At 41.0% G+C, this 144,179-nt stretch overlaps 1 protein-coding gene across 6 annotated transcripts; it reads right to left on the bottom strand.

Annotated features, from left to right (window-relative positions):
- Positions 1-28,798: 28,798 nt before the first annotated feature.
- LOC121277448 (protein FAM53A-like) lies at positions 28,799-142,917 on the bottom strand. Of its 6 annotated transcripts, XM_041186987.1 has the most exons (6): positions 142,700-142,917; positions 125,027-125,280; positions 108,267-108,321; positions 99,983-100,794; positions 31,575-31,677; positions 28,799-29,825 (listed from the first exon to the last, which is right to left on the bottom strand). In XM_041186987.1, the coding sequence occupies exons 2-6, from the start codon at positions 125,177-125,179 to the stop codon at positions 29,791-29,793; spliced, it is 1,158 nt and encodes a 385-aa protein (XP_041042921.1). In that variant the 5' UTR covers positions 125,180-125,280; positions 142,700-142,917; the 3' UTR covers positions 28,799-29,790. The 6 variants fall into 6 exon arrangements, with proteins under 6 accessions (XP_041042921.1, XP_041042874.1, XP_041042891.1 ...); XM_041186940.1 differs by lacking the exon at positions 31,575-31,677 and having other exon boundaries at positions 142,700-142,916; XM_041186957.1 differs by lacking the exon at positions 31,575-31,677 and having other exon boundaries at positions 142,840-142,904.
- Positions 142,918-144,179: the final 1,262 nt, after the last annotated feature.

Genomic DNA, 144,179 nt, shown 5'->3' with positions numbered 1-144,179 from the left:
AATAAGAGCCATTAACGTAATGTGATTTTATTCCCAGTCATCCATTTTCATTGAAAACAGTGGGGCAACTTTTAAATCATGCCTGGATTCGAAGGCTGGTTTGCTGGGGTCAAAAACCTACTTTGGAAACTATACTTTTTCCTTTTCTGCAGATAAGAAGGTGAGGAACACTGGGCGTTTCTATGACAAGTGACCAAGTTTCAACACTGACATTGTGCCCCAACAGTAAAATGGAAATGACCTCAAATGCGAAATGTTGGGGCACAGTTCCATGGCCGCTAGTTGACCAAAGATAGTTGGCCATTCTTTGTGTCAGATTCAGTCAGTGCTAATATGGTATTTGGCCACAGTGACATGGCAGCTGAACCTAATTTTGTTTGCCCCTGGTATGCAGCCACCTCCCTTTGACATTCAATGGCATCACCATCCCTGAATTCACCACTATCAACATCCAGGGGGCTACCATTAACCAGAAACTGGACTGGACTAGCCATATAAATACTGTGGCTACAAGAGCTGGTCAGAAGCTAGGAATCCTGCAACGAGTAACTCACCTCCTGACTCCCCAAAGCCTGTCCACCATCTACAAGGCACAAGTCAGGAGTGTGATGGAATACTCCCCCCTTGCCTGGATGGGTGCAGCTCCAACAACACTCAAGAAGCTCAAAACCATTCGGGATAAAGCGCCATCCATCCATGCCCAGTAGTAGCAGTGTATACCACCTACAAGATGCATTGCAGCACCTAGCGTGAACAGCTGTCTCACAGACCAGTCAAGCAACAGCCTGACATAGTCATCCTCACGGAATCATACCTTACAGATAATGTCCCAGGCACCACCATCAACATCCCTGGGTATGTCCTGTCCCACCAGCAGGACAGACCCACCAGAGGTGATATACAGTTGATAGGGACTTGCCCTGGGAGGCCTCAACATCAACTCTGGCCCCCATGAAATCTCATGACATCAGGTCAAACATGAGCAAGGAAACCTCCTGCTGATTATCACATACCTCTTTCAACTGATAAATTAGTGCTCCACTGTGTTGAACACCACTTGGAAGAAGCACTGAGTTTGGCAAGGGCACAGAATGTATTCTGGGTGGGGGGCTTCAATGTCCATCACCAAGAGCGGCTCGGTAGCACCACTATGGACCAAGCTGGCCGAGTCCTAAGGGACATAGCTGCTAGACTGGGTCTGTGGCAGATGGTGAAAGAACCAATAGGAGGGAAACACATACTTGACCTCATCCTCGTCAACCTGCCTGCTGCAGATGCATCTGGCCATGACAGTATTGGTAGGAGTGACCACTGCACAGTCGTTATGCAGTCGAAGACCCGCCTTCATATTGAGGATACCCTCCATCGTGTTGTGTGGCACTACCAACATGCTAAATGCTTTTGAACAGATCTAGCAACTCAAGACTGGGCATCCATGAGGTGCTGTGGGCCATCAACAGCAGCAGAACTGTACTCAAACACAATCTGTAACCTTATGGCCCAGCACATCCCCCACTCTACCATTACCACCAAGCCAGGGATTCAATTCTGCTTCAATGAAGAGTGCAGGAGGGCATGCCAGGAACATACCTAAAAATGAGGTGTCAAAGTGATGAAGCTACAACACAGGACTACATGCATGCGAAACAGCATAAGCAGCAAGCTTTAGACAAAGCTAAGTGATTCCACAATCAATGGATCAGATTTAAGATCTGCAGTCCTGCTACATCCAGTTGTGAGTGGTGGTGGACAATTAAGTAACTCACTGGAGGAGGGGGCTTCACAAATATCCCCATCCTCAATAATGGGGGAGCCCTGAACATCAGTGTAAAAGATAAAGCTGAAGCATTTCCAAGGATCTTCAGCCAGAAATGATGAGTGGATGATCCATCTTGGCCTCCTCCGGAGGTCCCCAGCATCACGGATGCCAATCTTCAGCCAGTTTGATTCACTCCATGTCATGTCAAGAAACGGCTGAAGGCATTAGATTCTCTGGACCCTGACAATATTCCAGCAATAGTTCTGAAGACTTGTGCTCCAGAACTTGCCGCGCCCCTAGCCAAGCTGTTCCAGTACAGCTACAACACTGGCATCATCATGGTAATATGGAAAATTGCCCAGGTATGTACTGTACACAAAAAGCAGGAGAAATCCAGGATGTTGCCGGGGCTGGAGAGTTTCAGCTATGCAGAGAGACTGGATAGGCTAGGGTTGTTTTCCTTAGAGCAGAGAAGGCTGAGGGGGGACCTGATAGAGGTATACAAAATTATGAGGGGCATAGATAGGGTAGGTAAGAAGAAAAATTTCCCCTTAGCGGAGGTGTCAATAACCAGGGGGCATAAAGGGGCAGGAGGCTTAATGGGGATTTGAGGAAAGGTTTTATCAGCTAGAGGGTGGTTGGAACCTGGAACACACACTGCCTGAGGGAATGGTAGAGGCAGGAACCCTCACAACATTTAAGAAGCACTTCGATGGGCGCTTGAAATGCCATAGCATATAAGGCTATGTGCCAAGTGCTGGAAAATGGGATTAGAATTGATAGGTGCTTGATGACTGGCACAGACACAATGGGCCGAAGGGCCTGTTTCTGTGCTGTATAACTCTATGGCTCTATGACTCAAATCTAATCCAGCCAATTATCACCCCTTCAGTCTACTCTTGATCATCAGAAAAGTAATGGAAGGGGTCATCAACAGTGCTATCAAGCTGCACTTGCTTAGCAATAACCTGCTCACTGATGTGCAGTCCAAATGCAGCAAGACCTGGAGAATATCCAGGCTTGGGCTGACAAGTGGCATCGAAACATAAAAAATAGGAGCAGGATTAGGCCATTCGGCCCTTCGAGCCTGCTCCGCCATTCATTATGATCATGGCTGATCATCCAACTCAATAGTCTGCTCTGACTTTCTCCCCATATCCTTTGATCCCTTTCACCCCAAGAGCTATATCTAACTCCTTGAAAACAAACAATGCTTTGGCCTCAACTACTTTCTGTGGTAGTGAATTCCACAGACTCACCACTTTCTGGGTGAAGAAATATCCTTATCTCAGTCCTAACTGGTCTACCCCATATCCTCAGACTGTGACCCCTGGTTCTGGACTCCCCCACCATCGAGAACATCCTTCCTGCATCTACCCTGTCTAGTCCTGTTAGAATTTTATAAGTTTCTATTCTTCTGAACTCCAGCGAATATAATCCTAACCGACTCAATCTCTCCTCATATGTAAGTCCCGCCATCCCAGGAATCAGTCCGGTAAACCTTTGCTGCACTTCCTCTATAGCAAGAACATCCTTCCTCAGATAAGGAGACCAAAACTGCACACAATATTCCAGATGTGGTCTCACCAAGGCCCTGTATAATTGCAGCAAGACATCCTTGCTCCTGTACTCAAATCTTCTCGCTATGAAGGCCAACATACCATTTGCCTTCTTTACCGCCTGCTGCACCTGTATGCTTACCTTCAGCGACTGGTGTATGAGGACGCCCAGGTCTCGTTGCACATTCTCAATTTATAGCCATTCAGATAATAATCTGCCCTCCTGTTTTTGCTACAAAAGTGGATAACCTCACGTTTATCCACATTATACTACATCTGACTTGCATTTTCCCACTCAATCCGCTTATTCAAATCACGCTGAAGCATCTCTGCATCCCCCTCATAGCTCACCCTCCCACCCAGTTTTGTTCATCTACAGATTTGGAGATATTATATTTAGTTCCCTTGTCTAAATCATTAATATATATTGTGAGTAGCTGGGGTCCCAGCACCGATCCGTACGATACTGCCTGCCATTTGGAAAAAGAATGGCAAGTAATATTCACAGCACACAAGAGCCAGGCAATGGCCATCTTCAACAAGAGAGAATCTAACCATCATCCCTTGACATTCAATGGCATTACCATTGCTGAATCCCTCATTATCAACATCCTGGGGGTTACCATTGACCAGAAATTGAACTGGGCTAGCCATATAAATACTGTGACTGCAAGAGCAGGTCAGAGGCTAGGAATCCTGCAGTGAGTAACTCACCTCCTGACTCCCAAAAGCCTGTCCACCATCTACAAGGCACAAGTCAGGAGTGTGATGGAATACTCCCCACTTGCCTGGATGAGTGCAATTCCAACAGCACTCAAGAATATTGACACCTTCCAAGACAAAACAACTTATTTGGTGCCCCATCCACAAATATTTACTCCCTCCACTACCAACGCATAGTGGCAGCAGTGTGTATCATCTACAAGATGCACTGCAGGAATTCACCAAGGCTCCTTAGGCAGCATCTTCCAAACCTGCAACCTCTACCACCTAGAAGGACAAAGGCAGCATGAGCATGGGAGCACCACCACCTGCAAGTTCCCCTCCAAGTCACACACTATCCTGACTTGGAACTATACCCCTGTTCCTTCACTGTCGCTGGGTCAAAATCCTGGAACTCCCTCCCTAACAGCACTGTGGGTGTACCTACACCACACGGACTGCGGCGATGCAAGAAATTGACTCACCATCACCTCCTCAAGGGTAATTGGGGATGGTCAACAAATGCTGGCTAGACAGCATGAGAAAATAAAAATAATTCCAGTATAACTGATCGATTCTCCCCCTCATTCTAGCTCAAGAGTGCTGAAGCAAAATCTGGTGCCATCCTGTGAATGCCTCAGCCAAGATAAGTAAATTCAGCACGCCAAACCAGGGATCAAACGTGGAAAATTCCTGGTCGCCAATGGTATGGCAATAGGTGGTGCACGTATCTACAGAGCCACCACCCTTTTAACTGGAAAGTGTAGTCACCATCTGCTGTCTGAAGTTTTTATCAGGATTGGTTTAATGAAACTAATTGAAAGAGATTTTAAGTAGCACTCCCATATGCCACCTTATTTCATTTAGATCCGTGTTATCTCTGAGGAGGATACAAGGGGAAACACAGCAAAAAAAAAGTCACATAGTTGTGTAGATTGCTCCTAGTAATGGATTGGACAGGAAGATGCAGCGTTGGCAATGCCAGCTTAGCTCAGGGAGTAGGAGTACAATCTCGCCTTGAATAAAATGTATAAAATTGCATCTCATTTACACAGATGTGTTACAGATATTACAATCAGATCTTACCAATGATTCCTGAATGACTACCAGTTCCCAGTTCCCTTGCTGCCCTTTGAGAAACTGCCTGCACAATAAACCACAGCAACACCATCTGTGAAATACATGCAGCCATCATAATAATGTTGAAACCAACACCAGGCAATCACCTTGCCAGTGCTTAAAACAAGATAAAGACATTGTAAAAATATCATTGATGTTATTTGTGTAGGAGTAATCTCAAATTATAGATTGGAGAATGACTCATACCAGTAAGGTACTAACTGCATTTCAACTTGTACTTTGCATATGCCTTCATTCTTTAAGGATTTAGCTTTTTAAGTGCATTTCTGTCAATATAAAATGAAGAAACACTAAAAGCCATCAATATGAAGCTTGGTTACTAACTCACAGAATCTTGTAATGATGTACCACATGACTTGCTAGCATTTAATGGGCAACAGCACTCTTATAAAGTAATTGAGTAACCTTTGCAGGAGGGACAATGCTAATTCACTGACCCATCATTGGTGACAAAAAGCAACAATACTGAGGCCAAAGGCACACGCTATTATTTAAGCATAAATAGGACAGCAACTTCTGGCAAAGACACTTACATGATTGAATGTGATTATCCAAAAATTGGTGTCCTGAGTCATGCAGCTTCATTGTTAGCTTCGCAAAAACTACATCTAGCTGCCTGCTTGCATTTAATGTCATGAAGTTGTTGTATTTAAACTGTACAAACTAAATCTGCCAGATATTAGGGATTAGTAATTAATAGCATAAGTACCCCTTTAATGACACAATAGATGTTAATTACCGCTGATCAGCTTCTCTGGCACTGAAAATTAATTATTACAAATCTAGAATCTCATTGCTTCAAGTTTTAAATTTTTTGGTGTAATTTTTAAAATTTTAAAGGTTAGGGTTTTTTTATTTTTCCTTTGTCTGTGTTTCTTTTCTCTTTCTTAATCTAATTGTTCTTTCCCTCTCTTTATTTCTCTTTTTGTAACTGATATGACATTGAATTCACCCACTCTAATTTACCTTCCTTCTCATTCCTTTTACTGTTACTTTTGTCAAAAGGAAATGAATAAACAATAAAGCCCTCAAATGTCACTCCATGATTCTATTTCCCAATCCTTCAATCTGATTGGTTAAGGAGATACCTTGTAGGTTGCCCCGTTTACTCAGGTCCCAGATGGCCAGTTGGTCTTGCTGCACCATTATCAGCTTGCACTTTCAACAGGGTGAAAATGCATTGATCTTAATGGTGTAGTGATGTCTAACAGCCGTGGCCATTAGATGCCCTGCTATTGCAAATCCTGACCCTATGATTCAGTGGTACATTGCAATGCTTGGTTCATCCCTTCTACTAAATAACATCAGTTTGCTTCTGGAAGGCATTTACTGAGATGCTTACAATTCTATTTTCCAGTATAGAGTAAGTAAGTGACCCATGTAGTCCATGAATGGTACTGTAATAGCTACGGATGAAGCTGAAAGAGATATGTATCTGAGTAGACTAGGCCCAAACATGTCCAAGCAATGTAAAGTAACAATCAACAAAGCCAATAAGATAATGAACTACATAACCAAAACAATAGGGACAGGATGATTACCCAGGAATTCTCTGTTACAGTAACAAAATTGAATAAGAGTAGGTTACTTTTACCTGTAGATATAATAGTATGGGTTTGGTTAGTGTTGAAATGCAAGAACGATCCTTACACTTGTCAATGTATTCAATATTTCTAGTGTCCCTAGCATTAATTCAAATGTTTTTGTACAGACAGCAATAACACTGTACAGCCTGAGGCAGCTGCAGGGAAGAAACTAAACATCTCTTCTGTTCTACATCTATAAACTGGTTGTATTCGAGTTCAAGCTGAAAAATGATAGCCCTGTAGGTTATATGTCTGTCTGGTACGAAATGACTGGTATCTGCAATCTTGCACAAATTTCCATTTTCTGACTGTTTGCAGTAGCAGTCTCAACAAGCAGCATGAGCTGGGTGTCTCAGAGCAGATAAGGGGCTGGAGGTCTTCTGATTTAAGTCTCCACCCAGCCTACAGGGTATAGATGACAAGAGCAACTTTCTCTTGGACTCATCCGTGGAGCAGTCCATCCGGGCTTTACAGCAGTGGCTGGCTTCTCTTATGTCTAGGACATGATTGACTGCACACATTACCATAAGTGTGCCAAAGTAACACCAAGCAGACTTTGTGAATAGAAAGGGCTACCACTCCATTCCTGTCCAACTAGTCTCCGATCACAGAAACAGGATCATGCAAGTTCATGAAAGGTAGCTGTGATGATGCTTTAATCCTGCAATGCTCAATCATTGCCCCCAATAAACAACTCTTCCACCAACGTAACGGGGTGGTTTCTATGAGACGTGGGATACCCCCCCTACATTTGTGACCCATGACACTCCCCTGCACAATCACACTATTCCTGAGCAGCATGGGTATCATCAAAGCCACAGAGCACCAGGATGATTATTGAATACACCATCGGGCTGCTGAAGCAGAAGGTTTGAATAGAGGTGTAACATTGATAACCCATCAGTCTTTTGGCACAACTTTCACATCCAAAGACATTTGCTATCCGCCTTCTCTCAACATTCTTTGATGTACCTGTCAGAGAAAATAGAGGTGCTGCCAATTTTGCCAGGTTTACCTGCAAACCGATTTACTGGAATCAGTTCACTAAAATTAAAGTTTAATTTGAAGCTCCCTCTACATGGACATCTGGAATTAGCCTGCTCCTATGTAGGTTGTCGCTTCATAATATTGGATGGAATTCTTTAGTTGGCTGTTGTCAGGCTACAACCTCTGAGAAAGAGATGTGTGCCTGGAAGAAAGAACCTTGTAAATACTCCCTTCACTCCAAATAAACATTGCAAAGATCAATGTCAGCATCTTTGGAACCCCCATAAACTCCATTCCTTCGCTACTAATTGCATCTCCTGCCTGGTCACTGTCTCAGGCTGAGCCAGCCTGTTTGCAACATTTATGACTTATTTGTCCCTGAGCTGAGTTTCCAACCCCATATTCTCTCTATCATAAAGACTTCCACCCCATGATCTGAACCAACACTGCCTCAACTCATCAACTGAAGAAACTCTCATCCATGTTTTTGTTACCTCCAGCCTTGACTATTCCAACATTCCCCGAGCCAGGTTCCCATCTTTCACCTGCATTAACTTGAGCTCATCCAAAACTACACTGTTTGTACAAAAACTTGCACCAAGGCTGGAATTTTCTGGTCTTCCCGCCGTGGGATCTTCCGGTCCTGCCAAAGTCAATGGACTTTTGAATGGTTCGCTGTATCTGCCACAGATGGACCAACTGTGCAGGTCCAGAAAATCCCAGACCAAGTCCCTTTTACCTATCACTGCTGTGCTTGCTGACTTACGTTGCTCTTAGTCCATTAAAGGCCTTGATTTTAGAATTCTCATCCTTATGTTCACTACCTTCTATGGCCTCATCCCTCCCTATGTAACCTACCCAGTCCCTTAACCCTCCAGGAACTTGGCACTCCTTGAACTCTTGCCCCTGGTGTATCCCCCACCGCCTTCAGCACACCATTGATGGCCATGTCTTTAGCTGCGTAGGCCCTAAACTCTGGAATACCCTCCCCAAACCTTTATTCCTTTCTACATCTCTATCTCCCCCTTCAAGATCCTCCATAAAACCTGCACCCATGACCTAGCTTTTAATCACCAGCCTTAATGTCTCACCCTTCGTGGCTCAGTGTCAATTTTTATTTGATTACAACTTGGAACCTTTCAATACATTAAGGGTGCTTTTTAAATGCAAGATATTGCTGTTGTTCACACTTTCAAAATAATTATAGCTCTGAAGAAGAGTCACATGGACTCGAAACGTTAACTCTGTTTCTCTCTCCACAGATGCTGTCAGACCTGATGAGTTTTTCTGGCATTTTCTGTTTTTATTTCAGATTTCCAGCATCTGCAATATTTTACTTTTGTTTTATTATAATAATTATAGCCTGTTAACTTGTGTAAGATGAAACCCTGAGCAAAGCTTAACCAGGTTCAACAGACCTGAATATTTAATATCATAAGAAATGGCACATTAGCCAAGAGCAAACCAAGAGCGACTGCCAGCAATGTAGTATGGAATCTAACTTCTATGTCAGTCTTGCTTATTCATTGCAGAACTGTGAATAATGGTTCAATGAAAACAACTGGCATCCCACGGCAGGTGACAGTTTCTAAGAGTTTTAATGCATATTTTGCATGTTAACCTGAGGTATAAAAACCTTTTATTTAAAAAAAACCCACATTGCCCTATAATGCATGCCTTCCATCTGGAAATCAAAGCATTGGTCCATTCCACAGATATCAAGTGTCACATCCCTGCTACCAAAAACATCACTCTGCCCTGGATCACAAACCTTTACTTTACAACATTTTATGAAATACTTGTGGCAGAAACCACGCTGAGTAATCAAAATTAACGAGTTTTGGGTTGTGAGGTTATTTTCACAATTTTCAGTCAATGCCAATAACTCACCAGATCTCAAAGAGGTCTTTAACTCCTGGAGCCTTTCAGGCTCATGCTCATATAAAAAAGAGAAAAAGAATTACATTAGAAAAAGAGCTTTACTACCATGCGGGGACTTCTCTCTTTCAGCTGATCCTTCAAAGTCTTTTTTAAATGTCCCAGAACTCAAAACAACACTCACCGCCCCCCCCAACACCCACCATCTCACAACCCTACAAACACCCACATCCGTCTCAGAGCATACCCCTCTACACACACACACTCAAACTCCCCTTCTTTACACACACCCTCCCTGACATGCCCCTACTACTCAACCCCCAAACACACCCTCCTACTCAGTACACATGCACATCGCATACCCCACCCTCAGATCCCACACTTACAACACCCCCTCCCGCTGAGTGCCCCGCCACATTCCCCCTCCAACCTCACCCACCAGAGACCCACCCACCCACATATACTCACACCCCTGCAATGCACCTCCACACATGCACCCTCCCACCATGCCAACACACCCACATATGCAAATTGTCCTAACATGCATGCCATCATCCTCACCCAGCCTCCCCCAGCCCCCAGCCCCTCATATGCACACACACACATAGAAACAGCTGAAATTATCTAACTGTTGAAGCAAGCTTGGGCTTATGAGTGTCATTTGGTTGATGATGATTCAGTTTCCTCACACTCTCAGTGCTGAAGATCTCCTCAGAGCCACTTCCCCTATGGTAATGTCACCACCACGGTTTGAAAGACATATTCCACACAAAAAAGCCCCATTTAAGCAAGCAAGAGATGTTAATCAGTGTTCTGCTTTTTAACCTGTTTAATTCTTGAAAAAAGTCCCAATTGTCAAAAGAAAAAAATAGTTCTTCACAAAATCTTAAAATATGATTAACAGGCTTTATAGTTGCAGTTGAGAGAAATTTAACTGAGAGTCTGTAATAACCCTGAACACTGCTTATCATCTTAGATTTTAACTACTGTTGGTGTGGTCAGATTTTTCTTCACCTTCTGCATGGCAATTTCAGTTTCACAGTTAAATTGATGTACTGCAGTGACCTATATTCAGAATCATGTGCAAACAGCTCACGGTGCAATAAATAGTGCTGAGCACTCTTGTCAGTTTAGATTAAAAGCGCCAGTGTCCGAGGAATTCAAACTTGGGGCCAAAACAGCTGCAAGGTTGGTAGAGCATTGGCTCCGCACATCAGCCCGTGCCATCCTGAAGCCCAAGACAGATTGGATTTAGAGCCTCCTTTAAACCTCGTTGTGAATGGCAGATGGGGAGGACAGAAAACCACTCATGGCCAGCAGATGAGGCCTGAGGAGGCGTCGAGAGGGCCCTCTGGCCAAACTTTGTCTTTGTGGGACCAAGTTGGAGCAATTCTGCTTTTCCTGGGTCCACAAATATAACCATTAATCATCTTTTTGGCTGTTTTTTTGAGCAGACTCAAGATGTCCTTCTAAGGATTTCTAGTTGGGCCACTGGTGCAAGTTCTACCCATTTGTACCTGAAGTTTGTTCCTATGATCCTATAGACGGCTATATTGGGCATCAATTTGCATACTTAACCAACCATATTCCTGTTTTAGGTGACCTAGCTATTTGCCCATCTGAAAGTTTGCATCAGGCTGGCCTTGGACCTCAACTGTTTACAATTTATATAAATGACTTGGCTGAAGGGATGGTTGCCAAATTTGCTGATGACATGAATTCAGGTAGGAAAGTAAGTTGTGAAGAGGACAAAAGGAGGCTACAAAAAGATATAGATAGATTAAGTGAGTGGGCAAAGATCTGGCAAATGCAGTATGATGTGAGAAAATGTGAAATTGTCCATTTTGGCAAGAACAATAAAATATTGCAAAGCTTTGAGATGAGAGGGATTGGAGTGTCTTAGTGCATGAATCACAAAAGGCTAGTGTGCAGGTACAGCAAGTAATTAAGAAAGCTTATAGAATTTTATTTATTGCGAAGGGAATTGAATACAAAAGTAGGGAGGTTATGTTTCAGTTATACAGAGAACTAGTGAGACCACATCTGAACTACTGTGTACAGTATTGGTCACCTTATTTAAGGAATGATGTAAATGGATTGGAAGCAGATTGGAGAAGGTTTACCAGGCTAATACCAGGAATGGGCAGGTTGTCTTATGAGGAAAGGTTGGACAGGCTGGGCTTGTATCTGCTGGAGTTTAGAAAAGTAAGAGGCACCTTGATTGAAACATATAAGATCCTCAGGGGTCTTGACAGGGTGGATGTGGAAAGGATGTTTCTTCTTGTGGGAGAATCTAGAATTAGGGGTCATAGGGGCTATTAACAATAAGGGGTTTCCCGTTTAAAATGGAGATGAGGCGAAATGCTTTTTCTCAGAGGGTTGTGAGTCTTTGGAACTCTCTTCCTGAAAAGGCAGTGGAAGCAGAATCTTTAATTATTTTTAAAGCAGAGGTGGATAGATTCTTGGTAAGCAAGGGGTTGATAGGTTATCGGGGGTAGGCGGGATGCAGATTTGAGGTTACTATCAGATCAGCCATGATCTTATTAAATGGCGGAGCAGGCTCGAGGGGCTGAATGGCCTGCTCCTTGTTTGTATGTTTGCTTGTTGGGCATCAAAGAGCCCATTGAGGTCTCGTCCCTCAACCCTTCCCCCACCCCACCCTGATTGTCAACTGTTGGCCACCAGTCATTCATATGCTAAACCGGTAGCCACGAGTTCAATTTCTCTCCCGGTGGGCTCCATTAATGTTGTTCACAGTGGAGTTGTCAATATTATGATTTGGTAACTAATTTCCCAATCCACCTTTAAATCCTTATTTCAACAATTGCTATTTCAATAACCTAGTTTATTTAAAACGGACACGTTCTCCTGTTACAGTACCTTGCAGAGTTGCTATTTCAGTGTGGGTGGGCAATTCAGTTTGCAGACATGCATTGCCACACAGGCTTCCAGATGAGAGAGACCACTTGCAAACCATAAAACAAACAATACATGGGGAAATATTTCATTCTGAGCTAAGAAAAGCAAATACTCTCCCCTAAATCAAATGCTCCTATTCATTAAACAGCACAATAGGAAGATTTAATATAATACAATAAATTGATTGATGGGTAAGTTATAAATGGAAACTTAGTCAAGAGCTGCATAATGTACTTCCTAACTCACCTTTATTTTTAATGGCTGGCTTATCAGAAAATAAAATGGCTCAAATCTTCAAATACATTACTCTTGCATCACTAAGAAATTTGGTAACGAAGCTACTTGACATTTAATTTCTAAGCAGCACAAGAGGGGTGTAAGATAAGGAAATGTTTTAACAGATTCTGACATGGTGCACCAGTATACGCAGGATGCTAACTAGGAGATTAGGAAGCTGTAAAACATCAAGGGCCTCAAATGGTACAACAACTCAGAATGTGAAGTACAAATAGCATCTACACTCTGAAATGCCACAAAATCAAAATAAAGAAAAAAGAAAAAAATCTTGGTTGAGCTTATAGTTCATAGAAAAACACGATTGGGAAGATTGCAGACTCGGTCCCTGATCTGCAGTAGCGGAACTCAGTTGGTCCATCAACGCGGCCATTATATTTGACCTCAACATCATCAGGGGCCAGGGATGATAAACATTTATAAAAGTCTGTTATATAGCGGGTGTGGATCGAGTGAGGACAGGATCAGGCTAGCTATGAATCTCTCTACTCAAATAGCTGAGTGCCACATGTCGCTTTTGGGCAACATACTGGAACAAATAACATTCAGAAATGCATTTCCAGTTAACAACACATTTGGGATGCAGATGGCATTGCAAAAACCACAAGCCTTGTTTTTGTTGCAATAAAGAGAAATATATTTGTTCTCTAAATCAATAATATATTTTTTTAAATGTTTTATGAAAGTAGCTTCCAAAAATATAGGAAACTACAGTAGCCCACATACACCACAAATCAAGATATAGGAGGTCCCTGGAAATCTACTAATTTATTAAATCTACGTTGAACAATATTAAGTTAAAGCCACCTAGTACAAAATCACCTAACTTTTCTTCCCACTGATGCAATATCTACCTTTATGGAACCAAGTGATTAAAAGTAGTCGAGAACATACATCTGGATCATTTACAAAGAAATATTAATGAGGTTGAAGGGGTTGTCTAATGAGGAAAGGTTGAAGAGGTTGGGCCTGTACTTATCGGAGCTTGGAAGAATGAGAGGTGATCTTATTGAAACATGTAAGATTCTGAGGGGGCTTGACAGGGTTGATGGTGAGAGAATGTTTCCCCTTGTGGGGGAATCTGGAACTAAAACATAGGGCAGGGTTTTCCCTTCGTTGGGCAGGCGCGGTGGGCGGGCCTGGGAGTGGCCGTGATCGGGCCCCGACCGCGAATTCAGACTGGCTGGCCAATTAGCGGGCAGCCAGCGAGAAAGGCTCAGCGCTGCCGGGGTGGGGGCGGGAGGAGGGTGAGCATGGAAGTCAGGGCCTGCGCGGGGGAGTGCGCCCTGAGGGCACAGAGCTGCCTCAGGGAGCCGAAGATTTGGACAAAGGAAAATAAAGATTTAATAAATGATATATACAGTTCCCCGAAAGTGAATCAGTCACATGAAGAGGGACATGTTTAAAATGAAGTGGAAAATTTTTTTTTAACATATTTTGCTTACCATTGGAACCCTCATCGTGCTCGTGGATGAGGTTCTGTAAAATATGCAAAGGCCGCCTGACCCTTCCGCCCGCCCGCCAACCATAAGATTGTAAGGGCAGCGAAAAGTACAAATTAATTAATTGCTTAAAGGCCTTAATGGGCCTTTTAAATGTCGGCGGGCGCGCTTCTGACTCTCCATGTGTGCCCACCGACCGAAAGGCCGCGAGAGTGCGCCATGACATCGGGACCCTCGCCCGGCGTCATTGCGCGTGATTTAACAACTGGTGGGGTCCGGCACGCACACGCCCGACCGAACCTATAATCCTGCCCATCGTTTCAGAATAAGGGCTCACACATTTAACACAAAAATGAGAAGGAATTTCTTCGCTCAGAGGGTCCTGAATTGTTCTCCCCCCCGAGAGCTGTGGAGGCTGCGTCATTGAATGTGTTCACTTTTTGAAAATAAGGGGTAAAAATGAAACAGAGATGAGGTGAAATGTTCTCCCTCAGAGGGTCCTGAACCTTTGGAACTCTATTCCTGAAAAGGTGGTGGAAGCAGAGTCTCTGAATATTTTTAAGGCAGAGGTGGGTAGATTCTTGGTAAGCAAAGGGGGTGATAGGTTATCGGGGATAGGCGGGATGCAGGTTTCAGGTTACTATCGCATCAGCCATGATCTTATTGAATTGGGGAGCAGGCCTGAAGGGCCGAGTGGCCTACTCCTGCTCCTTGTTTGTATGTATGTTTGTATGTATATTCAAGGCTGAGATAGTCAGATTATTGAGCTATAGGGGAGTCAAGGGTTATGGTGAACAGGTGGGAAAGTGGGCTTGAGGCCAAGATCAGATCATCCATGATCTTCTGAATGGTGGAGAAGGTTCAAGGGGCTGTATAGCCTATCCTGCTCCTATTTCTATATTCTTATAAAAGCAGGATGTTGGAACTGTAGAAAAGCCATGCAGAGGGACCTTGGAGTGCATGTTTACAGGTCCATGAGTGTAGTGGACCAGTAAATAACGTGATTAAGAAGGAAACATAAACAGAAAATGCTAGAAATACTCAGCAGCCATGAAGCGGGAAAAAGTTAATGTTTCAGGTTTTGGATGTAACATCAGAATCAGTTAAGAAGGTCTACAGGATACCTCCCTTTATGAACTGACACATATAAGAGCAGTGAGGTTAAGCTGGAACAGTATAAAACACTGATTAGGCTATAGTTAGGTTACTGTGTTCAGTTCCAGTCACCACATTATAGTAAAAATGTGATCACACTAGAATGTGTATAGAGAAAATTTACAAACATATTGCCAGGAATGCAGAATTTTATCTATGATGAAAGAGTAGATAGGCTGTAGCTGCTTTCTTTGTAACAGAGGAAGCTGAGGGCAGATTGAATTGAATTGTATAAAATTGAGGGGCCTAGAGAAAGGACTGAGCAGAGAGGTCTATTACTGGGGGTGTAGATATAAAATAATTGTTGGGAAGACTTGAGGGGAGTTAAGGAGTAATTTGTTCAGCAAGGGCAGTGGTGGTCTGAAACTCACTATCTGAAAGGATGGGGGTAGAGGCAGAAACGCTCATCACAAAATAAAAGCAACCACTTGGAAACGCACTTGAAGTGCTGTACCCTACAGGGCTATGGACCAAGAGCTGGAGAGCAGCTGGAGAGCAGGATTCGGCTAGATAGCTCTTTCTTGGCTGGCATAGGCATGATGTACCAAATGGTCTCCTCCTTTGCTGTAAATTTTCCACTTTTCTATTTTAGCTGTAACTGACGCTAGTTAGAAAAACAAAATTTTTCACAATTAATCTCAAATTAGTGGCAGATTTAAGGAATTCACGATTCATGGGACAACATAGAAAAATGACCCCAAGTATTTCAGAGGCTGAAAAAAATTACAATGGTGTTACCTATAATTAGTTTTATTGCAATTATGTGACAAAGTAGGGACTTCTTTTAAAAAAAGCTTTGCTTCCACTCTGCTTCTTGTCTCTGCTCCTTCTACTGATATTGAAATAAAAGCTCATCTGCAATCTCTCCCAGTCTAAATCATGCATTCTCAGGACCACAAAACAACAGTTTTTCATAGCTCCACTAGTCTCCCCTTCCTCCTAAAATATTCAAGATGAAGGCCTGTCATCACTTCATTAATAATTCTTTTTAATTAATCTTTTTCCCTTACTCTCCGGTGAACTTCAATATGTCTTAGCGCTATTTGTACTCTTAATTTCTGCATCTGCAAGATCGCATGGCTCTGGGCTACTTGCATGACTGGCCACTAGGGTTGCCGACTGTTATTAAATGTATCCCTGGAGGTTTCATCACATGACTTCCCCTGTCGGCCAACACACTTAGCCTTGAGTCACACTGCCTTCCTACACCCACTGGAAAGGATAAAGACTCATTAGCCTACTGGATGATGCTTGACTGTCAGCCAAACAGCCTTTATCTCTATTTTCAATATTTTTATATCTGGCAAAAAGAAATGTTCAAATAAAATGGGGAAAAAAGTCTTGTAATGTTATGATTTTTCTCCTGGGCTGCACAGAAAAGTGTCCTGGAGATTGGTCTTCAATTCCTGGAGACGCCAGGCCAATCCTGAAAGGTTTGCAACCCTTGTGGCTACTGCCTCGCCAAGCCTGTTCTGAATTTGCATATGCTGTATCCAGGTCCACTCAACTGCTCTTTCCAACCCAGCCTCTTTATCCACCTGGCTCAATCCTCTATCCTCCTGCTCATCTGGCACCAAATGACATGTGATGCATTTGACAGTCTCCAGCTCATTTAATCATTGGGCCATAGCATGGGGAAGTAGGGTACTTAATGGTGTGAGAACGCTCTCTGCTCTTCACAGTTGGGTTTCTGTGCATGTGGTTATGAAGATCAAAATTAAAGATGGGGATCATAACAGGTGAGAGCTGACCTTGCAGTTTTTTTCTATTTGTTCACAGGATGTTGTCATCGCTAGCTAGGCCAGCATTTATTGCCCATCCCTAATTGCCCTTGAGAAGGTGGTGGTGAGCTGCCTTCTTGAACTGCTGCAGTCCAGGTGGTGTAGGTACACCCACAGTGATGTTAGGGAGGGAGTTCCAGAATTTTGACCGAGCAGTTACTGAAGATCCAATTTTCTTGTACAGAGCACTGGGATGATCTCAAACAGAGCTTTTGTGTACCCAAGCCCTTATTCATTCCAGCTTGTGCATTCATCCTAATTTCCTCTTTCCCTCCTTCGCACTCAGGAGATGCAAGATAACTTCTGTGATCATCACAGGGTCAGAGCTCTGACCTGTATCCCAGTTCATCACCAGGAAGTAAGAAGGGAACGGAAAGGAGTGAGAGGTATAGACTCACATAAATGTATAAAGAAGAAACTAGGTTGGAAGGTAATAGAGTGCAATATATAGAGAGGACCAAAAGAAGGAGATTTGCACAAAAAAAGCATTTACCTGCACTATTCTGGATCTGAGATATACATCTTAAATCCGGTTATTATCAGCCAAAAAACTGAGAGAAAGCCAGTTTTCCAGGTAATCAGGAAGCATCCAACAACAGAAAAATACAAGCCCTGGAAGCAGTGCAGAGAAAGGACAGAAGCCTGATCCCACATGTAAGAGGATCGAGTTATGAGGGAAAGTAATAAAACCTTGGACACTCAACGGAAACAAATGTGATGAGACTTCAGACCACGATGGCCAAACTTTTGAGTATTAGATCATAGCTGGCCTGTGAAATCTGGCCAACTGGTCCAGGAAGCCCAAGAAATTCAGTTCAATTCCTGCTTTCATTTCTTACTCGCTGGAATGTCCTGCTTAAAATTTGTTGGTCAGATGTCTGGAGTGCATTATTTTTTGAAAAACACTCGTCTCATAGTTGAAACAATTCTAACTTGCAACAAATGTATTAGTATCAGAACCTTACAATAAACAAAACTTAATAGGAAGGTTTAATTGTATTTGAACAAAAAAAAATTACCTGCACTATTCTGGAGATGAGATATACATCTTAAATCTGGTTAATATCAGCCAAGAAACTAAGAGAAAGCCAGACCTCCTCCTGCAGTGTAACAATTCTGTGAGTCTGTATTTTACACGTGGTCCCCTGTGCTCTCTGGTTCGTAACTACACACACAGCTTGAACACTCCTGTTACAGTATCTAAGGTGGCAAGTGGAATAGGAAGGATTAAACCGCAGCACTATTAAGTTAAACCACAACTTTTTTTTTATAACACCTTTCAGGACCTCAGGATGTCTGAAAGCATTTTAGTCAATGTAAAGTGTAGTCACCATTGCAAATAAATAAAACATGGCAGCCGATGTGTGCACAACAAAGTACCACAAACAACGAACAAAAACAGATTAATCTGTTTTAATGAGGGATAAATATTAGCCAGGACACTCAGGAAAACTCCTGTGCTTTTCTTTTAATAGCGCCATTGAATCATTCACAGTAGCCAGATAGGGCCTTGGTTTAGCGCCTCAGCTGAAAGACGGAAACACCTCAAGCAGTGCAGAACTTCTTCCACACTGCACCGGAGCATCAGGCCTAGATCATATGCTCAACTTGATGGGGGGGTTACTTTACTCCCACAACTTTCTGATTAAGAGGTGAGATCCATACACTGAACCATGGTTAGACAGGAGACAGATGTAGAAACCGGTCTAAGACAGTCCAAGCCTGATGCCAGGAAATACCTGTTCACAGAGATCAACCTGGAAAGGTCTTCCAGATGAGCGGAAGCAAAGGATCATAAGGAACAGGAGGCGAGGCGGTGACATAGTGGTATTGTTGCTGGACTAGTAATCCAGGGTAAGGCTCTGCGGACCCTGGTTCGAATCCTGCCACCAGATAGTGGAATTTGAATTCAATAAAAATCTGGAATTAAAAGTCTACTAACGATGGAACCATTGTCGATGTAGCTGGTTCACTAATGCCCTTTAGGGAATGAAATCTGTCTTACCTGGTCTGGCCTATATGTGACTCCAGACTCTCAGCAATGTGGTTGACTCTTAAATGGCCTAGCAAGCCACTTAGTTGTATCAAATTGCTACAAAGCCTCAAAAAAGGAATGAACCATCCGGCATTGACCTAAGCATCAGAAACAATAATGGATAACTCAGCCCTGTCATTCCTGCAAAGTTCTCCTTACTAACATCTAGAGGCTAGTCAAGCAATATAGTCATCCTCATAGAATCATACCTTACAGATATTGTCCCAGACACCACCATCACAATTCCTGTCCTGCTCCACCAATGGGGCAGAGGTGGCAGTACAGTGGTATACAGTCAGGAGGCAATGCCCTGGGAGTTCTCAACATCGACTCCAGACCCCATGAGGTCTCATGGCATCAGGTCAAACATGGGCAAGGAAACCATGTACCACCCTCCCTCAGCTGATGAATCAATGTTCCTCCATGTTGAACATCACTTAGAGGAAGCACTGAGGATGGCAAGGGCACAGAATGTACTCTGGGTGACTTAAATGTTCACTTCCAAGAGTGGCTCAGTAGCACCACTGCTGGCTGAGTCCTGACATAGCTGTTAGACTGGGTCTGCAGCAGGTGGTGAGGGAACCAGCAAGAGCATACTTGACCTCATCCTCACAACCTGCCTGCTGCAGATGCATCTGTCCATGACAGTATCGGGAGGAGTGACCACCGCAGAGTTGTTGTGGAGACGAAGTCTCGCCTTCTATTGAGGATACCCTCGATTGTGTTGTGTGGCACTACCACTGTGCTAAGTGGGATAGATTTCAAACAGATCTAGCAACCCAAGATACCGGCGCACAGTAGCAGCAGTGTGTACATCCAAAAGAGACACTGCAGGAATTCACCAAGGCTCCTTAGACAGCACCTTCCAAACCCACAACCACTATCATCTAGAAGGACAAGAGCATCAGAAATATGGGAACAACACTGCCTGGAAGTTTCCCTCCAAACCATTCACCAACCTGACTTGGAAATGTATCACCGCTCCTTCAATGTCGCTGAGTCAAAATCTCCCCACCAACACTGTGGATGTACCTACACCACATGGACTGCAGCGGTTCAAGGAGGCCGCTCACCACCATCTTCTCAAGGGCAACTATGGATGGGCAGTAAATGCTGGCCCAGCCAGCGAAGCCCACATCCCGTGAATTAATTTTTTAAAAAAGGAGCAGTCAACCTCCCCAAGCCTGCTTCACTATTCGGTACAATCATGGACTGCCTCATTGCACTGTCAGGTCCACTCCCCATATCTCTATTTCCTGAGAGATCAAAATTCTGTCTATCTCAGCCTCAAATATACTCAAAGCATTCACAACTCTTTGGGGTAGAGAGTTTCAAAGAGTCATAACATTTCTACTCATCTGTGTCTTAAATTATCAGCCCCTTATCAAGAGGTTGTGCCCCATGTTCTAGATTCTGCAATGACAAGAAATAATTTGCTGACCGTCCAATACCTTCAGAATCTTAATTTTCAATGTGGCCACCTCTTCTTCTAGACTTGAGAGTAAAGACCCAATTTACTCAATCTCTCATCATAGGCCACTTCTCTCATCCGAGCAACCAGTCGGATTAACCTTTGCTGTACCGCCTCCAATTAAAACAGTATATAAAAGTTGATAAGTCACCAGGGCCAGATGGATTGTTTCCGAGGCTGCTGAAGGAAGTCAGGGAGGAGATAGCAGATGCTCTAAGGATGATTTTCCAATCTTCACTAGTTACAGGGGAGGTACTGGAGGACTGGAGAAATGCAAACGTAGTTCCATTGTTTAAAAAGGGATCAAAGGAAATGCCAAACAATTATAGGCCAGTTAGTCTTACATCGGTGGTGAGCAAATTAGTAGAATCAATCCTGAGAGATAGGATTAACTGTCATGTGGAAAGCCATGGACTAGTTAGTGATGGTTAGCATGGGTTTGTTAAAGGAAGGTCTTGTCTCACAAATTTGTTTGAATTCTTTGAGGAAGTGACAAGAAGGGTTGATGAAGGTAGTGCAGTGGATGTTGTGTACATGGATTTTAGCAAGGCATTTGACAAGGTCCCACATGGCAGATTGGTCAAGAAAGTAAAAGCCCATGGGATTCAGGGTAATGTGGCAAACTGGATAAAAGGTTGGCTTTGTAACATGAAACAAAGGGTAATGGTTGATGGATGCCCTTGCGAATGGAAAGTTGTCTCAAGTGGTGTTCCACAGGGCTCAGTGTTGGGACCCTTGCTGTTTGCGTTATATATTAATGATTTGGATTTGAACATGGGGGGCATGCTTGGGAAATTGGAAACAAAGATTGGCCGATAGTGTAGAGGATAGCCATAATCTCCAAAACAATATAGATGGGGTGGTGGAGTGGGCGGTAAAGTGGCAGATGGATTTTAACATAGAGAAGTGTGAGGTCATACATTTAGGGAGGTCAAACAGTTACAGGGATTACACAATAAATGGGAATATACTAAGAGGGGTAGATGAAGTGAGAGATCTTTGAGTACAAGTACACAGGTCCCTGAAGACAGCAATTAGACAAGGTTGTAAAGAAGACATACGGAATGCTGTCCTTCATTGGCAGAGGTATAGAATATAAAAGTAAGGATATAATGTTGGAATTGTATAAAACACTGGTGAGGCCACAACTGGAGTATTGTGTGCAGTTCTGGTCACAACATTACAGGAAGAACGTAATAGCTCTGGAGAGAGTGCAGAAGAGGTTTACAAGAATGTTGCCAGGGTTAGAAAAGTGTAGCTACGAGGAGAGATTGGATAGGTTGGGATAATTTTCCTTAGAACAAAGAAGGCTGAGAGGTGACTTGATTGAGGTGTACAAAATTATGAGAGGGATAGAGTGGACAGGATAAAATTGTTTCCCTTGGTGGAGAATTCTAGAACCAGGGGACATAGATTCAAGACAAGTGGCAGAAGGTGTCGGAAGGACATGAGGAAGAACGTTTTTACGCAGAGGGTAGTGGGTGTCTGGAATTCGCTGCCCAAGTTGGTGGTAGAGGCAGAAACTCTAAACTCTTTTAAAAAGTATCTGGATCTGCACCTTAAGTGCTGTAAGCTGCAGGACTATGGGCCGGGTGCAGGAAGATGGGATTAGAAAGAGCGCCTGGGTGTCCTCAGGCTGGCATGGACAAGATGGGCCAAATGGCCTCCTTCTGTGCTGTAACTTTTCTATGGTTCTATATCCTTCCTTAAATGTGGAGACTAAAATTGCACACAGTTCTCCAGGCGTTAGCAAACCTCTGTACAATTATAGCAAAGACATCCCTTGCCATAAAAATCTTCCTAATTTGCTTGCTGTACCTGCATGGTAATTTATGTTCCTTGCATGCGTACACCCAAGTTTCTCTGAACATCAACACTTAAAAGTTCCAATCCTTTTTAAAAATATTCTGCTTTTCTCTTACCACGAAACTGCACACTTCCCCACACTCACTCACTCTCAGCCTGTTTATATCTCTTTGCAGTCTAAGTCATCCTCATGGCTTACATTTCCACCTAGCTTTGGATTGTCAGCAAACTTGGATACATTATTCTCCATCTCTTCATCTAGGTCATGAATACATTTTGCAAATAGTTGAGGCCCCAGCACTGATCTTTGCAGCACTCCACTTGTTATAGCCTGCCAACTTGAAAATGTCCCTTTTATCCTTATTCTCCTCTTCCTATTCATTAACCAATCTTTCATCCATATCATTACCCCCAACTCCTCATCTTGCGTATTGTGCGGGATCTTATCAAATGCCTTTTGGAAATTCACATATACTTCATTTACTGGTTTACCTTTATCTACCCTACTCCTCACATCCTCAAAACAAAATTATGATCAGACAGTCAATGTAGTTTTACGAAGGAGAAGTAGTGTCACAAATTTTCAAAGTGCATTAAGACTTAATAGATTCCAGCATTTTCGGAGGATTGATGTCAGGCTTAATGGTCTGTCGTTCCCTGTTATCTCTCTCCCTCCTTTCTTGAATAGTAGTGTTACATTTGCCAACTTCCAAGCAAGATTCGTTCAAGAGACAATTGTTATGAAGGAGATGAGAGGAAAATTGTTGATGAAAGGACACCAGCCGGCCTCCCATATCTGTACTTGTATTTGTAACTTCTACGAATTGTATTATTGGATAAACCATGTCAAACTGACATCTCTCTCAGGGCACCTTTCACACGGAATGGTTAGTTGTTAGCAACCTACAAAAGCCTACCTCATATCCCACAAAAGCCTCACTGAAGAGAAGAGTATCACGATCACTATGAAGACTATCACTTCAAAGGTTTGCTTTTTGCACATCCTTTTCCATTAAACATAAATATGGCCTCACCATCCATTGCACTGAGGGCATGCAATTACCTCAAGCAAAGTTGCTCTAAGCAACTGTGGCTAACATTATCACAGCAGATCTAGGAAAGAACTACATGCAGATTAAATATTTTATGTCTGTATGACCAATATTGTAAAGTAATACTGGACAAACATTAACACTTCTGTGTTGCCAGCTGAAGCCATAGTACATAATTTAAATGTGATCTAGATTTTACTAATCAGTTTAGCATATAGTTTATGCTTCTTCACCTGCAGTTAAATGTTTGTGCATTAACTCAGTGTTAAGGAAACGTAGTACATTTAAACCTCCTGCTTCCCCCAATTTATCCGTCAGCACAGCATATTTCAGACCGTTGCTCCAACAGTACAGAAATGCTATTCTAAACTGGGTGTGCACTGGTATCTATTTTCCATTTCTCATATTTATAAATAGCCCACCGTTACCTAGAATTGCTCCAGCTGACCAATTTCAACTGCAAGCTAATTTAAGATACTTATGTGCATGGTCACCAAGATGATAAGTTTGTTTCATCCTCCATAAACAATGGATCACCTTCCTGTCCCTAGGTGCTAGATCTAGTGTATATCAGATCAGGGATACAAAATTCATATCCGTGGCACCACACCAATAAGACCATAAGACGTAGGAGCAGAAGTAGGCCAATCAACCCATCGAGTCTGCTCCGCCATTCAATGAGATCATGGCTGATATGATAACCCTCAACTCCACTTTACTGGGTTTTTCCCATAACCCTTGATTCCTTACTGATTAAGAATCTATCTCAGCTTTGAATATACTTAACAATCCAGCCTCTACAGCCTTCTGTGGTAGAGGGGAGACGATGGCATAAAGATATTGTCACTGGACTAGTAATCCAGAGACCCAGGGTAATTCTCTGGGGACCTGGGTTCAAATGCCATCACGGCAGGTAGTGGAATTTGAATTCAATGAAATTTAAAGTCTAATGATGACCATTAAACGATTGTTGTAAAAACCCATCTGATTCACCAATGCTCTTTTATGTCCTTACCTGATCTGACCTACATGTAACTCCAGACCCACAGTAACGTGGTTGACTCTTAAATACCTTCTGAACAAAGGCAATTAGGGATGGGCAATAAATGCTGGCCGAGCTGTGATGCCCACATTCGATGAATAAGAAAAAAAGTTCCACCGATTCACTATCCTCTGAGGGAAGAAATTCCTCCTCATCTCTGTCTTAAATGGGTGACTCCATACTCAGATTATGTCCTCTGGTCCCAGGCTCTCCCACAAGGGGAAACAACCTCTCAGATCTTATGTGTTTCAATAAGGTCGCCTCTCATTCTTTTAAACTCTAATGATTTCAGGCCCAACCTACTCAACCTCTCATCATAAGAAAATTCCTCCATGCCTGGGATCAACCTGGTGAACCTTCTCTGGACTACCTCCAATGCCAATATATCTTTCCTTTGATAAGGGGACCAAAACTGTTCGCCGTATTCTAGGTGCGGTGTAACTAGTGTCTTGTATAGTTTTAGCAAGATTTCCCTATAATTATACTCCATTCCATTTGCCTTCCCTATTACCTGAACTTGTATGCTAGCTTTTTGGGATTGACGCACGAGCATCCCAAATCCCTCTGTGCTGCAGCTTCCTGCAGTCTTTCTCCATGTAAATAATATTCAGCTCCTCTATACTTCCTGCTAAAACGGAAGACCTCAAATTTTCCCACATTATATTCCATCTACCAAGTTTTTGCCCACTCAATTAACCTGATCACTCTGTAGACCGTGTCATCCTCACCACTTACCTTCCCATCTATTTTTGTGTACTCCGCAAACTTGGCAATAGTACATTCACTTCCCTTCTCTAAGTCATTAATATATATTGTAAATAATTGTGGCCCCAGCAGTGATCCCTGCGGCACTCCACTAGTTACAGGTTGTCATCCTGAAAATGCCTCCGTTATCCCACCTGCCTTCTATTGGTTAGCTAATCCTCTATCTATACTAATATACTACCCCCAACACCATGGGCTCCTATCTTATTAAGTAGCCTTATGTGTGGTACCTTATCGAATGCCTTTTGGAAATCCAGATATATTATATCTACTCATGTCCCTTTATCTATCCTGCTTGTTATCTCCTCAAAGAATTCTAATAAATTTGTCAGGCATGATTGCCCCTTCATGAAGCTGTGCTGACTCTGCTTGATTATATTATGTATTTCTAAATGCTCTGCTATTACATCCTTTATAAAAGACTCCAACATTTTCCCAATGGCAGATGTTAAGCTAACTGGCCTACAGTTTCCTGCTTTTTGTCTCCCTCCCTTTGAACAAGGGCATTACATTGGCAGCTTTCCAATCTTCTGGGACTTATCCAGAATCTAACAATTCTTGGAAGATTACTACCAGTGCACCTATTTAAAAGAGAGATGAGAAGGAATTTCTTCTCTCAGAGGGTAGTTAATCTGTGGAATTCTTCACCACAGAGAGCTGTAGAGGCTGGTTTCCCTAGTACTTTTTTTCTAGTGATAGTTGTTACATTTATTTCCTCCCTCCCATTTTCCCCTTGATTATTTAGTGTTTTTGTAATGCTATTAGTGTCATCTACCACGAAGACCGATGCAAACTATTTATTCAACCCCTCTGCCATTTCCTGGTTCCCCATTATTATTTCCCCAGCCTCATTCTCTAAGGGGCCTATTTTCAGCCTCTCTCTTCCTTTTCACATATTTAAAGAAACTCTTACTGTCTGTCTTTATATTGCCTGCTAGCTTACCCTCAATGTTTATTTTCTCTATTATTTTTAGTCATCTTTTGTTGGTTTTTAAAACTTTCCCATTCCTCTACCTTACCACTAATCTTTGCCATTGTATGTTGTTCTTTCAATTTGATACTATCCTTAACTGCCTTGGTTAACCATGGTTGGATTATCCCCCTACAATCCCTTCTTCCTCATTGGGATATATCTTTGTTGAGTCATGAACTATTCTTAAACATCTGCCATTTTTCATCAACCTTTTCTGCTAAACTGCTTTCCCAGTCCACTCCAGCCAAGTCTGCCCTTATTCATTTGTAATTACCCTTAAGTTTAGCACAGATGTTTCTGACCCAAGTTTCTCACTCTCAAACTGAAATGCTAAATTCTACTATATGACGTCAACGTTTCCTATGGGCTTTTTTGCTCAAATCATTTATTAAACCTGCCTCATTACACATTACCAGATCCAAATAAGCCTGATCCCTGGTTGGATCCACAACATATTGCTCTAGGAAACTGTTCCAATTACATTCTATGAATTCTTGCTTGTGGCTACCTCTACCAATTTGATTTTCTCAATCTACATGAAGGTTAAACTCACCCAGGGTTAATGTACTGCCTTTTTTACATGCCCTCTATTTTGATTTATTCTTTGTTATACATTATACCTACTGTTAGCAAGCCTATGGACTACTCCCACCAGTGTCTTCTTCTCCTTGTTATTTCTTACATCCACCCATATAGATTCTACATCTTCTGATCCAAGATCATTGCGTACTTATTCCATCTCGTACAAACAAAGCTACACCCCCTGACTCTTTCCTTCCTGCCTGTCCTTTCGAAAAGTCATATACCCCTGAATATTTAGTTCCCAGCTTTGATCTCCTTATAGCTTTTATGGAGACATGGTTACAAGATCACACCCATTAACCTCTATCTGTGCCGTTAAATCATTTATTTTGTTTCAAATACTACATGCATTTAAGAGCCAAAAATTTTGCCTTTTTACCATAACCGTGCCCCTCCACCTTCACTCTATTTGCTGCTTTTTAAAAAATGTTTCTACACACTGTCCCTTCCTGTCACACTCTGGGTAGCAATACCTAAACAGCTGCCCTGCAATGCTGCCATATCCTTTTGCTTTGTTAGCCTTCGTATCCTCCCTCCAGAACCCTCCCTGCCCCCAATTTAGTTTAAAGCCCTCTCTACAGCCCTAGTTCCTCATTTCACCAGAACACTGGTCCTAGCACAGTTCTGGTGGGATGGGCTTCACTTGAACATCTCCCTTCTACCAATACTGATGCCAGTGCCTTATGAACTGAAACCCATTCCTCCCACACCAATCTTTGAGGCACGCATTTAACTCCTTGACTTTATTTGCCCTATGCCAGTTTGCTCTATGGCTCAGGTAGTAATCCCAAGACTATTACCTTGGAGGTTCTGCTTTTTAATTTAGCTCCTAAGCGTTCAAATTCTTCCAGCAAAACCTCCTTTCTCACCCTATCAATGTCTCACCCTCCAGGGCTGTGTGCTGTGCCACCAGCTGCTTCCAGTGCAGCATGTCACACCCTCTCAAGAAACGCACTCATGCAAGCATTGAGTGTTACAAAAGTAACTGAACGGGTGATACCCTGATGTCACAGTGGTTGCTGTGATGTCCATTGCCCAAATTTGGAACACACCATAAGATGTAGGAGCAGAAGTGGGCCACACAGTTTCATTGGGATGAATTTGTATGTCTCTCACCAAAGATCAAGTGTACCGCCGCAAGTGGGGCCCAGCACTAGTGTTATTTAGAGGGCCAGATGCCCAACTTGTAGCCAAGGTGAATTGGAAGAAAATTTGCTAGCACAGAGTGTTTGGATGTAAAGTGGAGTGTAACTTTTAAGTCAACCTGACAGGGAAGAAGGGGCCACAAGAGTGCAACACTCCCTCAGAACTACACCAAATGTCAATTGAGATTATCTGCCCAAATCTCTGCAGTGATGCTTAAACCAATGATCTCCTGATTCAGGGGCAAGAGTGCTAACATTTACATCAGCAATCTTGGACCCAAGTGTCTAGGATGTAAGTCAAAATTTAAAAAACCTTCTCAATGCTTGTTCTGACCCAATTTTAAAAAAGTACTCCTGAAGGCAATGTTCCAACTACACGCTCAAGTTGCTGTGGGCAAAGCTAATTGTTCATCCCTAGTTTGTATGTCTCCCTTTTATGCCTCCAGTGACTAATAAAATCAATATCTCTCATTACTCTTGGTTCAAAATAAATAAATTTTTTGCAAAGTTAATTGCTACAAGTCATTATTTTGGAAGAACCATCATAAAACATTAGTATAAAATGAAAAAAGGCTTCTTCAAAACAGACTGGCTTCAAAACACATGGGCTTGCAAACGGTACTTTCCACAAGAGGAGTTCTTCTTTTACTTTATAGGATGTGGATTACTAAAAGAACAATGCAGAAAAAAATCAGGAAATAAAGGAAGCACACAACAAAAGGAAATGCAAAGCAAAAATCCATTTTATTTTATTTAAAGACTATATAAGTCTTCCTTCTAATATTGCTGAGGGGTTTGAATCCTGGGAAATCGATCACAACAGGCAATCACAGTCTCTTTCCAAAGCTCAAGTGCTTATTACATTCTTGTGACCGGAGTAAGAGATGTCCATTGTGTCTATTTGGCCATTTCGGGTTTATCAAATCCATTAGTTTTCTCTTTTAAAAAGTAAAACGTCAATTTTTTTTGTTGAAACACTGACTTTTCTCCCCCCACAAAAAGCAGCACTATACCCGCACCGACACCACTGTAGTTAAACCTGTATAGTTTAATGTAGAATGCCCTTTTAAAAAAAATTCATTTCCTTGCAGAGGTCAGTTTTTCTCACCATTTTCAAAAGCAACAGGTTGCAAAACATCCTCAACGGAGATGGATTTATAGAAAATCTCTTCCTCCAGAACATTTCTCAAACCCGAAAAATTGGCAACCTTGTGTATCTAAGATAAAGTTGCTGAACCTTCTCTACCACCACCTGTGCACACATGACATGGACTACTGATGCTTTGCACAAAAAACCTTCAAGCATCCCAAAATAACCAATAGAATTTTCTTTCAATGGACATGAGTTATGCAAAGGTAATCCTCTACCACAACAAAAAGTATAAAAACAACCAGTTATCTGGAACATTGTTGCAGCATTTAGTTGTTTTCTATTTGTTCTAGATCCAGATCGCCACAGTCCAGCCGAAATATTCCTTCTTCAGTGCTTTCACAATCACTTGTATCTTCTTCACTTTCACTCACAGTGACTTCTTTCCCATAATTCCTTGGATGGCAGCCATCGTGGCTCCCAGAGACATATCTTGCAGAGTCGCGCTCTTTGACTGGACTGGAGCCAGGAGTGATGATATTCATTAACAGATCATTTGAGTCACATGGTGAGGACACAATAGTCTTCATATGGTGATCATCTTCATCCTCATCATCATCTTCATAGTCAAGTGAGCAAAGGCTTTTTGAGTTCTTTAATGTCTGGGGGAAAAAAGACATCTTGGTTAACCAAGAGCTGTTAAAGTTCTCTCAATCATTCCACTTACAACCATACGTTTCTCACATCAACTTCCTTTGGTTGGTATTGACTATAACTCAAATTCCACTCTAGCAGTTCTTCTACAATCTTTATGAGGAAGAAAGGGGAGAGAAGACAGGAAAGAGAGAAAACTAAAAGAATAATGAAACATTGAAGGGGAAGCTAGGCAAGTACACGACAGAGAAAGGAAAACAATAAGTTGATAGGAAGAGATGAAATAGGATGGGAGAAGAATTCTGTCGAGCATAAGCACCAGACATTTCCATTGGGTTAGATGGATCATTTCTGTGCTGTAAAATCCTATGTAAAGAGAAGAATTTGCATAGAGTATAATTTCTCAAAGGCTAAATTATGCACTCAAGTTTCTGTTATGGAAATAGCACTCTCGCCTCTGAGTCAGAAGTTATTACTGATGCATGGCATAGTCTTAGTTGTCTTTTGCTTCCACACAGTCTAAGTAAAGCAACTGTGTTGAGCTTATTTCCTGGAGTTCATTCCTAAACTGGTGCAAACACACAGTATGGAGGATATCAAAATTATTGAAACTTCCCCCACAAAGGGGACGTCATGTGGAAAATAGTGGAACCTTTTTAATTGATCCAATCCAGTATAACTTGTATTAAATGATATAGGAAAACATCCCATTGTTGTGAGGAAAAATTGGATACTGAACCAAAGAATGAAATTAGGAGGGGTAACCAAAAGTTTGGTAAAAAGGTGGGTTTAAGGAGGAACTTAAAGGCGAGGGAGATGAAGAGGTGAATGTAAGAACTTCCAGAGCATTGGGCCTTGCATTGGCTGCAGGAACAAATACCAGTTGTGTGACAAAGGAAGGCCATTTCACAAGAGTGCAAAAAACAGGAAGAGAATTTGTGCAGGAAGTGGCTTTTAGCACTGAAAATGAAGAAAAAACACTGCAGAGAGAAACAGGTCAAGAACAATTAACTATGCTTCTCTCTCCAAAGATGCTGCCTGACTTGCTGCATATTTCAACCACTTTCTGCTTTAATTAGTATTTATTGGAGGGATTTAAACACAAGGATAATTTTAAATTCAAGGCACTTGGGAACTGCAAGTCATTGCAGGTGAGTGGATAGAGTGAGTGGGACTTGGTGTGGCATAAGATTTGAGTAAAGTTTTGGGTGAGCTTAAGACCAGCCAGGGCACCATTGCAATAGCTGAGTCTGGAGGTAACAAAGCATGGATAAGGGGCTCAAGCAACAGTTGGACTGGAGGGAGATGGTTTTTATGATGGAAAGGATATGGGATTGGAAGTTCAATTTGGTGCTAAGATTGGGAACAATTGGTTCTGCCTGAAACAGGCTGGGAGAGGAGACAGTGGAGTTTGGGCCTTCAGATGGTGGTTTTGCTCTTTTCAATGTTCAGCTGCTTTTAGATTGTCTCATCTAAGGCATCTCTAACCTCCTTCACAATACAACTCAACTTCCCATTCCTTAAACTCTAACCTCAAGAATTATTCCCATTCTACTCCCTCTCTCCTACCACCCCCCCCACCCCCAAAACATGCCCAAGCTCTTGAATTCCCCATTTAGTTGTAAACATAACTGCTTCAAATACACTGCATAGTCAAAGGCAACAACCCAAATGTGTATAGTAGTTTAGAAATGATCTACATTACAATTCAAACATTCACTACAATCTTTTTGCATTAAAACAAAGCTGTTAATTACCAATGTAATTATGGTTTCCCATCTCAAGATCAAGTAGAAAATTGAAATTGCTGACAAGGATCCCCAATCTTGGCTGCTTGGTTGCAGAATCACCATTAATATCCTATTAACACAAATGCATAACACTTGCATGTGATTTCACTTGTGAAAAAGCCTCAAATTTACAATCTTCATCCTAGTGTTCAAATCCCTTCATGACCTCACTCCTCCTTACCTCTAACCTTCTCCATCACTGAAACCCACTCAGAACTCTGCTCTTCCAATTGAGGCCTCATGCACATCTCCAATTTTCTTTGCCCCTTCACTGGCAGCCATACCTTCAACTGTCCAGACCCTGAGTTCTGGAATTCCCCATCTAAACATTCACCTCTACCTCTCTCTCCTCAAAGACACACCTTATAACCTACCTCTTTCCTGTCCTAATATCTCATTTGGCTCTGTCAAATTTTGTCTGCTAATACTTCCTTCTGTGAAGCACCTTCAACCATTTTACTGCAATAATTGTGTTATATATAAACACAAGTTATTGTCTGATGGAACAAAAGGAGCAAATACCCTGGCCATAGGCTTAAAGGATCCTGTGTGAAAAGGAATAAGCCTCACGAGAATCATAATGGTGCTAAACCTCTTTAATGATGCTTCAGCTACTCCACACATACAATTTATAAAGCAGATTGCAGACTTAATGAGCTCTTTGCTTATTATAAAATTTACAAGGCCTCCATCTCACAAACAAAGGGTTTTTTTTAAAACTGTTTCAAGGAAACAATTTAGTAGACAATATAAAAAAATGGAACCACTATTTTGGTTAACAGGGATGCAGTAACCTTATTCATACGATAAATTTTCTACATCTTTGATAAAAATAATTTTTCTTTGTATGCTTTTCAATGCTCCTCTAGAAAGAATGTGGTATGAACAATATACACAATATCAGCGCTGGCGCTAGAATTTACACTGATGATGGGAATATGATGTATTTAATTTGCATAGCTTTCATTTTAGTCAGGCAGGCAAACCTAATTGGTATCAGATTTGACATTGAAGAGGATTTGATGTGTCAGACAAGGAGGGACTAAACCCAGAAAAACCACAAGTCAATTCACACAAATATCAATGAGATAATACTTTTGCAATAGATTGATGGAAATCAGAATCAGAGTTATACAGCAAACAAACAGGCTCTTCGGCCCATCGTGTCTGTGTCAGCCATCAAGCACCTATTCGATTCCCATTTTCCAGCACTTGGCCCGTAGTCCTATATGCTATGGTGTTTCAAATGCTCATCTAATACTTAAATGTTGTCAGGGTTCCTGCCTCTACCACCCCCTCAGGCAGTGTGTTCCAGATTCCAACCACCCTTTGGGTGAAAAAATTTTTCTTCAAATCCCCTCTAAACCTCCTGCCCCTTACCTTAAATCTATGCCCCCTGGTATTGACACCTCTGCTAAGGGGAAAGGTTTCTTCCTATCTACGCCCCTCATAACTTTGTATACCTCTATCAGGTCCCCCCTCAGCCTTCTCTGCTCTGAAAACAACCCTAGCCTATCCAGTCTCTTCATATTGAAACGCTCCAGTCCAGGCAACATTCTGGTGAATCTCCTCTGCACTCTCTTCATTACAATCACATCCTTTCTATTGTTTGGTGACCAGAACTGCACACAGTACTTCAGCTGTGGCCTAACTGGTGCTTTATACAGCTCCAACATAACCTCTCTGCTTCGGCTAATAAAGGCAAGTATCCCATATGCCTTCTTAACTACCTTATCTACCTGTGCTGCTGCCTTCAGGGATCTATGGACATGTACACTAAAGTCCCTCTGATCTTCTATACTTCCTAGGGTCCTACCATTCATTATGTATTCCCTTGCCCTGTTAGTCTTCCCAAAATGCATTGCCTCACACTTCTCAGGATTAAATTCTATTTGCCATTGCTCTGTCCATCTTACCAGCTCATCTATAACGTCCTGTAATCTAAGGCTTTCCTCCTCACTATTTATGACACTGCTAGTTTTCGTGTCACCTGCTAACTTACTGATCATACCTCCTATATTCACGTCTAAATCATTAACGTACACTACAAACAGCAAGGGTCCCAGCACCGATCCCTGCAGTACACCACTCGTCACAGGCTACCAATCACAAATACAACCTTCGACTATCACTCTCTGCCTCCTGCCACTAAGCCAATTTTGGATCCAATTTGCCAAATTTCCCTGGATCCTTATCTTCTTGACCATTCTATCATGTGGGACCTTGTCAAAAGCCTTACTGAAATCCATGTAGACTACATCAACTGCTACCCTCATCCACGCAACGAATCACCTCCTCGGAAAATTCAATCAAATTTGTTAGACATGATCTCCCCCTGACAAAACCATTGCTGACTATCCCTGATTACTCCCCACCTCTACAAGTCTCTCAGAAGTTTTTCCAACAGTTTCTCATGTTCACTGACAAAACCTTATGTTCTCAGTTTCAAGACCCAGAAGCTTGGCATAGACTGAAGGTTTTCAAGCTTTTCTTAAGTATTGTAGGTTACAAATATTTTTCACTGCCCTTTTTGGATTATATCTGACAGCAAGCTTGGAACTGATCAAATGTAGAGATATGGATGATTAAATGACTCAAAACACATTTTAAGATCCCCAATGCTTTTCAAACTATTGAAAAACAAGTTGGAGCTATTTCTTATCTCCAATCAACACAGCTGCTGTTCATGCAAATAGCCCTGTAGTGTTAAAGCAGTAAATTGCAAAGAGATTCCTGCTTCATTTATTTACATTCCAATGGGGCATTACCTCAATCACTCTGGTCTGCTTCTCCAAACCAGAGAGAGCACTGGTAAAATACATAGAGACCCATTTTCTGAAGTTGGTTCTTAATGACAATAGTGTCACCATTACATGAAAAACCACATGCCTCCGCATTTTAAAAATACATTTCAGTTGTGAATTTCCCCATCGGACTTGCTACTGGGCTACTAAAAGCAAAATACTGCAGATGCTAGAAATCTGAAGCAAAAACAGAAAATGCTGGGAAAACTCAGGTCTGACAGCATCTGTGGAGAGAAACAAGAGTTAATGTGGAATGGAATATATAAAGCAGATCATTTCCTTATCATGAACTCATCTACAAATGGAGTGATGATAAATTTAGACGAGGCAAAAGATGGGTCACAGTACAGTGGGCAATGTTAAATACCTCTTCACAGAAAGGCCATCAAAACTCATTAAGATTCATCTGGATGATATCTGGCACAAGAAACTTTAGAGACTTGAGATAGCGATTTTTTCCCCCCATTAAGAAAAGGGGACCAAGGAGATTTAACTGAAGTTTTTAAAATTATGAAGAGCTTTAATAGGTTGAACAGGAGAAGTCTTTTCATCTGGTTGGGAAGGCGAGTTTTTAAAAAAAAAATAAAAATGGGGCTCCATAAAATTCTGAATCAGAAATTCTTTACTACAGGAAACAGTTCAGGCAAAGACCATTGCAACTTAAGGGAACAGCAGATAAACTCTTGAAGCAGAGCAAGATTAGAAGCTGGGATGAGGGGCAAGAGAAAAGAGTAGTGCAGTGAGATTAAGTAGTTAAAGACTTCTCTAGCAAGAGTTGGCACGTATATGATGGGTCAAATGATCTTCCAGCTGCAATGTTTTATCATTCTAACTCAATTAGAAGAGGTAGAATTTTTAAGGTATCTAAAGCCCCAATATTTCATATAGGTATAATCCATCCTGAGAAACCAGAGTTAAGCAACGCTATTTAAGATTTTTTTTTATTCATTAATGGGATGTGGGCTTTACTGGCTACTGCCCATCCCGAATTGCCCTTGAGAAGGTGGTGGTGAGCTGCCTTCTTGAACTGCTGCAGTCCATGTGGGTAGGTACACCCACAGTGCTGAGAGAGAGGGAGTTCCAGGATGATGACCAAGAGTCACCAAGCAGAAGGTGAAACCAGCCAATCAATAAACTGCTGCCCATTTTGGCTTAAAAACAATCTAGAGCAGGGTGAGAGAAAAACAGGTCAAGTTGGGACTGAAAGTTTATCAATCCCCTGGACATGATCTTCATTCCAGAATGTTGAAAGAGGCGGGTGTAAAGATAGTGGATGAGTTGATGGTCATCTTACAAAATTGTACAGATTCTGGGACAGTTCCTACAGATTGGTAGGTAGCAAATGTAACCCCACATTGCAAGAAAGGAGGGAGAGAGGAAACAGGGGGCTACAGAGCTGTTAGCCTGGCATCAGTATTAGGGAAAATGCTAGAATCTATTGTAGAGGATATGATAACTGGACACTTAGGAAATAATGGTAGGATTGGGCAGAGTCAACATGGATTTATGAAAGGAAAATCATATTTGACAAACCTGTTGAAAGTTTTTTTGAGGATGTAACTAGTAGAATAGATAAGGGGGAAACCCATAGATGTGGTATATTTGGATTTTCAGAAGGCTTTTGATAAGGTCTCACACAGGTGTTTAGTAGACAAAATTAGAGCACATGGGAATGGGGCAACATACTGGCATGGATTGAGAATTGGTTAATGGACTGAAAACAGTAGGGATGAACAGGTCATTCTCAGGTTGGAAGGCTGTGACTAGTGGGGTACCATTAGAATCAGTGCTTGGGCCCCAGCTATTCGCAATCTATCAATGATTTGTATGTGCGGACCAAATGTATTATTTCCAAATTTGCTGATGACAAAACTAGGTGGGAATAAAAGTTGTGAGGAGGATACAAAGAGGCTCCAAGGGGATTTGGACAGGTTAAGGTGTGTGGGCAACAACATGGCAGCACTGAGAGTGTACCTACATCATATGGACTGCAGCAGTTCAAGGCGGCAGCTCACCATCTTCTCAAGGACAACTAGGGATGGGGAATAAATGCTGGCCCAGCCAGCGAAGCCCACATCCCATGAATGAATAAATAAAAATTTATATATACTTTATATTTATATAATGTGGAAAAGTATGAAGATATCCACTTTGTTGGAAAACAAAAATGCAGAGAATTTCTTAAATGGAGATAGATTGAGAAGTGTTGATGCCCAAAGGGATATCTGGGTATCTTTGTTCATAAGTCACTGAAAGCTAACATGCAGGTATAGCAAGCAATTAGGAAGGCTTGGAGGGAATGCAATGAAGGTTCACCAGACTAATCCCTGGGATGCCATGATTGTCATATGAGGAAAGGTTGAGGAGACTGGGCCCATATTCTCTAGGATTTTGAAGAATGAGAGGTGATTTCATTGAAACACACAAAATTCTTACAGGACTCAACAAGATAGATGCAGGAAGGGTGTTTCACCTGGCTGCGTGGGGTTTAGAACCAGGGGACAGTGTCTCAGAATAAGAGGTCAGCCCAGTTAGGACTGGGCACTCAGAGTGCTGAATCATTAGAATTCTCTACCCCAGAGCACTGTAGAGGTTTACTCAATGAGTATATTCAAGACATGAGATCAATAGATTTCTAGATATTTAAAGTATCAAAAGATATGGGAATTATGCAGGAAAATTGCATTGAGGTAGATGATCAGGTATGATCTAGTTGAATGGTGGAGCAGGTTGAATGGCCTACTTCCTGTGCTATGTTGTTCCTAGTTTCCTACTGACAGAATGCTGCAGCTTTGTAAATATTTAAATGGTGAAAAATTTAAAGCCATAAGGATAAAATTGAGGTACTTAATCTCTTTAGAAAATTGAAAGCCCTTACGTTTCTTTTCATATAAATATCAACACCAACTTGGGGCAACATCCTGTTAAGAATAACTTGGTAAGAGAAGGGTTAATGAAGCCAACATTGCTAGACTTTAATGTGGTTAAACTGCACTCAGTCTAAACTTTGGACATCGTTTGGACATTTACTTTATAATTCACCAATTACCATCAATTTAACAGCAGCTGTAAAAGAGCACAACCAGCAGTAAGATGTGAAGAGCATCCCATAAGTGAGCTTGGTCAGAAATCTTAACTGTCAGAGAAGAAATAGAAAGCAACGTATTGTCAGCTAAGATCTGTTCTTTGTGTATATAAGCCATCCCGCACAGATTTAAAATATTTTAAAATAAGGCCAAATTTCCAATGATGTTCCATACATGAGATGAGGGGTGCAAAAACAAAATAAAACTGCAAAAGTAAGTTAGCAATAGTGTAGGCTAGATATTTCTTTTTTTTGAAGGGAAATAGAAAATGTAATAAAATCATGGCAAGTTTTTGGCATAGTTTGTACAGTTTCATTTTGGTAGGAAGAACATGGAGAGACAATATAAAGGGTGCAACATTAGGGGACGGTGTGGGGGCAGAGGGACCTGGGTATGTGTGCATATAGGCCATTGAGGGTGGCACGACAGGGTGAGGGATTAGTTAACAGTATCCTATTATGGGTGGGGACATAGAGTACAGGAGCAGGGGCGTAGTGTTGAACTCATATAAAATGCTCCTTCAGCCTCGGATGGAGTGGCATGCCCAGCTCTGGGCGCCGTAATTTAGGAAGGATGTGAAGGCATTGATTCCAGAGATGAGGGACTTCAGTTGCAAAGGGAGATGGGAGAAGTTGGGGCTGTTTTCCTTGGAGAAGAGAAGGCTGAGAGGAGATTGGACAGAGGTATTCAAAACCATAACGGGTCTAGACAGTGGGGAGAAAATAATCCCTTTGGCAGAAAGATCAAGGACAAGGATGCACAGATTTGGAGTGATTGGCAAAAGGTGCAAAGGCTGCATGAGGAAAAACTTTATGCAGCGATAAACAATGGCACTCAGGTAGAGATGCAATGCAATTGCTGCACTGAAAATGTTTTTTTTCCCCTTTGCACAAGACACGTTTAAAGACTTGTGCACAACAATGAATTAAAATTGCTTGTTTGTCCCTACGACCACACCAACCCCCTCTTCTCTCCCCCCACCCAAACCCCGCCCCCCCCAACACACCTTAAACCACCTTATAGTTCACCCCTTTCTTGGATTCACTGAAGTTCTGTCGAAGGGTCATGAGGGCTCGAAACGAGAACTGTTTTTTCTTCTCTGCCGATGCTGCCAGACCTGCTGAGTTTTTCCAGGTAATTCTGTTTTTGTAATGAATTAAAATTGTCAGCCCTCCTCCTACCCACCCAATACTTATATCTATAATTACTGTATAGCTCATCCTTTTGGGATTTTTGGAACTTTTGGCATGGTAGTTTCTTCAATCCCAAAGCAAACATTTTTTTTTGCATCAAACTGAGAGGTGGAGTTCCAGGAGTAAGACAAAGGTTGATCAAAAATCATTACACCATTCCTCGTGCAAAGTCTAAAGCAAACAATTAAAATGAAGACTCATGCATTAGGCACTCGTGGCCTCACACAGATTGCAACACCCACTTAAAAGCCATGGGCTGTAGCCATCACTCAAAATCTGGAAGCATTGTACCTACGTAAACAACAGACAGCAGCACTAAAGATAAAATAGAATTTGAATGTATTAATATTTGAATGAAAGGAGGCAGGATAAAAGATAGAAAACTCCATGTGCAACTCCGAACCAGACTGGAAATGACTGAAGGCGTTGGGGGGCAGGGAGGGTGCGCGGTGATGGTGTGGCTGAGGAAAAACAGACCCACCAGGATAGCAAGCAATCAGAATGGATTGAACGGACAAGTGTAAAACAGTTTTTTACAAGTTGTATCCTGTAACAAATAAAATGTTTGACATTATTTTCTTTCCCCGAGGCCTTGATTTGGCCATCCTCTAGACAAGCTAGAGCCAAAGACTAAGAAGAAACTACAAATACAGAAGTTGCTTCATTTAAGCCCACTCCAAGCCTAATTTCATGTTGTGATCCCCACGGTGATCTGAAAGCAGCAAAATGCCAGATGCTCTCAGTGCTTGCCACCTTAGTAGTGCTCTTTCATTGCACCAAAAGCCTCTAGCCTCTATTCAAACTAAGTACCCCAGCCTGTTATCTGCTGTCACAGGACAAAGCACTGGTTTGTTTGCAGCTCAGTCTTGACGGTTGATTATCATCTCTTGGGCCGAGCCTACTGCTATCGGTTTTCCTTCTTCCCAAGCCTGTTGGAATTTGAACTTTAAATGGATGCTCTTCTCAGGAACAATAGATAAAAAGACTCTTTGATTGTTCATGCATTGCTCAAAAAGAAAAGGCTAAGATCTATCTTCAGCTTAGCCTGACTAGAACTTATCCACTAACTCCCAGTCTAAAGCAAGGCTTTTGCCTGTAGCTACAGTATTTACTTCCATTCAGAGAGAGAAAAAATCCTCCGGTTTAACTATGTTTCCTCTGAATGAAAAGGCTACTTTGGTACAGAGCCAACTTTCAAACCTAACCATGCACATACATACATGTATGCTGAGGGACAGTCCACTCCTGTACCTCTCGTGCATTTATTTGGAACTCAGTAAATGTTAGTATATTTCCTTTCTCTCACAATTCTTAGTATATTTTTAGCTGGAATGGAAGAATTTATTTTGCCAAGTTGATCACTTCATACGCTTCAAGGTCACCTCAAAGAGGATTCCAAAATTTGAGTTTAAACATTCTTTAATATTTAAAAATGTTTTACAGATTAAAATTTAAGGGATACATAAATTGCAGATCATTCAGAAACAGGCGACAGCGATCTCCACTGCAAGCGTTGCAAAAGTCAAATTTCTGGCAAAAACAGGAAGAGAAACTTTGGACTTTGAATTGATATTTATATCTGATATGTGGTAAAAATTATCAGAAGCCACCTGAGTCCTGAAGCCCCCTGAATTTACCTGAGTCAACACAAACTGTTGGCAGCTTTTGGTGTTACAATATACTGCAGCTGCATTAATAAGTTACTTAAAAAAATGTTAGTGTCAAGCTCTTTTAAAAAAAAGTTGTTTCCTTTAAGTAATTAATATACTTGTTATGGTTGCAAATGAATTTTTTTTTTTAAAGTGAAGCCTATTTGAGTAAAAGGCACCAAATCTTATCATTTGTTCACCCATCCCACCTTCTACCATCACTCTGCCCCCAAAAAACATTTTTGGACTTTTACCATTAAATAATATAGTAGAAATCCATCAGCAAAATCCCAAAAATATTTTTTCTCAGTTGAAAATGATTTTGTAGTAACAAATTTCTCATTTGGGTAAGACTCAAATTTGATATAGGGAATATATTTTGAACAGGACAACTGATTTTGGTATTATTTCACTGTTTACAAACAAATCAAGCTAGCTTTGAATGTCAGTGCTACTGCAGCTGAGAATGGACTCTATACTGCTGCGAATTGTAATGATGAAGGCACGCACCTTTTAACATTGAAGTTGATCTGGGCTAGACCCTTCCCAAGAACTGGCGAGCAAACTTGTGACCTTTCAATGATAGTGCACTCTTACTTGAAATATGCAATTCCAGCAACTTTGTTGGTTCTCAGTCCTTGGTCAGGAGGCTGCATGTTCAAGTTGGACATTAGATTAAGTACATTACCTGGACTCTCAGTTACTTAACTAATGTTATGCCGAGGTACCGTATGCCTGTTCAGGTGGATGGTTGTAGTCAAAGGATCAGGAAATTCTCCTGCTATCCTGGCTAAAATTACCCCAGCCAATACCAGGAAATGATTGGACATTTATTTTGTTGCCATTTTCTGGAACAGAATGGCTGCTCCATTTGACCACATAACAGCACACACTGTGCCCAAACAAATTTACTATTCTAGATCTGGAGATAGTTTGACAACATGAAAAGGTGCTGTATAAATTAATGTATTTAATTCTACTTTCACTTTCATAGCTTGAATACTGAAAGTAATACCAACAGTTTTATAGTGACTTCATTTAATCAGGTAACATCTTATTCACGCTGTGGTCCTCACAATGACCACATTCAGTTCTGACTCCAAACTGAATGTTTATAACCAGATCTGCCTAGATTTAGCAACCATGTATGCACTACCAGCAATCAAGTACGTGTTACCTGATATACACCAAAACCAGCTTGGAATGCAGAGACTCTTGATCTGCAATCAAGATTATTCTAACTTGGCCAAATATTATCATTTAGTTTCAAGTTCACAGTAAATACAAAACTTATAGCCGAGTACAGGTTGAAGCTCAAGACAGCACATAATAAATGATCAATAGCATGCATGCCATTATTATGAAAACAATCTCTACAATACAACTAAAATAAATATGGGCTTTAGGCATCCGTTTACAGGAAGTCAGCTACAGTTTCAGATGATGCAGAGGTATTTTCACCCAGGTACTAACTGAATAGTTGGATTTACATAAAACATTGAGAAAACGGTAGGATTAAACACTGCATAGAATTCCTTTCAAGATTAGCCTTGGAAGTGTGCTGAGAAAGACTTCTGTTTACATAGTGCCTCTTGGGAACATCCCAACATCATCACAGGATGCATGACTTAAAAACTGCAGCGACTTGTGTAGGTGAATTTGTATCTGTATGCAAAATTAGTCCGTTAAACCACGGAAAACTGCTTTTGTTGGTGCAGGCTGGGACATCAGGGGAACTCCCTGCTTCCCTTCAACTGCTGTCACCTTAACAGGCACTTGAATATTCAGCAGAATCTGTTTTAGTGTCTCAAGGCAGAGGCAATACAACACTCCCTCAGTACTACAATGTTAGTTTGAATTATGCGCTTAAGCGATCCCACTAAGTGCGGAGTGAGATTCCGACTGAGCTAGCCTAATACTTGGCACTGCTGAGACGCAAGGTTATATTTTCTGGCTGAAGGCATTTGTTTACTGCCAAACTACCCAACGTTTGAATGCTCAACACCAACTCCTATGTACGTTACCTTTGGGTTTGCGCTATAAAAGTCAATAGGTTTGGTTTAAAACAGCCTATCCCCAGAAGCTTGTTGATTAAAGTTGGGATTCTGCTTTCACACCTCAAGTTGATTTCCTGGGTGGATGTACATTATTCCAGTAGAGTTTTCTTTATGTGCCTTCAGGAGCTTCACATGGCTAGTTCTGGGGGACTTTTTAAATGATAGGCCCTTCCTGGCAACAATTCAAACCAACTGAATCAACACACATCAACCTTTTATTCTTCTCAAATTATATCAGCCACTGTACATTAGATCTATCACTATCCAGAATCAATGACTGTATTTTCAAAAAGGTGGACAATGAAAGATCTGAGATCTGCAGGAAGGTAACACTGGTGCAGAAATGCTCATTAATTGCAATAAGCCAGCTGAAAACAATCATTCCTGGCAGCTTCATCCAGGAGCTGCTTGCCAAGTTTCAAGCTCATTAAACCTAATGATATTTTGTAACAAGTTCACTCTGTTAGACCAAACTAAATTACAGAGGGAAATGAAAAGTGGAAGCAGCTGCTGCCAGCCTTTCCCACCCCAACCACCCGCACCCCACCTCCCCCCCATGCCACCCCCCAGCAGGCGACGAAGACTGGAGCTGCAGCTGCCACATGAGAGCTGGGCCCAAGAGCCTTCAAATTAACTCTTCTTGCGTCGACTGCTCTTCCATTCATTAGTGTGAATCACTTGACACCTGAGGGGCCTCTGCATTCAGCAAGACACTCCACAAAACTTCAGAGGTTTGGGGTAAATAAGTAATAGTTTTCACAACCTAATAGATAGCGGAGCAAAAGATTTGTTTGATATAAAGTTGAAGTGGCATTGGAACTTCACAACTCAAAAGATAGAAGTCCAATACACATTATTGCCAAAACAGTCATTGTTTCAATAAGGTGCTGATTATAAAGAGGCAGTTTAACCATATGAATTCACATACAAGGCTCACTCAATTAAAAGCTTATATGGGAGTTACTGCAGTATATTGTTTCTCTAACAAAAATGCCATAATTGCAAAGTTAATAACTTCAGCACATCAAACCTATAATGCAGCTGCAGTGCACGCATTAAGAGCAATGGTGACTTCCATTTCATAATATATGCACTTCATTATGTCATTCATTAAAAAAGATGCATAATCAGTGTCCCAGTAATTCCTTTCTGTAAATCAACTGGGACATCAGCATTCACTTTAGTGAAATATATGTACAGATGATCTCTGAAGATGCAGCATAGCTCAGATGAGGGTTACTCCATCTACACTTGGACCACAGATTTTACCATCCCAAAGCCCTATCATCTATTGCCACTCTAAGTGCCAAGAACACTAACAGAAGCATCAATGAATTAGATCCAGCAAAGTTCTACAGGTAGTATTTCAAGTCTGGCTATCTGAAAGCCAGAGATGTCTGACAACCAGACATGATTTTTTAAGATGCCGTACATGAATTTTTATTATTTGACTATATTAACTTATGGCCTTGTTGGGCTAGGTGCTGCATTAGCGCCAAGGCACGCAAACTAGTTATTGACTTTGTGCGTCTATGTTTTCCCATGCTCCAAGTGGTCCAAGCGACCCTTAACTTGACCCCAACCCAAAAACTGGCAAGATCCAAAATCAGGCACAGAGCTAGTCCTTTTTGAGACACTCAATACCTTCACAGAAAAAGCCTCAAGTCAAATGTATATAAATGGAGTATGACATTGTAAAAGTTACAAAACTGCTACAGTAAATTACTGCACGATTGTTCCTGGCTGCTCCAGACTCCATTTTATGTGCTTAAAAGTCAAAGTATTTATAGCAAACAAACAGGCTGTTTGACCCGACAAGTTCTTGCCAGAATCACTGTGTGTCTACCTTATAATTGATTATACCAAATTAGGAATGGTTAAACCCATCCAGCTTTTCCACGGTAATTGATAATTGTGACAGAATTAAGCTGGGTTAAATAAATAGACACATTCCTACAATCTTTATTCCAGAATATGATTCTGCCTGACAACCTAGATACTGACCATGGCTTGTAGAACCCACTATAAAAGGGCTGAACAGCAAGCACCAAAAATCAGAAGTGTGCACTGCAGCCAACTCAGATCCAACAATACAGTGTCAGCACTGCCAGTTTATAGTTACAGTAGCCAACTCCCACATTATAATTAGAAAATCAGCTTTTCGCAAGAAGAAATTTCTTCATTAGCTTCACAGTATAACCATACAAATCAGAAAACTAGCATATAATATTCCCAGAGCAGAAGAGCTTTCAAATCCTTTATTCCTATCATATGGATAGTTCAATTATGATATAGAAACAAGGTGCTGGAAATACTCAGCAGGTCGACCAGCATCTGTGGAGGTAAAAAGGATGAATGTTTTAGGTCCATGATGATCCTTCATCAGAACTGAGAAAAGATAGCTATCTTTCCTCATTTCTGATAAAGGATCATGATCAACCTAAAATGTGGGGTGGAATTTAATACTCCCCCTGGAGGCAGGAGGGTGGGGGGAAGCCATGTGATTAGGTGGGAAAGGCCACTTAAGGGCCTCATTCCATCGCTGCAGATATTGAACCTTAGAGATAAGACAACACCATGAAGGCCTACCGCCAGGAAAATCCTAGCGGGCAGGTCTCATCTTGCCAGGCTCTGTGCCCAAGAGGCACCCAGTGGTGAGAACTGGGAGGCACATAGTAAAACCCTCTTCTATGCTCTTTAAATCGACTCCCCTTCCTGAAGCCTCTTTTGTGGCCCCAACAAACCCACCATACTCAGCTTTATCCTTGGGTTTCATTGTCAATCCCTGGTCTAGACAACACTGGAGTGCCATCAGTGCCCACTCCTGGAGGCACTGCTGGTACTGGAGAGCTGCCGAACTCCAATTGGCCAGCAGCTCTCGAAGGCAGGTCATCCATCCCGCACCAGGATTTCCAGGGAAAAATCCCCTCACAGGAGCCAGGAAGCCCGACAGCAGGCAGTTAAGTGTCCAATAGAGATTAAATCCCATTGAGCCTTCCAAAAATGTCCATGGAGAAGTTGCCACCAGTTTTCCAGCTAGTGAACAGGCTCCCTTCTGCAACCATTAAATTCTACCTGTTAACTATTTCTCTCTCTACAGATGCTGCCTAACCTGTAACATTTTCTACTTTTACATCAGACTTCCAGCAGCTGCAGTATTTCACTCATGTTGCTGTAGTTAAATTGTGAATTGGACATAGAAGCCGCCGGTTTGATCCAAGCCAACTAAAAATCCAAACAGCATATGCTCATAGTGGGCCTTGGTCTACAAAGGAAGCAAAGTCAGTAAAATTATAAATATACCACAGGCAGGTGCATGCAAAATACAAGGTTAGAAACCAGCGAACACTAAATTGTTGGCCAATTGAAAAATAAATTGGCAAGTGAGCAAATCCCCATGCTAATATGTGGAAATATTTTAACCTGTCAAAAATGTACCCCCCCCCCCACCCCTAATCACAACTATGAAAGTCTGCATTAATCCAAATTTTTTTTTTAGGCAGAGGCTGAATCAAAGGAATTCTCTCCTGACTTATTGTTAAAAGTCAGACTGTACAGTGGGGTTTTCAGTAAAATTGTTCTTGGTTTAATGTGGTTATGGACAGATGGAAATTACATAGCCTCACTTTGCTAAATATATTCCACACAGCTATATTATTCAGAGGCTGGGAATAAACCCAGTAATGTGTTAATACTAGTGTAACATTACTTTGCCTGGCGAAAACAACTCACCAGTCAGAATCACTGGTGGGGGAAAAAAGGACATATGGGCTGGGAGAAGGGAAAGGAAATAGAGATGTACTTCTCCCCCTCCTCCTTTTTACTCTCTTCCCCTTCTCTAGTAAAACTGAACGGGAAGGTGTCCATTAGTTGGGAAAGAGGGATTAGACCCAGTGAAAATAAAATGTTTAGTGTGTGTGTGTAAATTAATGGTGAAAGGTCTAATCAGATTGGTGGGGGTGTAGTGGAAAAAGAGAAGGGATCTCACTTGCTCATTGTGGGCTAAACAGTATATGGTACCATGGTAGTGTAAATGCTGCACAGACGGGAAGGATTGTTGAGCTTAGGGAAAGCGGTAGGGTGGTGGCACTGGGAAAACCTGTGTTCATCAGTGGTGGATTGAATTAGCATGAAGAGGCTACTTCAGAATATGGTCAGTGCAGGGCACAGCCAGACCAGAGAAGAATTGAGTCACTTTTGGGGAGCAAATGCTGTGCTTGGCCATGGTTATTGGGTTGCTGGGGGCAGTGGGGTGAAATACTGGAGAAGGTCTGAGAATATACCAAAGAGTATGCCAACAAATTATCAGTCGGCCATGCACATGATCAGAATGCAAGTGTCAAAGCATGCCCTCTGCAGCCCATGTATAATTGTCCCTCTCCTGGGATTTAAAATCAACTATTCAACCATCCACCAACCTAAACATTCACTCCCTCCACCACCAAAACAGTGGCAGCAGTGTGTACTATATAAAAGATGCACCGCAGCAACTCACCAAGGCTCCTTCAACAGCACCTTCCAAACCCACAACCACGACCATCTAGAAGGCGGAGGGCAGATGATGCATGAAAACACCACCTGCAAGTTTCCCTCCAAGCCACTCACCACCCTGACTTGGAAATATATCACCATTCCTTCACTGTCACTGGGTCAAACTCCTGGAACTCCCTCCTTAACAGTGCTGTGGCTTTCGACAAAGTCCCACATAAGAGATTGTGTAAAATTAAAACACATGGGATTGGGGGTAGTGTATTGAAATGCATAGAAAACTGGTTGGCAGACAGGAAACAAAGTAGGAAGAAACGGGTCTTTTTCCGAATGGCAGGCAGTGACTAGTGAGGTACCACAGGGATCAGTGCTGGGACCCCAGTTATTCACAATATATATTAATGATTTAGATGAGAGAACTAAATGTAAGATCTGCAAGTTTGCAGAAGACACAAAGTTGGGAGGGAGGATGAGCTGTGAGGAGGATGCAGAGATGCTTCAGTGTGATTTGGACAAGCTGAGTGAGTGGGCAAATGCATGGCAGATGCAGTATAATGTGGATAAATGTGAGATTATCCACTTTGGTAGCAAAAACAGGAAGGCAGATTATCTGAAACAAAAACAGAATTACCTGGAAAAACTCAGCAGGTCTGGCAGCATCGGCGGAGAAGAAAAGAGTTGACGTTTCGAGTCCTCATGACCCTTCGACAGATTTCCAGCATCCGCAGTTTTTATCTCTGTGGCAGATTATCTGAATGGCTATAAATTGAGAGAGGAGAATGTGCAACGAGACCTGGGTGTCCTTGTACACCAGTTGCTGAAGGTGAGCATGCAGGTGCAGCAGGCGGTAAAGAAGGCAAATAGTTTGTTGGCCTTCATAGCGAGAGGATTCGAGTACAGGAGCAGGGATGTCTTGCTGCAATTATACAGGGCCTTCGTGAGACCACACCTGGAATATTGTACGCCGTTTTGGTCTCATTATCTGAGGAAGGATGTTCTTGCTATAGAGGGAGTGCAGCGAAGGTTTACCAGACTGATTCCTGGGATGGCAGGTCTAACATAAGGAGAGATTGAGTTGGTCAGGATTATATTCGCTGGAGTTCAGAAGATTGGGGGGGGTGGGGTGGGATTTCATAGAAACCCATAAAATTCTAACAGGACTAGACAGGGTAGATGCAGGAAGAATGTTCTCGATGGTGGGAGAGTCCAGAACTGGGGTCACAGTCTGAGGATACAGGGTAGACCATTTAGGACAGAGAAGAGGAGAAATTTCTTCACCCAGAGAATGCTGAGCCTGTGGAATTCATACCACAGCAAGCAGTTGAGGCCAAAACATTGTATGTTTTCAAGGAGATGATATAGCTCTTGGGGCGAAAGGGATCAAAGGATATGGGGAGAACGCAGGAGCAGGCCGTGATCGTAATGAATGGTGGAGCAGGCTCAAAGGGCCAAATGGCCTACTCCTGCTCCTATTTATGTGGGTGTACCTACAACACATGGACTGCAGTGGTTCAAGGCAGTGGCTCATCTCCACCTTTGAGGGCAACAAATGCTGGTTTTGCCAGCGATGCTCACATCCCACGAAAGAATAAAAAGGTTTCTGTTCTGTGAGACTTTTCCTTAATCCAAGGTGATTTTGCCACACCCCAGAATAAACCAAGTTGTGTTATTCAGCCCTAATGAGCTTTATTCCACACAACAAAGCAACAGTTCAAGCAAAAGCTTTTTCTTGTAAATGTTTTGCTGAACGGGATGCTTTAGTCAAAAATAGCGAAGTATTAAAATAACAACTGGATCTCTGCCACATTAGAGTTCTGAGGTCAGCTATTTTGATTGCATCTGCATTTGCCGAATTATGGAGACTGATAGATACATGTTAGCAATCACTGAAAACTACAAGCCATTTATCACATCTATCCAGACAGACGACTACTTGGCAAAGGTGAAGTAAAAAGACAAACTTTTCCATGTGATTTCATTCTTCCAGACTTGTACCATATCCAACTACTGTACACTCATACTGGAAAACCACACAAATAGTTAAGGTGGGTGGGAATGCAGTTCAAACACCAATTACATGGACTTGGTGGCAGCGTAAAACGGTTATCGCTTTGTATTAATGCTCGAAACATTCCAACTTTTGAGCTAAACCTGGCTGCATCTGGCTTAGGCTGAGACCATCTAGAGAAGGATTCCCATTGGTATACTTACTTTTTAAAAATAAACTGGAAAAATCAATTAGCAGGGCCAAACACAGCAAAGGACATCAATGAGTAAGAATAAGAGAAAACAAGGTAAATCAAGAAATAGCGATTAGATGACACCAGGCTTGCTGTGGACGATAGGAAGGAAAGAAAGATGAATTCAATTATAACACCTTACAAATGAATGAATTACAGTAGAAGGTTGACACGAGTCTAGATTTCAGTGAAAAATAAGAAACTTTATACCTAATCATTTCAAAAATCCAAATCAGTCTGTTGTTAAGGTTGTTCTGTTAGTTCTTTAATGTCACCAACATTTAGATGTTGGGTACTACAGAACTGCAAACATATTCATGTATATATGTGCAGTGCCTGTTTTCCTTCTCTGTTTGAAGCAGGGTGTTGAGCCAGAATATTCTGCGGCTGGCCTGCATTTCCAGTTAGCAAACCAGTACCAACAGAATAAACTGCAGCGGTCAAAAAAGGTTACACAATAGTGTCTATGCTTATTAAGATCCAGCTTCAAAAATCAAGCCACAAGGGTCGGGTTTACTACACCTCAGTCTCTCCAGATATGATCTGTCACGCAAGCATGATCACGCCACCATATTTTGACACATGATATTCTGGCAGAATTAAGTGTCGAGGGAAAGAGAGAGAGAGAGTGGGAGAGAGAGAGAATGTGAGAGTGAGAGAGAATGTGAGTGAGAGAATGTGAGTGGGAGAGAGAGAGAATCCACACATCTAAGTATTCAACAATTTCGCGATGAAGGACAATCTTGAAAAAAAGCAAAGTAGCAGATTTCAAAGAATTCACTTTTTTGGACGAGGGAAGACAATACTTATGAAGGTGTATTAAATAGATAGTTTTCAAAAGATTTTGCATTTTAAAACTATATAAAAAGATGTCAACTATTGGTTAATCTGAGATACTTTCAAATGTTAAACAGATGTAAAGCTGGTTTTATTTATAAGGGCCAGAAGGGAGCAAATTGATAGTGCAGCTGAGGCGACTGTCAGCGACTGTTGTACAACAGTTTCTCCTTCCCAGTTCCTGAATGCACATCTATCGGCTGTTGAGTCTTTTTATAGACCTGAAATACTAGAACACTTTTCTATTTGGTGTACTTCATAAATCACTGTGTCTGGATTCTGCACAGACTTCTAAGAGTGCCTTCATAGTATCTTAAAAAGCAGATGATTAACAGCTGAAGTTATTACATAAACTATTTTTGTTTTCACCACTTTCATAACGACCATCTCTTCTTCCTGTGCTCCTCAGTCCATTGAGCATTCCACCCACCCAAGTGTTGCTGGCTGAATAAAACTGTCCATTCGATTTTAGGACAAGCAAACATAGATCAAGGGGATGGCTGCTGAATTGCAACATTCATTGCACAAGTGACCTTCAAAATACTACAGGAAATCACTTATAATCTAGCAAGTGATGTTCACCTTTTCTCCTCGGGATATTATCACAGCATTTAGTAAAGCAGGAAAAGCAAGCATTTCCCCTTTCCAACTTTTTTTAAATCAAAATTTTAAGCGACTGATTTTCTTATTTTTTAAAATAAAAGAGCCCTATTGATATTTATAATATTCTGTTTAGGTCCACTAATTGACCCATTGAGTATGTTTCTTCAGAGTCCTCAGGCCCTGAATCTTTCTTCCTGGCTTCCCCAGAGTTTTAGCTATTTGTTGCCAGAAGCAAAGCAGCAAAATGTAGATCTGCCTTTCCATTCCATTCACAGCCCAGCCCTCCTCTTCACTCATCATTGTCAGTAGCCAATCCAATATCTGGTCTCCCACTCCATTAGCCCAGCTCGGTTCATTCTCAGGGCTCCACTAACTGGAACAATGAACTATGGGCTGTGTGAATCCACTAGATGTGTGACCAGAGATCCACTGGCATTAATCTATTTTTTTAAAAAAACTAAAACATTAGACTTCCATAGTCAGCACTGGAGTTGAATCAATTCTCCTTTATTGGACTTTGAAACTCTACACTGCAACATCCAAGGGGTTTGCTGTTAATTCGGTCTGTGGGGAAACATGGCCAGGCTGGTAAAGCAACAAGATGATAAATGCCCTCACCCCATACAAAGCTTCAAATCTGAAAAGTTGTCAAAGAACCCAGTTTCTTTAGTTTCAATAAAGACCTTTAGTTTTGCTTAGGAAGGGTTTTGCTGAGCAAACATTGAGCTGCTCTTTGAAACCACAATGCTGTGAAATGCAAGATCCTGAAACACAAGCTGCAGGGCTGTAAAGAGGAAGCTTAGGGTAAAAGGACAGCTGTACAATTTGAATCCAAACCAAGAGGTACAAATAATAAAACTGTCCACTCCAGCCAAGTAGCACAATATTGCAACCCATTCCTGGTCCTGTGCCATCAAGTCAAAGGTCAAAAAAGTTGTGTTGTGTTCATATTCTAAAACTGATAAGGTGCCCATTAAGATGGCTGATAACTTGATTATCACAGCTCTTCTCCATCACCTGCTGAAATCCAAAAGCAAAATCAGCCAAATAGCATACATGGATCAACTTCAACACCACACTGAATGACAATTCTGACAACACCTTTCTGATTCAGTGCCTGAAAAGCCAAAATAATTGAAAGTAATAGTACACTAAAATGCACCCAAATTAATTGTGGACAAATGTACTGCAATCTGCAAGGAGACCAGCTTGGAGAGCTCAGTTAAGGGCATGCTGTTTTTCTTCAAGCACAATTACATTTCATCACAGCTGGTTTTGCTATACAAGAATGGAGTCAATTAGGAAGTACTGCTGATTCCTAAAACGGATACTTCAATACATGGAATTCTTTGCCTACTAGTTCAGTATTTTTTCTGGACCTATTCATCTACAAAGAACATTTTAAGTTATTTAGCAACCAACATATTTCCACCAACTCTTTTGCTGCAGTGAAACAATCACCAATGTAAGTTTTCTGATTGTGTTTTTTTTTTAAAACTTCCTTCCAATACCTTGATTACTCCTTCGTTCAATAGTCAATATGCTATCTGTACAATTCTGTGGTCAAGCTCCTAGAGAGGCTGTTACCTTAACTGACATTACTTGAGTCAGTTTAGAGTACAATTCTCAACATGCTAACACACATTACCAGGTGAATGTAGACATCACTCCATTCCCAATTCTCATTAGCGAGGTTTACTTTTTAAAAAATGACCAACTAGTCAAACTGGACGATTTCTATACTTCCAATCCTCCTCCCTAGCAAACAACATGATGTTCCCAGGTGACAAAATGTACAATACTCAAGCTCTGTACGACCAAACTACTATTCATGTTAGAATTCAAAAAGATACATTTTTAAGAGTGTTGAATCTTGTCACTTGAGAGATAAAATCACTGCCCAACATCAGTGCAGCTCCTGCAGTAAAGATCCAGCATCCTAGAGATTGCACAGTCAAGATTTAGATGTATACAATAGCTGAAAACCTCCATCATGTAGTACAGGGGGGAAAAAAGAATCTCTAAATTTCATCAGTCCTCAGAATGAGCGCTGGCTTTAGGCGTTTCAGTTCTTTGTTGTTTAAGTATGGTTTATATCTTGACATAACAGAGGAACTGTAAAAATATATGGCAGGTTAGCTGCAGTTATTGCTTTTTATGAAGGCAATCATGGATCAAAGCTGGATTTTTATTTCTGAATCCATTAGAGACTTATAATTTTTCTGAAACTTTGCCTACATTCATTTTATAAACTCTCTAGAGTAGCATAATTTTCCTAAACTGAATTTATTTTAAATACTCATGTTTTAATCCCCTAAAATGCTGTTTTTTCCAAGGGTCTGGTATTCTCCACAGTTCATGTACAATGCGAATGCATGGATAAACCAAGTTTAGTGAAATAAAGGTGCTACTATTAGCTATTATACTTCCACCCAAATACAAGTTGTGCAGGATTGCCTTTTCTGTTAAGGAGTTATGTAAAAATTTGGGAACCATTTATTTTATACATTCTTAAACCCCAAGTTGCAAGTTTTTCTTTCTACTCAAGAGATGTGCACTTCGCTGACTAGACCAGTATTTATTGCCTACCCCTAATTGCCTTAGAGCAGCTGGTGGTGAGCTGCCTTCTTGAACCGCTGCAGTCCATGTGGTGGTGTAGGTACACCCAGTGTTGTTTGGAAGGGAGTTCCAGGGTTTTGACTCAACAACAGTAGAGGAAAATCACATTTCCAAAAACACAACTAACTTGAAACAGAGGAAAAAAATGTTTGATTAAATGTATGTTTTGTCCTATCAGCATAAACAGCAATGTTTACAACTGTACACTTGCATGTGGGCTAGCAGATTAGGCAAATTGCTACCACAATTTGATTCTATTCTGCAGTTAAGGCTGCGAAGCTTCGTTCCCCCATACACATTTTCACAGGTATCATGCTTCATAAAAGGCTAAGCTAACTGTTTACTAGACCAAATGATGACAATTCAGAAATTATGAGAATGCTGTTGAAAAGGATACATTCCAGAAAATGAAAGTCAGATTACCACTATAGAAAACAGTGAGTCAGAAACTTGGAAATACACCATTTACTAGAGCTGCACATTATAATTAAACATTAACAATTTAGAAAAACATTAAAAATGGATTACATTTTACCCGTGCTATCAAGATTGGTGCAGAGTGCGAATGGAAAATTAAAAACTGTTTCTTTTTGTTCTTTGCCTCTGGTGTAATAAACAGTGTTTTTCCCCATGACATTCAATGGCATTACTATCACTGAATCCCCCACTATCAACATCCTGGGGGTTATCATTGGCCAGAAATGTAACTGGACTAGCCATATAAATACCGTGGCTTCAAGAACAGGTCAAGGGCTAGGAATCCTGTGCCGAGTAACTCACCTCCTGACTCCCCAATACCTGTTCACTGTCTACAAGGCACAATTTAGGAGTGTGATGGAATACTCTCCACTTGCCTGGATGAGTGCAGCTTCAACAACACAAGAAGTTGACACCATCCAGGACAAAGCAGCCTGCTTGATTGGCACCCCACCCACAAACACCACCAAACGTTTGTTGAAGCTGTCCACCACCGACACACAGTGGCAGCAGTGTGTGCCATCTACAAGATGCATTGTAGAAACTCACCAAGGCTTCTCTCACATTCCATCTAGAAGGACATGGGTAGCAGATACATGGGAACACCACCTGAAAGTTCCCTTCCAAGCCACTCACCACCCTGACTTGGAAATATATGGCCATTCATTCACTATCGCTGGGTCGAAATCCTGGAACTCCCTTCCTAACAGCACTGTGGGTGTACCTAAGCTACATGGGCTACAGCAGTTCAAGAAGGTAGCTCACCACCACCTTCTCAAGGGCAATTAGGGATAGGCAATAAATGCTGACCTAGTCAGGTAATTGCTCGGTTAAAGGAACATTATCTAGCAAATTCATCTTCAGAAATAACCTGCTATAAGAACATGAAGACCATGCCATTGTCCAAGCAGTCCACGCTACATTTTCTGCAATGATGCCAATTTTTTAAAAAACTGAATTTGTAGTGTCAGGTACATTACACTGGAAATTAATTGCTTTACAAAGTGCAAGCCTTTGCCTTTACTCACATGCAGCTTTAGCCAACTGTAACCACAGGAATGGTCAATCAAGTAGCTCAGGGTTGAGCGTGACCTATTTCAACCAGTTGCTTTGTTACCTGCACATTTATGTTTCACCAAGCCCATCTTTCCAACAGCCAAGTTTAAGTCTAACAGCTACTGAGTGGTGCCTTAAATAAAAACGTCAACTCAACACTATGTAAAAGCCTATCACAATTTTAGCTTCTCACAACAGTGACTCATGAGCACTTAAGATCCTGTGAATTTTTTTTTTTAAAAGCAACCAGTTATTCCTTCCAACCACCGGATATCTTCAGGTGCCAAACTTCTAATTCTGGATCATGGTGCACTATCTGTAAAACACAGCATCTATCATGTACCAGTAACTGGAATGATTCTGGAGGAATCGGTCCATGTTATATATGAAAGATTTCCTTAGTACAGTGCAAAGTTAACTCTGAAAAGGCAGGAGCAAGAACAGTATGTCAATAAGCAATTAATCTCGTACATTTGGTAAATACTCACTTTTCTGTTACACCATATTCACAATCCATTTACCATACATGTAATAAATGGACAGCTTTGGAAGGTAGAATTTAGAGAAGGCCAAAATGCATAATTTTATTTTGTGCTGTGCCAATGAAGTATCTACCAGCCTGCCTCTTTGGACCAGACAGGTGACTTTGCAGCACGTCACTACAGCAAATTGCAGAAACAAACCCATTGCTTCAACCAAAAAAAACATTGCACAAGGTTTCCAGCTCCATAATACTCAAATGCTTGACAATGTGGTGGAGGAGGGAGAACTTCATTAAAAAAGGAGCACTTAAATGGCTACTGAGGGGTCTTAAACAGGAATGGCCCTTGAATAGCCCGCTGTGAAACATTCCCCCACTGAGCCCTTGCCCCACCACAGTAGCCATCTCAGGAATGTGTGCTGCAGCAGATTCTAAAATATGCCAGCTTTAATTTTTTGAAATCTTATTGAAGTCCTAATTGCGTATCAGCTGAAGATAAACTATTGCATGCATACTACCCCTTAACCCTCAGACAAATGGAATCCCCAAATACCAACAGCATGCTGGAGGAACTGCAGCACAGAAACCACAATTCTGAGTATGTACAAGTGCGCAAAGATTCAATTCCTACTGGCAAAATGCATTGAAGAAAATTATGACAACCTACTCAACCAAACCCGTTCCTACCTGGGACTCTCCATGAAGAGCATAGAGCGAGGTATCAGACAAATTCCTGAATTTTATTACAGTTCTACTGTGCAACAATTGATGTTATGGCAGGAAAAAAATATCAGCATAGTTTACTTATCTGATACAGTGCACCAAACTGGCACTAATGAATAAGTGTGAAACCACCTATAAAGGCTTTGCATTAAATGCAGATGAGGTTTCTGCTAAAACTAAACTAGTGATGTTGATAGTGGGATTACTAAGATTTATGCATTGTTGCACAAGCAATAGTCATCTTCTACACAGAACCTAATAGTATCTCAAGTTTCCTTCATGCATCTTCAACAATACAACTTTCATTGGGGGAAGAGTGTAAAGGAGACACAAAGCTGGTCAGGCTTCAATATCAGTCCACTCAAATAATAAATAAAGTACCTCTCTGCTTAATATCCCACATATTCCTCGTTGGCTTCACATTGTCTACCCTGGATGAACTGGAGATCACCCAAAACTCTGCTGCCTCTTTCCTAATTAGTCCTGTTCCCCCAGCATTATCTGCATTTGCTAACCTACACAGGCTCCCCTCCTCCCTAACTCTAATCTCCTCTTCAATAGCTTTCCCTTCTCAACGCCCATTTCCAACATGGGCTTTGTATCAAGGTAGAGATGTTGATTAGCTATCCTTCAGGGCTCAACACTCTTTCATCTTGGAACTAAACGAACTGTTTAAAGCACAACTGTTTACAATCAAACATTCTCAACACTCTTCTGGGACTTTTGGAGATTCAGTCTATCCACAGTTAGCACACAGGCTACTGCCACTGTCTCCAAGCGTAAATATCTTGCACCTCCTTTCCAATAAAAGAAGCTGGGCTCCCTTTAACCTCTAACAATCAAACCAGCCAGGTTTGCTGTTAGGCTGACTTCAGATCACATGAGCCCCTGCCTTTTACCTTTAAAGATTGTCTCAAAACAAAATCTTATAAGCCTTATAACTAACAATCTGCCCTAATACCTCATGTAGCTTGGTGCCTAATTTTGATTTTCATGGGATTTGATTTTCATGCTTTGTAGGAAAACTCACCAAAAATATCTTGTTTTATAAAATGTTGCAACAGCAGTGACTTTTTTTCCCTCATAGGCAGAGAATCAGCTGAAATTGTTTCTCTTCCTGTTTCCACAGTTACCTCTGGTGTCTGCACCCCCCCGCCCCCCTCCCCAGCAAAGATCTATACTTGGCCCCCTTTTTCTACATTCTGTATCATCTGAAAACACATCAGTTTCCATGTATATGCTGATGGTACCCAACCCTACCTAATCAGCTCTCTCAATACCTTCAGTGTCAGGCTGCTTGTTCAACATCCAGCACTGGGTGAACGGAACTTTCCTCCAATTAAGAACTGGGAATACTTTAACTCTGGCTCACATCACCAACTCCATCATTCTCCTGAGTCAGACTGCTCACAACCTTGGTATCAAATTTGATCCTGAGATAAGCTTCCTATCACCACGATCACCAAGAATACCTAATTTCATCTCCATAACAGTGTCCAATTTCACCTTGCCTCAGCTCATCTGCTCTCGAAACCCTTAGCGATGCCTTTGCTACCTTATACTTGACTATTCCAACGTACTCCTAGTCAACCTCCCATGGCCGACCCTCTGCCAACTTGGTCATCAAACTCTGCTCCCTCTATTCTTCCTCTCACCAAGTCCTGTCCATCCAACAACTCTGCAGTCTGACCTAGACTGGCGCCCAGTGAAACACCACTTCAAATTTTAAAACACTCACCCTTGCTTTCAAATCCCCATTTGGCTTCATTCCTCCCTATTTCTGCCATCTTTTCTAGCCCTACAACCAAGATATCTGCATTCCTCTAATCCTGGCCTCTTGAGCAGTCCTGATTTTAATTGCTCCATCATTTGTGGCAGTGACTTCAGCTGCTTGGCCCCAAGCTCAAATCCCTTCCCTGAAGCTCTCTGCTTCTCTGCCACTTCGCCCAGGCTTTGGTCATCTGCCCTAACATCACCTTGTGGCTTGGTATCATATCTTGTTTTATAATGCCCCTATGAATCATCTTAGCATGTTTTATGTTGAAAAATACTATATAAACACAAGCTGCTATTGCTGCTGTTGAGTGCAACATGTCTTTTTTTGGGTCAGGAAAAAATTCAATTTTCTGAAACAATGAATTAGTGGCGGCCATGAACTGTCATGGAAAATATAAAGAACAAAAAAGGCAAGATAGTTAGCCTACATATACAGCATAATAGAACTTCAGACTATGTGCAGTTTTGGACTCTTGCAAATTAGGAGTGGATGTGGCTTTAGGGAGGGTGCACAGATTCACCACAATGCTGCTAGGTAAAAGGAAATGTAAAGAGGTTTTGTAGCTAATTGCATCTGGTCATCTCCTAATGAGGAGTTGATATGACTGATGGAACCAAAAATTAAGTCAAGATATTCTTGTTCTCGGTATATTATGAACCACACATCATATCTGCAATAGAAATAAATGTCTTTTTACCGCAAAAAGATGAATAATCTTGCTGAATCACCTATTAGAACCATAGATAAAACTAAAACATGATTTTAATTTTTTCTTCAAAATTTCACCTATGATTAGACAATTTTAAAATTAGGGATTGAATCAAAGTAAGTGGTATGCATTATTTCCTTAAGTACCAACTCGGAAGTGGCTCCAGGATATAGATAGAAAACAAAGTGAAGGCAGCTTTTTAGCTGATGAAGGAAGATTTCTGGGAAGGTAACAGTGAGGGTATATTAACTCTCACCTCAAAATCTTGTAATCACAGCATTGCTTTGATGGGCACCATTATCATTTCCAGTCACCACACTAACCAAATGCTACACATAAACAAAGCTAATGATTACAAACAGAAGTTCTTTTTTTTTGAGTAAAACTGTTGCCTGGGCACAGATAGAGTATCCACGCAGAAGGTATTTAAAACATCCAAAGTTGGCACTATACTGTGCTTAAATATTCAGAAACAAATGGTGTAAATCTCTTGTCGTTATATAAATGGGCATTTCTGAATATCCTATCTTCACAAGAGAACCTTTTGTATGCAATGTCTTAGGGGAGCTGATCTATAAGTCTGTGGCAAAAGGCAGCTCAGCAGCTGGTCTAATCGATACATGCCCTAAGTGCCCTCTCTCAATGGTTCAATTCAACTGAATGCTCAGCCTGGGACACCTGATCTCCTGTCAGAAATGAGGGTTTATGTCAACAGGTGTATGCGTGAAGGGAGATAAATAAGCAATTGAATGGATTTGGCACACACACAAAGAGCACACTGCTTTGCAAACTGGCATAATGTGGTTTTTTATTGTACATTTAGTTGCACAGCCCTAAAGTAATGTCGGCATTGAGAAAGCTGGTTTAATAATATGCTCAACCAGCTGTTAGTCATTTCTTGAAAGGGCATTATACCAAGAAACCTTCGAGTGAACAGTCTGCCTCAGGGCTGCTCAATAGGCACCCATTCATTTTCTTCCATAAAGTAATTGAAGTAACCATGCTGCTTGCCAAATAAACAGGAGAAAAAACCCTCTTTCACCCACAATGATCTAGGATTCCCAAACAAAATTACCATGTCAATTTTTTACTTTAATTGAACTCAAAATTGGTCTTATTTGAAGTTTCAAGTCCAAAAGCATTCCAGTTAATGTCCCCTCAACCTGATACTCAGTTAGGACAGTCAAATTTAAACATATCGTCACAGTGCTGTTTCTGGTTGGCCCAACAGGAAATATGCCCAAGTAGCATGGACAAAGATCTTCTTTCTCTCAACAAAGCCCTTTCCAGTCACTTAAATACGAATCAAAACAACACCTCTGTTGAAGGGTCATGAGGACTCGAAAAGTCAACTCTTTTCTTCTCCGCCGATGCTGCCAGACCTGCTGAGTTTTTCCAGGTAATTGTTTTTGTTTTGGATTTCCAGCATCCACAGTTTTTTGTTTTTAACCATTCTGTCATTACACAGGTCATTGGTCAGAACGCATCTGGAGTACTGTACTTGGGTATGCCCGCCCGCCCCATACTTTGTGATACAGTGACCTTGGAAAAGGTCCACAGGAGAACTATGAAATTGATTTCCAGTTAAAGAGCCTCAGCTATACAGACAGGCTCAAGGACCTTGGTCCATTTACTTTGGAGCATTGTTGGCTTAGAGGTAGCCTGATAAGAGATCTCTAAAATATTGAAGGGTTTTATAGCATGTCTAAAGGTAAACCATTCCAATTTAACAGATTGGGGAGGAGAGGGAGCCAGAGTTTAAACTATGCAACAGTAGGAATAGGCTGGATGTTCAGTGGCTCTTCCATTCCCAGAGAAATAGTGTGTCTCTGGAATACATTGCCTGCTGGGTGTGGTGGGTGCTGACCACTCTGCATGCCTGCAAAAGGTAGCTGGGCGAGTTCCTGTCTGGGAAATAGATTGCATCTTATAGAAAGCAAGTGCCTTTCCAGCTAACACTTGTGGTCTCCTCTACATTGGAGAGACCAAATGTAAACTGGATGACCGCTTTGCAGAACACCTGCGGTCTGTCCGCAAGAATGACCCAAACCTCCCTGTCGCTTGCCATTTTAACACTCCACCCTGCTCTCTTGCCCACATGTCTGTCCTTGGCTTGCTGCATTGTTCCAGTGAAGCCCAACGCAAACTGGAGGAATAACACCTCATCTTCCGACTAGGCACTTTACAGCCTTCTGGACTGAATATTGAATTCAACAACTTTAGGTCGTGAGCTCCCTCCCCCATCCCCACCCCCTTTCTGTTTCCCCCTTGCTTTTTTTTCCAATAAATTATATAGATTTTTCTTTTCCCACCTATTTCCATTATTTTTAAATATTTTAAAATCTTAAAATCACTGCTTGTTTGTCCCTACAACCACACCCCCACTTCTCTCTCTCTCTCCGCCCCCCACACACACACCTTAAACCAGCTTATATTTCAACTCTTTCTTGGACTCGAACTCAAGCTCTGTCGAAGGGTCATGAGGACTTGAAACGTCAACTCTTTTCTTCTCCGCCGATGCTGCCAGACCTGCTGAGTTTTTCCAGGTAATTCTGTTTTTGACTTGGCCCACATGATCCCCTACCTCCAGTCTGTACACCTGAGGGGGCCAGGGAGGCTCTGAAGAGTCATACATACTCAAAACATTAACTCTGTTTCTCTCCCCACAGATGCTGTCAAGCCGGCTGAGTTTTTCCAGCATTTTGTGTTTCAGGCTTCCAGCATCTGCAGTATTTTGCTTTTAGCTTAGGGTCAGAAAAGGGGGCCTGCAAAATATTTTGTCTCTCTCCCAGGAGATAAGACTCACTTTTAAAGCTAGGATGAAATTTTGCAATATTATCCTCCAGAGACACTACCAACAGACTGTGATAGCAGAATATCTGCTGGGTCACTTTGAATAAAACTGAGGCTGTGTGACAGAGCTCTAGCTGCCAAGAGCTCTAGCAGGCAAGATAGCTCATCTATCCACCTCACCTGGCTTTCAATGCCATATATGCAGCTGTATATGTGCATACAGGATTGGGCTCTTCTGTCATTAGTACAAACATAATGAGTGAGGTTCATCTGTTGATTGTGAGAGACACTCCCATGACCGTAATCGAAACTAAGACATACCCTGTGGGTCCATAGCTGCCTCCATATTCAACTGTAGGAACATCGGGAGGGCACTTCCCTGCACATAACTGGAATTCTTTTCCTACAGATTTTATTCACCCACCTCATTTCCAACTGTACCAATGTCAAAAATACCTCTAATTAAACAATATCCATTCACCTTAAAAGAGAACCTGTCCTATCTCCTTAAGCCTATGCATTGCCATAGTTTTTTCCCCAAAATGCCATCGTTTTGTTTTAAATGCATTTTACAGGATGTGGGCTTTGCTGCCGAGGCCAGCATTTATTGCGTATCCCAAAGTGTCCTTGAGAAGGTGGTGGTGAGCTGGCTTCTTGAGCCGCTGTAGTGCACGTGGTGTAGGTACACCCACAGTGCTTTTGGGGAGGGACTTCCAGGATTTTGACCCAGCGACAGTGAAGGAATGGTGATATATTTCCAAGTCAGGATGGTGAGTGGCTTGGAGGGGAACGTCTAGGTGGTGGGGTGGTGGTATTCCCATCTGCTGCCCCTATCCTTCTAGGTGATAGTGGTTGTGGGCTTGGAAGATGCTGTCTAAGGAGTCTTGGTGAGTTTCTGCAGTCCGTCTTGTAGATGGTACACACTGCTGCTGTTGGTGGTGGTGGTGGTGGTGGTGGTGGTGGTGGGGGGGGGAGAGAAGAGGCGGGGGGAGTGAATGTTTGTGTATGGGGTGCCAATCAAGTGGGTTGCTTTGTCCTGGATGGTGTCAATCTTCGAGTGTTGTGGGAGCTGCACTCATCCAGGCAAGTGGGGGGTGTTCCATTATGCTCCTGACTTGTGCCATGTAGATGGTGGACAGGCTTGCAGAGTCAGGTGGAGAGTTATTCGTCACAGGATTCCTAGTCTCTGACCTGATCTTGTAGCCACAGTAGTTATAAGGCTAGCCCAGCTCAGTTGCTGGTCAATGGTAACCCCCAGGAAGTTGATAGTGGGTAATTCAGTAATGGTAATGCCATGGTTAGATTATCTATTGTTGGAGATGGTCTTTGCCTGGCACTTGTGTGGTATGAATGTTACTTGCCACTTGTTAGCCTAAGCCTGGGTAACGTCCAGGTCTTGCTGCATTTGAACATGGGCTGCTTCAGTATCTGAGTCGTGAATGGTGCTGAATATTGAGCAAACATCTTCACTCTGACCTTATGATGGTGGCAGGATCATTGATGATGCAGCTGAAGATGGTTGTGCCTAAGACACTACCATGAGGAACTCCTGCAGTGGTGCCCTGGAACTGATTGACCTCCAACAAGCACAACTATCTTCCTTTGTGCTGGGTACAACTCCAACCAGCGTAGAGTTCCCCAGCCTCACCAATTCCCATTCACTCCTGTTTTGCTAGGGCTCCTCCTTGATGCCACACTCTGTCAAATGCTGTCTTAATGTCAAGGGCAGTCACTCTCACTTCACCTCAGGGGTTCAGCTCTTTTGTACATGTTTGAACCAAGGCTGTAATGATGTCAGGAGCTGAGTGGCTCTGGCAGAACTGAAATTTAGCACCAGTGAGCAGGTTATTGCTAAGCAAGTGCCACTTGATAGCCTGTTGATGACACCTTCCCTCTCTTTACTGATGATGGAGAATAGACTGATAGGGCAGTGATTGGCCGGGTTGGATTTGTCCTGCTTTTTGTGTACAGGACATATCTGGGCAATTTTCCACATTGTTGGGTAGATGCCAGTGTCATAGCTGTACTGGAACAGTTTGGTTAGGGGCACAAGTTCTGGAGCATGTCTTCAGTACTATTATTGGAATCTTGTCAGGGCCCATAGCCTTTGCAGTACCCAGTACCTTTAGCTGTTTCGTGATATCACATGGAGTGAATCAAATTGGCTGAAGACTGGCATCTGTGATGCAGGGACCTCCAGAGGTTACCCTCAATATTCTTCCTGTGGGCCCCTCCAAAACTGGACATAATAATCTATGCATTAATAAATCAAAGCTTTATATATAGAGCAATTATTTTAATAATAATACAGCTCAAATCCTCACCCTGCAGCAACCTCACACTAGTGCACTTTTAACAATTTATTATCCTGAATCTCTCCTGTTTTGTTGACATGCCCAGAGTTTCCTTAACCCTATTTGTATGACCCTGTACTTGTCCACATTAAATATTATTTACCATGCTTGGATCCAGTTACCCAACTTAGCTAAATCAGCTTGCATCCTATCGATTTGTTCTCCAATACAAAGTCCTGAGCACATCAACAAACATGTTATCATTTAATCTATCCTCCAGATCATTAATGATGATGGGGGAAGACCTAAGAGGACTGTAGGAACTTTTCTTAACCAAACCCCAGATCAACTACCATTAACAACAGCAACATGTATGAAATTTCAGCCAACTCCCTAGCCTGTGTTGAAGGTTCAGTAATCCATGAGATCTTCATCTTTCTCCCCAATAGCTGTTTGGTAAGTCAATCTCATCAGAAATAGCAAGAGTGAAAGCTCATTCTATATAAACTCGGGAGCAGGGAGTTTCTGTGCTTTTAAGAAGAATTTGGTTAATTTCCAGAGATTTATTGGAATCATTTGGTAATCCCCATCTTGACCAAAGATATCACACAAAACTGCAAGGTCGACCTGTGTAAAAATCATGGCAATATCACAGCCTACGAAAATAGCTCTCCCAGCTATTTTCGTAGGCTATGATATTGCCATGATTTTGCATGCTATCGATTCCAAATCTCATTTTATTTAAACTGAGATGTGCACAGGAGCCTGGGGGCTCTGCAGCACAATTGTGATGATTAGCCACTAGCTTGCCTGTCCTTTGAAGTCCATTGTTAGGGTGTCCCCACTGTGGAAAAGATCCACAGAGGTTCTGTGGCCACTAACTGGTTTACTGATTAATTGGAAGTTTACAAATTCTCAGCTATTCGTAAATTTGCCGGCACCTGGTCATTTAAAAAAATTGACTTTATTTTTTCTAATTTTGACAGCTTGTAATGTGACACTGAGTTATAAAATACTAGGATTTGCCATGGCATTGCACAAAGTGAGTCAGTCTTTAGGTGAGGTGGGATTAGAAGACAGAGGATTGGGAGAAGTAATTCAGTGTTCATTTTGAAGTCAAACATTGTCCTTAATTTTATATAATATTGACCTTCTATTATTAATACTTAAAAAGGCAAGGCAGGTCACAATTTGGGAAGCAGAGAAGTAGAGTTGGTTGATGAATGCCTTTCCCTGCAGTACAGGCTGAACAGCTGGGCATTGAAACACGCTACAGCACCACCTCTGGCAGGAGGGTGACAAATTTACATGAACACTACATTTTCAGTGGGGCCATTGGAATGAATAATCGCTTAATTGACACAATACATACAGTAAAATATTAAAAGTCTTGAATCTATGTATGTTAGGTATGCTGTGGTTTCATTTGGCCAACCAAATGCACTAAAAATTGAGTAAAGTTTGAATGGAGAAAAAGTTCAAAGCATCATTTGTTTATTTTTTTCCACAATAATGGCTTCATGTTTGAAAGTCACATTATTTTGAACTTAAATAGTGTTTCAAATTTGTATCATCTCATGACATGCAATTTAGAAGTCTCAATCAACTCACTGTCCTTGAAGTAATTTCTATAATCACTGTTTTGTTAAAATAGTCCATTTATTTGTTCAGCTCAAGTTGAAATCTTGTGAAATCCTATTTTTCTTATTCATGCCAGAGTTAGAAAATGGTGCTGGGATTTGGCTTCAATGATTCTAATCCAGTAAAACTAAGGAGGTATTATACATGCAATTAAAGATTGAAAGTACTTTGCCCCCACCTACCCAATCAATATATGTACAATTTCCTACAGACACCAGGGGTCAGGTGATTTTCTTTAGACTAAGAAATACTGATGCCAGCAGTACTGCCATACGCTATTCTCGATGAACTCAAAATAAATGAAGAATCAGGTGGGATCCACTGCTCTTTATGGTTTTGTGCTTGATTCATTTGCCTTTTAAGGACGCTATGATCTTATTTTTGAAACTGAAATTAACTGAATATTACAGATGCACAAGATTGTGTTTTGTTGTAACTTGAGTTACTAATTTGTGTGCCATGCGGAGGGTCTGAAGAGTGGAATTTGGTAGATTTGGTATGCTGCATTGCCACCTTCTTGGTTGGAGAAACACAACCAGTACAGGGTGCAGTGTCACAACTCCATTTGTAAGAGAATAAAATTTGGAACAACAAAGCACATGGCTCAACACCAAACAGTTCCACCATTCTCTCCAACTGACAGCAAATGTCTTTCACAAGGTCAAAAGAATGCTGCACATCATGAACCCCAAATCTGGAAATGCAAACTCACATTAGGGCAAGCAATTGAACTGGCATTGGGAACTGCTTAGTCTGCAAATAGCAAATTCACTGTGCCACTTATCAAAGGGTGGAGCAAGCCAAAATGCAACATCACACAGGTATTAGCATCTACATGCAACAGGCCAGGACTTTACTTCTCTAATTTTCATATGGAGAATTTGTTTCAAACACAGAATGGCAGGTATTCAAAGGGGCTGGGATTTCACCATTGGAAGGTGGGAAAATTAAATCAAATAAACGTGGGCCATTCAAATCTAAAGATGAAAAAAAACAATGCAAAACATGATGTGGGTACTTCAAAAAAAAAGTCAAGTTGAAAACTGGTATAATAATTGTCCTAATACATTTACAGCTGTGCAATAATTCACTCAGCAATTCTATATGCATTGTCCGAATCCCTAGAGTACACGTCCTCAATTCCCTCAGACAGCTGTGAATATCTGATCTAGACAACTGTTATAATTTGGAATGGATTCACTACTAATTGTGGAGAAGTATTAAATAATAAGCGTACTAAATTCAAAACGAACTTCTAGCGACTTCTAATTATATCCTTCCTCACCTTTTTCAACTTCTTTAAAATTAAAATATAACAAAGTTTCTAGGTACTTCTTATAAACAGCCATCTGATTACTTTAAGGTTGGCATCTTTAACTTGATCTTCACAATCATAGAATAGTATTTCAAACTCATCAACAGCAGACACAGCTGTTATGTTCATCCTTAACAAGTGGCTATCAGGTAAGGAACAACAACTTGCATTTATATAATACCGTAATGTAGGTAAACGTCTCAAGTGCTGTCTCCTGTCACTGTAACACCACATACATAAGATCTAGCTCCCTCTGTAAAAGGAAGGATTATTTATACTTTGGCTTTAACAGAACTGGGATTAGAAATTACAAGTATAAAATAGTTTTCATTCCAACCAATCAGGGTTGTAATACCCACTTGTATCTCAGTATTGATTGCAGATGTCTTTGTATTATAGTTGGGTGCAAGTACCATTGGAGGCCATACTTTCAGTCATCTTATGTCCTAAGCTCTGGAAGACTCTCATTAATATTTGCCACTTTGACTAAGCTTTTAGTCCCAATATTATCTCCTTTGGTTCAGTGTTAATTTTTGTGTTATTACTCTCCTACGAAACGCTTTGGGACATTTGTGTGTTCAAGGCACTTAATAAATGCAAATCGTTCCTGTTGATGCTACTGGGTCTCTCGTAGCCAGCAACAACCTCAAAAGCAATTTGCCATAGCAAGAAAAGTCTTGGTTCAAAAATAAAAGGCCTGCACAATTGGCTCTGCAGACATTGTAAAGAAGAAGCAAAAACAGCCACAATACTGAATGGCACTCTTACCTCTAAATCATAAGGCTGTGGTTTCAAGCTTCATTCCAGGATTCAAGCATATAATGCAAGATGACAATTGAGCATAACGTAGAATGCCTCCTAGAAGTGCTGGTCTTCAGATGAGGTTGGTATTAATCAAGTTTCCAATTGTCTGTTCCAATGATTTGGGTGAATGTTAAAGATCTATACCACAATTTAAAGATAGGAATGCTACTGACCTCAAAGAGCATACAAAATAGATATGGCACTTGCAAATATACTGTCTGAAGGTTATATGGTTCTATATGGGCAGGGTAACTTCAGCATACTTCCTATCAAATTGCTACTTTTTATTTATAAAATGCCATTGTTAAATGTTACATATATTTAACAAAGAATAGCTAGCTAAATCTCTAAATCTGTAGTTGCTTTTGCAATTTCACTTTGTTAACTATTAGATGAACAAATGGAAAGATACAATTTTGCAACTTGGGTATACAACTGGAATGTTGTGACACTTTTTCAGATCAAGATAATATACTATCATCTCCTTCACCCCTTTATTCTTAAAGCTTTTGAAAGAAAACCTTAAGAGCAAATAACAGATTGATCTCATACAGATCAATATTAACAGGAAAATGTGTGCATATCCAGTCTGTACATTTTGGTTACATGTTATCCTACTCTGGAAGACATTTGTGGGGGGGAGAGAATGTAAATGCAGAATATGATCAGTTTTCCTTGCTTCATGAAGAATATATTACACTCACTCCTGGTCAATGCAAGGCATCTGCTATAAAATGCATACAATACTAATATTGCAAGTTCTGACAATGTGGAACCACAGATGATCATGCTTTTATATATCAACTTACCACATTTCAACTTCTCAGTCAGCCAGGACACCTTTCAGGTGGGCTCACAGTAGGAGTGCACCAATTTACTTCCACCCCCTGGTAACAGCAGTGAAACTGCTTGGGTTCACAATCCAGGTCACTAATGGCGTCCCAACAAGATCATACTAACCTGAAATGCTTCCTGTAGTCCAAAATCTAAAGTTTGATCAAGGATACTTAAGCAATTGCCAGAGGCACAGGCACCTAAATCTCAGTAAATTCAGGAAATTATTTGAAAATAGTGGAATTCCACTCTGCCATGACAAGACACAAGCTTATTTCCCCAACCCCTCTACACTGCACAGAACCACAAAGAGATATCAGGCACTTCCCAACTTTTTTTTGTTTGGCTGGGGGCAGGGCAGGTGGTTTGAGAATCAGTGGGATTGCAGTGGAAGGGGGACAAGGTGCCTTGAGCTGTTCTTCCAAGTTGACAATTTGGATTGCTGTGAGTGGTATTGGTACAGGAATGGAAGGTCAATGCCAGCAAATGATAGCATGCGTCAAAGACTAGTGTAAAGGGCAAAACACTGAAGACAATGTGCAGAAAAAAAAGGATTCTCATATCTAAAACCCTGGTGACAGTACATCTGGAGTCAACCACTTTACACATTCCCAAGGAAGGTCACAGTTCAGATATGAATGCGAAGACAAATCCTGTTGTTGCAAAGCATATTACTACATATTGAAATACTGAACCCATCACTGGACAGGTCATTTATAAGACCATTCATACACACACAAGAATAGAAACCTGACAGAAGTGAACTGTCTGATGTAATGACATAACCATGACAGCCTCTTGCAATTTTTAAAAAATGGAAATTTTTCCAGAAAAATGCTTCAAACCCACACATTAGCCATTCCAGTGCAATCTCTTGGAGAAAACAAATGCTTCAGTTTGATCCACACAATGTAGTTCCAAATAGACAAAGATTGAAAGGCCACTATTTTGCAAGCCAGCTCCTTCTAATGTAGCTAGATGGTATTGCACTACAAACACCAGGCATGGTCAAGAGGAAGAGATGATTAGCTTCCCAGGATTAAAACATCCATTTCTGTATTTTGGTTTTAATGCTATATACAAACCTTAGAAAAACTAGCAAGTTCAACAATACAGGTCAGCAAGCAAAGGGGTAACGGGTGAATGGGGCTTGGTACAAGTTAGAATAGGGTCAGCAGTGTTTTGGGTGAAGAGAAAATTATGGTGCATGGCAGATATGAAGCTAGCAGAAAGTCAGTGGAATGGTCAGTTCTAGTGGTAACAAATGAATATTTGGTGTATTGTGTAAAAATTAGACCCAAGACTGACTTTAACTGAGAAAATAAAAAAAGCAGTGAATTGAGTTACAATCAGGAACTTCTGGAAGTATGATTTTTATGCACAAATTTCTTTCCATTCTTTTTCTGCCATATTGGCAGAGCAATAAACTTGCAGTTGTATGCAATCTGAATAACTAGGCCTGAAACTCATTTTCCCAGTTAACATTGGCCATTGATTTTCTGTATTCAACCTCAGTCACATCCTTCACTTAGCCAGCTGGAAAGCCTGACTGTGCTTCATAAGTAGGATAAGAGCTTTGGCAAAAACATCTATTTACTGCTTTTCGACCACGAAGTCAAATTATAATTGGGCTTCAGTTTCTACAAACCAAAGAAAGAAATTTCAGCATAGCTTAGAGGTTGATCTAACCCAACAGAATGTGACATACCGCTGGTTTACTTTTCACATATTATCTGACTTACTAATCAGTCCAATGATCTCCAAAAATAAATGTATCTTTTTCTGACAGCTCAATACATCATTAAACATCAGCTTGCGGCTTTTATCAATGTTTTGATCTTATACTTTTGCCCAAGAATCATACAGGACATTCAGCCTAACATGCCTGTTTTCTGAAAAAGCGGTCCACCTGATCAGCTGATAAGACAAATCACCTTGCCCTAATTAGGATCCAGCCCAATGGATAAATTTACCACATACTAGATATACAGAGCAACTATTTGTTTCGTGGTGTGGGTTAGATACACAGTGCTGGCTACGACAATTACAGGTAGATTCTGTATCTTTCGCGACAAAGGTTCAATGCTCTTTCCAAGTTATACACATGTACAGCCGCGATCAGCAAAGTGTCACATGGGGAATAAACAGCTCCTGCAAACCCACAAGCAATGTTCCCTTTAAGATTTGTGCATGCACTGCTGTGTGTCAATCTGTGGAGCAACAAGGCAGCGACATACAGCAAGAGAGAACACTGGCAAGGTTGGGGAAATATTAACAAGATTTTTTTTTCCTGATCCTATAGAGTAATTGCTGCTGCAAGATTTCCACACCCAACAATGAAACTTTAATAGCTCACCTAGTTGAAGTGTCATCCCACAGCAATTTTTACACTCAAAAATACAAGAGGCTACCAAAAGGCCTAGGTACTGGCACTAATAGAATCATGCTCCAGCACACCTTCAGAGAAGAAAACAGTCTACTCGAGGGCTCGATTTTTAAAAGCAATATTTTACAAGCCCTTGAAAAGATCCTGCAATTATTTACGGTTGGAACATTTGATTGCACAGTTCCCACCTCCAGTTAACTTACCTTTCACAAATCAACTACTCTTATTCCAGATTAAGCTGCATTCATGTATTACAACTGAGCAGCATCCAGATTGCACATTACACCTTGATATCAATACTGCAAGTTCATTAGTACGCTCCACAGTCTGTACACGACATTCTGACAGTATCACAGATGGATTCCAAGGCTGACTTGAATTCTATTGTTTAGACTTGATGCAGTTCAAGGGCTTGCGATTAGGGAGGTTCACATTTTGAAGAGAAAGTCCTAAATTCAAGTACAGCAATATGGTTCTTGGCATTCTGCCACTATACATCTAAATTGCTGTAATCAACATGGTGCTCATTTAAAATGCTCAGCAACCACAAGGCAAATCAATGTTTTTGAAATGTTTAATTAGAAAAAGCAAAGCAATGGTTGCATTTCAAATGATCCAAAGCTCTGAAACAATGCAACGTTTATTATTTGGGAGGGGAAAAACTCAAAATATGTAGGTGAGCAGGGCATCAAATGACTTGGCATCAAAAAAATCTTGAGGAGGGAGAAGTGAAAGGCACAATCTTTGAGTAATTTGTCCTATAAATTGAACATCATTGTGTTATCAACTAAAAGGGTGACACAGGTTAATAAGGCCATTAAAATAGGAAGCCAAACAATGGGCTTCATTTCTAAAATGACAGAACTGAAAAGCAGAGACATTTTAAATGGAAATCAGAAAGAAAACTCTCCACTGGTCTGAGTCATACCTAGCACAAAGAAAGATGGTTGTTGGAGGTCAATCACCTTAGTTCCAGGATATCACTGCAGGAGTTCCTCATGGTAATGTCCTGGGCCTAACCATCTTTAACTGCTTCAACAATGATCTTTCCACCATCATAAGGTCTGAAGTGCGGATGTTTGCTGATGATTGCACAATGTTCATTCGTGACTTCTCAGACACTGAAGCAGCCCACGTCCATATGCAGCAACATCAGGCTTAGGTTATAATTGGCATATAACATTCGTACCACACAAGTGCCAGGCAATGATCACCTCCAACTCCAAGATAGAACCTAACCGTCTCCTCTTGACATTCAATGGCATTACTATCATTGAATCCCCCACTTTCAACATCCTGGGGTGTTACCCTCGACCAGAAACTGAACTGAGTCTGTCATATAAATACAAGAGTAGTTCTGAGGTTGGGAACTCTGCTGAGAGTAACTCACCTCCTGGCTCCCCAAAGCCTATCCATTATCACAAATCAGGGGTGTGATGGAATACTCCCCACTTACCTGGATGACTGCAGCTCCAGCAACGCTCAAGCAGCTTGACACCTTCCAGGACAAAGCAGCTCACTTGAATGGTGCCCCATCTACCATCTTCAATATTCACTCCCTTCATCACTGACACAGTGGCAGCAGTGTGTTCCATATACAAGATGTACTGCAATAACTCCAAGCCTTTTTTGACAGCACCTTCCAAACTCATGATCTCCACCACCTAGAAGAACAAGAATAGAAGATGCAGAGGAACACCACCACCTGGAAGTGTCCCCCCTCTCCCCCTCCCCCCTCCCTCGTTGGGAGGCTGAAGAGGCTCAAGGCAGCAGAAGTGCTGCTGTTGACAGGCTCCAGGTAGGGCTCGGGAGAAGCCTTTGAGAGCTGAAAAGGAGGCACAGAGTCGATGACTGAAGCAAAGGTGACCCTTTAGAGCAGTCGTGTTCTGTTTGCTGTGGCCAATGAGCTGGGGTTGTGCTTGCCAGTCGATGCTGGCGTGCAACCTTGGGAAGTCAGTGGAACGTATCTCAGGAGAAGACATTAAACCATCAGGTGATGAGCAGCTGTTGAGGCAGTCCGAGTTGGAATGACTTCAAGGGAATTCAGAGGCTAGATCTTCGAAATCAGTAAGGGGCACGTGAGGAGACAAAACTATGCAGGAGTTTTTAAATTCTTTTACAGGATATGAGTGCCGGTGGCTAGGACAACATTTATTACCCATCCCTTATTGCCTTTGAGAAGGTAAGATGGAGACTGAGTTCATGGGGTAAGTTCTGCTAAGTCCTTTTCAGGTTTTAACTATAGATTAAGAATCAAGATCTGACAAGTACTAACCTTCAAGTAAGTTTGGTTAGTTTGTTAAACAGAGTGAGATGGAGACTAAGTGAGTAGCCAATTAGGTTCACGTGGGAATTCAGTGAATGGGGGAAAAAAGATGTAGCATACACAAGAATTATTCTAAGTGAATAAGTGAGTAATTAAATTAATTTAACTAAACAACATAAGTAACAATGGCAGGACAGGTGTTATGTTGCAGCTGTGGAGTGTGGGAGCTTTTAGTCCCCAAGGTGATCCATGACAAACACATCTGCAGAAAGTGTATGCAGCTAGAGGAATTCCAGATCAGCGTTATTGATCAGGAAGCCAAAATGCAGACACAGCACAACATAAGGGAGGGGGAGAAATACCTGGACACTATGTTCCAGAAGCCTTGTAAAATAGGGTCATCTGTTTTGGTCAGCAGGATATGACCATGAGTGAGGCAGGTAATAGGATTGAGCAGACAGTAGGGGAGGAGCCACAGACTTTGCAATTGTCGAACAGGTTTGAGGTGCTTACAACCTGTGTGGACGAAAGCGAGGTCTCCAAGGTGGATGAGCAGGTTGGCCATGGAATCATGATATAGGATGCCATTCAGGCCAGGGGGAGCAAACAAAAATGTGGTGGTGGTAGGGGACGGTATAGTAAGGGGGATTGACACTCTTCTCTGCAGCAAAGAGCAAGAGTCCAGAAGGCTGTGTTGTCTGCCTGGTGCCAGGGCTCAGGACATCTACTCAGGGTTGGAGAGGAACTTGCAGTGGGATGGGGAGGATCCAGTCGTCAAGGTCCATGAAGGTATCAATAACATAGGTGGGACAAGGAAGGAGGTTCTGCATTGTCAGTATTCGAAGCTAGGTAACAAATTAAGAAACAGAACCTCAAATAACCTCTAGATTATTACCTGAGCCACGTACAAATTGGCATAGGGCAATTAAGGTTAGAGAGATGAATGAATGGCTCAAAGACTGGTGTGGCAGAATTGGGTTCCAGTTTGTGGGGCACTGGCACCAAAACTGGGGAAAGTGGGGGCTGTACTTTTGGGACCATCTCCACCTGAACCATGCTGGGACATGTGTTTTTGCAAATTGCATAACTAGGGAGATAGAGAGGGCTTTAAATTAAACAAGGGGAGGGGGATGAGGGATCAAGCTTGGGTAGATGTGGCATTGCATTCATAACAAAGTAAACAAATTGATAGCACACCTTTAAGTAAATAAATATGATCTGATAGCCACTATGGAGACGTGGCTGTGGGATGACAAGGATTTGGGCCTAAATATTGAGGGGTATATCACGTTCAAGGAGAATAGGAAGTTGTAAAGGTGGAGGGGTAGCACTGTTGATCAAGAATGGCAGTGGTGCAATAGTTAGAGATGACCTTGGTTCAGATCATCAGGATGTAGAACCATTTTGGATGGAGATGAGGAATAGTAGGGGAAAAAAAATCACTAGTGGTTGACAGGCCCCCTAATAGTAGCCACAATGTAGGTCAAAGTATACAAGAAGAAATATTGGGCGCTTGTGATAAAGGGAAAGCAATAATCATGGGTGATTTTAATCTACGTGTAAACTGGAAAAATCAGATTGACAGTAGTAGCCTGGATGAGGAGTTCATAGAATGCTTTCAAGATAGTTTCTTAGATCAGCATGTTCTGGAACCAACCAGAGAACAGGTTATATTAGACTTGGTATTGTGTAATGCAACAAGATTAATTAATAACCTTAGAGTGAAGGCATTCCGAGGTAGTAGCAACCACAATATGATTGAATTTAATATCCAGTTTGAAAGGGAGAAGAGTGGGTCTAATACTAGTATTTTAAACTTAAATAAAGGCAACTAAGTGGGCAAGAAAATTGGGCTAGCTGAAATGAACTGGGATACAAGGCCAGGGGACAGATCAATAGAGAAGCAGTGGCAAACATTTAAGGGGATATTTTAAAAAACTCAGAATAAAGTATATTCCTACTTTAAAGAAAAATTCTAAGGGAAGGACCTGCCACCCATAGTTAACTATAATTTGATGCTTTCCTCAACTTAAAGAAAGAGCATACTGCACAATGATGAGTGGCAGGTAAGATGATTGGTCAGAATATAAAGAACAGAGAATGACTAAAAGGTTAATCAGGAGAAAGAAATTAAAGTGTGAGAGGAAGCTAGCTAGAAATGTAAAAATGGATAGCAAGAGTTACTACAGGTATTTAAAAAGGAAAAGAGTTTGCAAAGTGAGTGCTGGTCCTCTAAAGAGTGACAATGGGGAGTTAATAGCAGATAAGGAAATGGCAGACGAAATGAGCAAATATTTTACTTCTGTCTTCACTGTAGAGGATGCAAAAACATTCCAGTAAAAGCTGTAAATCAGGAGGTGGAAGGGAGGTGGGATGTCATCCTAGGGTCTAAAAGAGGTGGCAAATGAGGTAGATGTGTTGGTGTTAATTTTCCAAAATTCACTAGATTCTGAAAAGGTTCCATCAGACTGGAAAGTAGCAAATATAACCCCTCTATTCAAGAAAGGAGGAAGGCAAAAAAAACAGGAAACTACAGGCCAGTTAGCTTGACATCTGTCATGGGGAAGGTGTTAGAATTGATCAAGGTGATTATAGCTGGGCACTTAGAGAAACTCAAGGTCATCAGGAAGAGTCAGCATGGTTTTGTGAAACGGAAACCATGTTTAACCAATTTATTGGAGTTTTTGAAGGAGCAACATGTGCGCTGGATAAAGAGTAGCCTGTGGACATGCTGTACTTGGATTTCCAGAGGCATTCGATAAGGTGCCACACCAAAAATTATTGTGAAAAATAAAAGCTCATGGTGTAGGGGTAACATTAGCAAGATAGAAGATTGGCTGAAACAAAAACAAAATGCTGGAAAAACTCAGCAAGTCTGACAGCATCTATAGAGAGAGAAACAGGGTTGATGTTTTGAGTCGGTATGATTCTTCTTCAAAGAAGAGTCATATGGACTTAAAAAAGCCAACTGTTTCTCTCTATAGATGCTGTCAGACTTGCTGAGTTCTGCCAGCATTTTCTGTTTTTGTTTCAGATTTCCAGAATCCGCAGTATTTTGCTTTCATTATAGAAGATTGGCTGGTTGGCAAAAAATAATATGCATAAATGGATCTTTTTCTGATCGGCAGGATGTGATGAGTGGAAACCCACAGTGGTCTGTGCTGTGGCCTCAATTTTTTATAATTCATATCAATGACTTGGATGAGGGGAGTGAAGGCATAGTAGCTAAATTTGCAGATGTTACAAAGATAGGTAGGAAAGTATGTTGTGAGGAGGACACAAGGAGGTTGCAGATGGATATACTTAGGTTGAGTGAGTGGGCAAAAATATGGCAGATGGAGTTTAACATAGGAAAATATGAAGTTATTCACTGGCATGAAGAAAAAAAAGCAGAGTATTACTTAAACTGAGAATGGCTGCAGAATTCCAACCTGCAGAAGGACTTACGAGTCACAAAAAGTTAGTAAGCAGGTGCAGCAAGTAATTAAGGCAGTTAATATTACAAGAGGAATTGAAGATAAAAGGATGTAATGCTTCAGTTATACAGGACATTGATGAGAACACATCTCAAATATTGTGGGCAGTTTCGGTCTCCTTATGTAAGGAAGTAAATGCATTGGAGGCAGTTCAGAGGAAATTTACTAAATTGATACCTGGAATGAACAGGTTGTCTTATGAGGAAGGGTTAGACAGACTGGGTTTGTTTCCACTGGAGTTTGGAGGAGCGAGGTGACTTGATTGAAGCATATAAGATCCTGAATGGTATTGACAAGGTGGATGTTGAAACGATGTTTCCTGTTGTGGGTGAGTCCAGAACTAGGGGGCATGGTTTTAAAATTAAGGGTCACCCTGTTAGGGTAGGGAAGAGGAGAAATTTTTTCTGAGTGTTGCGCGATTTTGGAACACAGCCTCTACGGGCCGAATGACCTACCTCTGCTCCTATTTTGTATGTTCCCAAGTGAAGACTTGGGATCTTGAAAGACTTGAGGGAGACTTGGTTTAACAAGATTGTGCAACTTAGTGGACACTGACATCTGGATGAGTTGCTGAGAAGTCTGTGGGCTCGGTCTTGTTCGCATCAGCCATTTATTGTGCAATGTAGTGATATCAACAACAGTTCGCCTGCTAATTCACATACATGTCATATTAATTCTGAGTCTAAGATAGGTATTGTGAATTGTTTTACTTTTCTGACTTTGCATAGTAAAGTTTATTTTGTTTCTATAAAAACAATGGAATTTTGTGGCTTTATTATCTTTGGGAAGTACCTGGGATTTCAAACTTTGTCTACTGGTCCCCAAGCAGATCGTAACATACAATTTATGCGTGCAGAGGAAATGGCCAGTTTGATGGATTATAGGCAGCATTAAAAAGGCCAGCATCAGCTCTATGACATTAAAAAAATATGCTCAGCTTTTCTCAAAACTTAAGACCACTTCTTCAAGATGCAAAGGTCATTCTGGCATAAGAGCAAAATCATGTATGGTGGTAATGCGAAGTGGATTTCTTTTCATACAGATTATAGCTATAGTGTAACTACTGCCTGAATGTAGAGACAGGGGCCAACCTGGATATGCCTCTAAAGATCATTTCTTGGATGCTTAGTGTCACCCGTGGCTCAGCTGGCAGTACTTACTTCTGAGTCAGAAGGTTGTGGGTTCAGGTCCCACTCCAGAAGCTAGAGCATATAATCCAGGCTGAGACAGTGCAATACGGAGGGAGGTTTGCACTACCAGAGGTTTTTTTTTCACATGAGGCATTAAACTAAGACACTGTCTGTACTTTCAGGTTGATGTAAAGATCCCATGGCAATAATATTTATTCTCCACCACAAAATTAAAAGAATCATATGGTTATTGCCACATTGCTGTTTGCAGAAACCTGCTGTGCACAAATAATTGCTGAATTTCCTATATCTCAGTGATTCTATTTAAAGTAGGCCATTGGCTTTAAAGTGCTTGGGGTGTCCTGAGGTCATTAAAGGAGCTATAAAAATACAAGTCTGTCTTTTTCAGGACTGTTAAGTCCAAGGTTTCGCTGGTCTTTACAGCTCAACCATTCTTCCCCCACCAACCAGACGTGAAACCAACCTCAAGACTCTTCTGGTGCTGCATAACATCAAGAACCCAGTCACATGAAAGGCAGTTTTCACTGTCTTGTTTGTCAGTCTGCCAGACTGAATTCTTGGATAAATGCACTTATGCAGATGTATATTTTCATCAAATTTCAAGCTTCTTGCATCGACCAAAGCACCCGGCTTTAATAAAGGCAAATAAAAAAAACAAAACTTTCTCAAGGTCAGGTCAAGGAGCCTCAGTCTGCTGCACACTGGGGTCTGTTTGGGTCTTCACACCAGACTAACATTGCACAAGTTTGTCATAAGTCAGTTTCAAGACAGGGTTTACAATCATAACCATGCTTGGCAACTACAAGAATTATCAAGGTTACCCTGTAAAATTGGGGGTGCTGCATAAGATTCTTTTTCTGTAATATTCAACTTCTCAAGGGCAATTAGGGATGGGCAATAAATACTGGCCTAGCCAGTGATGCCCTCATTCCATGAATGTATTCTTCATCATTTATGAAACTAGAACATAATACCACAACTTAGAGTAAATAGCAATTTAAATCTATTCCTCTTAGGCTGTCCCTTGGGATTGAGGATGATTTGCTTCCACTCCAGTTTGATGGGTTCTGAGATAGTTGATAAGTCCAATGTGTGTTCTGGAGACTCTGCCACATGCAGGGCAGGTGGTACTCGAAGGGTTGGACAGGTGTGTGTTGAGGTGTGCACGCTCTTTCTGATGTCTGGACTTTACTTCTGCATACTCCTGCGATCCCTCGATGTAACCAATATCTTTCCAAATGAACTTTCTCCATTTTTGTTGATCACAAGCCAGGGACGCCCATCAGCCAAACAGGGACGTTTGATATCTTCAAGAATGCTTTGAGGACCTCCCTAAAGCATTTCCACTGTCCTCCCAGGAGGCCCCTGCCGTGACCTCCCTCCGTCAATTAGATTGACGACCAGATCCTGGAAAATGTGGACCATTTCCTGTATATTGGGAGCCTCCTCTCAATGAGGAAACATAGATGACAAAATTCATCATGCCTCTAATGAGCTTAGCCTTTGGCAAACTAAGAAAAAAAATATTTGAGGACCAGGGTCTCAAACCCGAGACCACAGTCATGGTTTACCAGGCAGCAGTGATCCCCGCACTCTAGTGTGCTTTGGAGGCTTGGAAAACCGACCGCAGGAAACTCAAAGCGGTGAAATACAGTGAGGCAAGGTGCCTTCGCAAGGTCCTCCAATTCCGGTGGCAAGAAAGGTGGTCAAACAGCAGCGTCCTCTCCCAAGTCAACCTGTCCAGCATCAAGGCGCTGATCACTCAAAACCAACTCCAAAAGGCAGGACGTGTAAAGTCCGCTACCATCAGGCTCCCAAAGGAATTTAAATAATTTGTTTTAAAAGGCAATAAAACACTTTGTTAAAAGTATGTCCATGTAAGTGTGTAACATAGGTAGCAAATTTAATATTGTATAATGTATACAATACTAGGATGTGATCAACATCCCTACCCTTCATCTTCCGCTTAACTTTGGTAGAATTACTCAACATTTATCCCCTTGCTTCAACTTCTCCTTTTATATGTTGAAATAAATGATTCATGAAACATCTAAAATGTTTTGCTCAGAAAGGCAGGTTCTGCTTCTGCAGGTTGTTCTGGCCCCTCCCAGTGACACGGAACCTATCTTCTTCCCTCCAAAGATGTGGTTCTTGCTTAAATCGTTTTTAGTACTTTTTTTTCCTGAATACAATAGCACTGATTATGCAGTAATTCATTGACAATATAATGCACTTATGCATTTGATAGATGAGCAATTTAACATTGTAATTAAATAGTTTATGCTTTTAATGTATACCGGAATTTAACATTCACTAACCTAATATTAAATTTACTACTTATGTTACACACTTACATGGACATACCTTTAGTTGCCAGTCAGGTAATTGTGCCTGCAGCTGCACATTTCTCCCACTTTGGAAAGCTTCATAAGCTCCAGAAATTAACATTATCACACACCTATGCCTATAGCAACACTAACGCTCTCACTTTCCGTAGGCAATGCCACAGCACATCTGCTACACTACATAAATTCCCTATTCTTCATTATATTCAAATGTATTCTGAAGTTTGTTACAACTGCATAGAATATTAAAACAATTGCAATCAATCAGAATTAAACTGCAAAACAGAAATTCTGTCAAGAAGGTCAAGACATTCTTCAGTGAAGCAGTTGATTATACATTTTGCTCCAAGCCGGATCTAATGCGCACCTTAATCTAGCCACTTATTTGGAGAAAATGATCAGTCTCGGTGTGCAAACTGCAAGACACTGATATTTCACAACCATGCGAGAGGAGAGAGGTTACAGGCAATAAAGTAAGCTTTTCACAACACTTACCACATCTTGTGCACATCATATTTTAGGTACTGGTGAAAGGAACATTGATGGTTTTGAATCTATATTCTTCACATGTGTCAAGTTAAAACATGTTTATTTATATATTCTTCTCTCTTTCAAAACAAATGGTATGACCTGGTCATCCTACTACTATCCTTATCTGGTGCATAATCCAGTTAGCTGCAAAATTCAGCTGTTTGAATAGTACACCTCAATTTGTCAGTGGACAAGTGGTGAAAATTACAACAGCACTGTACGCAGTAAGAAAGGTTTATGTTTTGCAACATGATTGTGGTCAATTTAGTAATATTAAAAAAGCATATGATACAATGGAAAATAAAAATTGGAAAGTAAAACTGAAGATATCAAAATTAGTAGAAAAGGTCAGCTCCTTAGTTAAACAAGCTCTGTAACAGTTCATTAAAAATTATTTTAGTTGCAAGTTAAGCGTTAATACCATCATAGCAAAAGGGGCTAGTACCACATGCAGTTAGGTTTTTTTTTGCAAAAGCATCTAAAATATAAGCTAATCGCTTTGCTATTTTGGCAGACCTCTGTCACATATTTTAGTTTTTGCCAATTTAGATATCTGATTATCAAAAACAAACCCATGAAAATTGCCATTTGTCTCAAACTACCAGCCCCCAAAGTAAAGAATTGAAAGAAAATTAAATTTCATTTACTGCAGGAATAATTGCTATACTGTACAAGAGTTTATTAGGATGAAATTAGGCTATTCAGGAAGTGGGATATAAATTGGGTATTTTTGCAAGTTTCACAGAAAGTTAGAAGGTTCAGAACAAAGTAATCAAATACCTAGGCAAACTGCAGCTACAAGATCAAAACCAGTGTTGGAATTGTATAAAACATTGGTGAGGCTGCAGCTGGAGTACTGTGTGTAGTTCTGGTCACATTACAGGAAGCTCTGGAGAGAGTGCAGAGGAGGTTTACAAGAACGTTGCCAGGGTTAGAAAAGCGTAGCTATGAGGAGAGATTGGATGGGTTGGGATTATTTTCCTTAGAACAAAGAAGGCTGAGAGGTGACTTGATTGAAGTGCACAAAATTATGAGGGGAATAGATAGAGTGGACAGGATAAAGATGGAGAATTCTAGAACCAGGGGACATGGATTCAAAATAAGTGGCAGAAGGTGTAGGGGGGACATGAGGAAGAACTTTTTTTACGCAGAGGGTAGTGGGTGTCTGGAATTCGCTGCCCAAGTTGGTGGTAGAGGCAGAAACTTTAAACTCTTTTAAAAAGTACCTGGATCTGCACCTTAAGTGCTGTTAGCTGCAGGGCTATGGGCCAGGTGCAGGAAGGTGGGATTAGAAAGGGCACCTGGGTGTCCTCAGGCTGGCATGGACAAGATGGGCCAAATGGCCTCCTTCTGTGCTGTAACTTTTCTATGGTTCTATGGTGGCAGATACACCAACTTCAATAATCGCTTTCATCTTTTTCCAAGTTGGAAGGGTTCTGGATGAAGCTAATTTTAATAATTTTAGCTCAAAAGGGTCTTCAAAATATCAATCAATACAGCAGTTCAAGGAATTCAATCAAAATTATGCACTTTAAGTCATAAATGCCCTAAAATGTTTGAAGAAAAACATTAAATACAACTGTCTCCAGGTCTGGTAACTTGAAAAAATGCACACTGCGGCAAGAAATAGATTTACAAATTAATACGAAACGGTTTTATTTTCCATTTTTCTGCTGGCAAGAAACTCAGTATGTGCTGCATTCAAAGTTGAACATATTAGATGTGCTATTAAACGTAACATTTTTAATGTGCTAAAATTACAACCCAACTCATGTTTTAAAATGTTTTACTTTCTAATTTGGTTTATTGCTTAAATAAAGAGTGTTAAATCTCAAAGGACTTAGGCTTCAACGTGTAGATTTCCCAAGGGTATTTTTGGAATAGATCTTACATCTGCTCCAAATCATGACTTGCATACTGTCTTCAATATATTCCACACTGGTTAAGTCTATTGAAGCTCTTTCCCACTGAGACTGAAGGCTTATTTTGAGATTTCCAATTCAGCGGGATTACCTATCTTCCAACCAGCACAGTCAAAAATGCCCATCTCCATCTCCAACTGTGAGGTCTTAGAACACACATGCCCAACTTGGCTAAAATCATGCTAATTGTGGATTTAACTTGCATTAATGATCTCCTGGAAGGCCAACTGTAATTAGGAAATCTATCCATGGAAAAAGAATAATTCTTCAAGTTTAAGTCTTATTTCTGAGCGCATCTGAACAGTTTAATACCATGTACACCCAAACATGGTAGACTTCAGAATTAAACTGCAGACATTACATCTGTTTTCATTTTTCTCAGCCTCTTGTCTCCTCCCATTCTCGTCATCTTATTATACCACTTTTCATTTCTCTTCAGGCACCTTCCCCCCCCACCAACCCCATCTCTATCCTATCAATTACCATTCCTCCATCTAAGGAACTGGAATAAGCCATTCAGCCCCTCAAGTCTATTCTGCCATTCAATTAGATAATGACTGATCTATACCACAATCCCATTTGCCTGCCTTGGCTTCATATCTCTTGATTCTCTTAACCAACAGAAATATATCAATCTTAGTCTTGAACACTTCACTTGACCGAGAACCAGAAACTTTCAGCACAGAATTCCACGTTTCAACAATACCTCATGGCCCAGTTTGAATTTTATTATGTGCCCTTGTTCTAGATTCCCCTACCAGAGGATCACCAAATCAACCGTCTAAACTCAAGGGAATACAAGCTAATTTTATGAAATCAGCTTTCAAAATTTAACCCTTTAGACCCTGGAAAATCTGCACTGTACCCCTTTCAATATATCTTTGAGGTCTGGTGTCCAGAATTGAATGCAGAGCTCCAGATAGAGTGTGACCAAGACAGTACTACATGTCCTCACTTTTGAATTCAAAAGCCTACATTCCATCAGCCTAAGATTACGTTTCTAGCTCTGCACTCACTCTGATGTGTGCATGGATACCTAAATCATTCTGCTCTTCCACAGCTCTTAGTGAATCTTACACCCAAAATTTCTTGGGTAGAGACAATTGATTCTTTTAACACAATGCAACTTTGAAATCCATTTAAAAAGATCCCTTAAAAAGGGGAAACTTCAAAATAAAGCTTAAAGCATTCTTTGAAAAAATTCAGAATATTGCTCAGCCTATACTAAAGCCAAAAGAAATTTTCAGAAGTGATCAACCAAATGCTTGTATAAAAAGATGCTTAAGTAATGCTCCAATAGATATTACATAATTACACACTACATATTTGAGTGTCCAGTTGTAATGACAGTTAACCACAATGTGTGCCTCTCTAGCAGACAACTCTAGCATTTAAGCATTCATGACATAGTATAAGTTTGGTGTGAAATCACATTGTCTCTGGGTGCTGAAAGCAAACACCTCTTCACTTTTTTCAATCACCCAGTTGAGGCCATTAGAAGATCATGTAGCTAGTAGGTTAGTACCTTTCTGAATTCTGGACCCCTTTTCCCCCTTCTCTCCTACCCAACATTGGTCTATCAATAGCCACCTGATTTTCTTTTACTCCTTGGCAAGACCAGCATTTGTTGCCCATACCCAATTGCCCTTGAGAGTAGTTAAGAGCATTGCTGTGGGTCTAGAGTCACATGTAGCAGATCAGGGAAGGACATTTGCAGACCAGATGGGTGTTTTTTTTTTTAAAAACCACCAATGGTAGCTTCATGGTCACCATTTCTGAGACTAGCTTTCCATTTCAGATTTGTATTTTAACTAAATGGGTGGGATCTGAACCCACATTCCCACAGCATTAGCCTGAGCCTCGGGATTGCTAGTCCAGTGACATTACCATCTCTCCTGATAAACTATGAACAATTTGATCCACATCCACTCAGAAAAGGCGTATCAGCTTGGATGAGGACAGCCCAAAAAGTTTGAGATTTATTCCAAGTCATGCACTCTTCATCAAAGACAGAAAAACTACAAAAACATTCATGCTAATCTAGAGCAAATAAATATGTGCACTCCAGTGCACAATTAGAAAGGAAAATCTGCCTTCCGGTGCTCACTACACCTCGATGGAAATATTTTACCAACTTAAGGCCCTCAATTGTGCTATTTCTGTGCACCATAGTGCATGAGACAATTAGTCTGGAAGAAAGCACTCGAGTGGAAACTCACCAGCACAGATGTGGAGAATAATGGAAAGATGCAATAGGAATACAGATTTCAATAAATCTGTGCTTTACAATACAATTACCACCAAGCCCCCCTCCCCCCTACGACACTTCCTCTAATTGCATTTTAAGGGAGCGCGTGGGTGAGTGAAGTATGTGGCCTCTTTAAATTTTTCTGCATGGCCATGCATACATGGTAACTTATTGGTGTTAACTTATGCGCGGCCTGCCTAGGGGCTCTTCAGGTTGCTGTACATTCACACAAATTAAAGGCAACATATTGCCCCACAGACCCTCTTCCCTCCTACATCAAGGAAGGGCAGATAAATGTGCAAAAAAGTTAAAAACAAAAAAACTGCGGATGCTGGAAATCCAAAACAAAAACAGAATTACCTGGAAAAACTCAGCAGGTCTGGCAGCATCGGCGGAGAAGAAAAGAGTTGACGTTTCGAGTCCTCATGACCCTTCGACAGAACTTGAGTTCGAGTCCAAGAAAGAGTTGAAATATAAGCTGGTTTAAGGTGTGTGGGGGGGCGGAGAGAGAGAGAGAGAGAGAGAGAGAGAAGTGGAGGGGGGGGTGTGGTTGTAGCAAGGCAAAAGACAGGAACGGAAATCTTGTCGCAGAAAAGAACAGAACTTCTTCAAGGAGGTAGGCATTTCTTGAAGAGCAGTGACAGTCAATTAAAAACAGAGATAAAAACAAAAAAACTGCGGATGCTGTGATCTGCTTCTATCACTGCTTGTTTATCCCTACAACCACACCCCCCCTTCACTTCTCTCTCTCTCTCTCCGCCCCCCCCCCCAACATACCTTAAACCAGCTTATATTTCAACTCTTTCTTGGACTCGAACTCAAGTTCTGTCGAAGGGTCATGAGGACTCGAAACGTCAACTCTTTTCTTCTCCGCCGATGCTGCCAGACCTGCTGAGTTTTTCCAGGTAATTCTGTTTTTGTTGTGCAAAAAAGTTACTGCTTTCTCCCTGCATCCAAGATAAAACTAGTTAGGCTGGGATCTGCAACGCAGAGCAGCTGGCATTAAAGTGGCAGGAAAGTCCTGCCAGTTTTGGGCACACTCACTGACTAAAGTCAACTGCACAGCAATAAATTTGCATCACAAAACCAAAAAATTGCACCACAGCAGACTAGTGGTTCCTCTAGAGGCATTAAAGATTAAGACACTGGATAAGATAGTCATTACCTTAAGTATGACTATTGAACAATGAAGGGGAGGCAACTAAAAAGTAATTAAATGAATGTTCACACTCTGCCTGGTCAGGACTTAGATAGTGTGGAATCACAAAATATTTTAAAGTATAGGTAGATTGATGTGTTATCTAAAGCAGCCTACTTTACTATTTTAGACCAAAAATACTTTTATTTTGGCATCAAGCAAGCCGAAATGTTACTTTGGCTTCCTAAAATCAGGTGTACGTCACACCATTGGAATTAATGGCCAATAAAATTGGCAAGCTTCCTGAAATATGAGAATCACTGCTTCAAACAGTTATTCAACAACATGTATGGCAGCTTCATATTCTCTCCTGGGCCCTCTATAAATTCCAGAAAGGCTTCCACTGGGAGCCTTAAGAAAATAAATTCAAAAATTTTGCCTTATTTAAGCTACAATCTGTGGTCCAATTATGCACCAAACATTAAATGCTTTGGTTAATCCAATTTGTTAATCACTTCTACAACTGAACTTCTGATGTAAAGCCAATACCTTTGCTCAATTTATAAATCTGCATGTAGGTTGAGGTTCTGATACATTGTCTGCTGCCACAGCACCAAAAGATGAGTGACCATTGCATGGTTCTTGAGAACAATGAGTGAGAAAATGAGATTGATTGCACCTGTCTTTTGGGCTCTACAACTGCCCTTACAGCTCCAAAATAGTCTATGTGCTGTACAAATTTTTGGGACAAATCGCATTTGATGCCTTAGTGGCGAGACGTTACTACATGCACAGTGAATAGCCTCACAGCAGGCAGATCATGACTTTAATCAACATGCAACATTAATTTGATGCCAGCAGAGCCATTTTAAAACTCAACACGCCAGCTAATGCCCTTTGTAAACCAACCTTAACAGATGAACACATTCAGCAGCTGAAGGAACCTCTCCACTAGTACAATATAACGAGATTAACTTTCAGGTTAATTGCTGGTTGATTTCTTCTGGCTGCTGCTTTGATTCCACAAATGTTTGGTGCTTTGTATTGATGTTTCAAGTTGCGAATGTCTACAGGGAGTGGGGTAGCAGCAGAAAATTTTTTTTTGCTTCTGCACAAGCCAGTTGCTCCCTGTGATGGAAACATGAGTAGGCAATCCCCTTGCAATAGGGAAGACTTGCAGAACACACAGAGGCTGAAGGAGGAAGAGGATGGGGAGAACAGGTCTCAGCAGGAGTCAATATCTGCCAGGGGAGTTCATTCAATTCACATGTGTGACCCTGAGCTTCCAGTCACCTATTATTTTCATTCTCCACTCCAATCCTGCACTGCCTTCCATCCTCGGCCTCTTACATAGAGCTTCATTAGAGGAGTGTAAGCTCAAGGAACAGCAATTCGTTTGTTTGGCAATTGTTGGTTGGTAATGATTCTGCATTTTCGCCACTTACACTTCTGAGGCACATTATGTTTTGACCCCCTTTCTCCTGCCTTCCACCCTATACAGACCTTCTCTTTTGTTCTTTACCTCCATTCCCTGTCTCTGTACTTGCTTTAAACTTGTTACATCTAACATTTTTCCATTCTGATGAATGGTCATGAACCTGAAACATGAAATTTCTCTCTCCACAGATGCTTCCAAGCTTGAAAATTTCCAGCATTTTACTGTTTTTATTTCAGGTTTCCAGCATTTGCAGTATTTTGCTTTGTTCAGGGAAGTTCTCCTACCTGAACCTTAGTGAGGAAAGTGATAGAGGTCTGCACTTCAGTAAGAGCATTGGCACTGAAATCTACCACTTGCTGTGGCCACAATTGCAACCTCAGAGCAGGAAAAGGACCACACCGCCTGCAGCTGTGAAGGTAACTGTGGTGATGAACTTATGTGCCTGGCTCCTTCCAGACTGGAGCTGGAGGTATTCGTAATATATCACTGTTTGCTGTCCATTGTTGTGTAAAAGAAATCACTGAGGCACTATTTAATAAGACTAACTCTTGTCAGAGTACAGCAGGTGCAACCAGCACATGGCTTCGCTAGGATTGCTTCCCCACCATGCAGGCTGCAATAGATTGTATGCCTATCACTTGGTGGGCGCTGCATATCAACTATGTCCAAAACAGGGAGATGAAAAGAATTCACTCCCTCCATGTCCAGCTGGTGTGAGATCACACAGAAAAGCTCGCAGGTCAACATCCGGTATCCTGGCAGCAGTTATTCACTTTGCAGCAGTCCACATGCCAGTTGCATTTCAGCCACCATGACAAACCAAAGGGTGGTTTACTGGCCGAAAGTCATCATCTTCCCACACAGCTGATGACTCCATTGCACATTTAGAAGAGTAAGAGGCGACTTGATTGAAACACACATGATCCTGGGGGGACTTGACAGGGTGAATGTGGGAAGGATATTTCCTCCTGTGGGAAGTCTAGAACTCGGAGCCACCATTTCAAATTGAGGGATTGTTCAGTTAGGACAGAAATGAGGAAAAAAGTTTAGGTTTGACAGATTTTAGAACTCTTCCTCAAAAAGCGGTTGAGACAGAATCCTTGAATATCTTTAAGGCAGAAGTAGATCGATTATTGGGGGTAGGCAGGAATATGAGGTTAAAATCAGATCAACCGCGATCTTATTGAATGGTGGAGCAGGCTTGAAGGGCTGAATGGTCTACTCCCACTCTTAATTCATATGTTCACAACTCTCACACGTGTGCAAAATGAAGAGTCATGTTGCCACACAAAACAACCCTTCCTGGTGGAGCTCTGCAATACTCGGCAGAGTGTATGTCAAGTAGCAGTCTGTTGCAAGCTGCACAGCCTCGCTCAACTGTCAGCTGTACACAAGCAGCTGAGGAGCAGGGGCAGGCAACCTAAACAGCACCTTTCAGGACGCACTGTCCATGACCAATAGATCTGAGTGCGATAACAGCAACCACAACCCCAATTCCCTACTCATCAGCAATGCTACACTTTAACATGGAATTTAACCCTGAAAAGTGTGAGGGGATACACTTTGGAAGGGGTAATTTGACAAGGAAGTATTCAATGAACAGCATGGCACTAGGAAGTTCTGAGGTACAAAGGGGGCCTTGGCGTGTGTCCATAGATCTCTGAAGGCAGAGGGACATGTTAGTGGAGTGGTGAAAAAGGAATATGGGACACTTGCCTTTATCAATCGAGGCATAGATTACCAAAGTAGGGAGGTCATGTTGGAGTTGTATAGAACCTTGGTGAGGCCACAGCTAGAGTAGTGTGTGCAGTTCTGGTCGCCACATTTAAGAAGTGTGTGACTGCACTGGAGGGGATGCAGAGGAGATTCACCAGGGTGTAGCCTGGGATGAAACATTTAAGTTATGAAGAGAGGTTGGATAGACTTGGGTTGTTTTTGTTGGAGCAGAGAAAAAACTGAGGGGCGACCTGACCGGGGTGTACAAGATTATGAGGGGCATGCTCAGGGTGGACATGGAGCAGCTGTTCCCATTAGTTGAAGGGTCAGTCACAAGGGGGCTTAAGTTCAAGGTGAGGGACAGGTGGTTTAGGGGGGGATGTGAGGAAAAACTTTTTTACCCAGAGGGTGGTGACGGTCTGGAATGCGCTGCCTGGCAGGGTGGTGGAGGCAGGTTGCCTCACATCCTTTAAAAAGTACTTGGACGAGCACTTGGCCTGTCATAACATTCAATGCTATGGCACTTAGCTGGTAAATGGGATTAGGTAGTTAGGTCAGGTGTTTCTCACGTGTCAGTGCAGATTCGATAGGCCAAAGGGCCTCTTCTGCACTGTGATCCTGTGAACTTCCACATGTCATTGATCATCACAACAGCCACTTGGCCACAATGCTATAATAAAAGCCACCACAAAATCAACATGCCAAACCAAATTCCTGCATGAAAATCATGTTATATTGCATAGAAAAGTCAACTAATCTTGCCCCTCTCATGTGCATTTGCCTATCCTTGTGCACCTTCACAGTGCTACCCCCAATGGTTGCAGTACTGCTGTTGAAAAGCTGCCTACTTTTAGTGGGGACAAATACAGATGCCCTTGTAGGACATTCTCAAGCAGCTCTAGGCTGAACAAGGCCTAGTTGCTGACTGCGCCATCTCAGTATCATTGGTAACAATCTGGGCTGGCTGGTTGATGGGCAACAAGGACTCTAATATAATGGCAGCCCTTGAGAAAGGAGGTTTGGCAATGGAACTATTGCCACTGCCTGGGTTAGTGCGTTGATAACCCTTGTAGTCTGTTAGAGTGCTGCGACACCCTGCAAGCCTCTCTTGCACACTGTAATCTGCAGCCATGATGGCAGCCGTCCAGGCTTGCACAGCAGCAAACTGACCTTGCATGACAATAGTCTGAGCTTCCTCTGAGGCACTTAGACGTTGGTTGCTGCCTGTACACTACAATGGAAACTGCAACAGTGGCCAGACACTTGGTGGTTGGGTCCACAAGTGTGTGACCAGATTTGGCCTTCATTTCCATGCTGGAGAGCATGGGCTCCAAGCCCTGCTCAAAGCCCAGAGCCAAGCTGATGCTGGACTCCTCCAAGAGTAGCTTTATTGAAATGTTCATCTGAGCCCTCTGTAGTAGAACTCATTGTGCGTGACCTTGCTCTCCGGTGAGCTGGTAGCTGCGCTCTCCTCCTCTGGCTACAAGCCACTGATGCCTGGTGCCTCACAACATGCACATTCTGCCTTTATGCTATCCTCTCAATTACCATGTCAGTATCTGACCTGGTGTCTGCGAGTGTGAAATAATCAAGTGACAGTCCTCATCACTGTGCTGCGGTTCTGTGCTGTTCTTCATTGCTTGGGCAGGTTGTACTTCTTGGGTACCTGAAAGGAGAAAGGCAACAGGGTAAGGTTTAAGAGAGGGGGTGCAGGGCACTGGTGAAAGGGAAAGAGATGCATGCTTACATGATCTGCAGCTCACAAATTAAGGGGGAGGGTTACATATGAAGGCCTCATCATCTTCAATAGCTTCAAACCACCTCTGACCACAAAAATGGGCATCCCAATAATGGTCATATCCTCCACAGGAGTTTAAGATATACATCTATCTCTTATCCTACATGAGGGGGCAGCATGTCAGTGAGTGTCATGCAACCTGTCTGGGTTATGCAGCTGTCATTGTTGAATAGTGCAACTATGTGCACGATGTGGGTGTGAGACTAGCAGCAGTGCTAAGCATGCAAGGGTGAGGTGGTGCATACAAATGTCAGGTATCGGTTTTGATTGACAGATGAGTGATGGGTTGTGACAGTGGCTTAGACTGGTGGTGCAGTTGATAGGATATGGCATTTTTAGATGCATTCATTAACCATGACCAATGTGTCAGGTATCTGTGCTTCTTGTGGCACTGCATTCAGGTGCTGGAAGCTTGACCCCAACATTAACGTTGAGGGCTATCTGCAGCCTCTTCGTTCTGAGCATATGTCTGGAGAGTCTCCTGCCCCCTCTGTGGATACAGGATACTTCTCTTAGACCACGGCCTCCAGTGCAGTGCCTGGAAATCTTGGAGCCTGTACCCTTCCATGTTGTGCCATTCTTCAAAGTTTTCCATGTCAGATTCACTTTCTGATAACTATCAGCACTTGCTACAGCCACATTGCACCGCCCTTTTAAAAATGCAGGCTAGCTTTAAGTGATGTTAGCCAATCACAATATTGGACCCTGATGCATTCAACCAACAATCAGCACTTAGCGCTGGCTGGATGCTGAAATAAGCAAGCAGCACCAAGTAAGTGTGCTGCCTGCACTGCAATCCATGGGTGCTTCCAACATATTAAATGTGCCAGTTATTTCAAGCAATTTAATAAGCTTTTCGCACTTTGTTAAAATGAGATTGCCTCAATTATTTATTCTTCTCCTTACCATTTTACAGGCTCTGCTATTTCAGGCAAATTGAGGAGTTGATTAAATGTCTTTCCATTTGTACATGAACGATCCACCTGAAGAGCTGGGTGCCTCAATCCTGCAGTGCCGCTGTTTCTATCAGGATCATGGTGAAATGGTGGCAGAATGACAGGATTACATGTATTTACCAGCCATTGCTCAGGCTGTAAGTTTTCACTGTCTTTCCGTCATTGAAAATAGTGTGTTCCTCTCTTCAGGATGTTGATGGCCCCCCTACCTCAGCAAGGTACGGCTTGTAGCTAAACTGGTTACTGCCAATTTCTACTCGACACTTCATGGTTTTACTGTCCACAGCCGATAGCAGGCAAATGGTGTTAACGCTTGCGTACCTGCTAGAAGAAAAGCAACTGTCCCAATTTAGTGTGTTACTAGACAAGGCAAGCTGCATACTAAACAAATATAACAACAGTTACGCAGTTCCAATCAAAGAATCAATATATCGCTCTCGAGCCCAACCACATCCAGTTAATGATAATGGGATAGCAGATAACCAAAATGAGGATGATTCATGAGCTTCCTCATCCTCAACAATGGAGAAGCGCAGAATAGTGTTACAATGCTAAAATATTCGCAAGAGTGTTCAACCACAAGAGTCGAGGCCTTAAAGATCACAAGTGGTGGGCAATGATCATCCTGAGCAAGAGAAAGCCCAGCTATCTTCCCTTTTAACAGCACCACACCCCAATATACTGCGGTGTCCTCATTGGCCAGAAGCTTAAATACAAATGAAATTTCAACAGTATGGCTACAACAGCCAGCCATTTGAGACTTTGTGATAAATGATTAACCTCCTGACTCCCTAAAGCCTCCATCTACAATGTCAAGATGTGATGGACTACATAACCCTCACCTAGGTGTGTCCAGCAGAAACATTCAAGTGGTCCAACAATACAGAGCAACTTGACTAATCAGTATCTGTGTCACTGGACTTTATATTCACTTTCTCCATCACTATTACTAATATTAATGCTTTTATTAGTGCTAGGATGTTCTTGGCAATACATCAAGGTTAATTGAATAACATCTTCCTCCCCTGTAACCTCTAACACGGGAAGGAAAAGAGTTGCAATGTTGTGGGAATACCAAGTCACACAGCATACTGAGTTGAATATATATTACCTTTCACTGGGTCAATACCCTGGCAATATTTAACACCACTGTGGGTGGACCATCACAAGGACTGCAGTAGTTCAAGGATAATGCCCATCACCTCGTTTTAAGTGCAACTTGGAATAGGAAATCAATGCAGCCTTGCCATTATCATTGAAATCCAGAGAATTTTTTTTTAAAAATGGTTTTAATTTAAACAATGCCTTCCATGCTTGTTCTCTTCACATTCTCAATTGCAATCTCAAATTTGTGAAGTCTACACAGTCCTTAAAACTTTCTGCAGCCTGGACATCCTAAATCTTCTGAAAATCTAAAAGCAAGCATCATTCAGACCATAAAAATTTATCTGTGTTTTGCAAATTCACCGCTCTGCATTTCGATGAACTTTTATGTTCACAGATGCATGTGATTGAAGACTCAATGTGTAATTTCAGTTGGGGGTCGCGGGGGGAAGAAAAGTCAAGTCAAGTCATATTGTGTACAATTCCCAGTTACTGTGTAGAGAATAGCACTAGGAGATTCCTGGAGATTATCCAATTTCACTGCTCAGTAAAGAAATTGCGTACAACTTAGAGGAAGGGGAGAAACAGGATATAAAAGCCAAAGAAACCTTTGTAAGGATAAGGGCATAAATCCTTACCAGAGTATGGCTGCCCCCGCCAAATCAATGGATTCCAGACAAGCAAGGCTTTTCACACCAATGATTTGCCTATCTACATCCATCCTGCGCAGCTGCTTGACTAACTTCTGGAAATCTTTTTCACCAAGTAAAATTAGGGAGACGCACTGCAAAGCAGCTGCTCTTTGAACACCAACAGTAAGCCCTGTTTTGTTCAGCATTGAGCCAAGATATATTCTGGCAGTCTGTCAGTGGAAAACCAATTTCTTAAAGAGCTGTTTTAATATTCCTACAACATATGCATATCTCTGCGACCCAAAATCTTACTGTGTTATGGAGCTGTTATGAATGATAGGGCGTGATCCCAAGGGTTAATGCTGTATGCATTTCCTGCTCCCCTCAACCTTGAAGCTTCAAAATTAAAATTTTTAAAGCTACAATCATTTAGGTAAAAATAGAAATAGTTTGTGGTTTTGCTTCAATGGTTACACTTTGATGTTGGGCAAGGCAACTGTTGTTGCTGTTTAACCTTGCCCTTTGAGCTATTGTGGTTCAAGTAACATTTTGGCATTTAATAATGAAAACTAGTGCAGTTACTTTTTAAGCTGTATCAGAGTAATTCTTATAAAGCACTAAGTCCGGTAAGTCATCAGTAAAAATACCAATGCAGCAGAATCTGACAAAAAAAAACAAGAATCAACACTGTGCCAACATTTAAGTGCACCACCAAGGTCAACCAGAATTAATAAAGTGAACCCAAGGTTATAATGCAGATTTTAGTGGAGAAAAGTATTATTTCTACTCAAATGCAATAGAAACCAGATGCCTTGTCTTCTGGGATATGCTGGAAATACTCAGAAGGTCAGGCAACATCTGCAGAGAGAGAGAAACAGGGTTAATGTTTCAGGTCGATGACCTTTCATCTGAACTGGGAAAAATTAGAAAGGCAATAGGTTTCACCAGGTGAAAGGGAGAGTGGAAAAGGAACAAAAGGAAAGGTCTGTGATAAGCAGGGTAACGGGGGGAGATTCAATGACAATGCAGTGTTCCATTGCAGATCAACATGTTCAAGGTACAGCATCTCATCTTTCAAATAGACACTTTACAGCCTTCTGGACTCACCATTGAGTTCAACAATTTCTGGCCGTAATCTCTGCCTCAAAACCCCCCAACCCCCATTTGTTTCCTTTTCAGGTTTCAGTTTTAGTCTTTTTCCCCTTTTTTTGCTTTCCGACAGCAGCTGTTCATTAGTCTGCCATTCACACCTCACTGGGCATTTTTTGTTTCTTTACTTGTCCCTTTGCCACTCCCTTTGGCTCTGCCTCATTTAATCTCCCCTGCACCATCACAGGACTCCTACTTGTTCTTTTCCACCCTCCCCCTTTCACCTGCTTAAAACTCATTGCATTTCTAACCTCCCAATTCTCATGAAAAGTTATCAAGTTGAAATGTCAATTTTTCTCTCTTCACAGATACAACCCGACCTGCCATGTATTTCCAGCATTTCCTGTTATTTCAGATTTCCAGCATTGATAGTACTAGGCTTTTGCCTGTGTTCTGGCCTCATTTGATACAGAATACCATCTGTCTAGCTTGGATAACAATGAGGGTGGCACAATGAAAAGTAGTTTTACCCAAAAATATAGCTAGCAACCTACAGCCTACAACAAACATATGGCAAGATCAGAAAAAATGTAACATTTCCTACAGTATGTCCAGGCGTACCATTTTGTAGATCAATTTTCAATTGCACAAAAGCTATCCATTTACATAAAGCGACACTTAGCCGTGGGAGCTAGCATTTAGCTGTCATCTACATGATTAAGATATACTAGTCAAAAATCACAATTAGTGGTCACCACTATTAAGCGCCGCACCCCCCCCTCCACCCCCCACCTGCACAAAAACTGATACAATTTGGTACATCACTCTTCTGCTCATTGGGGTGACGGACGGCAGGCTCATTTCAAATTTTGGAGACCTTCATTTATAGTCATAAATAAAAACAAAAAAACTGCGGATGCTGGAAATCCAAAACAAAAACAAAAACAGAATTACCTGGAAAAACTCAGCAGGTCTGGCAGCATCGGCGGAGAAGAAAAGAGTTGACGTTTCGAGTCTTCGTGACCCTTCGACAGAAATAGGCGAATCCCAGGAAGGGGTGAAATATAAGCTGGTTTAAGGTGTGTGTGTGGGGGGCAGAGAAAGAGAGAGAGAGAAGTGGAGGTGTGGTTGTAGGGACAAACAAGAAGTGATAGAAGCAGATCATCAAAAGAGGTCAACAACAATAGAACAAAAGAACACATAGGTGTTAAAGTTAAAGTTGGTGATATTAACTAAACGAATGCGCTAATTAAGAATGGATGGTAGGGCACTCAAGGTATAGCTCTAGTGGGGGTGGGGAGAGCATAAAAGATTTAGAAAATTTTTTTTTTTTAAATAATGGAAATAGGTGGGTAAAGGAAAATCTATATAATTTATTGGAAAAAAAAAAGGAAGGGGGAAACAGAAAGGGGGTGGGGATGGGGGAGGGAGCTCACGACCTAAAGTTGTTGAATTCAATATTCAGTCCGGAAGGCTGTAAAGTGCCTAGTCGGAAGATGAGGTGTTGTTCCTCCAGTTTGCGTTGGGCTTCACTGGAACAATGTAGCAAGCCAAGGACAGACATGTGGGCAAGAGAGCAGGGTAGAGTGTTAAAATGGCAAGCGACAGGGAGGTTTGGGTCATTCTTGCGGACAGACCGCAGGTGTTCTGCAAAGCGGTCGCCCAGTTTACGTTTGATCTCTCCAATGTAAAGGAGACCACATTGGGAGCAACGAATGCAGCAGACTAAGTTGGGGGAAATGCAAGTGAAATGCTGCTTCACTTGAATGGAGTGTTTGGGCCCTTGGACGGTGAGGAGAGAGCAAGTGAAGGGGCAGTTGGTGCATCTTTTGCGTGGGCATGGGGTGGTGCCATAGGAGGGGGTTGAGGAGTAGGGGGTGATGGAGGAGTGGACCAGGGTGTCCCGGAGGGAGCGATCCCTACGGAATGCCGATAGGGGGGGTGAAGGGAAGATGTGTTTGGTGGTGGCATCATGCTGGAGTTGGCGGAAATGGCAGAGGATGATCCTTTGAATGTGGAGGCTGGTGGGGTGATAAGTGAGGACAAGGGGGACCCTATCATGTTTCTGGGAGGGAGGAGAAGGTGTGAGGGCGGATGCGCAGGAGATGGGCCGGACACGGTTGAGGGCCCTGTCAACGACCGTCGGTGGAAAACCTCGGTTAAGGAAGAAGGAGGACATGTCAGAGGAACTGTTTTTGAAGGTAGCATCATCGGAACAGATGCGACGGAGGCGAAGGAACCGAGAGAATGGGATGGAGTCCTTACAGGAAGCGGGGTGTGAGGAGCTGTAGTCGAGGTAGCTGTGGGAGTCGGTGGGTTTGTAATGGATATTGGTGGACAGTCTATCACCAGAGATTGAGACAGAGAGGTCAAGCAAGGGAAGGGAAGTGTCAGAGATGGACCACGTGAAAATGATGGAGGGGTGGAGATTGGAAGCAAAATTAATAAATTTTTCCAAGTCCTGACGAGAGCATGAAGCGGCACCGAAGTAATCATCGATGTACCGGAGAAAGAGTTGTGGAAGGGGGCCGGAGTAGGACTGCAACAAGGAATGTTCCACATACCCCATAAAGAGACAGGCATAGCTGGGGCCCATGCGGGTACCCATAGCCACACCTTTTATTTGGAGGAAGTGAGAGGAGTTGAAGGAGAAATTGTTCAGCGTGAGAACAAGTTCAGCCAGACGGAGGAGAGTAGTGGTGGATGGGGATTGTTCGGGCCTCTGTTCGAGGAAGAAGCTAAGGGCCCTCAGACCATCCTGGTGGGGGATGGAGGTGTAGAGGGATTGGACGTCCATGGTGAAGAGGAAGCGGTTGGGGCCAGGGAATTGGAAATTGTTGATGTGACGTAAGGTGTCAGAGGAATCACGGATATAGGTGGGAAGGGACTGGACAAGGGGAGAGAGAAGGGAGTCAAGATAACGAGAAATGAGTTCTGTGGGGCAGGAGCAAGCTGAGACGATCGGTCTACCAGGGCAGTTCTGTTTGTGGATTTTGGGTAGGAGATAGAAGCGGGCCGTCCGAGGTTGGGCGACTATCAGGTTGGAAGCTGTGGGAGGAAGATCCCCAGAGGGGATGAGGTCAGTGACAGTCCTGGAAACAATGGCTTGATGTAAAGTGTAATTCAGTCAACAACTGATGCATTCGGAATGTGGGAGAAGCCATGAGGCTTCCATGTGGCTCAGTCAGGAAGCTGAGTGGAGGCTTCAAACTTTGCTATGTTCCTGCTCCTGTCTGCCTGTTTCACCTCCGCAGGCATGTCTGCTTTGCAGGCTGCAGCAGCTAGATCAAATCCGGGGCTTGGGGGGACGTGGTGCAGAGGGAGAGAAGCATGTGTCTGTGTCAGGAGAAAATGGGATCACATTGGAAAACAGTTTGGGAAGCACTCAAGTAAAGGGTATAAATTAGTTAAGAACTTGAGATAACTGCAAGTGCCTTTGAATGTAAATCCCAATGCATAGTATACAAACCATAACAAACATTTATCAAGGAGTGTTGCTAACTATTACACATTAGTGCATCAGTCCATATTTTAAAATGAATGCATTTGAAAAAGCACGCTCGTCTCTTAACACTAGTTTTGCAAGTTTTGTGCCTCAGGTACATGTATCTGGTTCACACACTTACGGTTAGGTACTCTAACGTCATTCTATAAATCCAGAAATGTCTTCCTCCCAAGCATTCTGGACTGGAGGGGTTACAGTGTACCTGCAGGCATCGGTTAGCTTGAGACTTTCAGGTGTTCATGAAAAACAACTACCAACTGAAATGCAGAACTGAAATACTGGCTAATGGATACATTCAACACACAACTTAAACAGGAGTCTGGTCACAGTAGATGCAGCCAATCCAACCGATTAACTACTCAACAAGCACAGCCAACTTGTTATTGTCCATGCTCCATAGGAGTATTTTCTATTCCGTTTAACTATTCTATGCTTTCCCCCTCATGTACTCATGTAGCTTGATGAAAGGATGATAACTGGCCGGGTTGAGCTTATCATTGCTACCCAATTATGAGGGGAGCCAATTATGAGGTAGTTTAGGAACTATAGAACAATAAGTGGGAAGAACAAGGACACCTGAAAATTAATACAGACAATTAATACTGCACATTGAAAGGAGTAAAAAATGTGTACAGCTACTTCAAGAATGTGAAAATAGGCGAGGATAAAAGATAATTTTTTTGCATGCTTGACATTCAAGTGTCGATTCAATAGTCTAACCTTAGTTTCCTCCCTTTCCAAGTATTGCAAATCATTCCAGCTAAGCACTAGTAAATTTCTGTCGAGCTCAAAAGCAGAAATCTCTCCTAAAAAGCTTGCAAGCTCAATTTGAGGAGCTAACATGCAAATATTAAGCAATTTTAGCATTAGTTCTCTGCTACTCAGTTAGAGAATAATGCATTCCTATGTGGTTAAATATGTCTCACACAAAACTAGTTGATGTACAATTAAATTAAACAATGCAAATAATAACAGGGTTCAAGGGACTAACAAAGCAATTGTCTACCAGACCTCTGAAATACACGGACTCCTCATATCAGGCAGGGTACTGCAGCAAAGAGCCTGCTGGAGGAAACTGTGGAGATGCTAAAACTGCCACCATTGAAAGATAAATGGGAGAGGGGGGGTTGTGCCTCATCCCCAATTTCTCAGCAGATGAGCTATCTGGATTATTCTCCAATCAGCTCCATGGTGGATGGGGTCTCATTACAATGAATAGAACAGGTAAGAACTGTTCCCATTTGTAAGAAATTCCTTCTTCATCACCCAGTCTGATATGAAATTCTCTGGTACAAACTCTGACAGAGAATGGTGAGGTGTAGGGCAAATAACAACACCTAGAAACACAGAAGTAACTCCCCCTGCATAGCTGTAGTACATATTCTGCTGAATAGCTGCTCATTTCATGCTGGTCTACCAGAAGGACTTTATGGAGCATATATCGCCAAACCAAGGTAACTGAATGGTTAAAGTCTATCCAAGTCCCCTGACACTTGATACTCTGACTTATAGTTAATCTCCCTACTTTATTAGCTTGTAAATTCAACATTTTTCCAATCTTTCTTGTATCACCTGTGAATTCATAAATAACACCATAAATAAAATTCATCTCTTTGGCACAAGTTTGTCCAAACTTATAAAATATTCAAGCAGAAAACAGGATGGCAGAAAGGCCAAAAAACAATAGAGTAAAATCTTTGTAAATTGATGATAAAATGGATCCTGATGGAAAGACTCCAGGACTAAAGTTACTTCAAATAAAAATTTTAAAGTGGGCTCAAGTACTAAAGTTAACATTTTTGACCGGCCAAATTTATGCTAGTAAAAGAGATGAAATCTGAAATAAAAACAGAAAACTCTGGAAAAACTCAGCAGGAGTGGCAGTATCTGTGGAGACAGAAACAGAGTTAACATTTCGAGTCCATAAGACGAAGAGTCAGATGGATTCGAAACGTTAACTCTGTTCCTCTCTCCACAGATGTTGCCAGACCTGCTGAGTTTTTCCAGCATTTTCTGTTTTACTTAAAATTTCCAACATCTGCAGTATTTTGCTTTTATCAAAGATGAAAATGTGTTGCCCTTACTATCTTTCATAGCTCCTGTACATAAATTGTTTCTACTTTTTAATCACAAACTAAAAATATTAACATTTACTAAATTTTTCAGAACTATTAAGAGACTTTCTCCAACTTACCCTAGTCATCTTTAGGAAGTCCAAAGAGGGGCGTGTCCACCTGACATCTTCCTCCCGCCTGCGCTTTAGCCCACATTTCCTTTCATTCAGCACACAAGGCTGTGAGCGGCACCGCAGCAATCCCTGTCGACGGCTCAGCTCTGGTGTGGAGGTGGGAGTGCTGTTTGCTGAAGGCAAGAGATTCGTTGTCTCTGTAATGTGCTCCTGTGAAAGTGACAGCCGCCGCCTTGGGTTAAAATCAAATGGTCCAGCAGAGTTCCAACGGACACTTGATGTGCTTCCCTCACTACTGTCTACAAATCCACTGCTGGCAGATGAGGGCCTTGGAACTGGTGAAGTATTGAAGCTGGTGATATTAAATATACTGTTGTTGAGCGATAATGTGTGTTTACTGGTATGTTGGAGCATATTGATGCTTGTGCTTCTCTGCAATGTGGCACTTCCATGGCTGTTGCAGCGCTGTAAGGTTGCACTGCCACCGCTGTTGCACCGCCGCTTTGACACAGGAGTCCAGACCTTGGAACTGCAGGGTTTCCATGGAGACCGGCACCGGGACAATTCATCAGGCTCCGAAAGAGACCTGCAGTGTCGTTTTGTGGGGGGCGCCAAGGGAGTGCTCGAGTTCTCATTGAGATTCAACTCGCTGATCCAGCCGGAGACAGAGGTTTTATTTGTGTTGATCTGCCATTGTAACCCAACGTGGTCAGCTAGGCCATGGTTAAACGTACATGTTGAAAAAGGAAAAGCCACATTGCGGTTCGTCTCAGCTTTAGTTGGACAAGTCCTGTTTACAAGTGTCCATGGACTTTCTTCTGTAAGAGGAAAGTGAAAACAGTCAACAATTTATCCAGATAAACATAGACAATTGAAACATCCATAAAAATATTTTCAGCTATTCATACATACAACACTATTGAAAGAAACAGTCTCACATCACCATATTCTATTACACAATGAAGTATTGAAACTCTAGAACAAGGCTATTTGAATACAAGTCAGTTTTTACATTTTTTTTTCAAACATTAGGACAGAAAAATCCTTTCAGGATTCAACTCAACTTTGTTTCATGCTCATAACATATCTAGCAGCCTATTTTCAAAAACATACAAATCTAGGCTGGCTCTGATACATAATGTGTCAGGCCTTGGGTATGGAATACATCCGCTGCTTTTACTTCAAAATAGTCAAAAGTATTCAGCATTCACATTAGGATGATGGAAAGACAATGCAGGAATCAAGGATATCATTACAGGGCTGTCAAGGGCAGTATGATGATGATTGGGCTGTCCCTCCTATCCACCTGAGTCCCCCAGATCACATGGCTGATTATTTAAGCAGTTTTTTGGGGGAAAAAGGCAAGGTTTGGGGTGGTTAAAGAAATTTGTCAAGACTTTGGGCTGTTTGGAGCAGACCTTGTGGTATTTGGGAGACATGGTGGTATTGTCACTGGACCACTGCGCCAGAACCATGTAATGTTATGGGGACCCAGGTTTGAATCCTACCAAGGCAGATGGTGAAATTTGAATTCAATAAAAAAGTCTGGAATTAAAAGTCTAATAATAACCACGAAACCATTGCCAATTGTCGTAAAAACTCAGCTGGTTCACTAAAGTCCTTTAGAGAAAGAAATCTGTTGTCCTTGCCTGGTCTGGCCTACATATGACTCCAGATCCACAGCAATATGGCTGACTCTTAAATGCCCCCCGAAATGGCCTAACAAGCCACTCCGTTCTCAAGGGCAATTAGGGATGGACAATAAATGCTGGGCCAGCCAGCGACACCCACATCCCATGAACGAATAAAAAAATTAGAATTATAAACAGCAAAATATAACTTTCCCTGATGAACTTCAAGCAAGACAACACTTATTTCACCATACAAGGTAATGTGCCCTAATTTAGCATAAGAAAATTGTTTGCAGTTTACATATTTCCCTGATGTGCACCTAACTTCAGAGCTTGAACAGAGGACAGAAATTCAATCCAAGCAGAGCAAATTTTATAAAATAAAATCTTGAACCACCCTGCATTGTAGAATAATGGAACCAGGTTTTAAAAATGAAATAAAGTGGCAACAGCTTATTCTTTAAAGTAGTGCTGCACAAATTGCAACCATAGGCTAAATCTGGCCGAATGTATCATTTAGTCAACCTTGGAGCACTTTTTGAAATTAACATGTCAACCATCAGCAGATCCAAGGAAACCCCCAAATCCCTGAGCCAACTAACTATTGTTTTAATTATTCATTTAGGGGAAGTGGGCATCACTAGCAAGGCCTGCATTTATTTCCCATCTCATTGTCCTCGAAAAGGCATTGGTGAGCCACCTTTTTAAACTGCTGCAGTCTGTGCATGCTTATTGACTATCACATAACAGTTCGGTATCACTAAGTGGCTCACTACACCATTTCAGATGACAGTTAAGAGTTAGCCACATTACTGTGGGGTAGAAGTCACACAAGCCAAAACAAGAAAAGGACATTAGTGAACCAGATGGGCTTTAACAGAAAAAGCACACAGGTACATTTCTAGTTCTTGGATAGCAGGATTTGAGACAATGTCAAAAAAAATCAGACATTTTAAGCTGCCATGAATTTTTATTATAAGAAAAATAACTTACCAGCTTAATAGGCTAGGTGCTGCTTTGGTGTGGTGGCGCACCAACCTTTTCTCGTGCTACGAGTGATCCAAGCAACCCTAGACCCAACCCACCCAACCTGACTGCCCGAACCGAAAATCGATAGGATCCAAACTCCGGCAGGGAACCTGTGCCAACGTTGCTGGTTTTGACACACTGTTCTGTACTAGCTTTTTAAATTCTGAATTTGTTTAATAAACTTAAATTCTAATGGGATTTGAAACATCCCTGCGAGATTCAATATGATCATGGCGGATTCTCTATCTCAGCGCCATATTCCTGCTTTCTCCATGCCCCTTGATGCCATTAATATCCAAAAAAAATTATCAACTTCTTTCTTGAATATACTCAGTGACCCAGCCTCCACAGCCTTCTGTGGTAGAGAACTCCACAGGTTGGACACCCTCCAAGTGAAGAAACCTTTCCTCATCTCAGTCCTCAGTCCTAAATGGGCTGCCCCATATCCTGCGACTATGGCCCCGGTTCTAGACTCCCCAACCAGGGGAAACATCCTCTGTGGATGTTTCCAGTCTGCCTCATGCGGTTAGCATTTTATTAGTTTTAATTAGATCCCTTCTCATTCTTCAAAACTCTAGTGAAATACAGGCCCAGTCGAACCTCATACGACAGTCCTGCCATCCCCAGTATCAGCCTAGTGAACCTTAGATGCGCTCCATGGCAAGTATATCCTTTTCTAGGGAGACCAAACCTGTATGCAATACTCCAGATGCGGTCTCACCAAGGCCCTGTATAGCTGCAGTAAGACATCCCTACTTCTGAACTCAAATCCTCTTGCAATGAATGCCAACATACCATTTGCCTTCCTAATTGCTTGCTGTACCTGCATATTTACTTTCATTGACTGGTGTACAAGGGCACCCAGATCCCTTTGTACATCCACATTTCCCAATATATCGCCATTTAAATAACACTGTCCTTCTGTTTTTTACACTGAAATGTATAACTTCACATTTATCCACGTTATACTGCATCTGCCGTATGTTTGCCCACAACTTATCTAAATAGCCCTGAAGCTTCCTTGTTTCCTCCTCACAACCCCGCCCAGTTGTGTGTCGTCAGCAAACTTGGAACTTGTGTCTCTGCCTCATTAGTCCAGGCCTCTAGATTACTAATCCAGTAACACCATTACTCTGCTATCAGGACCAGACACAGCTACATCGAATGCAGTTCACCACTTGTCCCTTCCTCATGTTTCTTAAATATTAAAACCATTGCAATTATCATAAAAATCCATCTGGTTCATTAATGTCTTTTAGGGGAGGAAATCTGCTGCCCTTGCCTGGCCTACGTGTGACTCCAGACTCACAGCAATGATGTTGACTCTTAAATGCCCTCAGAACAAAGGCAATGAGGGATAGGCAATAAATGCTGGTCTAGCCAGCGACACCCAGATCCCATGAATGAATTAATAAAAAAATTACTCTTAACTGTTACCGTGCAGTGCAAAATCTTTTTCCAGTGGAGGAAAAAAATGTTTTGAGCATCATCTCTGCTTGTCTGCCACCCTTCACTTGCGTCTTCCAGTTTTTAACATTACACTTCCTTTTAAATCCTCATCTTCATTTGAAAACACTTGCCCACCTATCTTCTTGCTCCCACTGTTCACTGACAAGGTAGGGGCAAGTTTTTCAATGACCGACACCCTAAATAACAGGTCAATACAAAGCCACATTCAACAGAATTGCATCAACATTGCTATGAAGAACAGCCAATTCTCACAATAGAAAGACTTCACTTTATGCTCAATGATCAATGCACTCGTTGCCACGCTTCCAACCCAACATTGTACGATTTTTTTTCTCTCAGGACATGGATAATGCTTGCAAATTCATATTTACTGGGAAGGTATTTTTTGCACCTGCATGGCCTTTTTAAAAAAAAAAATCATTCATGGGATGTGGGCATCGCTGGCTAGGCCAGCATTTATTGCCCATCCATAATTGCCCTTGTGCAGAGGGCATTTAAGAGTGAACCACGTTGACATTACCTGCTCAGCAATTTCAGGAGATTAAGACTTAATTACACTTACTGGAGTCATGTGTGGACCAAGACAATTAAAGCAGATCCTCTACTTTGAAGGACATGGTCACTATTTGCTTCCTAGTGTCAGCTCAGATTACCAGGTTTATTCAGTTCAATTTTCCAAATTTCAGTATAGACATCTGAGCACTCATTCTCAACTCCCAGGCCATTACTGTAACAAATGACATACTGTACACTAAAGTAGTGAAAGAGGATATGGCCTTCCATTACATAGGAGCATGAGTTTTAAGCCCCTACACCATTCTGATGAATAAGCTCTACCCTTCCAAGGTCAATATATCCATGAGGTGTGGTACCCAAAACTGAACACAGTACAGCCAATCCATATGCAGTTTTATTTACACAACCAGTTGACTCCTCTCCATAGGACAGCTAGGAGATGAAGCGGTGTGAGCAGAGCAACACAAAACAAGTCCCACATATAACTGGTGCTGTTCAGGACATTGCAAGGCTCATGCTAATTTGTACCTGACTGTTAATGAATCCAGGAGCGAGTCAGCATTCCAAGGATGTACTTCCACTCCTGGAGCTCAATTTATGCAAAGCCACATTGGTGAATGTTAAATGGCAAATACAATTCCAAGCTAAGGTCAGATGAGTGTTTATAGAAGGCACATAAACTACTAAATTATTTTCATTAACATAGCTGAACTTGCAAAACTAAAAGCAGGAGGGAACTGGCCGTATGTTTAAGAAGTGCAATACTCAGCATTTAATCCTGAGGGTGAAAATTTGAGATTAGTCAAACAACCGAAGTTAATGACTACCTCACCTCCTACTCCCATTCACAGCTACACCCACACACATGCAAATTTAGTATATATATTTACGTGTGCATTTACATACAAAGCAATATGAATATGAAATTTAAAACAGCACATTCAACAAGACTTCTATATTAAGAACCATTTTGTAACGGAGGGCAAAAAAACCCTCTATGATGCTTTCAAACTCCATTTCCTAATGCAGGGGAATTTTCAAAACAAGCATTAAAGAGGCCAAAGTTTCATAGATCAATCTGAGAAGCACTGAAAGTATTTTTTTTCAACCCTTTTGAACGTTCCTATTGAATTTGCTTCTACCATCCTTTCAGACAGCGCATTCCATGTCAGGACAACTCACTGTGGAAAATAATTCCCTCAGTTCCTGCACCCTTTTACAGCACTTGTTTTAAAGTTGAATTTTTCTTAAAGTGTTTCTTAACATATTATTCAGCCTATTTTCTACATAGGGACATAATAGGAGCAGGTGTAGGTCATTTGGCCCTTCCAGCCTGCTCCACCATTCAGTAAAATTGTGGCCAATTTTCTACCTCAACTCCACCTTCTGCACTATCCCACATCCAAAAATCTACCGAACTCTGACTTGAATATACTCAACAACTGAGCATCCGCAGCACTCCAGCTTAGTGAATTCCAAAGATTCACAACCCTCTGATTTCACATTCACCCATGAGGAAAAGTGACTATAATGACTAAGTCCAATGCAGGACTTAGTAATTATACAGTAAATATTCAGATTTGTGTATTAAACAAGAAATTTAATTAAGATTTTCACATATAAATAAGGCTAACAACCCTTGTTATATCTATGAAAATATAGTTAGCACTGAAAAATGGCGTTCATTAAAAATCAGTTTTCACTAACCTCAGCATCATAGATTCATGATTGTGTCTCTAAATGTGCATTTACTCATGATAAAATATCATGGCCCTTTGAAAGATTTTTTTTTTCAATTACAAACTAGAATACAGTAAATTAACAAATTTGTCTTCCACAGGAGAGAGCAGTGCTCTATTATCAGGGGCAGAGTGACTGAATACTTTATCAGCTTATCAAAGCTACACAGCATGGATTTTTGAAGGGCAGGTCATGTCTGACTCATTTAGATTAATTTTCTTTGAAGAGGTCACTGGCATAGTGAAAGGGGAGTGTCTGGGATTACCTATATGGACTTCCAGAAGGCATTGATAAGGTTCTGTAGAAGAGGTTTATGACAAAAATGAGAATACAGAACTGGAAGCAACCATGTGACATGGGTGGGTAATTAATTGGGAGGCTCAAGACAGCAGGGTTATAAAGAGCTTGTTCTTTGATTGGCGGGATGTGAAAAATGATATTTGTTCTCCAGGGATCTATAAGGGTGGGGGCCTTCAGCTTTTCATATATGTGATTTGGATGAAGAAAGGGAGCTATACAAAGTTTGCAAATGACACCAAGTTAAGAAGCACACTAAGTTGTGTAGATGGGAGAAATAAGTTACAAAAGGACATATGCTAAGTAAGTGAGCAAAACTATGGCATTTGGAGTTCAATATCACTCACTTTAGATTGGAGAAAGACAATACTTTCTTAATGTTGAGAGGCTAGCAGCTACAAAGGGAAAAAAGGATTTAGGTGTCTATTTACAAAAATCACTACTGTGCTGGTCAGCCATGGTTCAGTTGGTAATAATTGCACCTCAGAGTCAGATAGCTGTGGGTCTTCAGAGGCTTCAGCACACAAGTCCAGGCCAACGCTTTAGTAGAGAACTGAGGGAGTGCTGCACTCTCTTTCAGATGATACATTAAACAGAGGCGTCATCCACTCTATAAAAGATCCCATGGGATTAGCAAAAAGCAGCAGGGGAGTTATCTGTATCCTGGCCAAATTTACCCCTCAATCAACATCACAAAAAGGTTCTCTGGCCATTATTACATTGCTGGTTGAGAGAACTTGCTGTGAGTAAATTGGCTTCCTACATGACAGAAATAAATATGCTTCAAAAGTACTTTATTGGTTGTAAAGTGATTTGGGATATCCTGAGGTCATAGAAGATGCCAAATAAATCAAATTCCTTTATTTTTGAAAAGCCAGTACAAATAAAATGATCAAAAAAGCTAATAAGATGTTGGCCTTCATCTCAAACTGCTGGAATACAAAAGTGGTAGGTGATGCCTGAGCTGAGTTGTGAAAAACCTTGGTCAGATCCCAGATGGAGTTCTGCAAAGATACATTGTCTTTGGAGGATAAGACAACCATGATACAAATGCTTAAAGAGCTAAACTATGAGGACAAATTCTGTAACCTTGTACCATCACTAGCGACCATGACTTCAGCCTTCTAGGGCCTAAGCTGTGGAATTCTCTTCTTAAACCTTGTTTCTCCACCTCGCTCTCCTCCTTTTAAGACACTTGTTAAAACACAGCCAAAGATGCAAGTTCTAGTCACTTATTTGAATATCTTTTCTTGCCAGGTGTCAACTATTGTTTGATTATATTCCTGTAAGTGCTTTAACACTAGTTAAAGCTGCTATAAAAATGCAAGCTGTTGTTGATAAGATTTTTGTTAGGTAGCAACACATTATGAGGAGATATTAAGGAGATATGGGACAGGGGCATGTAAAATTGAGAAATATAGCATGGTCAAACTGAATGGTGGAGCAACCGTGAAGAGCTTCATGACCTACTCTCGTATTCCTACATAAGTTATTGTGCTTTGGTTCTTGCCACTGCAAAGAACTGCCAGTTTCTCAACTGTTTGGTGGAAATCTGTCGCTATTCTTACTGAGTGGGTGGCTGGGGAGAAATAGCAAAAGGAACTTACCATCGATTTCGTATGGAAACAAGCTGCCACTTTCATTCAGTTTCTCAGTTGAGTGCTGAAATCAATCAAAAGAGAAAAAAATTCAACACCATAGAAGCAAAAATGGTGCAAAAGTCAGTGGCAGTAAGGACTGCAACAAAGTGGAAACTTGGGCCAGGAATTATCTGTACAAACTCTAATAACCTTCTGAAGGTTTTCTTTTATTTTTTTGAACAGTTGAATAGTGTACAACATTTAAATGAATCCCAGTTAGGAGATCAGTCTCTATATCAGAGGTGATGATACAAGATATTGATGTGGCCACTTCATTAAGGATCAACTTGAAAAGATTCATCTCTGCTGGCTAGAGTAGCACAACCAGTATTTAAAAATCAGAAGTTAATTATAAAAAAAATTGTTGCTCCCATATCCCTTAAAGGTTACCAATCCTGCTGATTGTATCAATAATACTGCTTATACAACAAGGCTTGCTTACCCATGGAATATAAAATATAAATTTACTGCTATTCCTAGGTTATTTTAAAACAAAAGTTGGTCATGGTAAACATGCACATGAACCTGTGTTCACAAATTAACCTCTGACCCATTTTGTAGAGTCATGGCTTGTTCCAGATATAAACCAAGCAGAATCTAATTGATAGGAAGCTTGCAAACCAGGGTGTTTATTGCAATATTTTAGTACATTTTCAATTTTTTGAAATATTGCTCAATTTCCTTCTGCATAGGTACTTGCGTGGGGATTAAAGAAACATCCTTGAGCAATAATACTTGAGATGCACAATGCTGCAAACGGCATTAGATCCCTGCCGTTCTAGGGATATAGGCAAAACAGGTTTTTGTAAAGTTCAGTAGGGCTTATTTGAACACAGTTAATAGGAGTTTTATGACAGCACGCAAGCACATAGTCCAACAGGATAACTGGTAACTGAGTAAAAACTTCCAGACACACAAAATTAAAATAAATCTATCCAGCAAAATGAATGAGATAAATTCTGTGGAATGTATGGGAGGAGTCATCATCACTAAGCCTTTGACTCAACAGAATGTTCAAAGCAAGAAAAGTCCCCAGTAAGTCAGTTAACAATGTCAAAAGCAAACAACCTTCAGCATTTAAACTATTAACGGATACCCACATTTCAAGTCCATCACAGCAAAAAAACACCTACAGAAGGCTCCCTCACATCATGCGAAAGCCTGCAATCAGGAGTGCTTTTCAAATACAGTTTTATTTCTGGGTGCTGGTATAGTGGGGGCTAAGAGGAGATGGGAATATTTTTTTTTAGAAAAAGATAGAATATAGGTTGCAACAGCAGATGTTTTGAGCCTCTGAAGCTCCTCAGCTTCACACCCCACACCCCTCCTGCAAGAAAAGACCTCATGGGATTGTGCTCAATGCAGAGTTGTGAATCTGCCTTAACCAGAATTGATCAGCTTCAGGAAAATGAACTTAATTTCAAGAGGGATTAGGAATCCACCATTTTCTCAGAGGGACAATTAAGAATTCAAGAAGAAAATTAACATTTGAACAGAAACTTAGTACATGGCACTCATCAGATGGAACTACAGGGAAAAGACTAAAGCAACTTGCTGGTCCCATTTACCACACTAGAAAGATGGGAACCTCAAACAACTACTCACACCCTCACCAAGTATACACAAATATAGCAGAATAAATGCAGGATTTTGGTTAAAATTTAGTTAAACTCAATTAGGTTACCAGTCCATGCCTTTGAGCACAGAGACACAGCAAGACAGATTCCAGCTTAACTAAAGATAACTACATTACAGGAGTGCCTTTGACTACAGATGCATAATAATTTCATAAATGACAACACTCCAACAATTTGTCTAGAGCCCTACATGTGAAAGGAGCTCGACTGTCAAGTCTCCAGTTAAAAATATGGAGCCAGATTTCATCCTTTGAGCAATGAGATCTACATATCTCTATGCAGGTGATAGCAGAAAAAACAATAAGGATATGTGGCACACAAAGGTCATCGTTGGCACTACTATAAAGTAAAAAGGGAGGGAACAGAGGATCTGAAGATTGGAGGACTCTGAATTTTGAAGAATCCAATACATTTCAAGGCACATTCTGCTGAGTTTATGGTTCTTGGACAAGACCCAGAGGGAACTGGTCAACAAATGTGACAAAAATCTCAAAGTAGCTCTTTATTTTGAGGCTTAATTAATTTGTTTCCAATTTTCACAGAATCTCACAATCTTTACACTGCAGGAGGCCATTCGGCCCAACAAGTCTGCACTGGCTCTCTGAAAGGGCATCTACTTAGCCGCCACTCCCATGCCTTTTCCCCATAACTTTGCATGTTCTCTTTCCAGATAGCAATCCAATTCCCTTTCAAATACCTGGATCAAACCTGCCTCCATCACCCTCCCAGGACGTTTGTTGCAGACTCCAACCACCCTCTGGGTGAAAAAAAAATTTCCTCCTTTCACCAATTATTTTGAATCTATGCCCTCTAATTCTTAATGCCCTCAAGTGGGAACAGCTTCTCACTATTTACCTGTCCATACCCCTCAGGATCTTGAAATACATCTATCAAGTCTCATTCTTTTCTCCAAGGAAAACAATCTTAACCTCTCCAATCTATTCTCACAGCTACAGTTCTTTACCCCTGGATCTCCTCTGTATTCTTTCCAATGTCTTCACATCCTTCAAGTATGGTGCCCAGAACTGAATGTAGTAGTCCAGATGAAGCCTAACTAGTGTCTTATACAACAAGACCTCCTTACTCTTGTACTCAATGCCCTTATTAATAAAGTCTAACATACTATATGTTTAATTAACTGCTCTCTCAACATGCCCTGCCATCTTCAATGACTAATATACACCGAGGTCCCTCTGCTCCTGCACCACCTTTAGAGTTTTTCCCTTTATTTTATACTGTCTCACCATGTTCTTCCTGCCAAAATGAATCATACTTCTCTGCACTGAACTTAATTTGCCACTTGTCTGCCCAATCCACCAACATGTCTATGTCCTTTTGAAGTTCACAACTATCCTCATCACAGTTGACAGCATTTCCAATCTTTGTATCATCTGCAAATTTTGAAATCATGCCCTGAATATATCAGGAAGAGCAAGGGTCCTAACACTAACCCCTGGAGAACGCTACTACAAACCTTCCTCTAGTCTGAAAAGCAACCATTCATCACTGCTCTGTTTCCTGTCATTCAGCCAATTTCTCATCCAAATGCCTACTTTCCATGACCTGAATTTTGCTCCAGTCTTATGAGGCACTGCATCAAATGTCTTTTGAAAATCCTCTTAAAAAAAACTCCAGCAAGTTAGTTAAACATGATTTTCCCTTAATGAATCCATGCTGGCTTTCTGTAATTATCCCGCACTTGTCTAAGTGACTATTGATTTTGTCCCAAATTATAGTTTCTAGAAGTTTCCCTTTCACTGTAGTGAAACTGACTGGTCTGTAGTTGCTGGCTTTATCCTTTTGGGGAAGATCATTGTGAGTTCTGGACCCACAAGCTCAGAAAGCAACATACAGTTGATGCTGAGAATTTGGAGGCTGCTCTAATTGATCCACAAATCATCTTTTCTACTTTACCACACTATAAAAAAAAAAATGGCCACTAACTGAGCAGGCTTTTGAATGTTAAGTAATTAAACATTTGATTTCTTGCCAGTCTCAATACTTAGTGCTCCTGCTAAACTCCACTGTGTAAAACAAACTTGAAGCAGATGTATTGCACAAAGCACTGTTCAGTTCTATTTGCATAACGGTCAATTTCCTTTTCTGCTACCTAGCCTCATCTGCTCAAGAACCTTGTCCATGACAGATTGCCAATTTAAGGATTTGATGGGCTAGGTTTCTGTCAATTTCTTGGATAAAAAGAAATCAAGCCCCAACAGCCATACAAATCACCCTAAACTTGAGACCAGCTGGTTTGGCAAAAAGAGCCAACTTTCCTGGGCAGAAAAAAATATTTAGCTCTATATTCAATTCTACTTTTTAAAAGTTTAACTCTTAACATCAGCCTACCAGTGAAAAGCAGGCAACCTCTGCACGAGCTTTCTACAAATTTCACTTCAGAGCTTTATTGAAAGCTCAATAGACCTCACCGGTTTATCTTGGCCTAATTTTGAAATTTCAAGCACCAGTGAAATATTTCCATCACAGTTTACTGCACTAAGGGGATACAGTTCCAAAGTCAAAGCTGCCTTTTTTTGTGCAGAGTAGGAACTCTATGCTGCTTTTAAACTGATGAGCTAGAATATTATAGAGTTTGTAAAGCCAACAAGACTAGAGGAAAACGTGAGAAACAAGTGGAAACCAAGTCACAACATTGCTGCCCAGGAATGTAGTGCTGGGTAAGTTTGGTAAACTTCATGTTGAGAAATACCAGCCACCTCCAAGATAACAGTAGTGTTTTACTCTGCCGGAAGTGAATAAGGAAGAACCACACTAGTTATCTTCTCTACAGTATAGATCAAGCAAAAATGTGCTACACAATTTAGACTTTGGGTGAAGGGCACTATTAAAAGCCATCCAAATTAACCAATGCTGAACTTACTACAGAAAAGCGATAGCTTGGATTAAGGCTGTAAAAGGTTATAACAGTTTGTTAAGGAAGCTCAACTTTGAAAAAGACAATTTCAGCATGAAAATCCTCAAAACCAAGGTTACACTCTCAGCCATATTACTACAGGGTACAAGCAAGCAGGGGACAAACACTCTAGGACAATTAGGGATGAGCAATCAATGCTGGCCTTGCCAGCAATACTCATCCCATGAATGAATAAACATAGGTTAAAATGGGCATAATCATTCAGAGATCATTTTGTGTTCCTTTAAGTGCGCACAATAAGCAACTGGGTGAATTTAAGTGAAAAGTCAGAACAGCAGTTTCTCAAAGGCTGTACACAAGGTTTGCTGTCTGTGAGGGCACAAGGCCTGTGCTTAAACTGCACAATATATGGTCCGAAATGGACAGCAATTTCAATGGCACCCAGGTGATTTGACAACCATGAAACCAGCATGTTTGAGTCTAACACCACAGGTCACATACAAGGTGAATGCAATGCCACGCCATGTTTCTTAACAGTAACAATCCAGAGTTGATCTGGGCAAGGAAAGGCAATGGTTTTAACTTATGAAAGAGCAGATGGTGCCATTTGGAAACTTGCATGGAGATCATCTGCTCACTTGATCCAGCAGTAACAGTATCCAAGAAGGCTGTATATGAGGCACAGAGAAAGGACTCTCGAAAGCATCTTATAAGCTCCAACAAAAGATTTCATGACACCATTCTCCGTAGGCAGCAAGCAGACTGGGTGGCCGCATAGTGTGAGTTAGCTTGCATCATGTTCGGACATCAAATCCATCCCAGAATAGTTATAGTCTTAGGTCAGGTGAGTTTTAGGCAGACAGGCACAGGTCACATTGTGACTGGGCACGTGGTACATGTTGCCAGTTGTGAAGTAGTTCTTCAGGACTGTTATCACCACAGTAGAGGTCATCTGCAAGTTTGACGATTACGCCCTCTAGAAGGCCACGGCATGTCAATTCTTCAAGGGCAGTTCCAGTTCCAGGCATGCCAATGGTAGATCAAGAGCAAACACGAGTACCTCTGTAGGGTGACAACTCCACAGTTGTTCATGCAAACTAGCTCTAATGAATCTTGTAAAAAGCACTGGTCAGATCTGTTGCAGTGATGTGTTTCCAGTGGGCAGTCTTGCGTAAGGCTGAGTCAACATGTAGCATGAGTGAAGGTTGTGGCTTACTGTAGTGCCCATCAACAAATGCTGTGTCAAAAACTGTGATTTATTCACAAGAAATGATGGGTTAAAGTATGCCTCAATGATCCCTACATCTTCAGGTCAAGTAAAGACTTCAAGGTCATCAAATCTTTGTTGCAACTCAATCAGTTTCTCTCAGGCACACTGGGGAAGGCAACACTTGCAGTGTGGAGGTTGTACAGGTCCCATGTTGACATTACCCCTGCAGGCTTTAGCTTTGCCATTGTAACCTGGGAATGCTGGGTCAAAGATAATCATACTCCTGAAAGTGTCTGAAACTGACCACATGCGCTCAGGCTGGGTGAGGTCTGGATCCACAAGAACAGACTTTGAAAATAGTTGTTGCTTACGCTTGTGTTGCTTTGTAAGCAGCTGTATCATGTCGTCCTGAGAAGCCGGAGAATCTTGGTTGTTGGGGTTGAAGACAGGTCATATCAATGAGCATAATGCTCATTGCAAGCTAGGACTTACAGTTCACAGGAAAGGGCTGCGATGCAAATCTGGTCAACGACACTGGTCAAAATACATGGTCGAAGCCAAGTCTGAGTGGCTTGATGCACTTTGGTCCTGAAGGGAGGGCGGTTCAATTGCAACTGCCCTGAGGTCTGAAAGATTATCCGTTAGGGTGACCTCGATGAAATCCCCTAGCCAAATTGGCTTCTCTCACTCTGCATGGGCCAGAGGAAGCATGAGGTCCACAAACATAGGTGATGGAGTCACCAATTAGCACTAGGCACTTGGCCAGTCTGACTATTTAAAATAAAGTGTAGTTATTAGCATTCAGGTTCTTTGAATTTTATGCAGTAAAAATTGTTTTAAGTAGTGAACCTTGCGGTTTCATACCTGGGTTTTCGGAATTCCAAGAAGGAACATTACTGGTTTTTAACCGGAATCATAACACCTGCAAGTACCTCGACATCAAGGTTCTCCAGGAACTGGCCTTTGAAAGTAAGGCTGTGATCATCTCTGGGCAGGGAGAAATGTGTTTCACTAACAAAGCTGACAAACCATCAGCCAAGTTAGCAGACTGGGATGAACTCTTGACTGGGGGACAGTTTCATAGCTGTAGAAGCATGGATCATGTTGCCAGTGGCTCCACTGTCAACGGTCACTCAAACAGCATGGTGCTCAAAGAATGTGTCAAAGTAGGATGAGTGACAAATCTGTGTATAGAGTGCAGCCAATTCTAGCAAAACATCAGCAGGTTCTTCAACCCCTTTGTCTAAAAAAGCATTTGCGATATCATCATCCAGGCTATCTTATGAGCTTTAGCCCAATACTGCCAATCTTGATCTGGCAGAAAATTACACTACCTGGAGGAAATGTTTATCTGGTTGACCCACTTGCTTACATAATAAGCATGACCTGTCATGTGCGAGAATGAATGGAGTGAGGGGGCCTGGTCTTGTTAGGAGAAGGTGAAACTGGTGCTTCTGGAAGGAGGAAGTTGCAGCGCGGTTAGCCTAGTCATCAGTAAATGCATAAGTCTCAGCTAACAGTGAACCCAAGGCTTGGGAGATCACTGGCTCTACGGATGCCAGGTTGTGAGACTTGAGCTCAGTGCTGTATCTTTGCTTCACTAAACATGGTAGGCTAGGGCGAATGGGATCACTACCTTCTCTATTGAAGATCACATCTCTTCATCTTCGTCAAGAGATAAACCATGATGACTGAGCTCATCTTTCAGCAGGAGGTTATTTAAAAGGAGGCCATCAGATGTTGATCCTCATGCCTTTCATCTGATTGCATTTTGAAATGAGCTAGGTCTAAGTGGTGGGCACCTGTGGCCTGGAAACCATAATGCAGGCAGATGGTCTGCCATATTGAAACAAATGAGGCCGATGCATTAACTAGAGCTGCATGATATAAGTAATTCACTACCTGCCCTAGGATCAGGTCCAGTAAGTTCACCTCTTGTTGAGCAGTGAGTCCTGCAGACATCCCATCACCTTCTGTGTCTCTGTATCCACAGATTGATGAAACCATCAATCAGGATGGGGAAAAAGGTCAAGAAGTGTAGATTAGATTCTGACACCAACGATCAAATGAATTGACTGCCTTGATCTTTCCTAGCATCACTATTTTGGTGCCTGGATGAGTAGCTGCCACAGTTTCCACTGTTATTGCACTGTAATACTGTGGACTAAGAAAAGGCCAATATCCATGTGTAGGTGCTGCATAAACTCACCAATTTCCTTTAATGAGAAATGTGAAAAGGTTCCAGTGCTGCCACCATACCAGTAGGTGTGTTGCCTTTAGGTTAGCACAAACTGGATCACAGTATCAACAGTGCTCAGATAAAAACATCTCGCTTTAATGCAACTATAAAATCAAGCAGTACAATAAGCAATGCAAATGGTCATGCCTACATGGGAATGGGCTCTCAGCCAACATAACATCAAGCAATAACAATGGTGTAAAAATTCTAGCTGCTAGCTTCAAAGCAGCAATGGAGAAGTCCAACTTTGTCAATTTCAGATGATGTGTAAGGTGGAAAAAAATAACTTATAAAGAAGTGTGCTGCTCACACAAGTAAGAAATAGCAACCTGTATATTCTGGTCCTTCACTAGAAGAGAAATTTGCAGAGAATGACAAATTTTGAAAAGTCTAACTTGGAGTCCTTGTAAAATGAGCTGAAGGACAGAGAATCTCAATAAAACTATTTTATATGGCAATTTCTAAACTCTTTATATATAAAGAACAGTTTTCTTTTTGAATCAAAATGATGGGGTGAAAGGTTGCTCGATAGATTCAACTCTTGAAGCCAACATTTATTCCACTGAACAAGCAAATGAGCAATTCCTCTGCCCAAATTCAACATCTTAGAATTTTAATGACTTTGGCGAAGTCCACTTTCACACCACCAAATCAATGAACCCCTGTCAAAAATGCTTTGGATAAATCCCAAAATTAAGAAAATATTTTAAAAGTAAACAGAATTTGTCTCTATCTCCACATTTATAAGGGTATCTGCTGTTGAGCGCTGCAGTTACTTTTATGAAAAAAAGTAAACATTTCATTAATCCTCCATTTCCGTAAGCCAACAAAATGCAATTTGTCCGCTTTAGTGAAGAGGGTGCTTGTATGACAGCATCTTTGTGTGGTTGTCAAAACCCCAACACCAAGCTTCTAAACTTCCACATAGTTCACACTTGAACTACCGCTTCTAAAATCTACAGCAAGTGACCACGCAAAAATTATGCAGTCATTTAAGTTGACACTACACAATCTGTTCATCACCAACCTATTTTCATCTGAGAACTCTGCAGATCAGTTTCTCACTGCATGAAACAAAAATCATACCGTGGCTGTCAACAGAACAACTGAGTTTTCCTTCGTCTGGCTGCAATAAAATCTTCATGTTTGGCTTGACACTTCTAATTCCAATCAGATCATTTGCTTGCAAATGGCCAAAAATCTTAGTTCTTTTAAGCTTAGTCAAATTTTCATATTTTAGCAAACTAACAAGCTTACAGGATTTTAAAGAGGAAGGGAAATGGCTGTTCAGCGTTCCTTCTAGTTAAGTTGATGAAGCTGATCTCAAAATACATTGAATGATAGCTATGCAAAGTTCCATGTGTAAACTGATCAGATTAATCAGTATGTATTTTATAATTAACAGATATTTTAATGGGGTGTAATCATCTTCATATACATACTGCAGTTATGCTCCTGGCCCCATGCCATCCATAGTTGCATGGTGGTGGACTTTACCCACACTGGTAGTGTTTTAAAAAGAAATTAGCCCCAAAAACCATATGATATTGGTGATAAATTTAACAGCACTGATGGATATACAAGATATTGTAGACAGATTAATAAATAGCAGCTCTCCTGTTGCTCGATAAATACAGCAAGTCCCTGCTTTACATTGCTTTGTTTTATTTTGTTTTGTTTTACCATTGGTCATTTAATGGAGCCTATATTCTTAATTAGCACTGCAAGTTTCATTTTAAAGTCATTTCGCATTGGTCTGATTTTGGGCCACTGCTCATGGTAAGTCTGAAGATGAACTGTTTTAAGGGTAAAAACATTGTAACATACTCAATACAATGCATTGCTATTTTGCTAAAGAGGAATATGTTCCTTCAAGGGTACAAAATCTAACACTGTTAAAGTCAACACTAGGATGCACTCCCCAAGATCATCCTTAAAATCCAACGCTAGCAAAGCTGTTGGTCACCTCCTGCTAAGACTCCTTTGGCTCGGTGGCAACCTTGGGACATTTTTCTATGATAACGATGCTATATGAATGCAAGTTACTGAAGATGTTGACATTCAAGCTGTTTTCTTACATGGGCAGTGTCACACAGTGCAACTGCATCTGTTTTCATATTATGAATAGATGAAATGTATATGAACATTAATAATCCGACATACTGAAACAGCGTTTTAAAAATAAAAGACAAGTTAATTGAACGAAACTGCTGAACTACCAGCTGAGCAATTTATTTAAGGGAATATATATTGTGTAAAGCTCAGCCTTAGAATAAAGCTAAGAGTGAAGATGGGGTGGTGGTGGTGGTGGGGTGGTAGTGGGGAAGGAGAATAAAAATACAGTCTCTCCACATTGCTGGATGCATATATACCATTTTAAGTCATAGAAGAGCTGGTTTGTAAGTGCTTTCACACAATGGGTATGCTGTCAATTGCAAACACATAGGCTTCCTGCAGTCATCAACGTTCAGGGTGAAGACAACGCTCTCCTCAGAACCAATAGCAATGTAAACTCTGTTTTGTTGGGTTTTGGTTTCTCCCACTGGGCACAAATAGTGCTAAACACATTTAGTGAGTTCAGAGCATCAATGTAATAAGATTGCAAAATGACAGACCACATGACACACCAAGTTGGCTGTCCAAATATAGCCTTAAGTATTATAACCTTCAATTTGCCAAAAGAAATTACGTGCATGCACATTCCCCAACATTACCAGACAGGCATCCAGCTGATTCAGGTCTAGTCAAGCTGCTCCATGTTTAGATTAAGGCTGCTAATGAGGTCTGGAGCAGTGTGGTTCTGCTGGAACAAACTCAACAATGGTCTGGTTATTGGTGAATAGTTGCTCTTTGGTGGCTCCTCCATTCTACTAGACTCAATCAACTCCTACAAACCACCTAACACTGTGGCTAGAAAAGACAAGACCTGCAGGGTCTCACCAAGATTACTTCAATTGCAGCTCCTTTCGTCACAACTTCCACCAAGAATAGCAGTAGCAATGTTCCGGTAACATGTCCTTCAAAGCCTTCTAAGTCATCCTCATTCCTGAGTTGCATCTGTATCGCTATTCTTTTAACATCACTGCAACAGTATCCTAGAATTCACAACCCAATATTACTGTGGGAACATGATCACCACAAGGGCAGCAGCAGTTCAAGGGGAAGGCTCAGCACCAGCTTCTCAGAGCACCACAGGATGGGCAATAAATGCCCCCTTGCCAGCCTCACAATATCCAAAGAACAAATGAACATTAGGAAATGTTTGCTGACTTCAGTCAAGTATCCAGTGAATAATCCAAACATAAGTGAAAACTTTCTAAAGTGGTCTCAACACATTAATCTTGTGCAAAGGATTATTTAGTAGCCCTGTCTAAAACCAAATCTAAGATTTGAACAGGCACAAGCATTTTTCTCATTCCACAATATGGATCTTACAGTTCAGCAGTGAGCATGGTGAAGCACAAACAAAAAACAACTGAAATTTGATTCTTTAATCCCATAAATCTTATTGTGCTGAGTTTCTGCAGTTGCACATCCTACACATACCACACCTCAATTTAGCATTGCAAGCAAAATTTTTCAGATCTACCTTTTTAGGGCATGGTGGAAAGGCAATTACAGCTACAAGTTCCTAGACCTGGTGTGACGCAAAGCTGTTTCTCAACTCCTTCAAATACAGAATGATGAAGCTCATTTAAGAGAATGCGTTAAGATTGAGTAAATGTAATAAATCATTTTACGATGAAAGATCTGGCTGTGACAACAACTTGCATTTGTACGGTGCCTTTAAAAGAAAAATATCCTTGGACACTTTAGAGGTGTAAGAAAAAAAACCAAGGTGATATTAGGAGGAACCTGATGTTTGGGCAAAAAGGTGTATTTTAAAGGAGGATCATAACAGAACATAGGGAGATGGAAAGGTGAAGTGATTTTGAGGAAATGCCAGAGTCCGGGACTCGCCAAGCTGAAGGCAAAGCTGCCAATGTTAGGGTGAAGGGATGGTTTCACAAAAGACTAGAATGTGAATGGGATACTCAGAAGTTGGTGGCTTCTCCTTTGTAGGGAATGGAAGAGATAAATGAGATAGGGAGAAGTAAGGCCATGAGGCAATTTAGAACAGGAGCGCATTTCAATTTGAGACACTGGGAGATAGCCATCAGCAGGAATGGAATGATGAATGCATAGAACTTGGTTAGACAAGATACAGATAGCTGAGCTCAAGATTATGAAATGTAAAGTGTGACAGACTGGCCACGAGAGCATTGGAGTTATCACAGGTGAACGTGAGAAAGACAGAAATGAGGGTTTCAGATGTTGAACTAAAATTTTGGAAGTGAAAGTAGACCATCTTTATGATAGCACCTATGGGGATTAGAAATTCTCTGAGATTCTTAACCCTCTGGCTCAACTTCAGAGTTATCAGAAGAGGAATCTGCGGAAAGGGTACAAAGTTTTACATGCAGACCAAAGACAAAGACCAAAATAATAATAATATAGATAATAATAATATAAAAACAAAAATACTGCGGATGCTGGAAATCCAAAACAAAAACAGAATTACCTGGAAAAACTCAGCAGGTCTGGCAGCATCGGCAGAGAAGAAAAGAATTGACGTTTCGAGTCCTCATGACCCTTCGACAGAACTTGAGTTCGAGTCCAAGAAAGAGTTGAAATATATGACAAAGACCTTTGGCTTCAGTCTTAAAAATACACTACTGGAGGAAATTGTGGCTCATCCAAGATTAGCTATCAGACAAGCAGGCTGAAGAAGTAGAGGGATCAAGTGAGATGGTGGAGATGTAGAATTGGATGTTGTCAGCACATGTGAAAGGTGAACTCATTGGAGGGCCATATCACCAAAGGACAGCATGTAGATGAGGAAGTCAGCCAGGTCTTGCTTGTAATTTACTCCTTGAATCAATAAACTTCTTTAGCATGAAAATCAGGTCTCAGATTTATTAAGTGCAGTAAAGTACTTCAACATGCACTTAAAGGTGCATGATGATGGTTGATTGGGCATTCTGAGGCAAAGTTCTAAGATTGGTATCTTAAGCTTTCACAAATCAAAATATGAACACGGTTAAACAGTTTTTATACATCTCAACCACTCGCTGCACATGATCATCCACACAATTGTACATTACATAATCATATAAAAGTAAAAGTACAACACCAAAAATGTGAAACTTAATGGACTTATTGCCTATATGTAACTTTAGCTTTCCTTACTAAAGCAGCTTTTCATTAAAAAGCATAACTCCCTTAGTTTCATTCTCATTCTATACAATTGCTATTCTATCAAGTGAAACCTTATAATCAAGTTGGTCTTTGTTTCTGTATCAATCGTGCCAATTAAAAAGGATGTGTACTCAGATATTTCCTTTGCAGAACTAAATGCTTCCCCACACAAATGATTCACAATGCGATAGCTTGTCTTTAATTATTACTTCATCCTGAAGCTGACCATTGCTGCAGCATCAACCCTGGTCCAATAGCCCATTAGTTCTTTAAATTGACTTGTATGTCCCAGTTTAAAATGCAAAGGTTAAAAGTTAACATTGCTACAATATAATGAGAATTCAATAATAGCACAACATTAATAAACAAAGACAGATTAACTATTTCCTTGCACAAGGTTGGATCTTTGGGGGCTCCAGAGGTAAAAGTGCATGTCAGGAAGAGGAGCCATTGCTGGGGATAATCTGTCCTAGATTGGATGATGAGGGGAATCAAGAGAAGATAATCCCACTGAGCTACACAACAGAGGGGGAGGATGGTGTGACAGTGTCAGCTGCAGCTCAGTTCCACACCACAAATTAGAGCACAAAATCTAGGCTGATGCTCATCTGCAGTACTGGAGAAGCACTGCTTTTGGTTGGTACAATAAGTCGAGGCTCTCAGGCCAGTATAAAAGGTCCCGTGGCACTATTTCAAAGAACACAGGAATTCTCCCGAGCGTCCTGGCCGATATTTATCCATCAGCCAGCATCACTAAAATGGATCATTTTGTGGGGCCTTGTTGTGTGCAGAATTAGGCCAGGTTATCCACATTACAACAGTGACTTACAATTAAAAAAGTACTTCATTAGCTGTAAAACACTTTGGTACATCACAAAAGGCACCATAGAATCCAAGTCCTTTCTAATTCATGTGAAAGGCAGCAGACAAGACAGAGATAGTACATCAAAGGCAGTCACAAAGGCTATCATTTGTAATTTTGATTAGGACCATTTTGGTGCAATGAAGAAACCAGACTGAAGGGATGGATTCAGATTTGACTTTGGCGGGGTGTAGGAAATAACTACTTCCAAGAAATTGAAAACAAGTTCTATACACAATTGGTATTTGATAAAGAATCCAAGAGGTGAAATCTTGCTGCAATGGTAAGACTCTGTTCTTTGCTGTCTTCAGCACTAATAGCAAATTGGTAAGGATTGGCATTCACCAGATCAACTGATATTTAGTGGGAAAATATTAATCCTGTACTCATTATTTTGGGCAGTTTCATCCTTTCTAATGAGTTATGAGTCATCTTCCAGGAAAACTTGTGATTAAAGTCAGGGCCCTTTCTACCTACACATTCCCACAAGCAGATTTTCTACACAGAGGGAAAACAAGATAGGCAGTTGTGTGTTCAAGCCCCTGAGCTGCTACGAAATGAGTGACAGGAAAAGACCTATTGCTACACCTAGCATGTCCCATATAATTATATCCTATGCTTCACAATGAAAACACTCCCTCCCCACCCAATGTCACATAACCACTTGACAGCAGCAAAAAAGATTAAGTATTGCCTTAAAAACGTTTTGAAGAGAAAAGGAGCTCCCTAATTGTGCAGTATAACAGTGCATTTTAGAACAGAAGGACAGACTTGCCGAAAAAATTTACGTGGTATTAATTAAAACAAGCCCAGGCCTCGAAAGATGATATCCGGTTCGTCAGCAACTTCCAACATCCACATATGCACAATTAAACACCGAAACCAGGAAATTGCCCTGTTCTTTCACAATCTTTGTTATATTGGTGCCTTGCTAAGAGCTTTGGCATTAAAACACATGAAGGGTGAGAAGTTGTGGGACTCACCCACGAAACATGCTATAAAGGTTAGGGTTTGCCCATTCAAACGTGAGTGAATTTTTAAAAAAAATTTTTTTACTATCAAACCACCTCACTGGCACTGAAAAATGTGGAGTCTCATTCCTTCAGATTGTAACTATCATTAGATAATTTAAAAAGGACAAAAATGAATTTTAAACATTTTCTTTGCTCCATATCTCAATCTCATCTTTCTCTCCCTCTCTATTTCACATTCTGCAAATGATTTTACATTGAGTTAAATATTAAACCTTACTGATTTAGACTCTGCATGTCGCAGTGAGTGTTATTCAATTTGATTGGTCGAGTAGACAGACTTTTACTTGCAGAGGTCCCAGATTTTCTAGAGAACGTCACACAAATGCATTTCTGATTACCAGAAGTTGCCATATATAAGCTTGTGAAAAATCGTTGGGCAGCTATACACATACCAAACAGCAAGCGTTGTTTGTTTTCCATTGACAGCAAAATTCAGCCCAATAATCTTACTCAGAAAAACACAATGGATAATTAGATGTCACGTGTAAAGGCGGCAAAAGTTCACAACACTTAACAGGTCTTAGCCACCATTATAAAACCAATATTAAGAATGTGATATTAGTTCTTCATAGACAAGTAAAGCCAATAATCACAGACTTGTGAGCTTCCGTTAAAAAAAAAGCTATCAATATATCCAAAAACACAAAAATTTCATTAACATAACTCTCCCAATTTACAAATGTTGGGCTCAATAAACATTTTACATAATTAAAAGCTACAACACCCCATAAATGCAAGAACAGATTAGCATTCACAAGTGTCAGCTGGTGCCATATGATGATAGGATAAGGGCCTTGCCCTCAATTTCTGATTGTAATCTTATCTCAACTTGACCACAGGTTATGCACTTCTGCTCAGTTAAGATAAAGTAAATCAGCAGTTCTGTGCAATAATGGCACTTGGCAGAGGAAGCGAGCAGGCCACCTGCCTTTGCATGGAATGATGTGCAGCATTTTGAGAAAGGGAAAAGCTTATAATGTATAGGGCTTGCATATTGCCTAGCTGAAGTATCCTCAGAAGGTGATGGAATGAGTCCCAACTGGAAAGATACTGCATGGAAATGCAGAATTGAGATATGCATGGCAAGCTCAGGCTGACAAAAAAATAGCCTCATAAGCAAGTATAACAAGGTCATGTTGTTTCTTTGCCAGCATAACTTTGGAAGATAAGTACATATGTAAATTGGGGAAAGTAGTCCAGACAAAAAATACATTTCCATGAAGGTTTCACAGGTTGAGAATCTTCACCTCAAGTAACATACAAATTCCCACTCCTCACTAATCAGACCTTTTAATAGGAAAGGCACTGCAGAGTGCTCTCAGGGGAAGATGATAAAACTTGCAAGATTGGCCAACAATTCAGATACTCACCCACCAGATACTCATGTGTTAAACTCAGTGATGGAAGCAGTTGAGGTTGCACAGTTGGTGATTTGTCATTATTTGGCTCAAATTCTGATATGTTTTTGACACTAAAGGAATTTCACTATTTGCTTTCATCATAATCATAAGCCTAAAATTAACATTATTAGAAATATGTTAAAATGCAACACAAAACAGTAACTAGGAGTAGGACAGAAATTAAGAATCATATCTATCATTAGTTTACCAAGGAAATTTATGAAGCTCTTACCAGATTAATACTGTAGGCCTTGCAAGTGATATCCTCCAGGCTCTGATTCTGCAATTTTTCTGTGATTAGCGTTACCATGGTAGTTGTCCCTTTTCCACTGCTCACACTAACAAGCATTGGAGGTTCTTTATGTGCTGTTTCAATATTCCCCATGCATTCCCTGGTTGCCGTGCTGCATCCCTGTTCTTATTCACAGACCTCCATGGCAGCTGCACTGCTCACAAGCCAACATTTCCTTTGGTACATTCAATCATCTGTCAAAGTTACAAATGCAACAAAGAATTAAAGGTTTTATTGCAAAATTAATTTACAAAATACTGAAGAAAAAAAAAGGAAAATTATTGAAACTTTGCTACATCAGGCTAGTTCATGCCCACTTCATTCTGATACTACCTTTTCCCAAGTACTAATCATGAACATCAATGCTATCATCAAAGCCTAAACTAAAACTCTCAACAGGAGTTTAGGTCAATAAGACTTCCAAGTAAACCTGTACCTTTGGCCAGTTTTGTGTCCCAATTTTCTCCAAATAATTCTGTCTTGTGCGACAATCTTGTTAAAGTTTATATAACTGCAGAAAGTAACTCACCTACTGACTCCCCAAAGTCTGTCCACCATCTACAAGGCACAAGTGAGGAGTGTGATGGAATACTCTCCACTTGTCTCAATGAGTGCAACTCCCACAATACAAGAATCTGGACACCGTCCAGGACAGAGCTGCCCGCTTGATTGGCATCCCATCCACCACCTCCAACACCAATGCACAGTGGCAGCAGTGTGTACCATCTACAAGATGCACTGCAGCACCTTACCAAGGCTCCTTCAACAGCACTCCCAAATCCATGACTTCTACCATCTAGAAGGACAAGGGCAGGAGATGCACGGGAACACCATCACCTGCATGGTCCCAAGCCACTCGCCATCCTGACTTGGAACTACATCACCATTCCTTCACTGTCGCTAGGTCAAAATCCTGGAACTCACTCCCTAACAGCACAGCACTGTGGATGCACCTACACCACTTGGACTACAGCAGTTCAAGAAAGCTATTCACCACCACCTCCAAGGGCAATTAGGGATTGGAGGTAAAATTGGTGGCTGAGCCAGTGACACCCCCGTCCAGGGAAAGAATCAAAAAACAAATTGACATTACCCGCTCAAGTTCCCAGTCTCAGTCAAATAGTTAGTGACTCCTGACTACTGGCTAAATTCACCCATGACACTGGGACCGACACAAGAGATGTTGCTCTAAAATGAAGTGCTGCAAAAAAAAAAAAGCACTCCATGAACTCAGAATTCGGTACCTATACAGTTTCACTTTTATAGACAAGGAACTTAAGTCTTCAAAAAGGGAAACAAATCTAGGGATGAGTACTTTCACTGTTAAATGTTAACCATCCTTATTTTTAAAACCATCTTTTAAATTTAACATCCAGATAATAGTCCTGTACATTCTATTCTAAGCAGTATAAACACTTGCTTCCCATCATTGGTAGGCACTTGTTCACCAAACATGCAGCTAGTATGTCAGAAATTGGTTTTACTCGGATATCATTTGTGCAAATCTAACTAAATTAGGGGAAGATCTGAAAATCATATCTTCATGCAGTGATGCCATCTCAAAATTTTAACTTGCAAATCTTAATAAAACTTAGTCCTCAAATAATGGCAAAACAAATTAACTTTCTATACCAGGTAAGTAAGAAAAGGCTACAGTTACCTCCGTGTCTAGGATCCTCCTTAGCTCCATTCTGATTCATACTTGCATTCCTTCACAAATATCTCCAAAAAAAATTATTGCAAATGTTGCATAAGAACTTAAATTTAAGCTCCTATATCCCTGACCAGTCACATACATTGCCTAAAAATAAAACATACTCATCCAAGAGATCTACTCACTGAAACCAAAAGCTACTCTGGTAAGTAAACAAGAACTCCATAAAACAAATTTTAGTCAAATTCTGTTGGGAAGACAGAAAGGACAGACAAGCATCTGTCATCGCTTGCAATTCTGAGCTCAACTACACTCACTTTTGCTGGGGTTTTATGTGGATTTATTTTACAATTAAATTCTCAGATATACTTCACAGATGGCTGTCTATATTGGGCACAAATATTTAAAATACTGTTAGAACTTAATCCTGTATCTCATTAAACGTTAACTTCACTAGATGTTGTATTCTCAATCTTGCGTTGTTACTGATAGGCTACAATGAAGAGAACATTCAGTAAATCCAGAAGGGACCGAACATATGATTGTTAAATTTGCTGATGACATAAGGATAGGTGGGGAAGAATGCTGTGAAGAGGCCATGAATTTGCAAAGGGATATAGATAGGTTAAGTGAGTGGCAAAAATTTGGCAGATGGAGTATAATGTAAGGAAATGTGAACTTGTCCACTTTCACAGAAGGAATAGAAAAGCAGCATTTTATTTAAATCGAGAGAGAGATTGCAGAACTCTGAGGTACAGAGGGATCTGGGTGCCCTGGTACATGAATCAAGAAAATGCAGGTATAGCAAATGATTAGGATGGCAAATGAAATTTGTTTATTGCAAGGGGAATAGAATCTGAAAGGAGGGATGTTTTGCTGCAGTTGTACAGGGCTTTGTTGAGACCACATTTGGAGTACTGTGTACAGTTTTGGTCTCCTTATTTAAGGAGGGATATAAATGTTTTAAGAGCAGTTCTGAGAAGGTTCATTCGATTGAGGGGGGGTGGAGTTATCTTATGAAGAAAGGTTAGACAAGCTGGGCTTGTACTCATTGGAGTTTAGAAGAATGAGAGGCGATCTAACTGAAACAAAATCCTGAGGAGATTTGACAGGGTGGATGCTGAAAGGACGTTTCCCCTTGTGGTAGAGGCTAGGGGAGAGTTTAAAACTAAGGGGTCTCCCATTTAAGGTGGGGAGGATGATAATTTTTTTTCTGAAGGTCATGAATCATTGGAACTTCTCCTTCCCAGAGGGCACTGGAGGCAGGGTCAATTAATATTTTTAAGGCAGAGGTAGAGAGATTCTTTACTAACAAAGATTATCGGGGCTAGGTGGAACGTGGAGTTGAGGCCACAATCAGATCAGTTACAACCTTACTGACTGGCAGAGCAGGCTCAAGTGGCCAAATGACCTACTCCTGGTCCTAATTCGTATGTTCATACATACGTAAATTGGAAAGTACTGTGCATTTTTGTCATAACTGCACAAAATAGCAGTCTTGAAACCACAATACAATCCACATCATGTTGGTTAATGGTATCTGAATATTAGAATATGACCCTTTTAACTTGGCACCCACCTGGTCACCAACATGAAGTTTGCAATCAAACACTACTGCCAAAGCAGAAGATCTTAAATCATCTTTCACCAGATCTAGTTCAAAGGTCAAAGCCTTTCATGTCAAATTCAAACAAAAACTGCTGGTTGTGTACATTCAATCTTATTCATAGCTTTGCTTTGATCAAGATTTTTTATAATTTCCAAAACACTCTTGGTATAGGTTTCTACAGGTGGCAAAGGCCAGCGTACTTGACAAAAGTCTCCATGGTCACACTGCGCCACATTAAGTCTGAATGAAAAGTTCAAGTAAAAGCTTATTGCAATTAAGCAATTGCCATCTTGCAGGAGTCCATCTTTTTTTTTGCATGCCCTCCACCCTGGAGCAATTTCAGAATGAAAACCATTCATTTTAAAGAAATTTTGACTAAGCTTATTGACTCTTGCACAGGCGTGTCATACAATATGCTAGCATTTTAAACATTTACAGTACATTTGAAAGGTACTACAAAGCTTTATTTCTCTTTACAAAATTAATCTATCTGTGCTGTCATATATTTTATCATAGAATTTGTCTGCATTTAATATAATCAGACAATAAGTATAGTTGTTAAAAGCACAATTCCACAAACAAAGTGGAATTTAATTTGACTACCAGCCTCTCTACCTGGCCTGAAAATCTCGCAATGTTCCCAAAGCTGTCATTTTGGAATAAGCTCTTCCAACACTAAAGCTATCACCTATATTCAGCGTAATATCTGACTTTTTAAATAAAAAGACAAGACTTTGAAAAACTAAATGCAGCTGCTCAAAAGTAGCCTCAATTTTTAAAAATCTCAAATGAGGGCATAATTAAAGTACACGGTTTTTTTTAAAGGTTCTGTATAGTCAATTAGATCCTGAAGACAATAGCCATTTAGAGAAATTACAATCTCTACCAATATTTAAGTTTGTAATATCCTAGCTCAACTAACAAACCGATCTGCATTCAATTATTTTCCACTTTTTAGAAAAAGGTCAGCTTATTGTTGAGTAATTGAGACTATCAATATTCAGCTTCAGCATTTTGTGGAATTAAATTCTTTTATACATTAATCCTAAAGCACAGTTATGAACAAGAATCAATCTTTGGTCCAGGGTTTTTCATGTGTAATTTTAGCAGATAACCTGCAGGAGCAAAAAAAGGTCTTCACAAAGTAGAAGAGGTCTTCCACCACTGAACTAGATGAAATATATTGCAGACCATTCAGTGCAAAAGTGGGGAATAAAAATGTACACCACAGTCCAAACCTCCATGGGTTACATCCTAAAACAACGCAGACTCAAAGAAGGTCCATTTGTTGATGTGCGGCTTAGTGATTTTTCCATTATATTTTTAGTGTCAAAATGAGGCATGAAAAACAAAAGCAATGCAGAAAAGCAAAATTCATCACATCAATGTTAAATTCAGATAATTATAGGCTATATCCAAAAACAGATCCAATCAGGATGTGGGAAAACAAGTTAGCAGCCCAACTTTCAAAAGAGATGAAGATATCCATGAAAAGGAGAAATTTGCAGGGTTTGAGGAAAGAACACAGATTGAGACTAATTGAGTAACTCTTTCAAACAGCCGTCAAGATGATAGGCTGGATGGCCTCCTTCTGTTCTCTATGATTCTTTTGATTCCATATACTTCAGGATTGTGTGAACTGTGCTCATTATAGTTCTGCACTAATGTTTCACTTGCTCAATGCCATATGACAAGCTAAAGCAGCCTCATTTCCTACATTTCCTACACATGTGCGATGTCAAGCCACAAACCACAATTTCATCTGATATGTGCTAAATTAGTGCCTAAATTAACCAAACAGGAAGATTAGCCATAAGAGCTGGTAATGCAAAAGTTATCAAAATGGATTAAGTACATTCTACATGTTTTTAAAAAATGTTTTTCTTTGCAAACCAACAACTTGCATTTACATAGCTCCATTAGTGTAACAAAATGTCCTAAGGTGTGTGTTGAAGTAAATATGACACTGAACCACAAGGTATTAATGCAGTTGGCCAAAAGCTTGCTCAAAGAGTTAGGTTTTAAAGAGTGTCTTAAAAGGAGTAAAGAGAGGTAGAGAGGTAAAGAGGTTTAGGGAGGGAATTTAGGCAGGTACAGCTACCAATGGTGAAGGTATTAAAATCGGGAACGTTCAAGAGGCTAGAATTAGAGGAGTGCAGATATCCTAGTGGCTTGTGGAGCTGTTGGAGATTACTGAGATGAAGAGGAGGGGCGAGGTCATGGAGGGATTTGAAAACAAGAATGAGAGTTTTAAAAGTCAAGGCATGCTTAACTAGGAACTGAGGTGCTGGTGAACAGGGTGACCACAAGTCTATGGAAGGTAGAACATGGTACCCAACCAGGAATGCACTGGAAGAGTCAAGTCTGGATGTAACAGAGATATGGATGAGAGTATGAGAAGCCGATGAGCTGAGATAGGTGCACAGCCAGGTGACACCACAGAGGTGGAAAGAGATACAGGGAATAGACCTAGTATATTTAATACAAAACCAAGTCAGCAAGCAACTCATGAAACGCACATGAAGGAAAACTGAGAGACTGCAGAAATACTCGGTGGGGGGTAGATTCTACAAATGCAACGAATTAAAAATGCAGTCACCAATAAATTCAGTCTGCTCCTGCAAGTTTAATTTGCAGTTTGAATTAAAAGAGGATGCCCAAACTATGACCCACAAACCCCAGTGAACTCAATTCGTTCTGTTGAAGGGTCATAAGGACTCAAAACGTCAACTCTTTTCTTCTCCACCAACCTGCTGAGTTTTTCCAGGTAATTCTGTTTTTGTTTTCGATTTTCATTTACTCATGAGCCTGAAAACTTAGAAAGGTCTGTTCCTCGCATTGCTGCCTTATTGGATAAAGCTAGGATCAAATCACCTACATCTGTTGTGTAAGCAGCTTGAGGTACTGGCAGATTAACCAGAATTTTAGCTTAAACTTACTGTACCCTGCAAGTTTTCATTGTAGGCACCCAAATAGCCCATGCTGCTAAAAACATGAACATTTCTACATTAGTCTTCCAGGCAGCAGTTGTCAAATGCAAGATCTCAGTACATAAAATTAGAACACACAATAAACCGTACAAGGTCCCAGGAAAAGATGTCTGTCGAGAGGAAAGGCTCAGTTTCACAGGGGAATATTGGCAGAGGCATAAGAACCAGATAACCACCTTGTGGATGGGAAAGGCTTATTACATAGGAAGACGCAAACACAACCAGAGATGATAAAGTGTAAAATAAAGTCAACTATACATTGCAGGTGACCTTTTAAAAGTGATGCATTATGCACATATACAATAGTGTAGTAGTCATGTTACTAGACTCGTAACCCAGGTGCCTGAACTAATAAATCAGAACACAAATTCAAATCCCACCACGGCTGTTTGTTAAAAAAAGCTGGTATCACTAAAAATAACTGTCAAGCTATCGGATTTCCATAACAATTCAAATTGTTCACTTCAGTCCTTTAGGAAAGAAAACCTGCCAAGCTGATACGGCCTTTATGTGCTTTCAGTCTTATACCAACATGGACAACTCTTAACTGCCCTCTGAAATAACCTAGCAAGTCACTCTTGCCAAAGCAACACAGAATGGACAATAAATGCTAGCCTTGCCAGCCACACAATGAGCAAACAGAAAAAGACAAAGACTACTTCTTGTGAAGTTACATTTGAAAAGAACCAAGTCAAATGGAAGAAAGTTTGGTTAACATCAGATAAGATCAAATCCATTGACAAATACCTGTTCGAGGGCAAGCAACATTGAACTGCTTTCAAATCTCTCATTGAATAAAAAGGTGTCAAATCAGAAGAAATCAATTATGAAATAGAATGCAGTGGCTAGCAGAATGATGTAACCTATCCCCAAGCACCTTGTAGCATATGATCATGAGCACCCAATCAAACAAAAACTGTTCACTGAGCTACAAAATTGACTCCACTGCACATACAGGAAATAGACTCAAAACCAACTTGATGGCTGTAAAGGCTGAAAGTGATAATTTCCAGTAATAAATGTTGAGCCTGGGTACGTCACTATATGGTTTCTCGTTCAATATAATTACCAACCTAACTTTTTTTTTTTGGCAAATTTTAAGCAAGCTTGCAACGCCTTGATCAATGGCCTATACTGAATATCACTGGACCCAAGAAAACTAATCGTAGGATTATATGTAGAACAAATGAAAACGGCACTCAGTAGAGCTCATACCTCTACCACACTGTTTTAACTATCCTTAATAAAATTAAGCCTTGAGGCTTTTCCCTCCCTGGTTGACGCGCTGTAACTACAAAGCTGAAAATAAGAAACCTTATAAAGCTCCCATATTACTAAGCAGGCTTCAGGCCAATCCATATCCAACAATTTGCTCTGAAAACTCTGCTCACATCTTGACAGCTGAGAGAAATTCCACCACACCAGCTGAAGCAATCAACAATATTCAAAATAAAACCACCTACAACATTCTTTTAAAAAAAGTCAATTCCCCCCCATCTCCCAATGCTAATCTTTAAACAATTGCAGGATCCAGATCCACATCTTCACCAAAAACTAATCAGTTCTTCCTCAGGCCATTATCTAGTTTCATTGAAATCCATCCATTAGTTTTTGAGCCGTATTGTTTACAGACAAACAGAATAAACAGGGACAGAAACTTTGGTGGCAGAGATAAAAATTAAGGGTCATTGGATTATTACATGCTTTAAGAAGGAAACCTCAAATGCATTTTTCAGTCCAAGGTTATTAAAGATAACTGCATTATTAACACCTTCATTAAGGACATGCCTGCTCAACTCAAGGTAAGGTTTTCAAATGCAAGTTTCAATTCTAATCAGCAGCAGATGTTTTTGAAGGGACATAATCAACGAAGCAGGAAATTAGTTTCCTTCCTGCAGTTTCATTCCATAAGCCACTCAAAATTGATCCTTCAGTAAAACTGGTACAAGAAAGAAATAAAGCTAACGAAGTATTTCACTCAGCGTGCAACAGGTTAAGAACCTTTCTGAACTGTCATGAAGCTAGGTCCCACTTGCAGCAGCTATTTGTGAGGAATAAATCACAGGATGAGCTCATCAGTTCCAATCTTCTTTGCATTCCTATCGGGAGTTCATCTCAATGTGCACCAAGCTTAATCCCCTATCGTTGAACACCAAAGCTTTTGTTGGAACCTGGCACTTCTAAACAAGTTATCACATGGTCTCAGACCAAAGCCACCTCATGGCTCTCACATTCTCAGATCATTTAGTGCTGCAGTTGAAAATCAATAAATATTTCAGTGAATTAAGCTGAGTTTGGGAGGGCTCTGCTGTCTCCCATAATCTGTTTTTTCTCCATATCTGTCATCTACTCAATAGCCCTCAACTTCCAGTGATCTGGCAGTGCAGTAATCAAATGCAGTCAAATAACCTTGCCAACACAGGCTATCTAGGGTAACACAGAAAACAGTCTTGATCCAAGGTACTGCCAAGACAACCTGATTTTACAATTTTAGTGAGTACTTGTACAGCATTTCTGCACAATGTATGATCAGCTCCCCAAAAGGCAAAAAGGTCTGTGCAACAAAGGATAGCCTCCCTCCCCACCCCCAAATCTCAAGAAATATGAATGTGCCTTTGACAGATAAGCAGTGAAATCAAAAGCACTGAGCTAACTGGTAAAAACAGTAACACCACTAATTCAAAAAGTGAAGTGCTGAATATGTTGGTCAGTAATTTCTCAAAGTGCAAGTCAGAAATGAAGATTCAGTTTACAAACTGCAAGGCTCCTAGTTATCCAAAAGGTTTGACGAGACTTCCAATTTCAACACAAATCTCCCTCTCCCTCATTTTCTTTCCATCTCTCCTGAAAGTGAGGGGATTACAGAACTTGGGAACCAGACAGCTAAAGGCACAGCTTTGAATGGTGGGCGAAATGCACAAGGGAACTAAAAGTTGAAGCACTCAGCTGATGGATCACAGGCACCACAAATGTGAAGAAAAAACAGCTAGTTTCCCACTGACAGAGGGCATGCTTGGTGGTAGCGTGACAAAAACACCAAGGGGGGAGGGGAATGAGAAAAGGAAGGAAGAGGGAAATGGTGAGGGGCAACCATGAAGGAAGGGGTAGAAGGAGGAAATTGTGGCAGAAAGCAGCAGCCATAAGAGTGGCAGAACTGGACAGGAAGAGGAGTTTAACTGGACCAAGCATATCAACAATGTGGCAATAAATTAGAGGCAAAGTCAGGAATCACAGTAGGCTGAATAGAAGAAAACAGAAACCTACCTGGGGACATAGGCTAAGTGAATGGGGAAAAACAATAACATGGAGGCCAACGTGGGCGATTATGAGATTATCTACTTCGATTAAAGACAAATTAGAACATTTTCTAAACTGAGAGATTAGAAACAGTGGAGGAGCCTCTGGGATCCATGTGCATAAATTATTAAAAGCTTTGTAGAAAAAATTCTTACAATAACTAGCTTTAAAAGTACAGAAGTCAAAAATCAACTAACCGCAACTGTGGATTTCAAGAGAACTTTCCACTTAAGTCTCCTTATTTATTGTTTATTGTGCAGCAACACATACAATTTCAGTTTAAACAGAAATGCTTAACATTTTCAAAAATTAAGGTGTGTGTTGGGGCAAAAAAAAATTTAAATGCTCCAAAGTAACAAAAATAGATTGCAAATTTACCAAAGGTAACATTACAAGAGCTGTTATCTTCTGGCCTATAAATAATTTTCACATCATTCCAGCACAAGGGTACAGCTCTCTTAGTGGAGACCTACCAATGAATGAGCACTTGTTGATTTAATTACACCTCTTTTGCAATCCAGACAAACGTATTCAGAAAACACAGGCAAGAGATAGCATGCAAAGTTTATACGCGGTTTGGCCACATTTATTGTCCTTCCCTAGTTGCCTTAGGGGGCTAATTCAACCTTATCATATGCAGCTGACTCATCAGGTAGGGGTGGCACATTCTCTTCCCATAAGGACATTTGTGAACTAGTTGGGTTTTTTCCCCCAATAACATTCCTTGAACTTTTAAGGATTTATCATCTTTCCCGGTATCAGACCACAAAATTGTCTACTGGTATTGGATGGGGACATGTGCAGGCTATTTCCCCTCAGTGCGGTTCTCAGTAGACTCGGTTCTCAGTTGCTCCATGTAACTTATTTAAAAAAAAGAACATCCATTACAATAGCTATCAAACAAGTCATTGGTCAGATTTACAGCCCTCAACTTAATGCCCTGAATGAAAGGAGAAATAATTACTCTGGTCACCTAACTGGATCAGTAGTAGTAAATCGCTACTCAGTAAATTATCCACTCCATTACTTACCCAGCCCTCCCCCATCACCTCACCTTGGCTGAGAAATGAGTGACCTCAAATAGGAGAGAAATAATTGTTCTAAAGACTGAGAAAACAAACAGCATTTTACACGTCTTGTTTAAAATTACTTGCTGTTAAAACTAGAATGCAATTCAGTGTCCATGCCTGTGGAGCTGTTCTGGAGCTAATGAAAAGAAAGCTGCTCATTTCTTCATACATGTCCAAAACTATTGGTTACCAAGGTAGCACTGGGTCTTTGGCTAACAAGCTATCCCTAGTCCATTAAATGAAGCAAGCATCACCATGTGAGTCACCATCATTCTGACCACCAATTCAGCTTTTTTGGGCATGTGTATGACCATGCTAAGGGACCATTCCACACAGGTGAAAAGAATGATTGAGCACCGCACACACTGACCTTTCCCAAGTGATCGGGAGAAAAAAATTCCCCCTTTAGCATGTGTTTGGGACAATATCAAACCACATTTCATGAGGTTATCTAAATTTAGCTGAAAGGAATTTATGGTTCTGCTTTGGTCTTTCATGAATTCAGAAAAAGAGGGAGAAGATAAGGAAGTTCAAAGGTACAGGTGTTAAATGCAGCAAATGCAAACGTTCATGTTTTCCTTCTAGTCTCAGCTGTATCCTACCGAATGTTGAAAAAGGGTGCACTGACTTGCCCCAACACTTAAAAGCTGCACAAATGTGAATAAATTAAATCTTACATTCGTGCTGATACTTCAATCGGTGGTTTATTTCCTCACTGCAAATGACTTAATGCCTAATATCTAGATTAAATTTTGAATGGCAAATGAATTTCAAGGAAGGCCAAGTTTAAATAAAAACATGCAACGCATCACAGTTATCTAGATTTTTTTTAAAGAAGAAACTGTGGTTTGGTGATTTATTGCTGACTATCTTTGAGTGTGGGTAGCTGGAGTTAATTGTGGGAAGGTGTTTAGGCAACAGCAGGGAAGCAGGACTACACAGAAACAAATACATCACAAGATACACCAGTCAGGATCACTTGTATCCTGGTGAAGCTGTTGTTACTTTGACACTACAGTTTCCACTGACTTAATGATGGAGACAAAATAAATTGCAAAGTTCCAGCCTGATTACATACATTGAAGAACCAAAGTGGATTGCAAGTTTATAGTTTTAAAGATCATCACACAGCCAAACAGTTCCTACTACGACTCAGTCTGTTAGATGAAGTCGCCAAAATGACTGACCTAGATCACATCCAGTTAGACATTCCTTACAATTGTATTAAAAATTTTACATGTTCCAACACTGCAAACAACCAACAGGAGTTGCCAAACTGTGTCTTTGTGGGATGCTTAAATAGCTACCATAAAAGCCAGCCGTCACAGTTTAAATGAACTTGCCAATAAACTTGTATACATCCAAGCTGCTAATGCCAAATGAACTTGGATAAATGTCAAATGTGACCAGCAACCAGAGCATTGCTGAAAGCAGGAGTTTAAGCAGGAGTTTACAAGTATCCAGATCAAACTGGAGAAGCTGACAGGATATAAAAATACTAACAGATAAAAACCAGAATTTCCACAGGCAATAAATAGCCCAAGCCTGTAATTTGGATATGCCCGTCCCAAAGCAATGTAAACCACTTACAGCTTTCCTAGAGTTAATCAGGTGTCTTGTGATTAACTATGATCTAATTAAATGGTAGAGCAGGCTCGATCTGCTGATTGGTCTACTCCCGCTCCTATGTAATAACTGGCTATGCAAGTGCATGCACATGAGCAGAAAATACACAGAGGCTTATATTCAAGATTTCTTTTATATTTTGAAATAAACATTTTCTGGAGCTCAAATACTTAATCTGTAAAACTTCCTAACATTAGCATTGACCAATAATGGCCAAAAAGCTGCTCTTTTTAGTAAAGTCCATTTTGTTTAAGAAAAATTCTCATGACTGAACAGGAATTATTTGACCATGAGTATTTCTATAGCATTTTTATGTTTAAGAATCAACATCACTGCTCTAACAGAGTTGTTAATCACCCTGTCTTCTGACAGAGTTACATGAGGACAACTTTACACTATATAGTGTACTAGAGATTATGACAGTCATGACTCCATTTGTGAATGGATGACTAAAGCTTATAATTCAGATCTCCAGCATGACCTAAAACAGTGAGCTCAAACCACCAGAACGTAATTCGCTTTAGTTGCTAAGTGATCAAGACATACGCCCTCAAACATTTACCTTTTATTTAAAAAGATTAGGAGTTGGTAATCCTGCTAGAACTTGCTTCCAACCTGAGTAAAGAAATACAACATTCCCAGGCTAGAACAAATAATACTCACGGATGATAGGCAAGTGTTACTGGAAGCAAAATCCACAATTCATCTTTTGGCCTAAATTGCGCAGTTCCTGTGAAAGCCTAAACAACTGTAGATTATTCATAACAGACTCTGCACTTCTGGTTCATGCAAAGGTTAAGACAAATTATAGAGAATTCTTGATGAAAGGGACAAGAAATCCAGAAGTATTTCCTGCAAGGCGAGGACCCACCACAATGGTTAACTAAAAATGTTAAGATAGTTTCAAACTTAAAGAAAAAGCATATAATTGCACATAAATGGGTGGCAGGTCAGAAGATTGAACACAATATAAAAAGCAGCAAAGAATGACTAAAAGATTGATAAGGAGGGACAAATTAGAGTACGAGAGAAAGCTAGCTAGAAAAGTAAAGACAGATAGTAAGAGTTTCTATAGACATCATTTAAAAAGTGAGCGTTGGGTCTGAGAGAAATTGAGTCTGGGGGATTAATAATGGGAAACAAAGGGATGGCAGATGAATTAACAGGTATGTTGCACCGGTCTTCATTATAGAGGACACAGGTAACATGCCTGAAATAGTTGTAAATCAGGGAATGGAAGGAAGGGAGGAATTCAGGAAAATTAATCACCAGGCTAGTAGTATTGAGCAAATTGTTGGAGTTGGAGGTCCCGATGGGACTTCATCCTAGGGTCTTGAAAAAAGTGGCTAGTGAGATAGTTGATGCATTGGTTTTAATTTTCCAAAATTCCCTAGATTTGGGGAAGGTTCCATTAGATTGGAAAATAGCAAATGTAGCTTCTTTATTCAAAAAAGGATTGAGACAGAAAGCAGGAAACTACAGGCCAGTTAGCTTAACATCTGTCATAGGGAAAATGTTAGAAAGTGTTGAAGACATTATTGCAGGGCACTTGGAAAAATTCAAGGTAATCAGGCAGAATCAATATGGTTTTGAGAGAGGGAAATCATGTTTAACCAATTTATTGGACTTCTTTGAGGAAGAAACATAAAGGGGAACCTGTGGATGTTCTGTACTTAGATTTCCAGAAGACATAAGGTGCCTCATCAAAGATTATTGCGAAAAATAAAAGCTCATAATGTAGAGGGTAACATATTGGCATGAATAGAAGATTGACTAGCTAACAGGAAACAATAGGCATAATCTGGTTAGCAAGATGTAATGGCTGGTGTGCCACAGGGATCAGTGCTGGGGCCTCAACTCTTTGCAACTTATATAAGACTTAGATGAAGGGACCAAAGGTGTGGTTGCTAAATTTGCTGATGACACAAAGATAGATAAGTAAGCTGTGAAGAAGAAAGAAGGAGGCTACAAAGAGATTGTAGATAGGTTGTGAGTGGGCAAAGATCTGGCAAATGAAGTATCATGTAGAAAAATATGAAACTGCCCATTTAGGCAGGAAGAATAAAAAAAAGCATATTATCTAAATGGTGAGAGATTGCAGAGCTGAGACGTAGAGAGATCTGGGTGTCCTAGGGCATGAATTGCAAAAGATTAGCATGCAGGTACAGAAAGTAATTAGGAAAGCTAATAGACATTTGGCAGTACAGAACTTTTCAGCAATACTCTGCAGTCGAGACATGTCAAAGCTTTTCATCTTGCGCTCATCAGAACACTTCGCAAGAATACCAATATAAGGGGGAAACAACAACAATTTATAGCATATATGGAGATTGCTGATTAGTTGGCAAGTGGACTCTGATTCGTAGAGGTGCTGCCATGGAGAATGCGTCAGTGATGGTGACTGACAGTCAACTGCCAAGCATCATTTGAAGTTTAAAACAGGCAGTCTGACCCTGATTGGTCAAGACATTGCTCTGAGTAATGAGTCAGCTAATGGCTGTCACTTATTTTATTTAGCTGAAACAGGCACATTGTGCGTACTAAGAACAGAAAATGCTGGAAAAACTCAGCAGATCTGGCAGCATATGTGGAGAGAGCAGTTAACGTTGAGTCTGTATGACTATTTCAGAGCTAAAGAGAAGTAGAAATGTGATGGATTTTATAATGTTTACGAGGAGGTGGAGCAGGTGGAGCAAAATAGAAAGTCAGGGTGGGTGAGAGCTAAGGAGAAATTTAACAAAGATGTCATGGACACGGAGTGTTAATGGCAATATTAAAGACTAAAGAAAAAGCTGATAGTAGCATAAAGGTAGGATAGCAAAATGTGTTAACAGCAAAACAAGGGTCAGAGTGTAGTGAAATTTTTCCTGAGGGTCATGAGTCTTTAGTCGTGAGTCCTGCTCTTAATTTGTATGTTCATATGTAAGCGATGCACATCTTTCTTGAATAATCTTGAAAGCATGCAACCAATAGAACAAATAGGGATGCAAAAGAAGAAAAAAATTAGAAGCTTTAAGGTTAAGAGATCAACCTGCAAACTGAGATCGGCACATTTTTTAGCTTCGAAAACAAATTTATGTCTCCTTCCGTACAGAGGAAAAAGAAACCAGTTCTGGTAAAATTGATAAACTCTTAAACCTTTAGAAAGAAACTGATTCAAAGCTCTAATCAGGTCCTGTAAATTTCTCTTACTCTGTTTGGTGTGAGGAAATCACAGCCTTGCAGACACTTCAGGTGAAAAATGGGAGTTACAATCAGAATTAGAGGCATGACTAAGCATGAAGAACTTATGAATCAAATTGTTGACCCCATATTCCCTTTTCTGGTGCATTTCAGATAGCGGTCCATCATTTGCAGAGTTCACATCTCTGCTTTTATGATGACATCATACCACTATCCTCCCACCTTCTTCTGGTAGAAGGGGCTGATCGCCACTGCTACTTCTTGTGGCACTATTCCTACATTAAAGCTTGTTGCAGACCTAGAGTGACAGGATATGAAGTCTTATTGCTCAGACTATTTCAGTATCATTAAAAACAGGTTTCCAATAGATGCACAGCACACCACATTGTACCTGAATTAAAACAATGACATGCTGCTCATGTCTACTCATTTCAGAAAGGAAATCAGTTTATTTCCCTTAAATCCACCTTTGCTAACAGTGCCTCTTTAACACAACATAATTTTTTCAAATCTGCACGCATCTTGTGGATTCTCCATGGAAGGAAATTTTACTGCCCACAATTTAAGTATTTGTTTAAACAAGCTAAATTTACTTTGTAAAAACCAATTTGTGGTTACAGTTTAGCAGTGCTGATTCTCATTGACACAAAAGATTAGACGACTGCAGTCGAGAATGAGAGTTTCAGACTAATTCACCTCAATTTCTCAAAACTGAAAGATAAATTCACTAATAAAAGGCTTGTCAAATAGGCAAATTCAAAAATGCAAAGCTCTACATTGATAAAGCCATAAATTGCCTCAATTGATGTTAAGTTTTGAATCTTCAATACTGAAGTTACATACCGTGCAATGCAAATAAGTTCATAAATCACTGAATAGTTTTTTTAGGATTGACTACTAATGAGTTACATATGGGTGAACATGAATACAGTTAAACTGCAAACTCCCTTCACATTCCTACTCAAAAACATTCAGTAGCAAGACTTCACTGAAATGCTGTTGTCTGTACGTCACTATTCTCAGTATATGCCATGAATCCTAAAGAGTCCTGTCTTTCAGTGCCAATCAGATTAAAAACAATCAAGACATATCTGATGTTTTAACACAAAGTATAGAGACTAGATTTTTTTAACCTACAAAATTACTTAAGCAACAATTCAGCTCTTGTTGCAAAATAGCAACAGCCATAGTATAAAAACAAGGATTCAGGGCAACACCACAATGACATCATTAGATGTTTTCACAGAGAAAGAACACAAAGGTGAATAGTGATCCAAGATGCACCTTATTATTTATTTGATGCCCACCCAGCCTGCACACATTATACAACCAAATTTCAATTTAGAGACTAAAGCAAATCTGTCATTTAAAACAAAAAAAACACACACAAATGGGTCAAAAAATTATTGCAAAAGCCATCCTGCTCAGTTTTTTTTAAAAATACAGATAAGAATATTGTCCGAGGTACATAAATATAGGATTTTTTTGTTCAAATCACAATAACCAGAGACAAATCAAAAATTGCATTTATATTCCTCTTGTATTCATTTCCTAAATGTAACCAGTTAATAATCCATTAAAGAGAAAAATGCATATTTTTCAACTGGATTCCTTTGAAAAGCACTCACCGTTATTTCTTACCGTATCAATTAAAGCAGAACTTCCCTCCGTCTGAGAGGTGCTGAATAATGTGGTACCACCCCCTCTCTCTGTCAGAGCTTCAAGCCCCCATCTACAACAACCGCAAGAGAAATACAAACCCAGGAGCAAACTCAACCTGACTCCCACCGTTGGAGACCCGCCCACCGCCGTGCACGCATTGGTGGCCCCGCTCCACAGCTGCAAGTCCCCCCGATGTCTGATTGGTTCAACGTAACAGTCAATCAGGCGGCACTTCTCCACCCCTCCCCCTCCAGTGAGAAGACGCCGGAATACGCAGCCCGGCGGTGCCAGGCGGAATGCCGGGAGATGGAGTTCTCCCGCCCTCGATGCTGCGCATCGCGAGAATAAAAAAACTACAGCTCCCACAAGGCCGTGCGAGCTCCAGACAGGAGAGGCCCCAACAGTCGCTCCCCCCCGCCCCTCCGTAACAATAAAAACCCGTCCGTAAAAAAAGCTTTCTCTTCTCAGCCACTATATCCTCGATGCTATACCAGCCCTTTATATGTATATATATATATATACCTGGACACTTAACACATCTCTCCAACAAAACTACAGGACGTCAAGCTCATCTTCTAAAGAAAAAAAATCTTGCCCAGTTTTCCTTTTTTTGCCTCTCATAACACAGGCACGTTGGTTTATGATAAAGGTGAGCAACGTACGAGTATAAGACAGCAGCTCCCATTCACATTTACATCTTTCTCCCAACCGCCAGGAGAACTAAGCCGGCGGCCCAGCGCGGCCACTTTTATAACCTCGGCATCTACCACTCACGCAGCGTCATGGGGGGAAACGAATGAGAAAAGGGGGTGTGCAGGTGGTGTGGAAGACCAGACAGCGCAAACGTGGTTACGCAACGGCACATATTGGAGTGATGTTGATTCTTACACATAAAATGTTGAAATCGATCCCAGTAGAGCGTCATTTGTTTTAATTAGCACTGTGAGGAATCAACCCACCCCCTAACTTTCCTCCCTCTCCAGTGTGGAGCTGTCCAAACCCGGGTCCCAGATTATAAACAATGGAACCTCGTGGGAGCTGCAGCAGGTCAATAACCCAGAGCAATAAAACAGAGAGCATTCAAACAACTATCATTGTGATATTGCTCATTCCATTAACCTTCTGGATTCCAGTCTGCAAACGACGCCTTAATGCAGAAGCAACGTATATTACAACGCACATTAATTGTATATGTATTTAAGATATGTATGAAAAGTAAAGATATCACGAGTATTTATTTTAAAAAGAGATTATTCAGGTAGTTCCAGTCTCATTCAATCCTACCCAAGAAGATCTTATTTTCCCTGATATTTCCAACCGTGCCTGTTATATTGCTTGTCGAAATAACACATTACGAACATGTTTTTAAAAATGTACCGAGTAGGACTCTGTTAGGGAAGTAAAGATTGCTACTTTAAATCATTTGATTCAATTTAGTGGGACCGAAGGTTCGTTACTGTGGTTTACTGTTTATGACGCGAAAATACCTTTTTAAGGTTGCTATCTTTTTCATAAACATTTAAATAGTAAAAGGACTTCACCCGAGTTTTTCATTCACAAAACGCACGGAACAAAATGTTCCCCCTATTAAATATATAATTACTATTTATGCTAAGTGCAAACAGTCCCTACAGAACAGACATACTACCGGCGCGCTACCAGGTCAGTGATGCCATCTGCTGGAGCTGGAGAACAGATGACCCTCCATGGCGAAAGAGATACTAGAACCCTATGGATATCAAGTAATTAAAAGAAAGCGACCAGTCAATTTTTGGCCACAAGATTTACCTGGAAAAATAAAAGTCCGATAAATAAAAGTCTATTTCTAATCATCATCCATCATGTCATCTCAGTCTTAGGCAGTCACTCGGGATTAAGGGTGACCACTGGGGTTCGATGGGTTCTGAGATAGTGGATAAATCCGGTGTGAAATCTGCAGACTGTCACATGTAGGGCAGGTGGTGCTTGGATGGTGGGGTAGATGAGTTCTTTGGTAGTTTGT

This window comes from Carcharodon carcharias, chromosome 1 (genome assembly GCF_017639515.1).
Source record: "Carcharodon carcharias isolate sCarCar2 chromosome 1, sCarCar2.pri, whole genome shotgun sequence".
Classification (NCBI taxonomy): Eukaryota; Metazoa; Chordata; class Chondrichthyes; order Lamniformes; family Lamnidae; genus Carcharodon; species Carcharodon carcharias.
The sequence above is the reverse complement of the archived record's forward strand: the minus strand, read 5'-3'. Positions and strand labels throughout refer to the sequence as shown.

Excerpts from the sequence above, each read along its gene's own strand:
- LOC121277448 (XM_041186940.1), bottom strand. The coding sequence starts at position 125,179 with ATGGGGAATATTGAAACAGCACATAAAGAACCTCCAATGCTTGTTAGT. Across the intron at positions 108,322-125,026 it reads AGGCCTACAGTATTAATCTG|CACTCAACTGAGAAACTGAA; the intron begins GTAAGAGCTTCA and ends GATTGATTTCAG. Across the intron at positions 29,826-99,982 it reads ACTTCCTAAAGATGACTAGG|ACATTAAAGAACTCAAAAAG; the intron begins GTAAGTTGGAGA and ends TTTTTCCCCCAG.